At 42.1% G+C, this 144,179-nt stretch overlaps 1 protein-coding gene across 2 annotated transcripts; it reads left to right on the plus strand.

Annotated features, from left to right (window-relative positions):
- Positions 1-12,059: 12,059 nt before the first annotated feature.
- On the plus strand, positions 12,060-105,729 carry LOC123031151. Of its 2 annotated transcripts, XM_044445710.1 has the most exons (5): positions 12,060-19,836; positions 24,911-25,120; positions 30,493-30,677; positions 47,718-47,811; positions 48,774-50,996. In XM_044445710.1, the coding sequence occupies exons 1-2, from the start codon at positions 19,057-19,059 to the stop codon at positions 25,067-25,069; spliced, it is 939 nt and encodes a 312-aa protein (XP_044301645.1). In that variant the 5' UTR covers positions 12,060-19,056; the 3' UTR covers positions 25,070-25,120; positions 30,493-30,677; positions 47,718-47,811; positions 48,774-50,996. The 2 variants fall into 2 exon arrangements, 1 of the variants encoding a protein (XP_044301645.1); XR_006416229.1 differs by lacking the exons at positions 12,060-19,836; positions 24,911-25,120; positions 30,493-30,677 and adding an exon at positions 104,975-105,729 and having other exon boundaries at positions 42,783-47,811; positions 48,774-48,801.
- Positions 105,730-144,179: the final 38,450 nt, after the last annotated feature.

Consider the following 144,179-nt stretch of genomic DNA (forward strand, 5'->3'; position numbering starts at 1 on the left):
AACTGGGAAGGAGGAAAATAAAAACTAAGAAAAACTGCAGGTATTCCCTTGGTTGGTTGGTTGGTTGGTTGGTTGGTTGGTTTTGTGGGAAAAATGCTTTTCTCGTGAAAATTGGCTCCCCCCCCCCCCACCAACCCCTTTCCTTTCTAAATCTTTGCATTTCCAACTCTAACTTCCATCAGCTCCAGCCAGGATGGCCAAAGGCTAGGGATTATGGTAGGCCCAAACTGGAGTGTACTGAGTTGCCTATATTTCTGACTGAACCTCCAAACTGATCATGTACTGCATTTCTGTGGATCAGGCTTCTGAACTGAACTAAAGAGGCTGTTGTGAAAGGAAGAGGAATAAGGTCAGTTTAAAAAGAAAAAGCGAGAACTGTCCTTCCAGATCAAAAACTCAAAACCTCTTCTGTTCAATCCCGCTTTTCCTCCCATGGGCTGAAAAAGAACCTCTCTTCCCAATTCTGCATTTCTATTCTGCCTCAGATCATGTTTTGAAATAGCCTGACAGCTTCAACACCAGGCTAAAAATCCTTCTGTTGCCTCATGTGCCTTCAAGAATAGATTTGACTTGAGCAGTTTTGTGTATAAATATATATCTAGTCCTAATTGCAGACACACCATATGGTTTTAACACCAGGGCTCAGCGGGGGCTCTGAGAGGCAGGAAAGCCAGGATCCTGTTCCTGTCCCCCACAGAGCAATGGAAGCAGCAGTTGCTGCCAGACAAAGGGGTTTGTGTAAGAGACCCTCTGAACACAAAGGCTCTAGGTGCAGGAAGTTCACTTCAGAGCTTGTACTTTCACCACGGGTGGAAATGTGGGCAGGGCTGGGAGGTCCAATATGCTAAGGAAAGGGACAGGTGGCATACTCCATCTGGACTGCAGGTTGAAAAAATGCAAAGCTCCAGAGCCTCACCCCTTAAAACAAGCACATAAAAGATAGGTCAGAACAAAGCAAAGAGAATCTGCAATGCAACTTCCTTCCTAATACGGCTTCTTATGCTGAGTCTTACTCAGCGTCTTCAGTACAGCCCCTTTTGCCAAAGGTGCACATGAACATAATGCTCGACCTTGAACATAAAGGGAGCAGCAGGGGTGTGTGCGTGTGCACGTATGCTGGGAGGTAACCCTGACAAGCTGTTTTTGGAGCTTATGCTTAACCTCACCCATCTCTGCATCCATCTTGTATACACTGTTTATGCCACTTCAACCACATGGCTGCTGGATGCTCGCAGGAATATGCAGAGCTAGGACTCTGGACTCGGAGCAGCCTCTCCCCTGCTCACAGCCAGCATGTAGGGACCGAAATTGGCTGTCCGTGTGCTTTGCAGGACAGGAGGAGCAAGGAGGCCGCCCTCACCTCCACACTTCTGCCCTGCATTGGGTGCCATTAATTCTCCAAGCTCAGAGGGTTGCAGGCATCAGGACAGATTCCTCTTAAGTGCTCGTAGCTTGGACAAGCCCATAAAAGATGAGTCTTAGATCCGTGCATGGTGTTTTTAATCCTGAAGGGCTTAGGTTCAAAATATTCACAGCATGGTGGCCCTCACAAGACATTTCTAAGAGTCCACCAGCAATCTTCTTATTTTCAGACCCACCGAAGGAACTGAAATAGAGCTTAATGGGAAAGATCCGAGAGAGGGGGTGTGCCACAGGGGCGGGGGGTGGTGGGGAAGAGTCGCTATAAAGAAGTAGGAAGATAATGAGATTGAAAAAAGAACAAGGGAGAGATAGTAGCTGGATGAAAAGAAACTAGAAACCTTTCCTACAGAGGGTGGGGGAATGCAATAAGAATGAGAATTGATGAGGCGCAGAGAAAGGAAGAGTCCTTCCATCAGCAAGTTTGCCAGATGAAGCTGGGAGATAAATCACCAACTGGAAAGGGCCTAGGTTTCAGTGCTTGCGCTGGCTGCTTCTCTCCCTCTGTCAACTGTCTAATAGCCCAGCTTCAGGAGATAAATGGCTGCAGCTGAGTCTCAAGCTATTCCCCCCTCCCCAGTCTCTCTTTTCCTTACTCTCTTGCTGCAGAGAGAAGGGTCTGTCACTTTCTTGACTGCAAAAGTGCTGGCTGGCTGGTCCTGGGAACAGCAACATTATTCAGATTGGACAGAAGGACAACATTCAAATAAAGCATCAGAGGCTGTAATGTCTTCCGAGAATTTTATTAGGAGCATTATTATTTTTGTACAGGAGAACTGGATGCATAGCAAAAAGCAGTCACCAGATAAAAGAAGGTGATAAATGACACAGACAGGGACGGACAGTGGGATGGAGCCAGAAACCTGTGGCTGCAAATCCACTTGTTTCACACTGATGCACCAATTGCCTCTGGCATGAATTTCATTTCAAGGCTAAAATCCGTCCTGATGTGCTGAAGTAATTTTGGCTGTTGGAGCGACAGGTACGATACAGGGCTGCAAGCAATACTGGAGGCTAATTTGGGCACCACAGTTTTCTTACACAGAAAAAAGAAAATGTGTGAAGATTGCAATGGATTGCAATGGATATTAGCATTTGGTCTCCTCACATGACCAATAAATGGTTCAATGCACACACACTACATTTTTATCCTGCTTCTTCCCATAATGACTGAGAAGGTTCTCTTTCCACCCCTGGTAATTCAGGATGCCTGGAAGAATCTTTCTGTCCCAAAGGATGGATTACCAACTGGGAAATGTTCCAGGGAGTGCAGGCCAGCAGTGAGTGTGAAAGTGAGCATGGACACCACAATGTTCCATTCACACAAGCATGCACTCACCAACCCCATTCACATCCACCCACACTATTCACATGCACCACTATGCATGCACTCACACACACTGTCTGCACAATTCACACACTCTTGCAAAGCACACGTGCATTTTCATCTACACGATTCATATACTCCCACACTCTTGTTCCCCTCCATCTCTCTCTGACACACACCCCATTCATACACATATGAACATTCCCTTTCCCTATCCTGACAGCTTGGGGGAGGGGGGTGCTTTCCCTGCTGGCTGCTCAAAGAGGCTCCCTTAATTGCTATTTGATGCTGTAATTCTTCAGAGGATCAGCTCCAGTACCACCATCCCCTCATAGCACACCAGATGACATCAAATACCTCTTTAACATGAGTATACAGAGCCCAATCCATTTTATGCCAAGCCCAAATGACCAAGGAAGCCCAACTTGCCATCCCATCCACCCAACTATTTCCTGAGCGCTAGTAAAGGTCTGACTAGAGGCATCAGGATAGTACACGGAAGGCAGATATTACGCATAGGCCTTAGGAACTGATAACGTGGGAGTTCTGAAGAACTCACATTCTATTTGTGATATGAATTATTGAACATTTTCCCTTGGTATTTAGTACCCTGAGCTAAAATTATCCTCATCATAATCATCAATCGCTTTCAAAATGCTTCACCATCTTTTTCATGGCTTGGCCTCCTAACAGCACCATTCTCAGGCACAGAGGAAGCTGGACTGGAAACTTCATGTATCAGACACCGACTCCCTGTATTGTCAAAAGGGCTCCTAAATCAGACCAAAGACTGAGCAGGTTCTCACATCCTGTTTCCTACAGGGCTCAGCCAGAAGCCTCCGGGAGCTGGGGCATGAAGGAAAAAGCTCCAGCCCATTCCTTTTCCACTCATATGGCATCGGTTACTGGGTGGCAGACTGTATTTAAAAATGAAGGTTTTGTTTAGCAGGCATGACTAATGGCCATTGATATATCTGTGTTCCATAACTGGGCCTAGTCCAGAAGTACAGAATATCTTTTTACAAACCACTTGGATTTTCATCATCCTTAATAATTTGGCATCATCTGTGAAGTTGGCTATTTCATTGCTCACCACAGGCTCCAGATAATTTATGATAAGGTTAATAGCACTAGTCCCAATATAGGTACTTGAAGGATGCCTCTGTTTATTCCCTTCATTGTGAAAACTGTTCATTTATTCCAACATTTCCTGTTCTTTAATCATTTACTGATTGTCATGGAAGGCTTAGAGGACACACCCATCAGGAAGCCTGAAGGTTGCTCTTAAATAAAGAACAGAATAGCAACGATAAATGCCTAACTCCACATAGATACAGTTATGTCTAGTACTGTCATAGCTGGTCGTGATACTGTCACACATTTACCTCATCTCCTCTTTTGTTTAAAGCAACAAACAAATTAGCATTATTGAAACTTCAGGTATTCAGTAACTCAACTCTAAATCATAGAATGATAATACTTTGAAGATGCTTTGAAGGTCATCTAGTCCAGCCCCTTGCTGACACAGAAAACCTGCTATTTGTAGCATCCCTGATTGATGATCATCTAGCTTCTGCTTACTAACCTCTAACCAAGGCAGTCCGCTACCTTCTCAGACAGTGTTTTCCACTTTCTCACAACTCATCAGTTCTTCACCATGCCTAGTTGAATCCTTCTTGTAATTTGAACAAAACTAATTTGCTTCATCATCTATAAGGCAATGACTCTTCCTACAGTTTTAAAACTGGAAGGCTTCTGAATAGTTTGACTAGAGCGAGTATCAATGCAAGTACTAACATCAGAGCATGTTGAGCTGTGAAGGTGCTCTTCTGCAGTGCCGACAGCATCTCCCTTAAAATTCCCATTGGATAACATCACTTTCAGATTGCTGGGGGGGGGGGGGGGGGGAGGAAGATTTTTTTTGAAGCACATGGGGTTTAAAATGGTTGGAGCTTTCTTCTGTGCTTTCTTTTATGTTCCTTTTGTGTGCATATGAGAAGTGAATTTGCCCTTTTCCAAATGGCTGTCATAACTGCTTTTGATATCTGCTGGAGCAGAGCCTGCTTCTTCCAACTTACTTCCAAGTTATCTTTGCTCCTAGTTCTGGGTTTTGACCAACACAGCTTTTCTTGCCATCTCTATGACTTTGTGAAGGGTTAAGCCCTCTGTTAGCTACATTCTTTCAGAAAGTCTTCAGAAGCCCAAGTCCCAAGTTATCTCTAAGGCATTCTTCTTTCTTATCAGCAAACTCACAACATTCAGTCTGTTCTTTCAGGAACCTGACAAATGACTCAACAGTTTCTCCAAGCTCCTGAGCTCTTTGATGGACACAGGACCATTCATAAACCACAGATGTCTTGGGAATGAAATGGGCATCAAACATGGTCAGAATCGTCTCCAAGTTGTGTTTATGGCTCTCTTCAGCAAAGGTAAAGGATTTACAAACCTTTCTGGCTTCTTTCCCCATAACATAAAATGGAGAACTGACTTGCACTATTTCTTCCTCCTTGAGGAGCTTAGGGGCCAGGTGAATGGAAACAAATCACCCCCCACCCCCAATTCAGCCCATGCTGCAGGATGATTAATGCTGAAGGCTTCTGGTGTAGGGAACTGTGCCATTTTCTTTGTTTTGTTAGAAATTTGTGGTCTTAACACTTGACTTCTGAACCATGGCATGGAATGCTTACAAGGCAGCCAGGAAGCTAGGCCTGAACTTGATTCTCTCTCTTAGAGCCAAAAGAGACATTACTGTAAACCTATCAGCAATGTCCTCCTCTTTATTGTTGCTCTAAAGCAGGTGAAGCGCCACTAGCCTATACTGGGATCCCGATAATCAGGACCAGACTGCCCATTAAGGGGCCAGAGCGAAGCCCCTGCTTCGGGCAATTGAGCAGGAAGAGTGACACATTGTACACTCCACACCCTTCTGCCAGGAAGACTGGCAACCCGGCAGTGTCTCCCTTTGTGGCCTCTGCTGGAACCACTGCTCCTGCGTAAGCGATCTCCACAGATGTGCTGTCCCACAATGCCTGGCACTTCAGCGTGGGTGCCTCTCTGAGGAGCTGCCTTGCCAGTGGGTGCCATTCTTCAGAGTACTTGTCAGGCTTGCAGAGCATTCAGATGGCAATGCAATAGGGAGGGAGGGTGCTCAGAGGAACACACCAGGCAGGCACAGGTGCTTTCTGCTTCAGGTGCAGGGAGAGCTTGTGCCCGCACAAACATGGGGTTCAGGGGGCCTGTTAAGATCTGGATTAGTTCTCCACACCTATTCTTCAGAAAGAATAAATAGGGGAAAACTTCACTATGAGACAGAGTTAAAATAATTTCTGATTTTGCAAAAGGATACTCCAAGTTCCACCCAGAAGCAAGTAAGTCTAGTGCCATCTAGTGACTAAACCATATAATGTTACTATCCACACACTGACCCATAAGAGGTGCATGTTATAGGTTCTGTCCACTAGACAGTTTGGCATTTTGATATTCTGGGATGAAAGATGCATTTGGAAGATCCAAAAGAAGTAGATGTTTTTTCCTAGCTAGAGCGGAGCCAAAACTACTGCTGTTTTTCAGAAATGATTTTGACATTTCTGAGAATTGCCTCCCACGTGATGATTTTCCAGGACTTCCTTCAGAAATACTTGGCATGTTTGTTTGCATAGCCCACTGCTCTTAGTGCTGTCTCCACTTAACTAATCCAATTGGCTGCATAGCACTGAGCTACCATCACATTCATTGCATAATCCATACTGAGAGGATTCACCAACGTGTTTATGCAAGTCTCCCTGAGCCATTTGGCCACAGGGCGATTCCTACACTGCATGAATCATCATGATGTGATTGTCATCTAAACCAGGGAGCACTGGACTGATTGGCCACACTTTTAGTTGCCCTCCATGTCATCAGGTAACCAAATCTGAATGATTATGTAATGCCAGGAGATACCAACCATCATCCCTCTTTGGCTACTGGATCTGGTGAAGAGGCGCCAGGGAAAGTCACAATGAGATGAATGAAGCATAAACCTGGTGCAACAGTGCACCACACCAACTTTTAAAACGTGAATGTGTGTGTGGAGTGTGTGTGAGAGAGCAAAAGCAAGCCATTTCTGCCTCGCCGGAAAATCAGCCTTGGAAAATATTCCATACAGCCCTAATTGGGAAAATCCATCCTTTTACATTTTCACTCTAGCACTTTCTGCAGAGCAGCGAGAGAGTGGCTTTGATGCTGTCACCCAGCAGTCTGCCTCATCCCTTACACACACACACGTCTAAACCAAATAAATGGAGTTCAGGATCAGTGAATAACACCCAGTTCTAAATGTCTAGGTCAAATGTTAATGAGAAAAAGCATTCAATGCCAGCCATGTTCTGGTTCGTTATTAATGACCCAATTGGTTTTGCTTGGAACCCCAGACAGAAGATTGGGTTGCTGTGTGGCACTTGCTAACTACTGATCCTGAAGAGCCCACTGGCAAATTTATTCATTACTAGTGTGTGAAGTCTCTAGCTGAACTGCAGGTTAATAACGGTAATTAATAAAGTCCTTATCCTGCCCCCTGATTCTCAGGAGGTTTGCCCCAGTGCCTGACAGCAAAGCTCCAGGGCTTGGCATTTGGCTTCTTTTCAGTCCTGTGAAATGGTTTGCAGGGAAGTTGCCCTACTGGATCAAATGACATTTCTGTCTAGGCCAGCATTGTCTACTCTGGCCAGCAGTGACTGTAAGGCCTCCTACAAAAATGTTGCTCTGTTTCCTACCTGGTACTGAGAGCAGGGATAGACAAATCCATCAGTTTTACTTTTCCTCACATTCAATTAAAAAAATCAAGTTATTTCTCTACTCTTGATGAAGAAATTCAGTGAGCTCTTATTGAACAACAAACCCACCTGCACCAAATTCAATAGATCCAGCTATTCCAAGCATGGAGATTATTAAGTTGTACCTGCTTTTCAGGTACCAGTTAAAGGTGAGAAAAAAGAAGCTGGAGAGCCTGATTCAGCACCACAAACAGGTTGACTTCCCAAGGATTCAAACACAGCTTTTCAAGAAATAAATGCTCAAAACACTTTGCTTGGATTGATGATGCTTCCAGTTTCAGTTTTTCTCACATTCATTTTTTTAATCAAGTTATTTCCATCCCATTTATGAAGGTATTTGTTCAAAAAACTAAGCAGACAATATAGTCATCACTAAAATGGAGATGGTAGAACCTAGGGCCATCTACCACTATGCACAGCTTTGGGGGAGATGCTACCTAGCCATGGGAATAAACCTTGCAAGTAACTTCTCCAAGATCGTACACAAGTGTATGGGTGGGGTAGAAAAAAATGTGAAAAAGCACAAGCCCAGAACCTCTCAAGTGGTCTGATCCTCATGATAAATTAGGCAGTGTTTCTTCAGTTAGTTCAGTAAGAGCAGCTAAACTGTCCCAGCCTGAATCTTGCTATAGCCGTAACGGATGCACCTGCCCCCCTTCTGACCTGGTTCAATTCAGCTTTCCATCTAGGCTTGTGTCTGGCAGGACTTCTGTGTTGTGCCACCATGGGAGCAGCTTTCCTGGCCATGAAGATACACAGATGGGAAACCGCTTTACCTGTGAAATTGCTGCCTTTCCTCCTGCTTGTTACAGGCTCAGAAAAAAGATGGAAACATATCTGAGAAGGCTGAAACATTTCTATAATTTGTTGCATGTCACAATTGGTTCTCATCAGGAGAATCTGTAGCAATGTAGAGGGACTGTAACTCAGCAGAGGCAGGTGTAAACAGCTGCCAGTTAAATCAATAATATTCAGATGGCATGAATTAATTACAATTGAGCCACTATTGATTTTTTTTGCACTCAAGACAAGGATATATTCATAAAATTAAATTAAAGAAAAACTATCCATTGCTTGGAGGAAGCTCCTCAGTTGTTTGAGAAAGTTCTGAGGGACACTGGGAAGGCAGAATTTCCTTCTGACAGATTACAGCAGCTTTCCATGGTTGTTTCTATGCAGATGCTTTGGACTGCAAAAGAAGTAGCAGGAGTTGCAGTCCAAAACATCTAGAGCATTTCAAGTTGGAGAAAGATGGACAACAGTATTCCTTATTTGTTTCATATATTTATCTCCTGCCTTTTTCCTGCTAAGGTGGCTTACAAATTTCTCTCCATTTTATTTGCACAACACCACCATGAAGTAGGTTAAAATGAGAATCAATGACTAGGCCAAAGTTACCCAGTGAACTTTGTAGCCAAGTGGAAGCTAGAACTCAGATCTCCTGGGTCCCAATCCGGCATTCCAGCCACTCCACCACACTGGTTGCGTTGTCATCGTCAGTCCTTTTAAGATGACAAACGAGATGATTAATGCATGGAGGCAAGTGGGGTGGGGAAATTACACCCAGTAGCCTCCCCTGCAACCTTTGTGTGCTTGCATGGAGGTGGTGCCAGGTTAGCCCAGCGTGTGTGACCCCACTGCTTTCTTCTGCTCCTACCCACTCATTCTTCAGAGCTGTCGTGAGGGCTATTGGTTACAGCGCCATTTATGAGCCAAGCCACACATTACATTAAGCTCACAGTTTGCTGATGAGTATATGTAGGTGTGTGTTGTCTTTTACAAACAGCTGCTGCAGAGACTTGGCCAGAACAGGGGCTGTGCCTGTGAGGAGGGGCCAAATTCACTTTCCTCCCATGCTGCAGCATCAAGATCAATCACTCCCACCTCCAAAACCACAATTTAGATCAATAAGTCAGTTTCCATTGGTGCAGCAGTAGCTTTCCATGGGAAACTGCAGCTCTGAGGGATGGAGGAGAGGCAGCTTGGGGCAGGACCAAGACACGAAAGAATGTCCACAGTCCCAACACTGATGTTCTTTTAAAAGAAAACAGCTTTCACGTGTGCTCATGCACACATTAAAAATGCACAAGCAAACACTGGCACCAGTCAGTGAGAGGGCTGGCCAGCGTTAAAGGGACAGAGTTCTCAGGGACAGAGTCTTCAGAGCTTGGGTGAGATGGAGAAATAGCTGGCAACTGCGACATCTACTGCACTACCTGGTCTGTGCTAGGAGCTGGGTTGTGTCACATCAGCCTCTGGTGGGCACCACGAAACCTCTAGACTGGCTGAGCCTGGTATAAAGAACTGCAGTCTAGTCTCTTGCCCTTGCCTGCTCAACAGTGGCCTCTCTATCTGCTACACTTCAGCCTCCTGGCTTCTAGCCCAGAATCCAACCATAGTTGGCAGATCTGCAGCTGGTGATAGTTACCCATGGCTGCTCCTTGCCCCAACACCAGCAAAGGACACATCTCCTTCATAAGTGGCACATGCTTATCTATCTGCTTATCTGTCCAATTTTCAGACAAATATTGTTCCTTAAAGTGGCTCCCATCAAGAACAAGGAAATTGCATTTGGGGAGACCAACCCTGCCTTCAGGTTTACAAATGAAAAAGAGATGCACAAGACAAGGGGGATGGAAGGCAGAATATTGTTGATACCAGAATGAAGTTTTGCATTGTAAATAGGTATCATTTTCCAATTGGCATTTGCTTGTTGCTCATAGTCTTTGCTGGGGCAAAGGTCCTCATTCCTCTGACCAGTGGCAAAGGCCGGAATGTACTTCCTTGCTCTGTAACCTGAGGACATTTTTCATGTTCAATCTTTATGATGACCTGTGAACCTCAGCGACTTCCTCTCTCTAATCTTAGTACTAGAACTGTCAAGGCTTGTAATGTGAGTGCTCTAGAAGTTCTTTTCTCATGAGGATGGGAAAGAGAGCATCGATCCCACCTACCCAAGGGCCCCTTTCCATGCATAAAATTAGCTGAAACTCCTATTTACATAACATGCAAAAGGGAAACATGTTCCTTCCTCGTCTTCAGCAGCACATGGACTTTCTGTAAGGGCAAATACTTGGCCACTTTGATTTGTGCAATTGATCAAATGCCTGAATCTAAATAAATACTGCCTGCTTCCCGCAAAAGGTAAATGGAGAGGGGAATGGTGAAAAAAAAGGCAGGGGAAGGAAAAAGAAAATAGACTTCAGGGTCAATAGAGGACAAATCCACTGATAAAGCTTTCAGTGGCTGCCAGTTATACACCTCCAGTTTCAGAAGTAGGATGCCTCTACATACCAATTGCCTAGGAATGAGAGTGGGAGGATGCAGTCAGGCAGTGCTTGTGGGTGGCTCACAAGCTTCTGGTTGGCCCCTCAGGGACAGAATGTTGTACTAGATCAAGGGTTAGGCAGTGTGCTATTGGCAGGTGCTGATGCATAGCAAGACACTTCTATAAGTGCCTACCTAGTTGCCTCTCCTTTCCACTTTTTTTTATTTAAAGGCTAGGATTGTTATGAAATGGGTTTCTCTTGGTGCTGAACATTCTGGGTTGGGGCTCAGAGTCTGCCTCTTGACTGGTACTCGTTCTTTGGGGCAGGTTGCTTGTCTTCTGCCACAGCTCCCATTGCTGTCATTTGTTGTAGCACTTAGCATAGTGTCTCCAACTGCCAAATACGCCCACACCCCCAAAAGGCCCCAAATACCTGCACTAGGTATTTTTATGTTCACTGTGCAGTGAGATCCATGACAAATGGCATCACATCAAGTGGTGACGTAACCATTAAATCATACCAAAGTTGCTTCCGTTTTGCATGGCACTGTTACTGAATCCTTATCTGCAAGCCAAAATAAAAGTGGCAGTTCCATGTGCTTGGAATCTATCCAGTCATGGCTTGTGTGGGTAAAAACAGCCGAATCCTCTCCCCTTCTGGTTTAGTGCCCAGCAGCTCCTTCCCTGGTTGTTTTTCTCCTTGTCTTGGCTCTAATCCTGACCCTGATCTCACCTGGGCAAAAACTGCCAGAGAGGCAGGCTGCAAGGAGGTCAACTGTGGGACAGGGGAGGTGTCCATCCCCTTACCCTTGCTCTCTTTTCCTTTTCAAACCAGATTCTATCCTCTCCCTCTGTCCTTTTTTTTCACCTTGCATCATCTGATGCTGAGCTAGAGATTTGTTGAGTCTTGCATCATGTAATGCTGAGCTAGAGATTTATTGAATGACCCCACGCCAGCGCCTTGTCTCCTGAGAGCTTCTGATCAGAAGGTTGTTCCCAATACACTGGTGGCACAGGGTCTGTGTTGAGTAACTAGCAGAAGTGCATTATAAGAACTGTAACCAGGAATGACACAAACAAAAAAAGAAACCTCCTCAGAGGCTAGCACTTCAGTGGAGGCAAGAAGAGGACAGAGAAAGGGTTTGCTAACTTTAGTCCAAATCTCGCTCGCTCTCTCTCTCTCTCTCTCTCTCTCTCTCTCTCTCTCTCTCTCTCTCTGCTAAGCTTGTCAGCTCTAAGAGCAAATGAGAGCAGCTTGTGCTCCCTTCCCAAGAGATCAGACAGCAGCAGGAATGAGTGGGAGGTCAGTTTGCATAACCCAGGAACAGCTGTGGTGGGGCTTGATCCATAGTTGGACAAAGTGAGGAAAGAAAGACCTTGTGGAGGCATATTAACTCCGTGGAGAAATATGTTTTCCTCAAGCTCTTTGCAGAAATAGTTGTAGCTGGAATTTGAATATGAATGTAGGAATAGGTATGGGATGGTCTTTCAGAGCATCTTTTACCATTCTGGGTCACAGAAAGCATGCATGCTGTTCTATTCACTGCAAAGGATCTGTGAAGTTCCTATATGGTAAAAACTGCAACATGTTGAAAAGCACACATCCTTGGGCAATTGTGGCTCTCATGGGTGTGCAAAAGTGTCACAACTCTCCTCACATTGCCATGATCCCAGCAGTGACATGCAGCAAACAAACAAGAATTAGGTCTTCTCCTTATATGAAGGTGAAGTGACCTCTATTGTTGGCTTAGTAGTCAGTATACTAGGCAGCTACCAGGGTCCTGGCACCCACCACACTCTGCCATAATGCTCCCCTCCTCCTCATGAGCATGCCCAACAGCTGGACTTACCAAGAGACCAAAAAAAAAAAAAAAAAAAAAAGACAAGAAAAAGAAAGAAAGAAAGAAAAAAGAAAAGAGGAAATGCATTGCCAAAAGAGAGGACAAAGGAGGACATAAATTTACATTAAATGTGTGTATGTTAATATATATAGGTGCAAAGCTAAAAATGCTATCATAATTTAGAAACAAATACAGTGCATTTCACCACAGAATGGAAGGCTGTGGCCAGGTGACCAGCGAGCCGCCTCAGTCTGTAATCCAGGTGATGTGGATGAGCAGCTTCAGGGCCCAATTATTCCTTTCTGTTGTTTCTTTAGCTTTAAACTGGACAGAATTTGGAACAGAAGGCACCTCCAAAATAAAGAACAATCCTTTGGCAGCTGCTCAAATGGAGAAACAGCCTCTGTAAAAGAAGGCCCATAGCCACCCTTGTGGTGAGCACGTGGGAACCCACTATTTTAAATCATCCACCAAGAATGACACTGAGTTGAACTATTGTGGGTTCAGTGGCAGGCAACTGGTACTGGCGTTCATCATCAGCTCTAAGTCTCATCCCTATAGCAGTGGAGGTTTTTTCACTGCAAGTGAACTTCTGTATGCCCACACTAGCTTTTAAAACTATATGCTTAAAGAACAGTGTCTGATGAAGAACCATTTTGCAGAGCACAATGTTTGCCTAGGCACAGTTAAAAGGATTGTTCAAATCTCCTTTGACATATATCTAGCAAAAGCTAGGCAAGGACCAATGGTCAAGCTGCTGATGTAAACTTTCTAAATATCAGTGCTGCTCAAGCAGTGCAAAATCTGGGTGAGGGAACTATTGATGAATCGGCTTTCAAATTCAAGCTGACAATAAGCTGAATATTTTTTTTCCCTGTAATGTGATTAACTGCTATGCTTTTAATGGACTAATTAACTGACCAAAAGTAATATATGACTTGCTTTTAAAAACACTATTTCAGAATATTTAATGGTAATAACAGGGTTTTTTTCTGAAATTGCCTTAAAAGCAAGGTGCAGAAGTGCAGTCATGCAAGGAAAGATTCCAGTGCATGCCTGGGGAATGGGGATGTACAGATTTTGATAAATTTGTTCGATTGGTATTTCCCACTTGTCAAGCTCTTTTGTTCTGTTGTCTCCTTTTTTAGGGATGTATGAGAATTGTCTTTCATTTGTGCTAACTGATATTACTGCTGATGCAGTAAGGTACATCAAGACTAGTGCACGTTGGTGCCAGTCCCCCACAGAAGTGAAAAACAGGTCTGCAAGTCTGCAGAATCTGCATAACCTGGAAAAAGCTGGCCTGCTGTGGCATCCACAGGCCAGATTGATAGAAGCCTGAATTAATTTGAATCTATTGTGGAATCTCCAGTGCCCCTAATGGACAGCCAGATTTCCACAATTAATATACAATTAATTAGATAAATGTTTTATGCATACAGTAGCCCATTTTGTGAATGGAGCATACTTTCATGTGCAGAAAAGGAAGGCAGCAGCTGCACAGTCATGTGTATCAAGAGCAAGAGTGAGGAACCTGTCGTGTTCCAGGTGATGTTGGATTACAGCTCTCATCAGCCCCAGCCTCACCCAGACAGCTAGTATGGAACTTGTAGTCCAAAAGTGTCTGAGGGACCACAGTTTCCTGACCCCCAGTCTGGAGTTTCACCACAGAATAGAAATGGGGTTTTTAAAAGGAAACAAATGAATGATATGAAAGTGCACACTCAGATAACTGTAATGTTCTGGGCTAACACATTAGACCTCAGGGCCTGGATTGATCTTTTACTATTAAGAAAGGGCAAATTGATCTTTTACTATTAAGAAAGGGCAAGACTCCTTCCAACACTTGTGAGCTGCTGGGGTTTAGCCTCCCCAGAGGTAGAAAATTCTGTCAAACTTAAGCAGATCCTTGGACTTTGAATTAAGTTTCTTCTGAATCTTGTAATTTGTTATATGGGAAAGATCAGTGTAGATGAAAAATATTACTAGATCAAATTATGAGTTCTTCCAGCACAGGATGAATAGATGAAGTTCAATGTGAAACAGAATCTGTTTGGAAAAGACAGCTATTGAATGATACATTTTAAAGCCCACAGAGGTTTTAACATCCAAATTAATTTCTCCATGTTCTGGATCAGCTGCTTCATAGTTGTGATTATTGGAGTGTCTATCGCCTAGCTGTTAATCTTGGATAAATGTTCTTAATGGACACCCTCTTGTTTAACATAAAATAGCTATGTTATTAAATTTCAATTACATTTGATGAGTCACTTGTGGTTAATGCTGACAGGAGCATATGTTTGTGGAAATAACACCTTTGGCACCATGTTGGAAATCAAATGTATCGTTTGTGTGTCAGTTTATTGAGGAACATTGATCTGTCATACACTCATAGGACTGTTGTGGACTAAGGGTCCATCGGGGTTTAATTCTGTATTCCCTGGGGGCTTTAGCTGACTGCAAATGCAGGAGTGGACACACTGCACTTATAGAAGGTTCCAGGTTCAGTCCTCACCTTCTTACACTTAAGCAGTGGTGTGATCCTCCAGTTCTTTTGACCTGTGACTTCATCTGAGGTAGCACCCAAAGTCATCAGGACAACTTCAGAATAAACCATTTCAAAGCATTGACCTTGAAGGAACCCTGTCCCCACATTTGCAAGGGTTGTGAAGAATAGCTCCATTTGATGCACTGTATGCAAGTACGCATTAAATTCCATGAAATCTTCATGACAGTAAGAATGGTAGGAGTATGTACGTTATGCATGCTAAGTGCCGAGAAGCGGAAAAATGAGCTTTCCCTATACGGGAGCTGTTGCCAGGCAACTAAATGAGAGAGAGAACTTCCTTATTCCTTCCCTTTCCTCTTGTTTTGCTTCCTTCCTTGCAGCCAAGAAACACCTTTCTTGGTGTCAGTGTAGTAGAAGAAGCCTGAGCTACGTATGGCAGACTATCTATTGTACTGGCATAACCATGCCTGTAGCAGTTGTATGAACAAACTAATGATTGTATCAACAAATACAGCAGTTGCTGTTCTGGCTTAGAAGCTCTAGTATCACCCAAAAACATTCTTGTTTAGCCTATATTCTTGTCTGAAGAATTGTTCTGCAACTGGTTTCAAAATTTCTCTGAGCTAATTTAGAGCTTCAGAAAACTGAAGGTTTGTAGAAGCTGCAGCAGGTTTTGCTTTGTTTTTACTGTCCCTTTTATAACAATTGTGAGTACAAAGAACAATTGTGGACACATTTCCAAATATGGTCCAATGATCTGTGCTGTCCATTTTGAATAAATCTATATTTAATTACTGCTTAAGCAGAAATAAGTTTAGGAGAACAGCAGTAACATTACTGGAATTATTACTTTAGGACAGCAAGCTTATGAGTATTTACTTAGAGTAAGTCCACTGAACTTTGGGGCATAGTTCTGAGTAAACATGCCTAGTATTGGCTGTATGTTATTTCAAACTTCATTGTCAGAGGAGAAATTTACAGATAAACATGAACTTCTCTTATTATATTAAAATAGGTGTGTGTGTATGGGGAGAGATGGTGAGTCCACCGTCTCAAGTAATTGAAGGATTGTTTACAAATGAAATAGAAATTAAACATGACTACTACTTCCCCTCAATTTTTCAACCTGTATAATGGGAATATGGCTATTTCCAAAATGCCTTAGTACAAACGCAGCAAAGATCAGTGCAAAAGTGAACCACTGTGAAGGCATCGTGGTGCTGTAAATGCAGTGTGCCAGATCTCCCTCTGTAACGCAGCAACCAAATCTCCTGCAGGCTGCCTAATCTGTATGCTTTGTCACAGCCTCACACCATCCGCTGGGTTAGCACCATGGCAACACCATGGTCTTTAAACACAGGAGCTTTTGCTTGCTCGCAAACAGCATTAGGCAATTTAATTAAGAAGATGGCAACAAGGGGTGGGGGGCGGGTTGTCACTTTAGAGCCACTTCATTAAATTCCACCACAGTGTGAATCCCTGCATCTTCGCTCTTTTATCTGGATGGAGGAGAGCGGACCCCTCTCTCCCCTCTTCTCATGTTTCAAATGAGCTGAACTGGGGAGGGAGAGGCGCGGAGAACATGCTCTCATCACCCAGCGGAAATTCTGCTACAGCGCTGCTTTTGGACCTAGTTCTAAACATCTGCTCCAGAATCCCCCTTTTCATCCTACAAAACTGTCATGAGGGGGCAGAAAGGGCTAGCAGCAGGAACCTCTCCTACAGAGAGCACCAGAAATGCTTGCCATACTGGGCAACCGTAGGAACCAGGAAAGTTGTCACCTTCAGTGCTGGGGGAGCCTTGCCCTCTTCCTTCTCTGCCTCTTATCGCCCTACCACCTGGCAAGAGGAGGCAACCAGCCCTTCCAGACACAACGCCTAATGAGCCATGTGTGGATCCTGAAGTTGCCACAGGTTGCTCCAGGGTGGGTGGAGCTACAGGCAGGCAGGACTGTTCGGGCTCAGAGTTCCTTCCAAGCAATTGCCAGACGATGCCCTTGGCGAGCTGCCCTGGCTTGCCTTTCAGCCACACTCCGATGCTTGCTCCCCACGGAGCTGACCAGGGTCCTGATCTCTTGTCGCTGGCCTGCCCTTTTTTCCAAGTCGGTTCCGGTGATTTCCAAGCCGGAACAGGAGAGAAACAATCACAGCAACCCAGTGCAGGCAACCCAGACGTGGAAATAGTACGTGAAGAAAGAATTGGGATTGGTCTCCTTTGCCTTGCTCATGATTTGCATGTGCTGATTGGCTAAGCTGCACTTTCAACCTGTGCTCTGCATAACTGCAAGGAGATCGCTAGCTTGGTGTGGGTACTGCACAGGTCCGGGCAATGTGCAGGGGAAGGAAAGAAATCAGATGAGCAGGTGTGAACCTCTTGCCTCCATGTGCTGACTAGTCCCAGTTCTTGCCTGTATGCACAGAACTGGAGCATCCTTCATACCAACATGTACCAATTAAAGTCAACAGGAAGGTTTGTTTGACCCAAGAGAAGAAATGAGCTAGTTCTGCTCTTGCAGTCAGGCATATGTCATGTATAAGCAACCATCTTAAAAACTGCTATGCCTGATAAAGGGTGATATATCACTACTGATCTTTAAGTCAGGAATGCTTACACAATCAGCCACTACAGTCCTTGGATTGTATCCAATGTTAGTCCTACTTAGATTATACTCTGAAATGAGTAGATTAATTAAACTACTTTACTTTACTCCCATTCACTTCAATGAGTCTTCTCTAAGTAGGATTAGCATTGTATAAACCTATTATTGCAGTATTTACCATCTGGGTTTAATGGGAGAGATTTATGTGCCATACACATAAATAAGCACACAGCAGATAGCAATAAAAAGGTGCACTTTAGTGTTGTCAGCAGGGGCAACTGAGGATGTTGCCAATGTGGACACTCTGAATTTTGATACTAAATAATTTGGCGGTTCTGGTTTACTCACTTTAACCCCTCTGCTCTCCTCTTCTGAGCAAGCTATCTGCTTCTATAATCAAAATTTACTAGAAGGTATACAGAAATGCCTCCCTTGTGACACTCGTCTTTCTGAATTGCCTTCTTCTCTTGAAATGGACACATGTCCTTTCATCATGGATTAGAAAGGTACCTTTCTCTCAGGCATTTCCTAATCACTAAAGCAGGGCTTGATAACTTAGATTTTACATGCTTGATTTTTTAATTTGTATTTATTGTGATGCTTATTTTGTTTGTGGGTGATCTGCTTTAAGATCTTGAATTAGATGCAGTCTGTCAATACTTTAAATAAATACCAGGACAATTCTTATTTTCCATCCTTAGTAAATTGATCCCTCATTGTCTTTGTGTTCGAAGATTTTGGATACAAATTTTCCAAGGAGAGGAAAGGGTTACTGTGAGCTGCTGAAGTTGCTATTTTCAGCTTTCAATTCCTCCATGCAGGAGTTGTGGAGGAGGCAGTTGGGTGCAACTAGATTCTAGCGCACATGCATCATAACATATGCATCCAGAGCCAAAATGACAGTGTTCGCCTTTCCTTTCTTATGGTCAGCAAGAAGACCTGCCTGCCTAAATAATAAATGGACCTAGAGAATAAATGAGCAGGTAAAGAGAGACTTTCACTACATGTCATCGTGCGGGAGGGCAAGGATCAGACTGTGATTCTTGGTGTAAGAATAAGGGCAGTCTAATTATGCTGGTGGGGCAGAGAGAGGTGTTGCAGCTTTGCCAGCAGAACAACCACTCATTTTTCCCACAGAGGGGAGGGGAATTGCACTGCTAGGAAAAACAGGTATAGCCTGAGAGTGGAAGGCATGCTGCCTGCACTCCTGGAAGCGCTTGGTCAGACACCAAGACCAAACCGGTGAAGGACATTCCTCACCTGGGTCCTGAGGCCTGGATGCACTTGCATCATCCCCAAGGTGGCACACCGTTTCCCCCTGAGGGCCAAGTACCAGTCTGCCAAAATGTGAGGATCACTGAGTTTAGTTCTGCTCAGAAGAAGCAGGAAAAGGCCTTGGCATGTACCTTTGGTAGCTGGTGCTTGCCTACCTCCTGCCTTCCTGCCTTCCTTGAGTCCATGTACATAGGTCACTATTGCATGTGTGCGTCACCATGTGTATGCACGCATGTCTGTCAGTGCTCTCACACATGTTCACACATGTCTCTGCGTGAGATGTGTGTATCTGGCACTGCTCATGTGTGCATGTGTCATTGCATGAGGGAATGGCTGTGTTGCAGGCACATGTATGTATCTGCTGCTTGCATGTGCACATGTGTATTTTGCTACATGCACATGTTAGTGTACTTGTTTCTCATCACATGTCTGTGCGGTTTTGTCTGTTACCACTCAGAGTGTTTGTCTATCACTGCTCAGGCTTGTATGCGTATATGTTGCTACTTATGCATGTCAGTGTGTGCTGTTGTGTTGTGCCATATCAAGCCACATGCATGCACGCCTGTTGTTGCGGGCATTCATGTGAGTCTGTCACTGAGCAGGGACTCCTTTCTTCCTCCCTGGACTGCAGGGAGAAGATCTCCTCTGAAGGCAGCCGCTGAGAGAGGCAAGATGGCTCACATCCAGAAGGTTCCCACTTCCTATGGTATGAGAGAGAATGGGCTCATGCTCCTCCCAGGGACTCTGTTGTGCTTTGGCCATTCTGCTGGTGCATCTTTAATGGTAGGACAATTCCACTGGCAGAGCTTTTCCTCCTTTCTCCTAATACTCTAAAGTGGGATTGGACAATGAAGCTGACTGAGGGGCTATTCAGGACAGAAGGACGTGCTTCTTCATGCATCATGTAGTCAAAATATGAAACTCACCAGCACAAAACTGTGATGCCTACCAATTCCCATGGCTTTGAAAGGGGATTAGACAAATTTGCAAACTCCTTATTTACTTGTAAAGAGGCAGTCATTTTTCTGCCTCTTTCCTGGAAATTTTGAGAATTTCAGAGAAATTTATCAACATGCAGAAGTCCTGTACATATTCTACTCTACAAAATGCTTAAGGGCTCCATGTGCATTTTATATTTATCATTATCTTATTCTGTCTTTGCAGCTTCTTTGGCTGCTTGAATTTCCTGAAAAGCCTCACAAAGGATTTAAGCGGGATTTTTTTTCCTTGAGATGTTCCAGTGCTCAGACGGAAATCTGAGTGAGGAGCTATTATTGTGATCAAAATTACCTTTACAGCAACAAAATAAATCCAACATGCTTGGCTCATCTTCCAGGCAGAGCAGGGCAAAAATGGTAAAATGAAGAGCACACTCAAACTTCTCAGCTACCCTTTTTCAGTAAGGTAAGCACTGAAGCCCTGCAGTCTGAGAGGCTTCTCAACAATTCCTGCCTCTTCCCACAATTTTCACCTGCAAATTCTTTTCAGCCTTCCCCAATGAATAGGCAAATAATGGGAAAAAAGTCACAGTGCTACTTCATTCATTCATTCATTCATTCATTCAATACATTTTATTCCACACAATAGCCAGTAGTCTACTCTTAGTGTTTTGCTGGTACCCTGTCATAGTGGTGACATATTCTGAGGGGTGTCCGCCAAATAATTGCATCCTAAACTGTGAAAATACTGTCTCTAATTTCACTGTGAAAAGTTGGAACATCTAAACTTTCTCCAATATATGCTTTGTTTCCTTAAAGATATTCTGGATTAGAGTTCCTAGGGCTACCAAGATGTTCTTGTTCACCAAAGTTGCACAAAAAAATTCTTCTAGACTTCTATAATGTGCCACCTATGAACTTCTCTAAAGTCCTCACTCCCTTGCAGTTCTATAGGAAGAACTCATAGAATGTATACTGTCCAATCACAGACCACCAGCAGAGTGCCAGGGTACACATTAGGTAAAGGTAGCTCCATGCTGGCAGGTCAGTTTGAGGACATGGATCTTTGATGGTTGTTCTTTGGAACTTTCCTCTTTAAAGACTATTCCTTTAAAATGAGAATAATTCCCTGGAACATTTCTAACATAACTTGAGGCATTTAATCATCATGCCATGGGCTGACCTGGCCAGATGCATGCTAGTGCCATAGACTGAAATCAGCACAGCTCAGCTCTTGACACTCAACAATGCCAGTTTTATTTCTTTGATCTGAACAGGCCATCAAGGGCAGGGAGGGTCATGTGAATCTGCCTGGAGCTCTTCTCATCTCAAATGAATCCCTTTTCAAATGATCATGTGAAGGGTGCAGCCTTAATGGAACAGTAGTTGTATATTCATAGCTGAGTCTTGGCTTTTCCATTGATAGTATAGATAGCTTCTTGGAGGAGAGGCAGGTTATAAATGTGCCAAAGACAGAATGTATCAGTTATGAATGACTATGTGAAAATATGACTGTTTGCACCTGTAGTTGTAGGTAAGAATAGCCCAAATACAGGAGGGTACATTCTAGGTTTCCTAGAGCAAGGAGAAGTATCAGAATTCTTCTGTTGATATTGTACAGCTTGAACTCACTGGCACTGCTTGATCTCTAGATCCTGCCACAATGGGATTTTTGCTAACCTTACCTGGTAGTACTTCTTCCTACATTCATCCAGGACTTAGTGGGGCTGCCCACAGGTTCAAAACTAGCTGCTTTATAGCATGGCCCAATTCTAGAATCTGTGGGTGTTCTTGAATGTATATGGAGCATCTTCCTTTACTATGAGGCACAACTGTCTGGCATCTCACATATTTGGCATTATGAGGAAGACTTTGCAAGACAGAGAGTAGGAGCCCCACCACATCTTGTAAGCCAAAGCTCTGCTCTGCATAGCTGCCCTCTGCTGGGTTCAGCTTCCTGAGGTTTTACTGATGTTCATGACTCATTTCTCTTGAGGCTCTACTACTGATACTACATGGTACTTCTAAAACTGATATCAGGTGCCTGCATTTTCCGAGGAGGGAAAAAGTAGGATATATACTCTGACATGTGCATGCATACACACACACACACACACCCTCTTGCTTCCAAGCAGGGTGGAAAAATTGAGGCTCTTCAGATATTTTAGCCTCAAACTTCTATAATTCTGTACTGACAGTGCAGCTCAGGGCTGATGGAAGTTGTTGTTTAGTTGCAAAGTCATGCCCTACCCATCACGAACCCATGGACAACATTCCTCCAGGCCTTCCTGTCCTCCACCATCTCTTGGGGTCCACTCAAGCTCACACTCACTGCCCCAGTGATTCCATTCAGCCATCTCATCATCTGCTGTCCCCTCCTGCTTTTGCCGTCAATTGTGCCCAGCATCAGGATCTTCTCCAGTGAGTCCTTCCTTCTCATTAGGTGGCCAAAGTATTTGAGTTTCATCTTCAGTAGCTGGCCTTCTAAAGAGCAGTCAGGTTGATCTCCTCTAGGACTGACTGGTTTGATCTCTTCACAGTTCATGGGATTCTAATTTAAAATTAGCTGAGAATGCACCGGGGGTTTTATTTTTTTTTCTTTTAAATTGTTATATTGTTATTGTTTATGTATGGTTTTTTTTGTATTTTTTGTGGGCTGGCCCGAGGCTTTGTTGCGATGGGGGCGGCATAGAAATGTTTTAAATAAATAAATAAATTCTCAGGAGTCTTCTCCAGCGCCATAATTCAAAGGCCTCAATTCTTCAGCGCTCAGCCTTCCATATGGTCCAGCTTTCACAGCCATACATTGCAACTGGGAAAACCATAGCTTTGCCTAATGGAAGTTGTAGGCCAAGATATCTGAAGAGTTACCTGTTACCCACCTTTCCTCTATTTCAGGGGTCAGCAATCTCTCAGGGTCCAAAGCTGAATTTTTCCACCCCTGTAACTCAGTGAATTTGATGCTGTAATTTGGCTGTGCAAATGTGGTAGCAAAAGGGCAGCATTTCTTCAAAAATAAATCATTTTTATCACTGTGTTGCTATTTTTTTGTGGCAAATTCAGTGATGTGGTCAGAGTGGACAGTGGTGAAGCTATGAGTTGATCCCAGGTGAGGAAATTGGGGTGATGGTACACAAAACATCCAGGAACCTTCAAGCAGTTGCCACTGGTTGCCTGGAGGTTTTGGACCACATAAACCCCCAACACACATACAGTGCATTTTAGTATTTTATTTTCATTAATTTCTTTTCGCAAATAGAAAAGAAGCATCTGTGTCAGAGTGCCTGCTGGGCCCAGCCTGACTTAAAAGGAAGCAGAATACACAGGCTGAAAGTATATATTTACATACTTTTTATGTTTGTGCCTTACTTGTTTTAAACACTTACATCTTGCCATTTTTTCTTTGCATCTCCTGTGTCTGATGCCATGCAATGCTCTTTGTTGATCAGTGTTTCCCCTTGTAGTGAGCCGATGCCACTAATTCTGTTTGTCTTGGAAATGCCAAAAAAAAAAAAAAAAGGGTTGGGGAGGGGGCTGCCAGAGAGTGTTGAGTAAACAGCACAGTTGGCTGCACCTTGTTATCCTTGGAATACTTAAACAGCCAGCAAGCAGGAACGGCACCTGGATTGACTCTTTTGTGTCTTGCTCTCTCCTTTCCTTCCTCCCATCTTTTTTTATTTTTAAGAGGATTGCAAAATTTTTCATTTATTCTTCACTGCTGGTAACCCTCAGGGTTCTGCCAGCCATTTATATACATTTCACCTTTTCTCAAAAGTACCCAGCAGTTGAATATGGGATAGCTAAAGGTGGAGACACCCAGCAAAGCCCTAAATAACTCAATTAAACAACAGCAGGAAAAGCTGTCAAGGGTAAGGAGTCTTGCTTGCCACGCTTGACCATTATGGCATTCTAAGTGCAATAGAAAAAGTCTGCACAGTCTCATTCAGATCAATTCTCAGTCAGAATGAGAGCAATCACTTAGTCTGCTCACTTCTTCTGCATTGCTGTGATTTAGACTTAACTTTTTTCTCAGTTATGTGAGCTTTTGCGGCAGGCATGAGAGACAGAGCCTTTCTAGTTGTGACCACATCTACAAAATTCTGAGGGATATTTGTTTAGCTAGATCAAGGCACAATTCATATGGTGATACATAACCACAGAACAATTACATTTTTTCAACTATACCCGTTTAACCAAAAGAATCAGTGGAAGACAGGTAAACACGGAGAAGATGCGTACAACATGCAAGAGGCAGAGTCAATACCTCAGCAGTATGGAAGAGAGTTAAGTTGCAATTGGGCACAGATTCCTGGTGGAAGAATAGGAATGTTGCAATTGTATTTTTATCTGTGAAATAATGGAGGGCGTGGCCCAGTAGCATGGCATAATCTACATGTGTATACTAGTGCCTAGGAACTTCTAATGATGGTAATCCAAGAAGAGGGCTAGGAAATATTCCTACTTTCAGTTTGAATCCAACTTCTGCATAGAGTAGGCCCATTTAAATGAATTGGAGTTAAATTATATGACGACTGGGTACAATCGAATGCCTCTATGCCTGTTCCGACAACTAGTCTGGTGCATGGAGGAAAGCAACACTTTGTCCACATGGACTCCTGCCCTTGGCAAGGTAGCCTTGAGCAGCCAGTGGCACACCCAGGTTTAAGCCATAACAATAAATATTAACTAGCCGTTAATATTAATAATTCATAAATATTAATAATGCATACATACTAATATAAAGATTGATTTATCTGAGATTTTTTGAATCATCTTTCCACTCAATGGGTGCTCAAGGTGACATACAATAAAAATGCACAGATACAAAGACCTTAATTGTATTTTCAAACTGGCTTAGAGATTACAAGTGGCATTCACTGTTTAACCAGTCAGCCAAATAATATTGTCTTTCGCATCAGAGGTCACTAAAGAAGAGGCCATTCAGAGGAGGATGTTCCACAAGTGTAGCGCTGCTACATCAACGGCCCTTCTGTGAAAGCTCAGCAACTTCACCGTGCCAAAAGAGGGGACATGCAGCAAATATGGATAGTGGTTTCATATCAAAAGCTAAGTCGTGAATGTGATCTTGGACCATGAAGTGAGAGCAGCTGGAAATCAACATGGGAAAGGTATTTTTTCACAGCCTGTATGCACTGAAGTGTGTATGAGAATCTGCTCTCAGTGTAAGCTAACTCCTGATGCGAAGGAGACAGGATTACACATGAGTCTTGCATCTGCTTTTCTCCTTCAGTTCAAGTGATGGAGAAACAAAATTGCTGCTTTGGACAGCCATGGGTACAGCTGTCCATGCAAAGTGAGTAAAAAGCACACAGTTTGAAAATGGGAGATGCCTCAACTCATCACACATGGATAGCCATGCATGACTTTGTCTTTTTTTACACAGACAATCCTGAGAACTTTTCACTGTCTTTCAGAATAATAGACAGAAAGCCAATCCATGAGAACAGCACAGTTCAGCTTTGCACCAACATAAATAAAATAAAATAAAATATAATAAAATATAATAAAATAAAATAAGGAGCAAGTGTCTTGATGCCTGTTCTGGCTTGGCTAATTAAATGAAAGTTTGGACAGATGGGAGCGTCCTTCTCAACTCATAACAGAATTGTGCTTTAGCCTGTCAAATTTGCCTCAATAATAAAGAGAAAGTAAAAAAAAGAAAGGGAAGGAAAAGAGGATTATGCTGCAATAGATTGCATCACATTGCATTTTTGGAAGCTTTACGAATGACTGAGCTCTAATAAGAAATGAATTCAGAAGCAGTTCAATGCTGCCACAATACAGAATGCCTGCTTTTTAGCATCAGCATGGCACCACGATGCTTCAGGTGTTTATAAATGTGAACATAACGAGCAAAACCATCCAAGAGAAAGACTGCTGGGCTGGAAGGGAAATAAGAGCCCTCCTGAGGATGCCCCTCTCTTTTGCTGAAAAAGGAATTTAAAGGGAGGGGAATGGAAAACTATACACCATAGTACCTCTTCTGCATTTTGCATGCTGCAGGAAAGCCTTGGGGAGAGGATTTTACTTAGCCTTGCATATAGTTCATTGGGATTCAGATATGATCAGGAATAGCTTTAAAAAGCACTTCACAGGGTACACTCTACAAGTTTTTGTTTTTAAAGGAGCCAGATTATTATTTATTACCAAGGCCAGATTCTTCTTTCAAAAAGATTGGAGTTGCTTCCAGACTTCTATATCTGCATCTTGGTAGCAAGAATATGCCTTATGAAATAGATACTCTCCAATTATCCTTTCTTTTGCTGTGATGGATCCAGAATTCTAATTCAAACCAAATTTGTTTTGAATACTGCTAGTGTTAGTCCTGTGGAACTTGTGAAGGACAGCTAGTTTGAAAATGTTGGGTGAAAGAGATGTTGCTAAAATGGTATAAACAAAAGACCTCTGACTTTGAAGTCAGGTTTATCAGCCTGTATGTGTTTATGGAGTGGATTACTTCAAAAGAATCTGTGGGCAAGAACTAAAGTGTCTTTCATATCTGCACTGATGTGCAAAAGTGTTCAGGGCAGCCCTGAATGAATTCTTCTGAACTGTGCCTCAAACATGAACAAAGGCAATGGTAGGTGCTGATTGGCCAGTTACTTGACACATTAGAAAGGGTAGAACTTTCAGGGACTTGATAATCATAACTTAATCAGCTTCACATTACTGAGCTTTGATATATATTTTCAAGTGCTCAGGGTTCCTTCCATGCATTATCAGTTTACAATTCTTACAGCAACCCTGTGGGGCAGGCCAGTATTAATATTCCCCAACTGTGGATGGGTGAGGGACTGATGCTGAGAGAGAAATTAGACCAGGTATCCCCAATATTATGCCTGTTGGCTCACAAGTTTTATTTTATTGTTTACAAATTTATGTAACTGCAAATGGATTTGTATGGAATGATGTTCTAGCAATTATATGTAGGCTTCAACAAAGTGGATCAAATATCTAAATAAGGAACTATTTCAAGGTGCATATAACAGATGTATATGCAATCTGTTCTAATATTAAAAGTACTGTCCTCAGTCCATGTGTTGTAGGAGATGAGTATTTATTCTTTCAATATTATAGTATCAGTTTTCGGCTGCTAAAAGGATACTGGAAAAAAAACCCTGCTTCTGCTGATGAATGGTTAATTTCAATGAAACAGATAAATAAATTAAAATTGTAAATTGTGAATATTAAAGGGTGTTCCAGTATAAAATGTATTCCCCACAAAAAGAGGCAACATTAGCAAAACATATGTTTAAGAGAACCATTAGCTGTATTATACTACTCTAGAAATTAATCAAATGAGTCAATACTTTATAAACCAATGCTGCAGATCCAATAGAGACAAAACAAACACTTTTGCACAACCTGACTCCCATTGTTGCAATTGTAGACATGAAGGTGGTGATCTCCTGATTAGACATTTTGTAGTGGTGCCCACAACAGTTCGTCAGATTCCCAAGTGAATCCAGAAAGTTTGGGAACCCTTGCACTACACCGACTTCCTACGGAAAGCTAGGGAGCTCCTGGCAGAGGTAGATGCAAAGTGAAGACTTCATGGCTAGAACAGCAGTTGCAGAAGACGTCATTTGCAAAAATAGTAATGGGGGAAATATAATCCTCATTGATAGAGCACATTTTTGCAGGTGGAAGTTCCTTGGCACAATCCTCTGTATCTCTGATTTAAAAGACAACATGCAGTAGGCAATGGGAAAGATTCTTTTTAAAATCCCGGAGCGCTTCTGTCATTCAGAATACTGGGCAAGAAGGCTAAACCTCCTGACCAGGTAAAAGGCATCATCCTGATTCAGTGAGCCTGTTACTGGCATGAGGAAAGCATGCCAGTTCTCGATTTGAACCATTCCTTCAAAAGCTTGAGTGCTACAGCAGCTGAGACCCATCCCATACTGATTGTGTGTCCAGTTTGTTTATTAATTATCACACAGTAAGTGCTTGTTTTAATGTTTTTCTAAAGGCTTTGTCTTACTGTACCCTAGAATGCAATCCAATTGCAGTGCAGGAAGTCCTGGATTTGGGGCCTGTGGACATCAAGTGAGTGGGACGAACAGTGGAGGTGTTCTTCACCTCCACATCCTCCAGCTCTGCAATTTCTGGCACATGGGCTTTCTCTCCTGTCTAGCTGGAGCAGGAGGGCAAGATCCTGAACTGTCATCAAGACAGCTCATAGTATCATTAGATTATGTTTCTATACTGCCTTTAGCCAAAGCTGTCTGGGTGATTCACAGCGTTGTCCATCCAGATTTCAACCAGGCCTGACCAGGCTTAGCATACAAGATTAGGCAGAATCAGACACTTCAGGCTATATGGAAGGTACATTTTATTGATTGATTGATTGATTTATATCCTGCCTTTTTCCTACAAAGGGCTCAAGGCAGCTTACATCTCCTCCTCCATCTTATCCCCACAACAACCCTGTGAGGTAGGTTGAGCTGAGAGTCTGTGACTGGCCCAAAGTCACCCAGTTGGCTCCATGGCTGAGCGGGGACTAGAACCCAGATCATCTGAGTCCCACTCCCATGCTCTTAACCACTACACCACACTGGCTCTGGCCACTCCAGTCTCCTCCCCTCTCTGCCCCTCAAAGTGACTGCTTTCCCCTCTCTCCAAGGTTACTTTCCTGACTTTGCAAAGCAGCTGGTTTAATCTTTCTGTGCTGGCCATGAGGAGGCAGAGGTGAAGTGAAATTGGACAGAGCTCCCATTTCAAGGTGTGAGGTTGGAGCAGAGTTTTTGACCTCAGAGTTGGGACTCCCAGAAGTCCTATGACCCCAACAAGAGGTCATAGGATTGCTCCCCCCATGCATTTTCTTTGTAAACTTACGTGCGTATGTGCAAAAAAGAGGGTGGTATAGAAATATGTGAAATAAATATTACAATGTAGCACAAAGTCATCAATGGTAATCCAAAGCCCCTGCACTATTGGTACTGAGTGTCTTTTCTCTACCCATCCTTTTTGAAGGAACAGTTGACATTGGAAAGGACTGATTAATTGGGTTCTTAGGAGGTCTAGTAAAATGTTGCACCTGATGTGCTGCTCTAATGTCCCCAGAAAAATATTTTGTACTTGGCAACAATATCAAAGTTTAAAATGCATGCATCACAACAGAGAGGAAATGCATTTTGGCACATGCCCCGTTATAATGCACGTGTATGGCATGAGGTGGGGGTGGAGAGGGTGGTCTTCTGGCTCAGGTGTTCTTTTAAAGGGAAAAGCACCAAAAATGCATGCATTTCACAAAGCAACACACATGCATTTTGAACCCGAATACTGTTCAAACGGCTTAGTGTCTGTTGGAAAGGTTAATAGCACAGAATTATTTCTTGTTGTTTTCTCAATGGGAGCTTATTTCAGTAGCTGGAGACCTCTCCTGGGAGTTGAGAACTCCTAATAAATAGCTCTTCAAATTCCCCTCCCACTTGTGCACAGGGAAATTGGACTGGCCATTTCATCACTTTTCTCTAAGAGGAAGAGAAATTCTGAAACTGTTTCTCAGGGCTGGAATTTACCATTTGCAGGGGCAGTAGCCCAACCTGTTTCTTCCCTCCTATTTCTTGTTATTTCTTGCAACAGCAGCTGAGTAGGAAAACTTGCTTTTCTGAATCTTTCTTAATGCCCCAGACTTATTGATGTTCTTTGGCATTGTGTGTGTGTGGGGAGGGGTTGTGGGAGAAGGCTCAGAAAAACTTCTGTGAAGTGACTTTTTTTTTTGTAGTGATATGAGAGAATAACAATGGATAAATCTTAGGAAAAGGTTCTCTGAGAAATGTTGACTCAGCTCTAGGATGTACCCCCCAGAGGTTGGAGAACTTGACACTTTTCCTGTGGATTGAAGCAGGCACAGAGCTGTAGAAACAACAGTTGGTAGTTTTGGAAGAGGCAGAGAATAAGCAAACAGAGATTTTAATCAGATGACAGGGTGTACAAATTTCTGTTTGGGGAACTACCTTGTAGGAGTGCCTGTTTCTTTCCACTTATATTATGCTTGTATTAGTGTAAGTAAAGCAAATATTACAATTACACCACACGTCTCCAGTCTCCTCTCATCCAGTGCAAACTGAACCTGATGGAGATGCTTCAGAAACTTTCCACTGGGGCAAGCATGGATGCAAGAATTTTATTTTAAGCAATCCCCACTCAGAATCATGGGGAAGGGCCCTGAAGATCTAGCTGTGCAGAAGTAGAAGGCTTTCTTTCTTGATTCCTGATATTTTAATTCTCAGGTTGGCATTGCTGCACAGATGCTGAGCTGTCAGCTTTGGCTGTGAAACAACGCAACAGGGAAAGCATCCGTGTGACCTGATAATAGGCAAAGGACGCTGTTTATGATAATGCCAGCAATAACACCCAGAGAGATTTGACAGCCTACTTTTTGCAGAGGAAAAAGATCTAAACTCTCCTGTGCATCTGTCAGACTGTTTCTCCCCCAGTGTAAAAATAATTCCTATTTGGCTCTCTGTGACAGATGCAGTGAGATGACAGACAATGAGCAAAGCTTGGGGCATGTTTTGCAGCATCTTCCCCAGGCCTAGGAGGAAGTAAGTAGCAACTAAGCATCGTCCAGATCCCTTCCTACTCGTAGCTACAGAGATGTGTGGGAAATACAGAAGTGGGGACAGCCTGCTCAGCCTATTCCTTAACCGAAGACAGGTGAGCACGATTCTTCTTTTAATTAATTTTTAATCCTACCTTTCCTCCAAGAGGGTTAGGGTACCATACATATGGGTATCATGCAACTCCAAATTTATGGAGGAATTAATTGGTTGCCTTGTTTACTGGCTAGAGGAGGAGTTCATCACTGGTTTTGTATGGGAAATACATGGGGTGTTGGGGCCACTTTTTAAAAGGGGGCACTTACAAAGCCTAAAGGGGGCATTCATTCTATATGCTCATTTTTGTTTCAAGTGCTACTGTATTGAACAGATACACACTCAATCCATACTGCCGTCCTCATTTTTGGTGTGTGGGGAAGTTTGCAACAATGCCTCCTGCTTTCCTTTCTTTTCCTTTCTTCAAACATTCCCTCCGCTGCTATTATGACATTCACTGCAGTAAGGAATTTGCCACTCTTCAGCTTCTTCCTCAAGTTCTGATACCCATTACCTCAGCTGAAACATCGCTACCCCAAAAATTAGTGTCCTTGTGGTACCCACCACCAGCGACAGCTTGAGAAAAGGTGGCCATTTAAGCCCTGACTGGGTTTGCAGGACACAAATTCTCTCCAGGGATAGCCATCGATGGTGAGTGGGTTATATGTGGGTTATACAGGGTGGGTAGTCTTTTAAACTCTGCATGATAAGAACTCATGGCCTATTGTAGGGTATCTCTGACCCACAACGGATTGTCACGTCATCTGAGCCCAGATGACCTGATTTGTCATGAGCCAAGCACAACAACGAGTGAGCCACTTGGCAACAGTGGCAACATCTCCTTGCTGTTCTTGGCAGCACCGAGCCAGAGAGTAAAGTTGGCAAAAGCCTCCAAGTACCCAAGGCTTCCCTGCTCCCTGCCATGGCCATCATTTTCCAGCAGGCAGAGGCAGCAGAGAGAGCGCTCCAATTTCCCACACTTCCTGCCATTTGTTCCCAGCCGGTAGCAAGCACTGCTGACAGCCACCTCCACTGCGCTGCAGACAAAAGTGTTTGTCCTGATGGTGTTGGGAGTGAGAAGGATGGCAGTCCTGGGCAAGCGTTCTCACGGACTGCTGGCTGCATCCCAGATGATTCAGAATCGGAACGTGAAACTGATTACAGTGAGATTGAGAAGGATGGGCTAGGTCAAGATTCTGAGATAAAGGAGGTGGAGAAGAGTATCTCAAGGCCAGGTGCTTGGCTGAGCCAGGCTGTTTCTGGGAACAACCAAACTGCACATCCAGAGGGCGAGGTCCCTGAGAATGAGGAATTCTCAGATGCAGACCAGCACGCCCTGCTCTGCCCACTCTTGGCTCTTGTGGCAAGGCAGCGGCAGCGGCAGGAGACCTGATTGAATAAGCAGAGCATGGAGATGAGGCATGCTTACCTTGAGAAACACCTCCCCCAAGGGGATGGGATCCATGCATACGCATAAGGAGAGTTCCTGGAGGTAAACACTAGATTGGGTTCAACAAACTTCGCTGTGTATGATCAGAGATCTGTGCTGGGTGATTTGTAGTTGGGAGCAATAAAGAAAGTTTTGCAAGGAAAATAGTCTGTGGCTTTTGACTGCTTGAGGGAGGAACCTTGGTACATGACAGGTAGTACAGGGCAGAAATCAAGTGGTTTTATGTGCAAGCTGGCCGCCCAGTCCCAGTGGCACTGCCCTGCCTTAACGTGACCTGAAAGGATTCACATCAGTGCCATGGCATGGGGATCAGGTCAGTCTAGTCATGAGTTGGCTGACCCAGGTCCAGCTCTCCTATCTTGCACCAGTGTTGTGAAGCCAAAAGTCCATGCTGCGGTGCCATTGGAAGGACATTTAGCTGGACTGATGCCTGCTCCCCCATTTCTCCAATCCATTTCACTGCTGCCACAGTGGCAGAGAATGAGGCATGGGATCTCCTGAGATACTTACAGGAGACTGAGGGGAAAGGAAGGGGAAGAGGTGGCCAAAAACCAACCATATGCCTGTTTCTTGTTGGGCACACCGTGGGACCTTGGGCAGACAACCCACACCACACAGTTTTTGCTGCAGCGTGGGTTGTCATGGCATGTCAACCCACCTACTATCTTTTCTTCCTACATGATTTCCAAATATTGCTGCATGGTCCAAAACGACCAAATTGTCAAGTGTATTTATGTATTTTTGCATTAAATTTGTATAAAAGCTGCCTGTTAGCATAATGCTCTCCCATAAGTGGTCCCAAGACTTCCCAAAAGAACAGTTCCACATCACTTCTAAAGACTTGCAATCTCTGGGTCACCCAACAAAATCACAATCAAGGACCCATGGTTGTGTGCATGAACAAGTTCTGCTTCCTGCATTGGACTGGAATGCTTACAAGCACAGTGGGAAACAAAATCCGTAGTGCAGGCTATTATGCACTCGTTTCAAGATGCACTCGTGAAGTTGCATCTTGTATCGGCCTCCTGTGGGTGTGTGCCCCAGTGTTTCCTACTCTCATTTTCCATTAGTTCCATATGCACAATGTCCAAACAGGAAAGTGTGGACTAGAATGCTGATAGGTTTGCTCATGCAAGTAAGATGAGGCTTGATGGCAAGGTAGGGCTGTGGAATTTGATCATTCTACATGGGTTTCTATGACTGGTGGTATTGCTTTCCTCCCACCAATCCATGTATCCCCCTCTGACAACTAAGAGGTACGATCTACTGTTATATCATTAACTGGTAAAACTCCTATGTATTTAGATGGGGAGGGACTGAAGCCTCAGTATTTATGGACAACATTGGAACTCTAGAAAGAAATTTTAGTTGCAGGAAATGAACATCAAAGAAGATACATTCGTCACCCCCACCAGTTCACCCACAAGGGAAGGATTTTATATTTGACCAAAAAAATTCCATGTAAATTTCTATATTTATATGTGAACAAATCACCACCACCACCAATGTAAAAGAGAAATTAATCTCAGGCATATCACAATTTGCTTGAATCCCATAGAAATCAGTCGGACTTGATTTAGCTTCCTCTTTAATGATTGGTTTCAGTGGGATTTGTGTGTGTGTGTATTTCTTCTGGACTGAGAGGAAAGTGACTCTGAAGAACAAAAGTACAATCTAAATGAGAGTCATGAGTGTGGGATTTTCCTTTTCTTATGGTGCAGAAAGGGCTACCCAAATGCTGGATCTGCCTCAGTTTCCCAAATGCTATTTGTCTTGCAGTAAAAAGCATATTAATTTCCATTAGTGTTTTGACTAGGGAGACCTATAAGAAAAGTTGCAGTGTAGTGGGCTGCTTGTACATGATTCTGGCCTGCCAGTCACACCCTTCTGCAGGATACTGCATTCCATACACACAAACACATTCAAAAAAACCCAAGGCGATTCAGTATCCCATACCTGTTGAGTATGCTCAATTTCCACCAAATTGATCTGTGGTTCTTCCCAATGAGGGCCCCATTTGGGGTTTTTTTGGCGGGGGGGGGTATACTTATTCAAATAAGGTGGCATGTTATGAGATTTACAGTTATGGAAGGCAGTGATGTGCTACTTTGCCCCACCAAGGTCAAACAGATGTCTTTTTTTAAAAAAAAAAAATCTTTATTTATTTAATATATTTTCTATCTATGTACATAATATTACAAGTATTTTAAGAGTATCCAAAGTTTTTCTGAAGTATCCCCATATGAATTTTATTCCATTTCTAACACTTTCAGAGGGATTTTCTACTTTCTCAACCCTTGGTGTTTTCCTGAACCTCCTGATGCTTCTCTCTTCTGCATGAATCATGGTAGTCTGGCTACCAATACTGGAAGAGTGAGTTGGCGACTGGTATACTGGACACCTGTGCTGGAGGGGTGTGGGAGTTTAAGGGCAAGAAGAGGCAACGCCGTACCGTCAACTTACCAGAGACACCTTTTGACCGTGGTGGGGGAACAACATCACAACTCTGCCTTTCATAGTCATGGGTCTCCCAATATATAAACAAATGACCAGGGCAGGTAATTTCTCTGTCCAGATTAGCCTTCCTTAGCATGATACTTTGGACTACAACCATCAGTATTCCTTACTATTGGACATGTTGGTTGGGGCAGATGGAAGCTGCAATTCAAACCATTTGGAGGGCACCAAATTTGTGAAGGCTGCTTTAGGCCACTTGTGGAGATGGACGAAAAAGCAGAATAGCTCTCGATTATGTAAGAAACATTCTGGCCAGTTAGTGCCGAGGTACATCTTTGAATCATGCTAGGAACATTTAAGATATTCTTGGGCAGAGAAATGTACAATCTCGTTTGTTACTACTGAATACAGTTAAATAACTTGAATCATATTAGGCCAGAACCTGGGATCCTTCAAGGTGCTAGACTGTGAGTCTCAGCACTCCATAACCAGCCATGTTTTCTGGAGGTTGCCCGGAGCTGAAGTCCAACACAACTGGAGGGTTTAGGTTGGGGAAGACTGTGTCAGTTTATTACTGTGTTTGTCTGCTACTAGTTCTGACTGTTCTGCATCCGCTCTTCCTCCCTGGTATATCCTTAGATGTTCCCAGCACATTTCCTGCCCATGTGCCTGGCAGCTCTGGAGTGTGCCATCCAAGTACCCACACCTTGATTGACAGTCACTCTCCAGAGTTTTCTTCATAAGCTGAGACTTAACTTATCTGTTCTAACAATGGATAAATCATAAATGTATTGTCTGAGGCATGCCGGGGGTTGTAGGACCTTTTTCTGTCCAAACTTGTCTGGGATTGTGCACCAAATGTATTCCAAACTAGGCAATTTCAACCAGTGAAACACACTGGAGGGCCAATGTGGTGTAGCAGTTAAGAGAGCAAGGCTAGGACTCCGGCGATCTGGGTTCTAGTCCCTGCTCAGCCATGGAGCCAACTGGGTGACTTTGAGCCCTTCACAGACTCTCATCCCAACCTGCCTCACAGGGTGGTTGTTGCGGGGATAAGACTAAGAGTAGTAGTAGGAGAATGATGCAAGCCATTGTGAGGTCTTTAAAAAAGAAAAAGGTGGGATATAAATCTAATAAATAAATATCAACTGCTGTTGTTTATCAGTTGTTAGAACACATTGACATCTTGAACTGTTACATTAGTATTATTGCAATGAAATGGTTATTTAGGTTGTCATAGTTCAAAATGAATTGGTGCTAACATATTCATTGAAAGCATGTGCTGAGAGATATTCTTATTTTTGTTTTGCTGTGCTTGTGCTGTCAGCTGTTTTGGATTTATTTGATTGGAAAAGTGCTGAGGACGATGAAGAGGATGATCTTTTCTACCAGAGGTGCTAGGCATTGATCCTGGGACTTTCTCCTTGCTGGTCACAGGTTCTACTACCCAGCTACAATCCCTCCCAGACAATTGCTATTGGGGTGCTAAATCTCACAATATTATTAAAACACAATGTCATTCTGAAATGTTTACATCTTGCATTTAAGATTTTCTTTATGGCACCATGGAGATACACATACTTTTTGATAGCTTATTATAAATGTGCTGTAAAGCTTGCTGTTTCCCAGTGCTGAGAAATGTGCATCTTCTGAAAATAAAGCTTCAGTATTCTGAGAATGCCTAGAGATAGAGAGAAAGCCAAGCCATGCTGTATGGCCATCTCATTCTCTCTTCTCCTACCTTTTCTCCTTCTTTATATCAACTTCTCCTCACAATTGTTCCCATAGCATTTCCAGCTGCCCTGATGCTGTAGCTATAGCAACTGCAACACCCTCCTCCTGTGGACAATTTGGGCGACATCTCACTCTTCAAATGCCCTGTGGCTTTCTCATTAGCCGTGTGTTGGCTTCACAGGGACCTTGGATACTCAAGGCAGGGGGAGAAGAATTGGGTATGGAGTGTCTGGCTGGGCAGAGGATTCAGGAAGCTGAGCGGCACAGCCCACTGCCAAGTTGCCGGTCTCCTGCATGTCAGAGCTGGCAAGGCCCAGCAAGGGCAAAGCTTCCGCTGCAATTCATTCTATCAGCAGACTCCCTTGTCAGATGCCCATTTTCACAAACACCGCCTGCAGTTAGGCAAGCAATGAATGAAGGTGGGCGCTGTGCGTAAGAGCTCCCTGATGTACCCGAATGGGCAACACACATCTTGAAATAAGTGCTGGACACAATGGGGCTGCTTTCATTTGAATATAATTTGTATGATCAAACAGGAGCTTGATGGGCAGGAGCAAAGACTAAACTAGAGTCTTGCTCTACAGGATAGCACATAAAAGGTGATGTTCTTGAGTCTTTAAATTAAGTAATTTCTTATTAGTGTAACCCTTTTATACACAGGTTGCTTCAAAGAACTATGTTTGCAAGGTTTGCATTTGCAATGGGATGCACACAGAGGTCTTTCTGGTAGAGCCACTCAGAGGCCAAGTTTGTCAAATGGAGACAAACTTCCCCTGCTCTTTTAATGAGATTCTTCCTGAATGCCATCCTATCAAGTGACATGCTGAATAATTCAAGGAAGATCCTGAACAGCCTAGAAATACCTCTAGCTCTTGCTTAATGAGCTCATCATGGGCTGTTAATCCAAGGCCAGCTTGAAGGTGGAATGACAGGGGACCTGTCCAATGACACCTGTCTATTGCTATGTTCAGGAGAGTTTCTCCCAAGAGGTACCTCTTGCAATGGAAAAAGGGGGATTCTCAGTACTCAGCAGAAAGATGCTGCAGATTTGGAGACATGTTGAACAGTATACGGATTGGAGAGCCAGAATTAGGGAGGGAGAATGAGTGGATGGAGCCTTTTGAGGGGTTAAAAAAAATAACTATATTTAGTTTTAAGTAGGATTGTTGTAGCAATCAGTGGCTATAGTTACAAAAATGCAGCATGTTCAACAGAAAATGTATCTGCTATTTTCCTCTTTTCAAAAAAGCTTCATGGATGACTGGAGGGCTGTTCGCCCTAGTGAACCCATCCTATTTTACATCAGTGAAGAGTTTCATATCTGGCCCGGTAACCAGGAACTTCTCAAAGACTGCTGAAGTATAAAAGGCCTATAATCATTCCTTCCCAGTGAGGGGATCAGTTTCTAAAATAGTAAACATATAAACAAGTAAACAAACTTTTAAAGCAGGTTTTCAGAAGTTATCAGAATGGCACTGGAAGGGAGAAATGTGGTATCAAATGGCACCAGTGCTGCCCCAAGCAGTAGCAAATAGGTGCCCCAGCCTATTCCATGACAATCCACAGGTCAGGCCATCGTGGTGGGCATGATGGAGGAAATGGCAGAAATCACATTTTGTTTTTCACCATAACAAAATATTGCTGCTTTTAGCACTAGGATATTAGCTCTCTCCACAGTAAATGTGCAAGCATGGAAAAAGCTTTGAATCACCTGAGCTGTATAAAAGCTGCTTTTGCATCACACCAATATATCACTGCCTTGGTCAGTCCACATTTGCAGGTAGATCACTTCAGAAGGGATTTGTCTATCAACAAAACTTGAGCTTATCCCAGTTCTTTAAACTCTATCTTGAATTTGGCCATACAGCTCACAAGCTTTGTTTTGTGTTTTACTGTCTGAATAAAAATCCATATGCATATACATATCACCTTTACACATTTTAAATGTGTAGAATTTTATCCCATTCATTAAAAAGTGCTCATCCTTTTTTTTCTTTTCTTTTTTTTTGCAGGTATGTATCTCTTTCAAGCACAATTTTCAAATGTACCCACATTGTTGAACAAATTGTAGGGAGTGTTGACAAATCACAATGTACACTCAGAATTTTAGGGCCTTCAATTCCATTTTGCTTTAGAATCTGCATTTGAGTCTAGGAGGCCTATTGGGCAAATTCTAGTCAAAACCAAACAAAAATGAATTTCTAATACATTCCTACTTCAGAAAAGTCTCTCTCTTGGTTCTTCATAAGAATTTACCCAAAGGGGGGAGAGGAGGGACAGGAGAGGTCTAGAAGCTGCATCTGTTCAACTGTTTCAGCCTGAGATGGTTGCTCTAGAAATATTTACTCCCCAAGTAATTGCAGCAGACACCTGAGGAGCTTTCCACTTCCCCTTTACTTCACAGGTGACTGGCTGTGTTAGGATATTAATAGCCAAAGGTCAAGAGGGTCTGAGCTGCTTGCCCCAGCAATAGATTGGAGAGAGCTTTCTTCTTAGCAGGCAGGAATCATTGCACCCCAAGTGTCTGCTTTAAAGAAATGACTCAAATAGATAGTAAGCAGAGTGATTCATTTGGGTGTTTAAGAGAGTGGGACCCTACTGGGGGATGAGAAAGGCAGAAGCGAAGCTGGGCACCCTTTACCCATGCCTGGCAGGCAGCAAGTTTGGTCCTTGGATCATTTCACTCCTGGCACTTCAATGCTTGCTGAGCCTGGTCGAAACGGCTTGGATAATGGCCCTGCCAAATCTTGCAGTAAGTCTGAGAACATAATGCATTATAGGCTGTGAGATGCTCAGATACAAGTCGGGGGGAGGTGAGAAAGGAAATTTAAGATAAATAAATGTGTTCATTGTGTGTGGCAGCTGAGCTCCACAAATAGAGTAAAATCCATGGCCTAAGTAACCTTACTGAATTGGTGCTTAATATATAATCCACAGCTTTTGCTTCCAGTGCCTGCATTTCTGCCTTTTTATTCTCTGGTTAGGTCTTCAGTGTCTCCAGTGGCTAGTTTTACATGGGACTGGTACTGAACAACATTTTAAAAAATTATTTTAGCTGCATTTTTAAAAAGCAGTGTGGGGGAAAAACATTGAAAAACCAATCCATGCCCCCACCCCCGATCACAGTATCTTTCATGGGTTGTGATACATTCTTAACATTATTATTATTATTATTATTATTATTATTATTATTATTATAACATTTCTATGCCGCCCCTTGCCGAAACCTCGGGGCGGCTTACAACATGATAAAATACATTGAAATACAATAGTACATAATAAATTACCATTAAATATAACAATACAAAAAATACATTGATTTACAAATACAAAATTAAAATTATCAGTATAAAATAAAAATATAGGAGGAGAAAGAGAAGGAAGAAGAAGTTGCCCAGGCCAGATCATATGTTTTAACAATTGAAATGATGTTTAAATAAAAAGGTCTTTACCTGGCGCCGAAAAACCAGTAACGACAGTGCCAGGCGGACCTCTTTGGGGAGTGAATTCCATAGGTTGGGCGCCACTGCAGAGAAAGCCCTCCTCCGGGTACTTACTCTCCTAATTTCTTTCATGGAGGGTTCCCGGAGAAGGGACTCTCCCGCAGATCTCAAAGGGCGGTCGGGCATATACGGACGTAAGCGCTCGTTCAGGTAGCCGGGACCCAAGCCGTTTAGGGCTTTGTAGGTCATAATCAACACCTTGAATTGGGCCCGGGCTTCAATGGGAAGCCAGTGAAGCTGACGGAGGACTGGAGTCATGTGAGCATAACGCCCCGTCCCCGTCAGCAACCTGGCAGCTCTATTTTGCACCAATTGAAGTGTTCGGACTGTCTTCAGGGGAAGCCCCACGTAAAGCGCGTTACAGAAGTCTAGGCGGGAAGTCACCAGCGCGTGTGTCACCGTTGCCAGGCAGTCGTATTCCAGGTAGGGGCGCAGCTGATTAATCAGCCGAAGCTGAAGGAAGGCGTTCCTCGCTACCGCTGTCACCTGAGCTTCCAAAGAAAGCTCCGGGTCGAGGAGTACACCTAAGCTGCGGACCTTGTCCCTAAGGGGGAAGGGGTTTGACCCTAATAAGTTGCAGAACAGTCTATTAATTTTTGTAACAAATTAATCCATCACCAACTGCAGTGATGGAGCTCCAAACTGACATCCCAGGAGGCCAAAAGTCTATCTATTAACACCTGGAATGATTATTTGTCAGGCTAATATACCTGGATCCAGAGATTTCTTTTGTGCCTGTCCCAGACCAGAATAAGATCTCTCAATTCAGACACAAACTTCAATTCTTAAAAGAGCAGAATTTAAGGGAACTTCATAACAGCCTCCAGGAGATGATTCCTTAAAAGAATCTTACTTGGCTCCAGCGGACTTTGCCGAAAATGCTACCTAAATTCCATAGTGTGGAAACAGATCCACAAAGCTGAGGAAACATTCTTGGTATAGATTTATATGAGGCAAAGTGCATTCTGCTAGATTTCTGAGAGTGAAACATCTTCTGAGTAGTGATGCAGCTCTTTGTCATTCCAGAGAGAAGAAAAAGGTGAAAATGCTGCATCAAAAATAAATGCATTTGGAAGCAGGGAAGACAGCATCACACTGTATAGCTCAGGAATGGGCAATGTGTATCATCCACAGCCCCCAGTAGGGGGGTTAGTCCACAGAGTGATGGTGGACCAAGTGGTGAAATTGGCCTAGCAACTCCCAAAATTGCCCACCCCAATATAGAAAGCAGTTATAGCTGCTATCCATTACATGTTCTTCTTTAAATGTGATGGGAAACTAGATACCTGAAGAAAAGAGAGCTTCTACTGTCTCCAGTTTTCAGCATTATGTTTCCTGGTTTTCAGAGTTGCTCATCACACAAGCACATGACCCATGTCCTATTTGATTTTTGGGCTGGATTTCTCTCGGGTGTGACAGCAGCCCTGTAATTCCCCATCTGCATTAACTGTCCTGCCATAGTTTTCAGTGTGTATTTGCATCTGGAGGACCATATGCCCTCTCCCGCCCTGGTAAAGGGTGCATTTGAAGGCTATTCTGTCTAATTTTAATGAGCTCTTTTTGGTATATGGAAGAACAGCAGTTCTTTGGTTCACTGAAGAATCTCCCTCTTCCCCTTAACAGCCTTTGCAAATGTTGCTTGGATGGATTCTAAATCTTGGGCTGCTTCACCCGAGCCACTTCTTCCTGCTGAGCTATTTTCCATTTGAGTTCATTTTACTCTTGAGCCTTATGCTGCCTATAACCATTTCCAGGGGGGTAGCTGTGTTAGTCTGTTGCAGCAAAAATGACAAAGAATATTGTGGCACTTTAAAGATTAATGCAATGATTATGGTGCATAAGCTTTTGTGGATGACCATAGGGTGAAGTGCACTCTAGTCTACAAAAGTTAAGGCACAATGTCTCTGTTAGCCATTATGATGCCACAAAACTCTGCTGTTTTTATGCTGGCCGATGGCCTTTTGTGGGGGATGGTGGAGGACAGGAAGGCCTGGAGGAATGTTGTCCATGAGGTCGCGATGTGTCGGATGCGACTTCACAACTAGCAACAACAATGCCCAATCAGATCTTCTAGAATATGGCACCCATTCATAACTTGTGCATTGTTCCCATAACTGAATTTTGTCTATAATCCATTACAAACATATGGGCACAGTTTGACTCTGTGTTGTGCAGGTAGGCAGAAATTATGTTGTGTCTTCCGTCTGAAAAATATTTTAAAGGGTTAGGTGGAGGGAATGAGAAGCTTTTATAGGTAGCCAAAAGTTCCCTGATTTCATGTTTGTTTTTGCCATCCCCATCCGAGAGGAAAGATCACTGGACTGTCTCTAATTCACCAGCATGGCAGCAACTAGTTTTTTCCGATGTCTCTATCTGTCACTGTTGCTGTCACTGTTGCTGTCACTGTAGCTATCACTACCATCTCTCTCCTGCTTCTTTCATTTTGAATTGTATTTGCAGACTTTTTTCACACTCCTCTCCCTGTGCATCTAACTACAATTACTCTAATTACCAGTTCATAAAGCCAAAGTCTTCACCGTTTGGAAAATATGGTTTGTGTTTCTGCATTTGAGGTCTAAGAGCTTGTCTTTCTTTGGAGTGGTGGAAGGAGGCTCACTTGCAGCCTCTGGATATTTCCTGTGTGCCTGAGGCTAGGCTAGTGCAAGTAATGGAGGATTTCTTGGGGGGCCGAGCAGCAGCAGAGGATGTTACAGCACCAGCAGCGAGCGGGTCAGAAAGAGCAAAGATGTCACCCCTTATCTACCATTGTTGTCATGTTTGGCTTTTCAGTGAGACAGCTTTTAAGGATAAACCCTAAGTTAGCTGGGTAGTGAATGCAAAAGCATCCTGGGTTCAGTCCAAAGAATGATTTTTTGTCTCCTCCAGGCATTTGGCCCAGTGGAGAAGGAAACAATCATTTCAATGTAATTTAGTTTCAAAAGCATGGATGTCCCTTCCCTTCCCTTCCCTTCCCTTCCCTTCCCTTCCCTTCCCTTCCCTTCCCTTCCCTTCCCTTCCCTTCCCCCGTGTATGACAGAATAGCTGCTTATTCTTTTGGCTAAGCATGAAAAAGACTTTCCCCTAGGAGGGTCCACATTACTTCAGCTGAAACCAGTTGGGTCTGCATTCTAGCAGTCAGTGTGGCTACAGCCAAAAGTAGGTAAGGTCCCAGGCAAGACTCTTAGCTCCACTGAATACCCAACAACAACCAGACGCTTGCACCAAGGGGCATATGCTTCCAAGGCTCCTCTATCACTCTTGTATTTCCTAACATGGCAATGGTTGGAGGGAAGCATAAATGGCATCAATTACCTAATGCAGGGCTGGTGAAGAAGCATGGCCTGGTGAAAACCTGGGGCTCTGCATTTGGCCCATAGGTTAGAGGTTGCCCACTCTTACTTTTTGCCCTAATGACAGGAAAAAAATGCTGCCATTTGCAGGCAGGTTTTTGGCTAAGGGCTTGGATTTGCTTATATGTTTTTTTCTCTGAGTCATTCTCTCCAAAGAATTCAGGTAAGTTGCTTCTTTGCTTTTTCATCTCTGAGACAAAGCTTTCTCCTATAAAATGGAAACAGCAATCAGGTCTAAATCACATAAATTGCCTTAATCCAAACTATGACTGCTGTTCAGAAGATTATAAGGTCACAACTAATATGCTTTAAACATGCATCATTTTCCATGGTGAAAAACACAGTTCCCTATGTTGCTTGTAAGGAATACAGAAACGTATGCAGATATATACACTTTGACTTATGTATCCCAGTAGTTCAGGTATCCATGTACAAGCAGGAATGAGGATAGATGCTCAGCTAATGTATATGCATCCTCAAGGATTCATGACATAGACACTGTTGAATCAATTCTACCTCTTTCTACCCCCACTGCATATAGGATCTCAGCAAAGACTGTGGGTGAAGCATGAGCGGATGCACCTTGAGAAAATGCATTTATTTATTCAATGATAGTTTGTTTATTAGATTTATATACCACTTATCATATTTTAAAGGTCTTCAAAGTTCAACAAACTCTTTCAACTAGCTTATATTAAAATAATTGAAAATATGATTTAATAGCAGCAGCAAGAACATGTTTAAACAGCCAGACCAATTAACAAAATTACCAATGCCAATTATCAGTATAGAGAACAAATATGTAGGGTTGTATAGACTTTGTTAAATGCATTCTGTCTGCATTTTGTGGATTTTCAAGTGCCTTTCATTCCATCATCCACTTACAGATGAAATCACATTTGCACAAATTTATTTGTATGCATTTTCACCTTTCTTCAAATTCACACTTGAAAAATGCACAAATCTGGATGTGAGACAAATGAAGCCTCTTCTTTGCAGATAATCTGGAAGTCTCTGAAAACCCAATGACCTTTTCATAATCCATGGGCTGCAAGTTTTATTGGTGCCACCTGTTTTTATAATATTTTTGAATACTTATCACTTGTTTTTCTATTTGTTTTGACATATTTTTAATCTTGTATGAAATCTTGAGAGTATTCTACTAGAAATAAATAAATAAGAAAGATTGGCAGGTGAGTTTGAATAACATTTTGAAACAGAAGTCTTGAATTTAAAGGTCAATTCACTGGGCTCATTTGTTAGCTAGGAAAGTCAATACAACAATGTGGATTCCCCCTCAGCTTTTCATGAGGTGAAATGGTTTTGCTAGCATTCCTTCACATGTTAAAGCAATGGTAAAATGGAGGAAACACTGCAATTCTGGAGTGCAGTCTTTCAAAAAACAATTTCATCTTGCTCTAATACAAAGTGGGAGTTCATTTCTGATTATTTTTCAGACTCAAAAATTGCTATTATGGCCTTAACCATGGAAAGGAAGCTGCAGTCTTTCAAGACTCTTTTGGTGAACGCTGGATGTTTATAAAATGTCCAAAGCTGCTCCTAGTCTGATTTTCCCTCCCATCCTCTGAAGCCACAAGAAGTGCTAATTCAGCACTTTGGGGCCAACATTCAGTGCACAGGAAACTCTAGCTTAGCTGCGAGTGTGCCCATTCCAAGGCATTTCAGCTGAACGCGGCTTCATAAAAGCTGTACATTCTGTGTCTAGAAATCAGGGAAAGTTTGCAGCTTTCTTCAAGACCAAGTCCACAGCTGCTGCTTAATTCTGGCATCCCTGTGATGCTCAGGGCCACTAGTGCCTCTGTACCAAAGTGGTGTGCCTGCACCTCCACGATGCGAAGGCTGCCACAAGATACCCTTTTGCCTCAGAGGTAGCACCACCGCCACTCCTGTGTCTTTTCAATATCTTTTATTACACCCAAAGGACAAGGCGGACTTACAGCTTATACATATGAAAACAGAGCTGTGTTTGGAGGTACCTTTAAACTCCCTAACAACTTGGGGAGTGTGCTTGCCGTGCAGTCTAACCCATGAGTGAGGCTGATTCCAGGCTAGGGGGAGACAATCAAATCAACTCCAGTTTCCATCCCACGTGTGTGTTAAAGAACCAAGTAAAAAGAAGCTGAGAAAGAATCAGCCACTTACAAGAAATGAAACAAAACAGCACATTAGCTCACTGCAACTTACTTCTCCATCTAGTATAGAAGCCATATAGTAAATCTGCGCAGCAGCTTATGGTGGGAGACAGGATGAAGTCCACGCATTGGATTTCTTGGCACAGCTAGGCCAATGTTGCCTCTTCGCCTTCCAGGCAAAGAAAATCTCAACAAGCCCAACTATTTCTATTGGACAGGTAGGAAGGAAATCCAAATTGTCCAATCAGTAGTGTGGGGAACTTGGTCATACATCCTGTAGATGATTTATACACTGTGTCTTTTACATAACTTGGGTTACGGAGCAGGGGAGATGAAACATGAGAGTGACCCTGGAATATGTAGAGATATAAATTGGCTGGGGAATCTGGACTGACCATGGTGTTTTTCAAAGGTATTTTAGACAGATGAGAGGGAAAGGAAGGCATTATTTGTCACAGCATCCCACAGTCTGAACTAAATGAACCCTGAAGTCCACATTTAACATTGAGATGAAGCACTTTCCATTCAGGCAGTAGCAAAACCAAAACAAGCATGTAGACAGACACACCCTAGATACGCCAAAACAAACATTCATGAATGGAGAAACTTCAAATGCTTTAGATGTCCTCTTGCTTCCACCTCTGAAACAAATCTTGAATGCACAGTTAGACAGAAATAATTCCCACAACTCCCAGCATGGGCCAGCCAGCAAGTAGCAGTGGCAGTGCCCCCTCTTTTTGAACACCACCCTATAAATATTTTAAATAACTTTTTGCATTTTTGTTGGACTAGTCTTTAGAACTCAAGGCGGTGTGCAAAAAGCAATTCATTAAAATGAAATGTTAGGTCTGTAACACTTGAATAAAGCTAAGACTTTGAGAAAATTTATTACAATCAGACCACAAAAGTGCAAGCTGTGGACAGGGATTTATAAGGCTGCCTTTTTCAAGGAACAAGCAATTTAGTGCATTGGTAAGAGGTTGAAAGGGTGTGTGATACATCACTATTTCAAGAGTCATGCCTTTCTCTCATTCTCATACACACACACACACACACACACACAAAGCTATATTAAATGTGGTTTCAAATGTCTTTTGTTTAGTCCTGGGTTGTAAAGTGTGGTTGGGAACAGGTTTGTCCAAGATTGGACAGAGGCTCTACAAGATGGAAGAGGCAATATATTCAGGTAACTGTTTCACTTATTTAACATGGGTTATCTTTCTTCACTTTGTGATGTGTCATCCTTCAGGTAGTCTACCTTTGCCAGAGAGAGGGAGAGGGAGAGGGAATGCATCTTGAGGGGTCTGTTCATGTATGGAGAGGAAGACAAAAGATGACATGGGTTTGACTAAAGATGAAAATCCTGATTCATATTATAATCTATAGATGGAGATTTGGAAATCAATGCTATCATTTCAGTAGAAATACAAAGCATATCATCCTAGGGGTAAGACTGTGACCAGGTGAACTGGATGCTGCTTGGTCTGCTGTCCAAGTTCCCTTGGTCAACAGGAAGCGTGAAGGCTCCTGTTCTCCCACCTGCTTATGGCTCTTTATCTTTAAACAGGACTTGGCCTGGACAGACCTTCAAACAGAGTATGACCAGATAGAAGAGTCTTTCAAACCTAGGGTCACCTGCTGTAAAGTAAGATATGTGGCCACTGTACCTTGACCCTAGGTTGCAGTTTCACATTTCAGACCTCCGTCCAGATTGCTCTGTAATGTGCTGGAATCATTGCCTCCTTTCATCTCTGGGGATGGAGAAAAAAGAACCACTAATGGGGTCTCGGCTGCTTAGCAAATAACACTGATTGCACATCTCCATCCTATGAACTACATCTGTCCTATTATGGGCAGTTTGTCCTGCCTTTTAAGATTGGATCTCTTCCCAGTCCTGCACAGAGGAGAAGAGAAGAGAAGAGGATGTATGCGCTGTATCCAGATATTCCTCTTCTCAAGGGTCTAATCTTTTTTCCAGATCAGCCACAAACTAATGTGGGAACATAGTACTCACCTGCGTTTTATGATTCCAATCACAGCTTGAGTAATGGCAACAGAACCATAAGCTTGAGCTGCCGGCATGATAGAAGTATGCATTTTGGGATTGTTATTCCAGCATCAGACACATTAATACCCACCAGGCTTCCAGTTCCAATGTTGGAGCCGGGCTTGTCTTTATGAAGCTGGCACTTTGTCAAGTGGAAGTTTGCCTGTCGCACAATCAGTCCCATGTACACCATTTATCTTTCTCTTATAGGTAGAGCAGAGCATTCTTCTCAATCCTGTCACCCACACAAATGAGCCCACCAGTCTCAGCATTGCATTATTACAGTTATTCTTAGTTTTATTCTTGCCTCACCCCACAGTAAAGGCTCAGAGGGGGTTACAATACGAGGAAGGTCATTTAAAAATAAAACAACAATGACAAAACTACAACACTGTCTGTCTTTCCAGGTAAAGATGAACATTCAAAACTGACTCCAAAGACAAAGATGTGACAGACAGCATTTCAAAAACAGGATCCACAGTAACAAGGCAACGTCTGAAGGTTGGGATGTCATTTTATGCAACTAAAATGTGCTCAGGTTTTTAGCTTATGCCAAAATCAACAGACTGGGTTCAATAAGCCTGACCCTCCTTGTGAAATGTGTAATGAAAGTGTGTGTGCGCTCGCTCTCTCTCTCTCTCTCTCTCTCTCTCTCTCTCTCTCTCTCTCTCTCGCATGCACAGAAAGAGAGAGATAGAGAGAGAGAGGCAATGAGAGAGAGAGAAGGAGAGAAAGAATGAGAGAGAGAACAAGAGAGAGAGAGAGAGAAGTAATTTGAGACAAAAGCTAAATTCGTAACATTGCCTTTGAGGTTTCTTTCACATACACTTTCATCTTCTCACCAATGGATAGTGCTTTAGTAGGGGTAACCCTCTGGACTGAAGGAAGACCTCAAGAAATAGCATTTCAGTGCACTATATTTCATGTGCCCAAATTCTGATCAACATAAAATGCTTTTAAAAGAAACAAACAAAAATCCTATTACAACACAATCCTATCACAACATAATGCTGTCCTTCATGGGCTCATGTGGATCAATAATGCTATTCAGGAACATGGGAGAGATGTCTCTTCCTTCTAAGCAGTGGTCATTGCATGACACAGCCTCAATAATTCAATGAAAGCTAAGCACATTTTTAGTTTACCTACCAGATTTGCTAGTTACCACTTTTAGTCATTTCTCCTAGGACAGAAGACTAGCTCTACTTCCTATGCTGGGCTCTAAGCTTTACTCCTTTGCTAGGATGTATTTAATGCATTGCTTATCCCTATTTTATTTTTGTTAGCCAGCAAAGTTGATCTGAATTTCTGCACATCCCTCTCATTATCTATATTTTCACAGTATTAATTCAGTTTATGCTTCTTGTCATTTCTTTGCTTTGTCTGAGCTTTTAATCTGAACTTTTCTAGTTGACAGCTCTACACTTCTTGCTCTATATCATAGTTCATTAATCTTTCCACAGTTCCCTGGTTCTACACAGCATGGTAATGGTGAGTCCTCATATTCTTGGCAGTTAATCCTCTTTCCTTGTTCCATTCTCCCTCAAGTTTCAAAGTATGTTCTGTTTGTTTGTTTATTTATTTACTGTAGCTATGACTTGCTGTGATGGCCCATATTATTTCCCGTTTGAGTTATGCCTTATCTTGTCTTTCCTGGTGATCTTGCAACCCTAGCAGCCACCTGGGAATTCTTATTACCTCTGGCCAGATATCAAGATGCACCTTGGAGTTGGAAAAAGACAAGCAAGCAAGATAAATCTTCTGGGTATCTCTCATTTGTCCATAGAATTATACAGAGTCTCCAGCAGGGCTGGTGTCAAACGTAGTCATGTTTGGGCACCAGATGAGAGCCCTCACTCCGGCAGGGTACCACTGAGAAAAGTTGCTTCTCCTCTTTACTGTTGCGGCCTTTTTGATTATCTACCTCTTGTTCTGACCCAAACAAGAGGGCTCATGAGAAAGAGGTGCAGTAGACGATACTGCCTGCATCTTCACTGGCTCTCTGTCTGTTGAGCAAGAAGCAAATGATAGCAATGATGATAAAGATGAGAAGCGATAGCAGTTAGTGACAATGATAGCGAGAAAGTAAACACAGAGAAGAATGAAGCTTATGGAAGGTCTCTTGTCCAGTGACCCTGAAAAACCTGATTTCAAGGCTATCTTAACAGCAATTCAATACACATCATAGAACACAGCCTGAGACAAAGCTCCCTCTTTGTCTTCTATGAACAAGCCAAGATGTTAGCGGTCCCTAAATCCATTTTGGGATTCTGTCCAAAGGAGCCTTTTACAGCTCCTTTCTAAGACTCCTCAAAAGCTCTTCTGGAGGTGGTTTACTCCTCAGTCATCCACTACCAGATGTTGCTTTTTGCTCTTTCGAAGAAAACAGTCGATGTTTCATGCCTATTTGGTGTGTGGGCTGGATCTTGTTTTAAATCTCCATTTAGAGACTTGTCTGCCACCACTCTGTACTGCATGGACTCCATCTAGAAGCAAATCTGCTGTCAATTGGGCCTTAAGATGTCAAAATTGCTTCCAGCAGATCTTCTAGCAACTCCATCCTAATTGTATTTCAGGACTTCATAAGCCATCAAAGCCACATGCTAGGTATTCATCTGAGTCAAAGTCTTCTGAAATGTTGTTTCATCCAGATAACCTCTAAGTGGCTTTGTTTCATTCTCATCAAAGGTCTCATTCATGTGTTTCACTCTGCTGGTTTCAATGTAACAAATGGAAGCATAGCTGGTGGCAAAAATGAATTGTGATTCTTTAATCTATTATGTTGGGGACCTGAAAATAAAGCTACATTTTTGGCTTTATGATTCAGCCCCTTTACTTTTATTTCCTCCTCTGTTCAGACCTGGACTCTCTCCCCCATTATGCATTTTAAATTTCATTGTTTTATTGCTGTCCTTTTATCCCTTTACATATCCCATCTTTTATATTTGTTCTATAAATTCATGCTGTGCCTCTTTACCTGTTTGCAAAATTATTTGTTAGTTCTTATACGTCACGGTGCCATAGTCCCACCTTGACCCATGGGCTGGTCTATCATTTTGGCTGTAAATGTCACAAAAAGGGGGCTCAGGAGAACGCCTTCACATGTTAGAAGCAGGTATGAGCCAGTCATGAAGCCCTGCAGGTTAGCATTGCTCTGCACAGCCCAGCACCTGCAAACCTTCTGGTCTCCTGCTTGGTGAGCAAGGACGTGTCCCTGTAGGTACACTGCTTGCTGTACAGGTATGCAGTGTCTCGGGCCATTCATGATCACCCCGCACACGGAAGAGCTGTGTTCATGGACACTGGTATATATATAGGGCCCTTCTCAGAGATGCCGATTATGTGGCTGGTGGGTGCCCTGGCAGTGTACACAGGATCAGCCCATGCTGTCCCCACTCACTCACTTTTCATGTATGGGGGGCATGTGTTTGAGTCTCTCAGTGGCAGGGCATATGAATGGTTAGCTGCATTTTTTTGCCATTCATATCCTTGTCGAACCATTGGGTTTCCCAATGCTCTCTGCCATTATGTCCCTTTCTACACATCTTCCTGTCTTTAGTTCTCAATGTTTTTTTTACTTTATTTATCCTTCTAAGCATGTTCAGAAATGTGAACATGTATACTACCACCACCATCATCATCATCTATTTATTTTATTTTTCGATTTATATCCTGCCTTTTTCCTACAAAGGGCTCAGGGCAGCTTACTTCATTCTCCTCCTCCATCTTATCCCCACAACAACAACCCTGTGAGGTAGGTTGGGCTGAGAGTCTGTGACTGGCCCAAAGTCACCCAGTTGGCTCCATGGCTGAGTGGGGACTAGAACCCAGATCGTCTGAGTCCCAGTCCCATGCTCTTAACCACTACACCACACTGGCTCTCATCATCACATGTTCCACTAGAAATGATGCTGATAGTCTTTCAATATGTTCTCTCCCTTTCAAAAATAAATTGGAAATCCTTCAGGTAGTAACTGAATAAAAGCTGAACTCACATAGGTTGTCATTCTTAGGGTCTTGGGGTTGGCATTTAACTCGCATTTAACTCCATTTTTATTCCTTTGTTGCATAACATGTATTGTGACTGAGAACACCCCCTCTGCTTGCAGCCTGCTTAGACTTTCTCCACTGCCCTGTCACAGTACTTGGGATCGGCGTATTTGCCAGTTTTGCTTTTTCTTATATTCAGATTACTTGATTCCCAAGTACTCTCTATCCTATTTATGAATAAATTTTCAATTTTTCTAAGTTATCAAAAACAAAAACTTCTCACTCATATCTACCCAAAACCTGTTCCCAAGAACAGTTGTCGGAGCACTCTGTTGCTTCCTTTTCACGAGGTCTTGAAAACCTGCTTTAATTCTCTGAGCAAACCCTCAGAAGCTGAAAAACTGCCACCTGAAAGCCTGAAAGCCATAGGATTCTGCCCTAAGGACCACAGGGTGTTCCTGTGAGGCAATTTTAGACCTTCAGCTTAATGATTGTATGAGGGCCTCTGAGTCATGTTATAATACAACTATAAACTCTATTCTGCCCACAGCAATCACCACTCAGTGCTTTACAATTGCCTTTGTATTCCTGATACGTTGAAACAACAAAGTGGTCTGCTACCAACCTTGACTTAAAAAATGAACAAACTCTGGGCATGTGCAGAGTTTGCATTTCACTGATATCATAGTACCACATGGTTACAGGAATAGCACAGATACTGATTGCAACCCTAACCTGGAAGCTGGTGCTTGATAACTTAACTGTGAATCGTTTAGGATAGGAATGTTATGTTGTTCACTAAATACATCTAGAAATGTACTTTTATTGAATTGTGATGGATGGAAAAGTTTTCTTAATTTTATATATTGTTACCAGGAAGTAAGTCCTATTGAATTCCATGGGACTTACTTCTGACTAGATCCACATAAGAGAGCATAGTTAATGACTGGTGGGTGCCAGCTACTACTAGACTTTCCATCTGTTTGGATAGGAACTGAAGGGAACAATTTGGCAGCTGGAATATAGCCAAAGGGAACAAAAATCATAGTTTTACAGCTGGCTGCAAAACTGGGTGGGAGGGGGTTCTAAGGGCTGCATGTTTGCTTCAGGGAAACTGGTACAGCTTAAAAGATTAATATTGTTTCGCTGACTGCTTGTCTGCCCTTCCATGCTCAACCAGTAACTTGTAAATGAACAGATGGAATTGTGTGTGTGTGTGAGGGAACTATATAGTTCTAGTGCTCAAAAGTAACCTGATCCAGGAATCCCCCAGCACTCAGAGAAGTAGGACAATGCAAACCACGTTCATCTAAAATATACAACATTTATTTAAATTTAAATAATAAATTTCAGTGTGCATTTTTAACTAATAGCAAAGAAGATAGCATTCCTGCTCAAATCAGGGACAGCTTTTTCCCTTAGATCTAAAAGAAATCCTCAAAGGCTTCCCAGGGGTTAACTTTTTCCTCCCGCTCTTCATATTCTTCCAGGAGAGATTTCATGCCAGGCTGAATAAAGTAAATAATATGATATTACAAAAGACTGCAGTGTAGTATATTAGATACCACAGGACTATTACAGGGCATCTGTCAGCACTAATCACCATGACTGATGACTTATCAGAAGCAGACCTGACATTTCCAAATGAGCTGTTTTGATAGAGATATCTCTTTTTTAAAAAGGTCTTCTTAATATAAAAAGAACCCTAGATATAAACTGGGATGTAAATGGAAAACAGCTGTCACCTTTGCATTACCTATTTATAGGGTTCCACTAGGCAACAAAACAATTTGATGTTTTAAAACTAAGGAAATGTAAAACAACTAAATGCCCTGGAGGGAAAGCTGTGAGGATACTCTTTGGGATCAGAAAACGACAGTAACTACAGGTATGATGCACTGACATTTCTCTGAATCTAGTGACTCCTACTTCAATCCTAACTTCTTCTTAAGTGCATCTCTAGCTGTGAAGAATACAGAGCAAATGTGTAAAGTGATGAGAGACAAGTAGTGATGCCAGACATTTGTGCTCGAAGAGATAGCAGTACAATATTCATGAGAAATGCCAACAGTTTCAGGGCTTCTAAAATGCTGAGGTCCAAACAGGACTGTAAGTAAGGCCAGGAGGTGCACCACTGTGCCTGGAAAATGGATTCATCATGCCTATCTTCTGTTTCACTGATGATGTCCCCACCCCGGCAAGCCCTTTTCTATTCATGAATCAATAGCTTTCATTAAACAAAGAACAAGAGCTTTGTTTTAGAAAAGGAGTGTTTTGGTTCAAATCAACATCGGTGGCAAGCAATGGAGCCAAGGTAGGCAGTGCTAGGCACCTGCCAGATGTCCACAGTTCAACAGAGGCCTCTAACAAGAACCCCTGGCCCTGCCCTCCATTTTACCATGGCAACCTGCTTGCGCACCTGCATTGCTCGGATCCATACAAGAGGGATGTGAGATGGAGGAGCAGTGCATGCCACTACCTGCTTGCTCACTGGCTCCCTGTAAGCAAATGGTAACAGTTATGAGAAGGAAGATGAGGAGCAAGAGCAGCTGGTGACCAAGGTGGGAAAATGGATTTATTGAGGAAGGCACTGCCTGAGGGTGTTTTCCTAAGGGCCCTTGAGAAGCTGTCACCTGCAGTGAAGGGTACCCTCCCCTAGAGTTTTGTGTCTGAAGCTTCACCTGGAAATGTAGCTGCTAGGTGGCCATGAGGCCCACTTCTGCAACCTTCTGTTTGGCGAGCTACTTGGTCCAAGTCCAGTTTAAAGATAAAGAGAATTAAGAAGAAAGTGCAGGGGCTTGAAGTTGCCCATCAACAGTTAACACCAGGAAAGGAGATATACAAGTCACCGAGTTACAATATTTCCCCTTAAGCTAAGATATAATATGTTCCTATTGAAATTACAACAGCCATTTCTTAATTTATATCCATATATTTAAATAAGCTGCCCAAAGGAATGTGCCTGATGTGAGGGTCATAAAGGGGAATGGAAAGAACCACCTCCCCCTTCCCCCAAAATCTGTAGTTTTGGGACCTACTGATGGGGATTGATTTATGCCCAAAAAACATCTGAAGAGATTAGGTCTGTGCTTAATATTGTGGCTAAATGCAAACTAAGAGTTTTTTGTTCTCAGGAAATTATATTGACATGCAAAAGCCATATGGATTGTTCAGGAATTCCCACAACTTTGCCACCTGAAAATTGCATGAATAATTGGCCCAAAGTAATTGGGCAATCCCAAAGGATTGCTTGCTGGCAAATTCCATTGCTTTTCTTTTTCTTTTCCACTTCACATTGTTCCTGCTGTGTTCATGTCCTTGATTTATCCTCCCTGTCCCAACCCTTGATTCTCTTTTCATTTTTTGTGTGCTCTCGTTCTCTCTCTCTCTCCCCTCCCCAAAAAAAAGTTGTCTCTGATCTTCTTGTCTTTGTAACTAAGCTTTGTGGACTGTGATTATAAATTATCCTTTTGTGTCAGTGTAGTTCGGTTTGCCAGGTGACTGGACATAATTACCTGCATTTGACCTTAGTTTAACTCTCAGCAAGGCTGATTCTTTTCCTGAGCACCTGTGCTAAAGAGAGGGAAGTGCACTTCCTCATCTGCATGTGAAAAATCGCTTAATTTACTCCTTAAAATTTATTCAAATATAAAACAGCCTACTGTCTAGATCTGGGCCAAACTATAGAACGAATGAAGAAATGAATGAACGAATGAATAAATAAAGCAGCCAGGTGGCAGTTGTGCATATTTTCGAAATGATAGAGTTGCTCTGGTAACATTCATGTTTCCCCTGGGGCACTATTAGAGTGGATTCATTAATGTTAGTAAAGTGCTTTGAGGCCCTTAGGGATAGAAGGGCCCTGCATTATTATGAACTTCTGTGTCCTTCCCTCCTCAAGTGATTGCTTCTATAAATAAATGAATTAATTAAGTAAAGCGATACTCTGATGTTCCACTGCCCCTCTAGAGGGAAAGCTGGCTAAGATTTGAATATTAGAATGCCACTTAGAAAAAATCTAGGGTAACTAACAGCAATTTCCATTTTTTATTTGAGGAAGGGAGGTAGGGAGTCTCCTACTTACCTTAAAAACCCATTTGCTGACCTAGGACAATCATTAGATACAGCAGACACTACTGACATAATCTAGTGTACAGGGAGAATTAATCCTGTATAGATTTTCCAAAGATGAGGGTGTGACACAAAGAAGAGGAGTTTCTGCTGGAAAATAACCCTATTCTTTAGCTAGCAGTGCTTGGACTGATTTGATTATCATGGAAGGTGGAAGATCAAATTGTTTCTGCATGTAGTGGCATTCATATACAGCAAATCAGGGCATCCAGAAGTAGCTGGCATTTTAAATAGAAGTAGATATGCTTTCCACATAGAAATTTACCAGGAATTAAATATTCAGCAGAGGCATCACAGAAACAAAGTCCTCTGGAGCAGTTATTACCTTATACAGAAAGTCCTTTCTGCAGGCAGCACTCTCTCTGTGTTGCTTGTTACATCTGCTGCATAGCAGGGTTATATTTTTGGACGTTACAGGAAAAATCCTTCCACAATGCTGCCTTAAGAGTGCAACAAAAACTCAAAATGTTACTGCTATGGTCATTGCTCCTGCTCTGTAGTCATTTCTCTGGAAAATATGAGAGGCTTTTTGGAATCTAATTGCCATGCAGGGGAAATTGGTGGGGATCACCACATGCAGGGGGTGGTAGTTGAGTGTTATGATTTGCATTTGTCTTCTCTTTTGGTGATGCAACTTCATTTTCTTGGAAATGCATCATGGACCACTTCCCTCCCCTCTAAATACCACCCTCCCATTCCCCTGAGGCTTTTAAAAAGCTCCCATGAACGCCAGTGGAAGCTCTTTTAGGGGCCTCATTTTTCTATGGCAGGCAGGGATGCCATGGACTGGCCCAGGAGGCTGAGGGATTAAGTGCTCTAACTCCTGTCTGCTTTGCCAAGGGCACCTTTAAGCAGCTGAATGAAATTAGGACTGGAGAAGTGAATACTGTCCAGCTTTGGAATTTGCTGATCAGTTCAAATGATTACATAGATATCACACAGAATCTGCCCTGAGTATTCAAGATATTCATTATTGGTTTTCTGGAGTTCTCACCTTAGTCAGTCCTATTACTTCAGAAGGATCAAATACTAGTAAGGACATTGTGTTCCATTAGTTGACATTAAGCACAAATTGACCCTGCTTGGCTAGTCAGCTTGACAGCACGAACACAGAGGTATTACTCTGTGCAAAGAACATGCAGCATGTCTCTTGTTAAGTCCTCTGTTAACCCACGTACCAAGGGCTACTAGCCCAGTATCACTATTATTTGGTGTTATATAAGATAGAGGCATGAACTAGAGGATGCTACAAAAACCATGCAAAGTGGGGTGTTGCCTATAAGAAATAATTAGGGTCAAAAGCACTTAGGCAAAAGAGTATGTGGAATTAGTTTGGTGATTACAGAAGAAAACTGGAGGCACAGCTCAATCCTCACTGAATGGAAGCAACCTCCTACATATAGCATGGGTATATGGAATTCTTGCAGCATGTTTTTGCAAAGGATTTACCCAGTTTACATCTTCTGGACTGCACATGGACTCAGATGCAATCTCTGCTTAAAATGAGTTCATCTCTGAGCTTCCAATGTGATTCATAGATTCTGCTTCCAAAAAATAAAAAAATAAAAAGCACTCAACAGTATGAATACATTTTTAGAATGTGCACAAAAAGTGAGTATTCTCAAAAAATCTACACAAACAATTATTAATCAATGGGGGAAGAATATGTATATTCCAAAACTACACGCAAATGATGTGGATATTTGGAAAATATACAAAAGGGGCATGCAGATTTTCCTGCAAAAAGAAAAACTTTGCAATCTGATATGGACTCAATTGGAAAGAGCTTCAAGATGGGATTCAGAGAACTTCTGTGAGCTCCAGTTTTGCTGATTTGCACATCCCAAATTTGCATGGACCACAAATTACCATAAAACCCAGTGGTAGCTGACTATATTTTGGGGGAAAGAAATATTATTTAAATTAACACAAAGTAAAAATTCATAATATATGTTGCCATAAAACCACTACTTTTGAATTTGGTGCACAAACCAGAGTAGAAGCTACCTGAAATGCATGGCTGCCACTAATATATCTAGTGGTCATGGACCTAGTTCCACTCCATAACCCCAAATTAATGGCTGCTGATGTCAGAAGGAGAAACTGTGGATCATTACATCACAGTGACATGAGGTAAGCTCTACTAGATGTCATGGAGTAGAAAAGGGAAAAGAGATACATGGACTCTGTTTCTCCTGGCAGTGACATATCAGATAACAGCTGTTAATGGTAGAGGTGGTAGAAATGGGGAACGCTGTGATATTCCTCCTTTCTAGTAAATCCTATTCGATGTTATGGAGTGGGAGGAAAGAACTAGACATGCAAATGGCATTTTCAACAGTGACCACGTGTTCAGGGCAACATCTAAATTGGGCCTCAGCCTGCGAAGAAAACAGTTAGTGGATATAAATGGTTCAAGTTGCTTTCTTTTAATTGTTAAGTCTTAGTCAAGGCTGTGTTTTCCTCCTCCTCCTCTCTCCCACAATGTTGTCTGAGAAGATTTCCCTTACTAGTTTGGTTCCACCCACACAGGTTCTGAAGAAAAGTTCCCCAATGGCCTGAGTTTTCTGGCACATTATTTCCTGAAGCAGGGGCGGTGCAGGAGGAGGTAATCCAGCATATCTAAATTCCTTTTACAGCAATTTTGTGCTTCATAATGATTCCTTGAGACAAAGATGATTATAGGTTAAACTGTTGCTGCTGCATTCCCGCTAGGCAACCAAGTGTACATTTTTTATCTTTGTTTCAACGCACAGGCTCCTGTCACCTACAGCCTTTTTGAACATGTGCGGTGTGCTGAGCCTTCACTGAACTAATTCTGTATATTGTTAGCATTTTAAAATTTTTGTATTTTGTATAATTTCCATATTCTGCTAATTGAATTATATTTTAAATTTTTGCATAATTCTATTTATGTTTTAATTGTGTAAGTTTTAAATGTTGTAAGAAACCTTGAGTCTCAGCACTGGGAAGAGAAATAATAATTAAAATAATAATCACAACAGAAAAGAGTTAAGCTTGTAAAATGGGCTTTTTTCTATCCTATCTTTAGAAACAGGCTGGGAAAGAAATAATTTTATATATGAGTATACTAATGACATTTCATTTTCTCAGTATTTCTATTGTTTGTTTTGCGAGCACAGGAAAAAGGTTAAATACTGAGCTGCCAAGATAATAGTTATACAATAATAAGAGAGTGTAATGCTAGTGGGAGGCTTTCAAATAAATTCAGTAAATAACAACAATGACCAGGTAGACTGTGTCTAGCCTTTAAGAATAAGCAGGTAGGTTGAACATTCAAACACCTTCTTCAATTCCATCTTCCTTTTTCTTTTCACAACAATGCTCTTAATGCAATATTGGACACTTTATCAATAACTGAAATTTATATGATATGTAAATAATGCCATAAGGTGAAAAAACAGACATGGTTACATTTTCACATCAAGTTAGTTTCTTTCTGTCAAGATGCTCAGAAATAGCAAGGGACGGGGTAAAATGGCCTATCAAAGCAAGCACAGAAGGAACTTCGCTGTTTTCCATTCATTCAATGCTTGTTACTCATTTTGCAGCTCTTTAAAGTTACATATAGATGGAGTTAAAAGTGATGCACATTTTATTTACATATAACCGGAAAAGAAATCAATTTTGAGCTAACAGTATATATGAAAACGGACAATCAAGCAGCAAACTGATGATACACAGCACCATGCCATCCATGTTTCCAGCACAGTGCCAAAATTCTGAAATTCTTTATACAAATATAGAACCCAGGCATGTCATTTCACATGCTATTCAGATATAACCCAACTGGACACAGGCATGTGAGAACGCATAGAAGAGCTGTACACTTTCTCTAGAATACAAAGCAATGGCTCTTTAGCACATAGGACAACCCTCACACCAAGCATTAGTTAAAATAATTTCGCCCTCAATGCATTGGATATAACAAAACAGAGCTATGGACACCATTTTGTGTATTTAATTGAGGGGGGAGGGGGGGAAAGCTTCTAAATCTGTTCCCCTTAGTGACTAACTCCATTATTAAGAAAAAGCAATTAGAAACATGCCAAAAACTATCACACTTAAAAAAATAATAAATAAAAAGTGGAAATAAAAATATCCAGTCAGGAGGAGAATACAACCAGAATCGATTAGATGCTAGAAAAAATACCTTGAAACAAGTAAACAATAGTTTACCTGGGGCCTAAAGATATATGCCAACTGGAAAGTACTCCCAAGATAGGGGCCATCAAAGAAATGGCCCTTACCCTGCTTACCAGTCACTTAACCGCAGAAAGTAGGTAGAGGCAGAGGCCTCTGGAGAAGGGAGTTGGATGGCTCTCTCAATGCACAGGCAACACACAAAGGAGCATAGATGGTCCTTCAGGGACCTAAAGTACAAGCCATTCATAGTTTAAAAGGGCTGCAATCTCTCTGAGGAAGGGGTGATCATGTCTGCAGCATTACTCCAGGAGGGACAGGTGACCTTAGTGGTATGGAGCACTTTTTATCAGTTTGTGATCCTACCTAGACAGACACAGCCTAATTATATCGGATATTATGTCAGGTAACTTCTTGTTTGTAACAACCACTTGGCCAGGATTATTTGGAAAACTTCAGCATCTTAAAAATGTATTCATTTTAAGTCTTTGATAATATGCAATATATTTAAATGGTTTCAATTTAATTAACTAACTGATTAATTAATCAGTTCAGTAGGAATGGTCACCTAAGTCAGTCAGTCAGTCACCTAAGAATTGTGTAATCAACTGAGAGCCCTCATTTTAAGGTATCTAATGATAAGTAACCCTTTTTTTCTTGCTTAAATAAATTAAGTATTGTTTTAAAAAAATCACTGTTAATGTATTGCCCAAATTGGGAGATGTACATAATTGTTTACAACAATGCCATCAACACTGAGCACCATTTTAAGGGACAGCTCCATTTAAAATCCAATTAACACTCACATTTTAATTTGTAGCTAATGAATGAATTGATTATGTGCACCAATTCATCAATTAGCACTTTTAGTGTTAGTGAAATAACATGAACAGCAATTTGATATTATACATGAGAAAGTGTGTGAGACAATAAATGAGTTTAAATCACAAGACAATCTCAAATATTTATGAAACACCAACCTTCACACTACTTATAATACTTGTATCATTCCCGACTCTGTCCATTCTCATCAGAAAAATAATTAAACTGGCACATCTATCTGGGCTATATTTAGATCAATCCAAGTTATCTCTTGGTGCAGTAACTAAGAAATAAAGTGCAGTATGTACAAAGACTATGGGAGATAACCAGTTCAGCAGTGCAGTTCTTAGTTGGCATGCCCAGTTCATTATTTCCAAACCTCAAAATGTGTGATCCAGACTGTACTTACTGGGAAGCAGGTCCCAACACAGAGGGGCTCACTTCTAAGCCATCATTCAGAGAAACAGGTGAAGAAACAGAGTCTCAAAACTACAAGCTTCTACTTTTCGTATTTATGATATTCTTATACCACCCATTAACAACATTCTCCTGACACTCAAGAGATTTCTAGTAACATATTTGGGCTTAAAAATAAGTTCTGAGAAGAAATCTCAATTTTTATTTTTTAAGAATTTTGCAATATACTCTTAATGCATTTTCAAATTTTGGCCTGCAATGACAAATTCTCAAAAATCCTATGATTTCTGGGATGGGTGAACTTTTCTCAAAATCCTATGATTCACATTTAGAGATGGATGCATCTGTCAATTCTGGTTCTGTTCAGTTTCCTGTTTTTCTGATCTTAAGTTCAATGAGACCCAGTTCTGCATTGAAGCACAAATTGTATTTTAAAACATCTAATCCAGATATATCCATCCAAGTGTGCACTTTTTCCAAAGGTATGCATTTTACCAATGTACACATCTTTTGCAAGCTATTTTCCCTATAATAATGCATTATTTCACTGTGTACTTTTGTGTGCACTATCCTTTGATGTTCTAACTTTTTGGCACTTTTTAACATGGAGAAATGTACCACTGCATTTGGAAATTTGTGAATCATGATGTGCAACTCCATTCTGGTTGCTCATTGGTTTGGTAGGTGAAAATTTGGTAAATCTGTGTAAAAATTCAGATAGAATGAATTTCTTATTAATTTCTACTCATAATAAAATAATGTGAAATAGCTACCTTTTCAGGAGATGAGTACCAAGCAAGGAATCACCACAGAAAAATAGATATAATTGTGGAAGCTGATAAATATTGTTTACCCCGAAGGCCAACAACAATACTCACTGTGAATGAACACTAAGCTTCTATTCAAACTATTCATAGAGGAAAATAAAAAGCAAGGTGGTTATTGCCTGCAAAAGCTTTGAAATGTACCTTTATGGTTATATGAAAGCAAGACTCCCAACAGTATTTTTTTAATAAAGCAGCTGAAAAGATAAAGAAGGTAAATTTCAAGTAACTGTGCTCAGAATGAAAATCTGCCATCAAAATGACAGGGAAAGATATTGTCATTTGTGGAACAGAAGAAACTTCAGTCTGATTTACCTTTGTAAGGGGTACTTTGTTCTGACTCCTGCAGAGTATTAACATTCAACATACCAGGAGACCAAAAGGAATTCACTGAAGCAGCTGAACTGAACAGCCAGGTTCAGGGTGCAAATCCTTTGATTTAATCTAGCAAGTCATCTGTGCCTTAAAAAAGGAAAGGGACAAAAAAAGCTGACGCCCTTTGTTAATGAGATGTTAGGTGAGCAAGCCACAGAATTATCTACTTCTCTGTCAAAGGCAGCTGAGCGTGTTCCCATCTATGCCCTCATAGCAGTAGAAGTTTACTCCAGTAGTGACTTCAGTAGCAAAGTACTTCACTTCTGTGCCGCTTCTACTCCCAGCTAAAGTGGGAAGGAAATTGATGGATCAATAGTATGGATCACACAGAAGTGCATTGCTTTACTGGTGATAGTACTGCTAGATTCAGCTTCTACTTTTTGAAAACAAATGGGTGCACAGACCAACACTGTGCTAGTTTGTTGAAGGCATCCAACCTCATGCATGTGCCACACTCCCCATATTCTCCTGCTAAAAGGGCATTCCCACGGCTGCAGGACCGTGTCTAGATGGGTATAGGGTTTCTTGAATTCCTAGTTATAAGCTTGAGGACCCACTCACATCTTGTAGCTGAGGATCCACATTCAGATTGGCCTCCCCCTCACAGCTGGCTGGGAGAGAATTCTACTGGCTGCTTCTCTAATAAGAATGATCTCTGAGAAAGGATTCTGTGGGTGTGCCAGGAGTGGAGAGAGGAAGAAACTGGCGCCACCGAGACAAGACGCATCCTGGTGACAGCCTTGCCTCCTTTCATGCCAGCTCCAAAGTGCCACACTTTGATGGACAAAATCAATCATTTAAGTGCTTGGCAGAGAGACTGGAGAGCACTGAGACAACCTTTGTATCTGTGCCCTTCCCAGCCTGCATAGGATGCCTGTCATCTTCTGCATTCAGAGGGTTACAGGCATCCCCAAAGGACTGTGTCCTAAAGGACTATACCATCCCTATTTCCCGCCATAAACTTATTTATTTCCAGTACATAAATAAACCCTTGGCCTACGCTGCTTCTTTATTAGTACACACCCTGGAAACTCTTCTTGCCTATCCAATGAATATTCACTCATTGAAAACAATAACAACAACAACAGAGGGGTGGACATGTGGTGCTACTTTGGATCTGCAGCTTCTCAAGAATTTGAATTTTCCAGGAGTGGAGCATTATGGTAGATTTTTTTTAAAGTTTGGGTGAAAAAACTGACAATTCTCGGACTTCCTTAAGAGCAGCTTTTGCCTACAATTCCTATTGTATAGCTGTTTGATGCTACAGTCCACACAGCCACAGAAAGGATGAGATGCAATTATCATTCAGTATAGAATGCTGAAGACATCTTAAGCCAGTCTGCTGAATCTTAAAATGATGATGAATGAAGCACTATGATTATGACCATTGATAAAGCAGCTGGAAACTTGGCCTTCTGAAGTCACCTCTGTGAGACACAAAGACGTCACCCCTCCACCACATACACATTATCAAAATGACAGTGTGTTTCCAGGGGAGTGACTTCCCATTGTGACTTCTCAATCACAACGATCCTCCAGTCATTGCATTAGTTGGGAAACAATGTTGCTGTGATTTAGCTAATTCCCGGGAGCATGATGCCATCCCCAAAAGAGCACAATGATGTCAAATATACAGCTGATTTGGGATGAGAGTGGACTGTATAATATAGTATATTGCTGTCCTTTGTAGTCTGCATGTTTTTCAAAGCAGAGGGTTCTGGGGATCGTACAAGTGAGTGACAGTATTTGATGAAACCATGTGAATGAAGCAAAATGAATGAGAGGAGGGGGACAGGGTCAAGAATGCCGACCTAGGAAAGGGTCTGTGGCACTGCTGCTCACTGGGTAATTTGCAGAGAAGGAATGTGAGCAGAAGAAGTAAAAAAAAGGTTAGACAAGTGGCTGCAAGAGGAGAAACCAGACTTCCAACACATTTCTATGCATCTTTACTCAGAAGTACTCTCACTGTGTTCATTGGGACTTACTCCCTAATAAGCATGATTAGGATCACAGCCTTAACATCTTAGGAAAAGGTCCAAATGGTGTTGATTGTAGGCAATGGCTTATGAGCCACATTTAGTGTATTAGAGTAATTATTAGTAATTAGAGATGCCAACTTAAAACCTGTAAACAAGTAATTGTTTATTTAGATAGTCACACCCCACTTTTCTTTATAAAATAAACACAGCAGCTTACAAAAAAGCTCATTAAAATACACACAGGTGTAAAAACAGTCCATATTACTAATGTTAATTTCAAAATTGATCTCTAAAAGGGCCAAAGAAAGGGGGAGTCATGTGATTAATTAAGTCTATAGTGTCCATAAAGACAAATGTCAGATCAGATTGGCATGACTACCTTCCAGTTTAAACTACGCTTCTTAATTATTATTTTTTTGAGGTCCGCATTGTTAGCCTGTTCCATTTCTGAAGAATTGCTTTGTTTCTTAGACAGTAATATATATTTATTCAGCCCTTTGCACCTGCTGCCTTTTGCACCTGCTGCCTAAACCCTCTTAAGCGTTAATTGCTCTGAATTCCTGATAAGTCTCCTTGGGAAAGATGCTAGGTAGAATTATCTCCAGTCTGGAATCCATGCTTCAAATTTCTGTAAATGTCACTAAGGATAGCTAAAGAAATTTGCTCTCAGAATATTGTTTTTCCACAAGATGTTTTTCAAGAAATCAAATGGCTCAAGCCAAAGGGAAAAGAACACCTTTTTGTCCAGTCATGGCAGACCTTAGGTTTGAAGAGGGAGAGAGAGAGTGAGGGGCAAAATCTCTCTTTTTCCAATAGCTCCAGTTTCCCCAATTATAAAGATTAGTTGTAGGTTGACCTCTTATTTTTTCCCTAGTTGGTGGCTGTCATGGGGTCTTTTTAGCTTTGATCCCAAACAAGGAAGAGAAGAACAAGGAGGAATCTCCTGTTCCCTTTTCTCCTTTACCCAATGCCTGCTTGAAGGCATCACTGGGCTGGGAAATCAGATGGATGGTGCAATTCTATCCACATTAAAGCAGAAAAAGGGCTGCAAGTCCCTGGATGCTGGGAGTTGGAGGCCTTTTTCAGTCTAGAGATGCATAGGATTGTGTTCTAAATAATGTTTTGCTATATTTGGACTATTTGATAAATCTAAGAGTCTTTCACTGGTCTTATGGAACCAATGGAACAAAGGTTGCCTGCAAACTTATCTGAGGAAAGGCAGTTTGAGAATAGTCTATAACTCTGAAAGTAGACTGAAATGTAGGTTAAATAACTTGGGCTTTTAGAGAATGCTTTTCATGTTGTTTCGTTTACCATTCTTGCCAGCTGAATGGCAAGTATGAAAGAGACTCCATCCAAGCAGGTCAGAGATGATTAAACCAGAGAAGTATATAGAAATGGATGGGTGAGCTAGCATGAAGACCAGAGATCAAGGACAAAGGGGTGTAACTCAGCAGTTAAATAATCAAACTCGGCTCATGAACACCCAATAGAAGGGAGAACAAAAAAGTAAATGACTAGGTCAGCACTCAAATAAAATTGCTACCTTAATGCTATCAGATGGAGTATCAACCAAAAGAAAATTGAGACATTACTAAACTCAAATCACTGACTATACTCTGTACAGCCATGGAAAGCTAGACTGATGAACAGGAAATGGCTTCAGCCAGTATAAGCAATCTTGAAAATTATTTTCATTTTCTTTGCAATTTTGTTGCTGGAACTATACTAGAATAGCAGTATTCTCCAGGGAATTTTAATAAGTTTGTTTTGGAGATTCTAAAAATTTGACTCATATAGTGGAAACAATGCACACTTCTCCTGTAAGACTTTCGGAATAGATACAGAAAATAGTTTACAAAATACAGCAAATAGATAATGGAAGCAGTATGTTGATAATTGTGTTCTATTGCAGCATTTTTAGTAATTGTTGCTGTAGTTTGGCTACAGTTACCCGCAAGATGCTGGGGTTTCCATCTCTTTTCACAATGTAGCTGAATGCTGAGAATGCTCCCTTTGGAGGTTTAAGGTGTTTGGACAAACTAGGAGGCAGGACTATTAAGAACACTAGAGTAGTAAAAGATGTTCAGTTCTTGAATCTTGTTTTGCCAGATGGATACAGGAGTGAAAGATGCTTATTCAATGAATGCCTTCTACGCCTGTTAAAAGACCTCTGTCTGGTCACTTAAGTGATGATTTCATATATGTCAGTGGGGCAAATGGCTCTCCTGTTAATTCAGTGATCCCAGTCCTCACAAACTTTATAGCATGTCTGTACAACTTGTGCTGATTCTGCATGATGTACTTACCTACCATGAAGAACAATCCTGAGAACTGGTGAGCAATATCAACATGTGCAATCTATCATTGCCAGGTTGCAGCCCAAGTGTCCACTTTGTACCTTTAAAATTCCCAGTTAAGTGTGAGGCAAGTCAAGAGTGACTCCTTTAACCTCAGAGCAGACAGAAGGCAGAGTAGGATCTCTTGGCAGATATCTGGTTGCTCTGCAGTAGATTGGCAACCAGGAATAGTGCTAGGTTCCAAAATGATCCACAGCTCATGCCCACAGGGGAAAAAGTACAAATTTGCACATGCTAATTTACATATGCTTCGAAGTCTCTCTTGTGTGTGTTTAAAGACCTTGTTCCCTAAAGGCACCCTGTTTGCAAAAAAGGAGGGATGGACTGAAGAGAGGAGGCTATTGGATTTCAGGGGAAAAAAGTGGGGGGAAATCAAGGGGGCAACACATGTGGGCATATATGAAAGGTTTGCAGGTACAATATACAGTACTGGCACAGTGGTGGTGCAGAAATTAGCGCAATAATGGTATTGTTGAAATTACTAACTAGGGGCCTGATAGAAGTTCATTATATTCACTGTTCACCTATGAACTGTGTTGTGCATTTTAACAGAAACAAACATCCTATCCTATAATTTCTAGCATGTCTCAACTAGCTGAGGCATGCTGGGAGCTGTACATCTCTTTTCTTTAAATGCGCACAGGAGTGTGCCCTTAAATAGATTTTGAGATTTTTTGAAACTTATTTTCTCTTAATATTTATATATCACCCCATTCCCATCGACTCTGGGCAGTTTACAAGAAATTAAAGCAACAGTGAGTAATATTTACTAAAACAACATATTAAATAAAACTGATATGAAAGGTAATCTTGGAAGGCCTGTCAGAAGAGATGTTTTTAACTCTTAAATGTGGGAATTTGAGAAATCAGATGCATTTCTCCTAGTAGACCATTCCACAGCTTAGGGGCAACCATTGAAAAAGTCCACTGGGTAGTTGACATTAATTTTACTGAAATAGACTTCAGAAGATTACCACCAGAGGACCTTAGCTGGCAAGAAGGAATGCATGGTCTCCTGAAGGTATTTTGGACCCAAGCCATTAAGAACTTTAAAGGTAATTACCAACATCTTGTACTCTATTCAGAAACATATTGGTAACCAGTGCAAAGATTTAAATTAGGTGATATGTGGTCTCTCCATGATCTGCTAGAGACTAGCCTGGCTGCTAGATCTTGCACTAGTGGTAGTTTATGGAGTAGATACAAGGGTAGCCCTATGTAGAGCACATTGCAGAAATCGAGCCTACAAGTTACCAATGCATGCCCTACTGTTTTTGGGTCATTCTCCTCCAGGAAGGGGCACAGTTGGTGAATAGGACAGCAGACACTCTTGGCCACAGCTTCTATGTGAGCAGACACCTAAAGGACTGGGTCAGGTAGCACCCCCAAACTGTGAATGTCATCTTTCAGTGGGGTAACCCCATCCAGAACCAGTTGATACACCTCTAATCCTGGATTTGAACCCTTAATAGCAAGCACCTCCATTTTGTCTGGATTCAATTTCAATTTGTTTTCCCACTTCCAGCCCATTACCAGCTTCAGGCAGTCATTCAGAGAGGAGAGACTATCTCTAGAAGAAGTAGCAGATGATGATAAAGAGAAGTAGATTTGGGTGTCATCAGCATACTGAGAACAACCAGCACCATTCAGAGGAGTGGTGCTGGTTGTTCTCATGATCTCACCCAGCAGCTTCATGTAGATGTTAAACAGCACTGGAGACAAAATGGAGCTCTATGAAACTCAAGCCAGTTCCCTTTTAGAGGAGCAACAGTTTCCAAACATCACCATCTGGAACCAACCTGAGAGGCAGCAATGGAACCAACACAAAACCGTGCCTCCAATTCTCAACTCCCTCAGATGATCCAGAATGATGCTGATCCTTCAGATGATCTTCCAATTCCCAACTCCCTCGGATGATCCAGAAGGATACTATGGTTGATAATATTAGAGGCTGCTGAGAGATCCAACAGAACCAATAGGGACACACACACCCCATTGATTCTGAGTCATAGATCATCCACCAGAAAGACCAAAGCAGTCTCAACTCCTTTTGCTCTTATTGTACTGAGTGCCCGACGACTGTTGAACTGGGGCAGTGCACCAAGATTTTCTGAGACAAAGGAATATTGATCTACCCAGCAGCTTTCCAAACAGCCCCAAATTTCTAGAACCTGCCCTGGGAAATGATGCTCTCTTTCCTGCCTTTTGCTGAATGTTAAGCATGAATTGAAAGTTCCCAGGCCCGTATTTTCAGCTTTGATAAGTGGATTGTATTCAAATATTTTTGTTCATTAACCTATTACTCTATTTCACTTTTGCACTGCCAGCACAGTCCATGATTCTGATAGTGCTGGGCACTATTTTTCCTTTTATCTACAAAATGCCAGGTTTAGAGCAGTGCCTGCATTTGGGTTAGGTTTCATTATGACAATGGCACAAAATCACTAAAGTATATTTGCAAAGGTAAGGACAAAGATACCAGCATGTTTAAAAGCAGCATGTAAAATGCTATAGCTTGAGTGTGTAATACAAGCAAAGGTTTGCAGCCTGATCCTATTTATTTGGTACTGTGTATGGGTGTGAAAGCTGAACAGGAAAAAAATGATGCATTCAAAACATGGTGCTGGAAGAGAACTTTGTGAATTCCCTGAACCAGAAGTAATATGAACAAGAATGGAACTTTCTCTAGAAGCAAAAAATGATGAAATGGAAGCTGTCATATTTGAGTGTTTCATGAGAAAGCAAGACTCACCCGAGAAAAGCATAATGCTAAGGGAAGTGGAAGGCAGAAGAAGGGAAGGAAGAGCAACTATGAGATGGTCTGATTCCATAAAGGAAGTCACAGCTTTTGTTTACAAGAGCCAAGCAGGGCTGTGAAGGACATGACATTTTGGAGAGTGTTCATTCATAGATTCGCCAAAAGTTGGAGATCATTTGACAACACATCACAACATGGTGCTACCATAGAGAACGTAGGCTGCTAACTGAAAAGCTGGTGAAAGTGCAAAATGAGTCACAAACACTGATTGCTTTGGGGGCTTGTTTGTTTTTCCAAAAGACTCAAGGGACTTTGGACTACTCACAAAGAAAGATGGCAAAAAGAGAATGTGATTTTTCAGCTGAGGAGTGTTTGTACTGCACTAATCTGGATCCCTGCAGGGGCAAAGCACCGCGGAGAGCAATTTGGAACAGAAAAATGGATGCCAGGTAAAGGGCTAAGCCTAGCTCCCATCACATTTCTGCTTGAAACTCTCTCCTTTCCTAAACAGTGACTTTGGGGGGCTGTACATACATTAATATTGTTGGCCTTTAAGGTGCTATCCAATGCGGCTGTCTATAAGTCTTCAGACTCAGAAGACTATGGGCATCCTATGCGGGGGGGGGGGGGTGATAGAAGGAGGGCAGAACTGGGAATTGCCTCAGTTCTCCACCCACCTTCCAAAACAGTCAGTAATTTAGGTCATCTAAGTGTGTTACATTGGCTCATGAAGACATCCAAGGAACCTCCAAGATTCTTCATGGGACAGCACAGCCTTGCTCTTCTCTTCCTGACCTCTTCTCCCCATTTCTGCAATGCCAACTCCATGGTCTTTCTTGCAGCCTCAGAGTTGAAGCTGGCACAAAATAAGCCCAGCTGGCTGCAAAGGTGCAAGGGGGTGCTCTAAATATGGGGTTATGGTCAAAGCAATTCCCTGAGGATGGAGTTGGGAATCCAAATTGTCCTATTACCATCTAGACAGCATCTTTTGGTGATAAGATTGCGTCCTAAGTCTCATTAATTTCAATCGGATATACACAGCTAACCCTTTCCAAGATGTATACCTATGACTGTAGTCTTAAAATCCCCTCTCTACACAGATATTAAAACAGTGAGTTCCACTGATTTCCATGAAGTTTATTTCCTAGTAACTATGCTTAGGGCGCAATCCTATGCATGTTTACAGAGAAAAAGGTATTACGAATTCCAAGAAGGCTGCTGGGGCATGCTGAAAGCTGTAGAAGTTTGTTCTGTCAACACATGAATAGGCTTGCTCCCCAGGAGCAATGCAGCCTGCTCAGGTGTGCAGCTGTGCAAGTGGTTCAGCACATTCAGAGAGTTTTACTTTCAGATTACCCTGCACAGTATTGCACCATACCTGGATTTTGTTCCCCTGGATACTCTAGTGCCATTTTTCATAGTACATGATTGCAAAGCATACTGAGTTTAAGAGTTTTTCTACACGGAGCTGATAATCACTGTACTGTGTTCTTTGCCAAATAAAGATCTGAACAAAAATATATGGGAAAATGCCCTTAAAACATAAGTGAAATTGGGGGGAGTTATGACACCATCTAAAGAACCCATAAACAGCCATAAGTAGTGAAACATAAGTATATAATAAATACTTTGTGTAGAAATGTTTTAAATCCCATTTACAAAACTAATAAGTTAGTAGCTATGAACGGACAGGACTTAATCTGACTACAATAGATTTGATTTTTTTATTATTAGGCATTTTGCACCCAGTTCAACCAGATCTGATCGGAATATCATACAAGCTTGGTATCAAGGTACCATAATGGATCCAAGTATTGTCAAGCTCAATGTTGTTTGAATACTTGCGTTCAATATCCTAGTGAGCTGTCTAAATGGGACATTGGCTAAAGCTAAGCCCAAGCAACCCATAGGATAGGGAAGCAATGGGTGCTTTCAGGTGGAGGCTGCCTTATATACCTTCTGCAGCTCTTCTCTTTCTTCCTCTGGGTGTGCATGCACACATACTTTCTAGTAAGGAAAAGATGGGAGGAGGAGTAAGAAAACATGGGGGATCGTCAAAGGGAAGATTTGTCACATAGACCAGCCTTCCTCAGCCATTGTGGTAGAGTGATTAGTATTGGACTGGGACTCAGAATATCTGGGTTCTAGTTGTCATTCAGCTATGAAGTTCACTGGGTCATTTTGATTGTCACTGATTGTCAGTTTAACTCATTTCTCAGTGTTATTTGGAGGATGAAATGGAGGACTATGTAACCCACCTTGAGTTCTTTGCAAGGGAAAGAAAGGCAGGATATAAATGTAATAATAAATGCAACAAATAAACTTGATGCAGTTCTGATGTTTTGGGTTGTAACTCCCATCAGCTGCAGATAGCATGACCAATGGTGAGGAATACTGGGAAACTTCCGGGCTGCATCAGGTTGGGGAAGACTGGTGTGGACCCTCCATAAAGGTCTAGGGATGGCAGGTTAAGGGGCTCAGGAGGGAGCATCTGATAGTGGAAGCAGGGGAAGCAAAGGCTATGGCCCATTTTGCACATTCAAAGTGTCAAATGCACAGTAAGTCTGCCACAAATTCAGATTCCTGGCACTAGTTTTCAGAAGTCCCTGGTGCTTCTGGTTCTGTTCAGCCCCATTTGCACTGCCATAACTGAATGTCCAACAGATATTACATCGGAGAGTTAGTTGGTATTCAATGTCTAACAAGAGCCTTCTTCAATCTAAATTAAATCCCACACTGAAAGGCAATTTAGCGTGAGACCATGAGTTCATTAGAAACCCTTGCTGAATTCAAAAGGTACAGCAGAGAGCAAGAGAGATGCACAAGTCAGCAGGTAGTGAGTCAAAGTTAGAAAAGGGGAAAATCATCATATTAGGAAGATGAAGATTAAGTGACAATACAGCCTCTTCCTCCCCCCTCAACTAAAAGGATGAGCAGGCAGACCTAACAAACTGTGACAAAGTGGAGCACACTGACACCAGCAGTCAATTCCCTTAAATAAAACTTTTATTGGAAATGATATCTGAAAACAAGCAGGCTACAATAGGAATTAATGGCATTTCTCCCCAGTCTGGCTTTGCATTCACAGTGCTTCCTGGAGAAACGAGATGTTACCGTCCTTGCTTCTGAGTGAAGAGCCTGCAAGCATCATGCCTTGAAGCAGGTGAGGGTTGGTGAGGGAGCTGGGCTATGGAGAGGTGGAGTGAGATGGAACTATTTAGCCTTCATTAGTCCAAATTAAAATCAGAAGTGAGATGACAATTACAATTTGTGACCAGCTAATTGTTTCCCTCAGCAGCTGATCATTTTGTAGATCTGGGAAATTAATTGTTCACAATCCCAGGTGTATTGGCTTTGAACCCTGCTGAGGAAATTAAACTCCTTTGCGCTAGACGTCTGCGACTCCAAGCCATGCTTAGAGGCCAGGCCTAGTGGAACATAAAAGGAAATTACCATCCATAATGGGAGATTGCAGGCACAGAATTTTAGAGAGGGAAACATTAATTTCAAAAAACTATAAAAAGCCGAAAGCCCAAAGTCACATAACTGTTCGATAAGGCCTCTAAACACAGACATGCATGCACATATAGTGTAATGTAAAAAGCAGTAGCTATTCTATTCCCGTGTGTCAAATTCTAGGATTTTGCTGTGCAGTAAAGAAAACAAAGCAAGCAAGTTAAATTGGGCTATGAAATACTGGCGCAAACGGTAAATATGATGGTTTTGTTTAGATACATGAGTATAATTTGCTTGTTTGTTTTGTTAAACGCATCTGCCATGTATCTGCTTAGATTGCCCATACTGATTGAGAGCTAATTTTCATGTTATAATGCTGCGATGTGGTAAAATCCTCCTGCAGCATTTTGTTCAGTAACATTTTCTTTTTCAAATAAAATAGCTTTCTCACACAAACACATTCACACACACACAAAGGTTACAATATCAGAGAATGCAACTTTTGGGGGTGCATGGATGTCCTTGGCAAGTTTTGTGGCACCACTACAAAATGGTGTCGATGGATGGCATAGCTAGCCACAAATGACATGTAAATTGTTCATATCTGATCCCCAATAGGAATTCCCAAATTCCCAAAAGGAAGTAACAGTCCTTTTGAATCCCTTTTCAGCACCAACAGAAATGTATTCCAGAAGGCAAACTCTGTTTCTTCTCTCCCCACCTTGAGCAGTTCCCCTATGAGGAGTGGCTACAACAGCTGGGACTGTTTAGCTTTGAAAAAAACAGGTGTATAAAGAGAGACATGATCGAGGTGTTCAAAATAATGAATGGTGTGGAGAAGGTGGAGGAGAGATTTTTCTCCCTTTCCTATAATACTCAAATCCAGGGTCATTCCATGAAGTTGATGGGGGTTTATGACAGATAAAAGGAAGTACTTCTTCACACAGTGTATAGCTGCCATGCGAAGTGTTGGTGGCCACCAAATTGGATGGCTTTAAAACGGGATTGGGCAGATTCATGGAGGAGGCTATCCATGGCTACTAGCCTTGCTGGGTATGTGCTAGCTCCTCCTCCAGAAGAGGCATGCCTGCATACTCCAGTTGTTGAAAAGCTTGGGCAGGAAGAGGTCTTACACCCATCCTGCTTGAGGGATCCTGGGGGCAGCTGATTTGCCACTGTGTGTATGGGGTGCTGGACTCGAAGGACTTCGGGTATGAGCCAGCATGGCTTTCTTATATTCATATAAGAATGTTCACCCACACTCTGCTAGCCAACTAATTCCTCCCTATCATTTTTCTTCTGGTTCATGGACCAACACTCTCAAAATCGAGCATTGCTGTCCTTAAATATGAGCTGGGGGGCAAGGAGAACCTCAGCAAGCAACCAGAAATGGGCGTGGGGGCACAGTACAGTGCAAAAGCACCATCTCTCATATTCCCAAATTACCCCCTCCCTGCCCTCTCACGCTCACGCACACATGATGTCAGGGTGAGGACTGGGCAGAGGAAAGATTCAACTATTTTTCTCCTTGCTGGTAGTATGAACTGTGGCTAGCAGAAAAGACTGAATGAGAAGACATATCCCCACACAGTTATACAGCTTTGGGGAAGTTATGTAGCCATTTTTATGTCTCTGATGGTTACCTAGCAGAGCAGGAGAGAGAAAGCTGTTTATGAAATGTGATGCCTGCATAAGTACCTCGTGACCCTTTCCCTGTAAGTAACATATTACTCAGTCTTGGCTGTAATAGACATCGTTGTGCAGGTCTAGTTCCAGAGAATGCACAGCGCTGCTACGGGTGTATCATAACTAGTGTTTCACTGCAGTTCTCCCAGTACCTTTGGGACATATGATTATCCGCCACTTTTACCTTTCTTCAAGCTCTTAGTGTATGTGAAACGCCACAACTCTTCCAGAGAAGTGGGGCTAGTAGCACCATTTTTCAATCATACTGTAGCTGCTGCTCTCCAAGGAAGCGCCATTCACCCAAAGGGGAGAAAACCAGCAGAAGTAGTTTTTCTTGACAAATTTAATTAGTCAACAGTTAGTGGAAAAATCTCTTTCCTTTGGGCTCTTTCATAGAGATACCTGACCTGCAAATGAAATGTAATGAAAGATCTACCCAATTGGTGATAGACTCCTATAGCTTTGATATTTACATTTTGCCGGCAGAATCTTGCCATTGCTGGACTGGATTCTGTGAAATTATTTTCCTTAAAAAAGTGTTGGTCCTATGGATGCATACTTGAGCAAACATCTATAGGAACAGCAGAAACAAAGTAAGAGATTCTTCTTAACATCACAGATCAGTAGGATGAGACTTGGAGAATGCATTTCCTGATGTTCTCCAGAAATAGGCAAAGAGCTTTTAAACTATTTCTGATCAATTACAGAAGAGTGACACTAGTTTTAATATGTCTAATGCTATATTGATGATCATTGTCAATCTTTCTAGTGAGGCTCTCACTGATAAATATTCCACACTCAAGGTACCAATATTGTTACAGAATACAAAGCTGTTTGTGAGAAACAGTATGGAAATTATCAGAAATTATATGTCCCACCCCCACCTCCATCATGAATGCTGTGGAATTTCCTTCAAGTTGTGAATCTGAGAATCTTTAACCAGGTAGTATTTTGTGTTTGCACAGGCACACCTCAAACTCATTCTCCTTCACTTTGCAAATTTTTGGCTCCCTGCTATTTCTCTTTTCAGAAATACATATTTATTCAGGACTGGATTAGCTGTTTTGCTAGGGACTCTATGAATCAAGAACTTCCTGCACTGCAATTATCTGGAATTTCCCAGTGCAAAAATTGTAGTTGCCTTTTCCTCCGTCCTGAACATCTTTAACATTCCTGATTTTGGAACATGATGAGAACTCCATTACTATAAGTATTTCCCAGGGGTTCAGGCAATGAAACAATCCTGCAAGTTCATCTAGGAGCAGCAGCAGGAGGGAAATCTTTGGACTGCAAAATAATTTAAGGCCATCTATGGGTGAGTAGGACATTCTGTGTGTAAGAATGTCTTTGTCTTTGTCTGCCACAAAAATATGATGCACAGCATAGTTTCATGCGCTATTGGCCTCCAGAATGTATTTTAGCATAAGGCCTTCTGATTCCTGGGACTTGCTGTAAATTGTCAGTAGTATTAATATTGTTACAATTGAATCACCCTATAGTCAGAGTTCTCTGGGTGACACACTTAATAAAAGAAAAAATGGTAAAATTATTGCTAAAAAATAAGTATTATCTTAAAAGCATCAACAACAGTACAGAGTCTAGTTGGCCATAAAATTATTCAGAGTCTCCACACAAACTTCAGAAGCTCCAAGGCTGGAGACTCAGCTGCAACTTTAGAAGGTTTTTCTGAAGTTGGAGCTGAGTTTCCAAAGTTGGGACATGCTTCCTCCATTCTCACAAGGGTAACCTCAGGGATGGAGTTTTCTGGGCTGGCAGAGAGGGCAAGGAACAGGTGCCATCAATATATGCAGTGGCCTGGCAATGGCCCAGCCTTCTCTCATCATGCTATCATGTGAAACACCTACCTGATGAAATGAGCAGTCACAGCATTTTGCAGGGCAGGAGAATCACAGAGATGACTGCTACCTTCTTGCTTCTTCTGCCCTCCATAGGATGCCCATAATCCTCCAATCTAAGAAGGTTATGGGCAGCCTCCCTGGATTTTACTACCCAGCAGTGGTGATTTTAAAATGCAGCAATGAACATATCGAAAATAAAGCAAGTAGCAATTAAATACTTTTAAGGACTTAAAAGGGCCCTCTGTAGAGATGTTGGATTTAATCAGTTCTCCACAAATAGTTTGGCTCCCTGCTGCTAGAAACAAATAGATGATCCATGCTGATGGACTTGAGTGCCATTTCTTTTTTTTAAGGTTTGGGGCAAACACATGAAATAAAATAGTGTATGCCAATAGTGCATGACTATTGATTAAGAATAACTTGGGTTACTGTTGAGAAAATGAAGTTATTTCCCACACTTGTGCATTTTTCATATCTGATACATTATGCATGTAGTTTGGACATGATTACAGGATTTCTTCTATTTGATCACAAAAGGTGCACACAAGAAGACTTTTGGGATTTGTAATGCATCTAAAGACCTCTAAGCTCTATGTACTGTTAAGAAGCCAGTAATAAAACCCAGTCCCCAGAACTAACCTTCCCACACCTATTACATTTGGTAAATGCATTCTAGCTCATTTTTAATAAATCACAAAATGCAATGAATACAAAGAACATTTATATCCTCCAGCTGAGGGTAGGGTGGAGTGAAGTTTAGAATTAAGAGAAATCTAAATTTCTTACATTTAGGGAAGATGTGATCACGATAGAAATTTCTTTTATCATGATGCCTGAATGGCTGTGGACTGGCATCCTGCCACCACAACCATATCAAAATTGATGGTCTCTTTTTGAACTCAGGTCCCTTGAACATCTATGTTGGCCTCTTTTGCATCTTCAGAAAAGTCACGCCCCCTGAAGGTGTCTCATAGGATGACTTCTGTTAGAAATTCAGAATGAATTGCTGCTGTTCTCCAGTTTTGTGTCTTATTTTGTTTATGTTCAACATTCTACTTGCACCCTTCTCAGTCAACTCTTTCTCATGACGCCTCTATCCATCGTTTATTTTTACATCCTGTTCAGGCATGCAGATGGAATAGCAGTTGCCATTAATAGATGGAAGACTCAAGGACTTGACAAGCATTCATTTAATGGGAAAAAATAGATGAGCTGATTCCATGCAATTACACATTTCTTCTTTGGGTGCTTCCCTTTTAACAGGAGCACAACTGAAAAACATGGAAGAACATTATCTGCTCTGGCACGAAGTACTTCCTTGGAGGCTTCTGGTTAATAATTAGCTGAGGTTCATGTGCTTAAGTGACAGATCATTCTGAATTTCCCTTCGGTATATAATGTAATAACATTGGAGCTAGTATTCTGTCCACAGAAAAGAGGTGTTGCCAACCTGCACACACACCCTATTAGTACAGCTAAAAAGTGCAGGGACCAGAGTGCTGTGGCAACATAAACTGGATTCCCCAGGCAGAAGGGAACCATATAGTTCAGTGACAGAACACAGGTTTTGTGTGCAGAAAACCACAAGTTCAATACTTGATATCCCCAGTTAAAATGATTGGATAGCAGCTGATGTAAACCTTTTGCCTAGGATCCTATCAGATAGACAGTGCTGAGCTAGACAGACAATTAATATGATGCACTCAAAGCCAGATTTCTATTTCCCATTATTCAGAAGTGATTAAATTTGGGAGCTTCAGCAAATAAACAGGTTAATGCCATGCAAGCACCTTACTTAGAATATGCGAAAAAAAGTGTATTGAGTCAGCAGCACGCCTGATACCCTCAAGCCTCACATGGATTATGCTGTTCCCTATTTTGATCCTTACTTAATCCAAATGGCAGACCAGAAACTAACAGGATCTATACAGGTGGCAGAATTAGCTGCTGCAGGAGCAACGGCAGTATCTCTTGCACACAATCCTGATGCTAGCAAGTACCTCCCCACACCACACCCCCACACATATACTTTTGGTTTAGTGATACTGCAGAAACCCAGTCACTGAGGAAGTTGGCAACTTGGTGCACTTCAGATATTTGGGACTACAACTCTCATAGTCCTGATAATTGCCTGTGCTACCTGAGACTTATGGGAGCTGTAGTCCAAAATATCTGTGGAACACTAAATTGCACGTTCCTTGAGATAAGGACTCTAGTGGGACTTGGGCAAGTTGGCAGCTTAGTGCTGTCCAAGGTCCTGATGTTCAGTACTGTGCTACCTTCTTTGGGTAAGATTACAGTTAAATTTGTAAATGCAGCCCTCCTGGAACTTTCCCTTACCTGATGGCTTATGGTCAGGACAAGGCACTCCTGCACTTAACTTGCCCCCCAAGGACTGTAAGTAAGAACGGTGCACTGTTTTCAACCCAGTAGGCACTAGGGATGGAGGAATCAGTCAGTCTATTTATGTCACGCTAGTGTTTATTATTTAGCATATGCTTACCCATAAAACTGTTCTCTTCTGTCTCTGCATTAATCTGCAGAATTTTTCTGTTAAAAATCCTCATGCAAAGATGCACTTAAGCCAATATTTTAAAGTATAACTTAATCCTTCTCAAAATAAATAGTCTTTCAAAATATGTATTTCAAAAGTTATTTACCTCTCAAAGAATGCATTTTAAACTTATCTCGATAGCTTCTAAGCCATCCTAACATAAGAAGAGCCCTAGTAGATTAGACCAAAGGCATTCTGTTTCCCATAGCAGCCAACTAGATTTCAAAAATGTTACTGTTATTAAATTTATATCCTACCTTTCCTCCCCTTCATGGAACCCAGGGTGGCTTTCCTATGACTATGGGAAGCCCACAAATGGGACTTGAACTTAATTGTGCCCCATCCCACTTGTGCCCCCAAGCAACATGGATGGAATACATAGCTACCATTACTAGCAACCATTTATTGCCATATCATCCATAGCAAGAATGCTGTTGAAATTTTCAGGAAATATGAAAAACAGTTGATCAGTGGATAGCTCAGTTCAAATCTATATATTGGCTTGGGAACTGTGGATCATATCAATTTGCATCAAAATTCTTCAGGCACCCATAGCACCCACTTCTTTCATAAGAAATGGAAAAATCCCAGGCATGCTTCAATTCCTGGGAAGGGCATGTTCCAAGGTAGAAATGATACATAACTCTTGCTCCCAGAAATGAGAGGAGTGCCTGCCAATTAAATTTACTGTGAGGTCTCATGTAGTGTATTTGATAAGAGCCCAGTGAAGGCCAGAAAATTTGACTTAAGTGGTCGGATGCACTGCTCAGTGATCAGCCCAACGATATACTACCACTTTGGTCCTGAAAATTTCATCAGTTTTCAAGGGGGAAAATGCATTGGTTAATCTAACCATGCAAATACTAGATAAGGGGTTTTATTATATGTATGCATTAATATATACCATTCCACTCTCCCTAGTACAATAGTCATCTGATCAAACAGGACACATTAGATGTAGTGCCCTTTCTTATGTGGGCCTTTCTTTCCCGGGAGATTGTACGGCACATAAATTCTTGTCCAAATATGTGCAATTTTACTTTTGCTGATAAGATATGTGGTGCACCTAGGCTAAATCCCCTTCTAGACTTGTATTGTAATGGCAAAAGTTATGATCCTTCCTGCCCCAAAGCAAGAAGATTGATAGTCAATGTCATCTGTGTCCTGGCCAGTCTGACCTCAAATGCATTTCCTGCTGTATCAGCCCAAGCAGCTTCTCCAGCTGGGCTTTTTAGCTGGTGAGAAGACAGGAATGATTAATAAACCCTACAGCAGGCTGGCATGCTGAACAAGGTAGAGAAGATGGCAAGGTAGGCCTCCCTGAGTGCTGCCATTTTGGAACTGGATGGTGCTACAAGCAGTGCAAGGCTTCATCTTCCTGAGTCAAAGAACCACCATAGAGCAAGGTGAAGGTCACACCTTGAAGGAGCCAGCTTAGTTACTTAAAAAGTTGAAATTATTGGCAGGCTGACACACCCAGAGATAGTACATTCAGTTGGCCACCTAGCTCTTTTTGTCCACCCAGTGTCCGTGGCTGCAACTTTGTTGGTCCAAGTGTTGCTCCTGGTCCAAGTGTCACGGACCAGAATATTTTCAGAAGATCCCAACCACCTGTGTTCCAAAGAAGATCTTCTAAAGTTATCAGCCCAAGGAGCAAATTCAGTCTTAGAGAGGTGTTATGAGGCTTCCATTTCCCCAGGTACCGGTTCTCCAGAAAGAAGTCCTGTTCTGTATTCAGAAGAGGTTATCTTTCTGTCTTCTGGTTTTGAGAATTCCTACTCACATGGAATAGGCACTCCTACATTGTCACAGCCTGACCCTGCTCAAACAAGTTTTTAAGAGACAAAGCCTCAGGTAGTATGAAGGTATGGAGTCAACCAAGTCATCTACATCCAGCCCCAGGCTCAGCCTGTTGATGTAAAAACAGACAACCTGTCTGGCCTCAGCACCATTTGGAGCTTTCCATTGTGCTGACCTCTTCCTATGCTTTTTTCCTGAGAAACCTGACCTAACTTGACTCATGACCTATAGCAAAACTCAGCAATCTGGGCTACAACCTTAAATGTCAGTGAAACCCACAGGTTGAACCTGTATGCCAACAAGCTGTCTGACATGTTTGCATGTGTGAAGCTGAAACAAACAAATAATGGATAGTTTCTAGAGTAGTGCTTGGTAGAATTCTGCTCACATTGGAGGAAGGAGGCAGTCTTCACAATTTGTCCTTCCCACTGCTGCCCTTTGAAAAGTTGTTCTTGAGGCCTCCAGCAGTAATGAAAGGGACCTCATGGGGAAAGGAGGAACTGCCAGAAGTCACCTCCTGCTACTTTTCACCAGACAGGAGCCACTGCTGAATCCCACTGCCCTCTGTGAATAGAAAGAGCAACTTTCATCCGGACCCAACCCAATGTTTTACACCACCTTCAACACAGTATTGCAGATGGTATGTGATGGCCTGCAACACTTTATCTTCTGTTTGTAGCACGTTGTAGCCAACAGTTCAGATGACCCAATTGGCACTGTGGCTGTGGCAGCCAGAATGAGTGAGGCTGATGTACTGGTTCTCGGTTCTTCCTCAAATATGAACAGCCAAAGCCATGCCCTCCAGCTGTATATATTCCCTTTTGTTTTTAATGTAAATATCAATGGATGGTGCGTGTATTATTTTCATACCTAAAATTAGAATATAGGATCCAGTGGTGCTAATATAACAGCATTGCAGCATTCTGAAAATTATAGTATTTGGGAGCTAGACCTGTACTTGAATCAAGAATCCAATTCCATTTTTATTGTCACATTTCTCTGCTCCTATTTTAAAAGACAGAGAAGTGACTAGAAATGCTGAAGAAACTCTTTTTTATGAGTTTTCAGGTCAGACATGAATAGGATATGCATGAACTCTGCAGGACCTCGTGCATTCCCTACTCAAGATCCTGAGAGCTTTGCTGGCCACAGTAACCATGCTCATATCTGACCTTTCTGACATGACATAAATGAGCATCTTTGGCCATTTTCTAAGCAATACGTGCATTTCAGGAGCATGAAACAAAAGATGTAAGTTTGGAAGGACTACAAGCAGAATGGGTAGGTGGGATGGAAATAGCATTTATTCACTTTGGTCAGAGCCAATAAATACACACATGCATTGAACATTTATATAGCACTGAAGTGAACCTTTATGTTATGTTATGTGTTGTGTTGTGTTATTCTTTGCAGGCTGTCTGGAATGTAGAGCAGTATTGTTACCACCATAATGCATATAGCTCCTGACAGACTAGCAGATGGACAAACTGCATCATGTAGCCTTTAGGTGGGCCCCTTTGGGGGAGTTCTGGGGTACTTTCTACTTTCTCAATTTTGGTGGTGCAGTGGTCAAATCAACAATGTTGCCAATCCCTGCTTTATGTGATATTTTCACAATGATCAAAGACAGTGTAATGTCCAGTCCACCTCTAGGAAGAAAAGGAGGTGGGTACTAATATTACAGTTCAGTCCTTAAAACAACCAAATGCAAGCAAACAAGGCAAATGAGGTACAACGGAGAAAAGAAGAAGGGATTGCTTGTATCTATCAAGAAACATGCAGTATGGCAATAATGGATCTACATTACCAGCCTCTGTCTCCATCTGCAATATTTTCAGAACATGAGGACTATCCTGATCGAAGATACTTGGAGCATAGTTAATAACAATAAATGACTAGCATTTGATGTAAAAAAAATGTGACATATTCGTGACTCATATTTTTCACCAGACCTCACTGGAGTAATTTTTCCCTGCTAACTACCTGATGTTTGACCCCTTAGGAAAAGCTACTCTCTCCTATAAAGTTAAACAAGTGCATTCATATTTTAAAAATCTCATTTTGTATCCTCTGTTTGAGATAGTAAAAAGAACTGGCTAGGCAATCCATTTCAAGGGGTCTATTTCTTCTAAGCTATATTAGCTACAGATCAGTGGATGGTCTGAGGAAGAAGAGTTTGCACGCTCTTCCGGTACTTACAGAGCAGCAACACTATGGGTAGCAAAGGAAGGGCTTTCCTGTCACTCATTCTAACCCAGGGTAAGTTCTTATGCCCATCTTTATCCCACACAACTGTAATGATGGCTTGCATGTATGCACTGTAGATTAGATGCTGCACAGAAGTGTTCTTACCTCAAACACAATTTAGGAGAGGTAAATTGGGATAGTGTATCATCACTTGATGGTTTATCCCAGGCTTCTTCAACCTGGTGCCCTCCAAATGTGTTAGACTGCAACCTTCTTCAGCCTCAGGGATAATGGGAGTTATAGTCCAACACATCTGGAGAGCACCAGGCTGAGAAAGGCTGTGTCATCCAGTTGTGTTTGCACATTGGTCTGTCAGCCACACGTCTGATGTTCAGGGATAAACATTTCCAAAGTGGATGTGAAAATCCCCCCCCCCCACACACACACACACACTGCGATGAATCAAGCATGCAATTCTGAGAATTGTAGGTAGTAAATAATTACTTAACAGACCCTAACAGGAATTAGGAACTTGCCCACCTTCCGCCATCTGTTTTAGCACAAAGAAAATAACTGTTTCTCTGTCATCTTCTTTTAGCTCAGACATAAAACAATGGACAGGAAAATGAATTTACTCTCCAAAGAGGCCACTGCTTTGGAGTGGTTCCATTTCTGGTAAACTGATTTATTTGTCCTTACCTAAATAAGTGTTTGCTTGTGGCTTACCACACAGTCTGAAGGTTGCTATGTTAATTCTGGAGATAAATGTACAATTCCCGAACAAATATTTAGTTCAAACCTTTTTATTTCCCCATTATTTTAAGACTTAATTTTATTTTAGTCAGGAATTTATCATAGATATTATGTTTTGCCTTCGTTGTTGGACCGTCCTGAGACTTTTATGTATAGGACAGGGTATAAAATTTTTAAATAAAGAAAGAAAGAAAATATTGAACCAAATGTCCAAATTATAAAGCAAGTGGGTTAAGCTTCTTTCCATCTGAGGACTGAATTCCATTTTGGAGAGGCTCTTGAGGCCTGTGTTCCACTGGTGGGTGCCTAAAAGCTAAGAGTGTGGGACCAAAAATAGCAGTATATTTTAGCTTAAAGCTCTCACTACCTGTAACTAAGTCATTTCAAACTTAAGCAATAGGAAATCCTCAGGAAATCAACACATGGCTGAAGGTCAGGAAAAAGGGTATGGGGACAGGGTAAGGAGACATGGCCACCCGGGGTATATTCAGACCTACTAGAAAGGAGGAAACAAAAATCCCACAACAAATCAGGGTAGATTTTTGCTAAGTGAAAATTGAGGATCTCTGAGTGAGTCACTGTGCTGCAGTGATGAGGATGTTGGACAGGGAATTAGGAGATCTGGGTTCTAATCCTCATTCAACCATGCAACTTGCTGGGTAACATTGGGCCAGTCATAGACCTCAGTCTAACCTACCTCAGAGAGCCGTTTTGAGGGGAGAAGAACCTGTAGACCATTTATTTATTTATTTATGTATGTATGTATGTATGTATTTATTTATTTATTTAAAACATTTCTATGCCGCCCCCATCACAACAAAAACAAAAACATACAAAATTATACAAAAAATATACATTAAAATATTAAAACCTGGTGCATCTCAGTTTATAACTTTTTTAAATCCTACATAATAAATTAACACTTAAAATAAGTTTTAAATAAAAAGGTCTTAGCCTGGCGCCAAAAAACAAATAACGATGGTGCCAGGCGGACCTCTCTGGGGAGCGCATTCCATAGGTGGGGTGCCACTGCAGAGAAAGCCCTCCTCCGGGTACTCAGCCTCCTAATATCATTCACAGACAGTTCCCGGAGAAGGGCCTCTGTTGCTGATCTCAAGGGGTGGGAGGGCATATATGGACGCAAGCGTTCCTGTAGATACCCAGGACCCAAGCCGTTGAGGGCTTTATAGGTCATAACCAACACCTTGAATTGGGCCCGGACTTCAGTTGGGAGCCAGTGGAGCTGACGGAGCTGACTGTAGTATGTGTCTACAGTGTCTTGAGTTTGAGTTTTCCTGAAGAAAATGATTTGGCAGTGTTGCCTCCTTGCAACCGAGACCCACAACATGGATCCTTAAATCCCCCTTTGGAATATGAGACACTGAAAGGCATGGCCTCTTCCTCTCTCACCTGCTCCAAATTGCCTGTGACTCAAACTCAGTTGAACTACATATATCAATGCTAGGCTAGCACAGGACATTGGTGGGGAACTGTGCTTGACACACAGACCAGGCTGACTTCCAGGATACTGCTGGGGGCCAGATGTTGTTGGGGGTGGTCCCATAATCCAAGCTTCATTCCACGAATTCCCACCACCTGAAATGACCTGAGCTACTGTCATCCCCCAGTGAAGGTAAAAGCCAGGGATCCACAGCTAGTGCTCACAAGGAAAATCACAGGCATTTTGTGGACATTCATAAAAGTCCATTTTCTCACCAGTCCTACCTGTGAGCCCCCTTTCTCCCTTGCCAAGGTCAAGGGGTGTGTGGGCTTCATGTTAACCTGTGTATAATCTGGGGTCTCTAAAGTTTTTCTGGAAAATGCTTTGAGTGGATGAAGACAAGTGAAGAACAGGCATGAACAAGCTGATCTTCTTGGCTTATCCTTGTTGTTTGTATAGACAATGCTCTTCCTCCCACCAGGAGATATTTTAAGAAGAAATATTCAAAAGCAGTGATACGTTAATGGCAGACTTTCTAAATGAATAAATCAAAGTTCTTACAGTTTTCTTCTTTTGATGGTAGGTAGGAAAAGCAGGTTTTTAAAGTGAAAGAGAAAGAGAAAACCACACCACTCCCTTCATGCCTCCAATGGCTATTAGTAATTAAAAACTAAACAATGGTGGAACATTTTAGATGATCTCTCCTGAGACAACTAATGTGGAAAACAATATTTTCAGATTTAAAGCACTGTTGCCCCAGGCGGAAAGTGACTCTGAGACAGAATCCAGCAGTGAAACAAGATCAAAAAGTAGCATCTTCTCTCAGCCCTGGTTTTAATGGAGGATGTGTGTCCAACCAAGGGAAACATGTTTAAAAATTAAAGCTTTCTTAGTAGTGTCTGTGTTAACTGGAAAAGAAGTGCAGGTCATAAAAGAAGCCCAGGCAAAGGAAAAGGATCCAGAGAGATCTCTTCAAGTAGCTCTGGAAGAACTGCAAATGGAAATACTTTAGGATGGGAAAACATGGTTGTCTGCTTGTGGCTGCAGAACAACCTTCTCCAATGGGTGTTGGACTACAACTCCCAGCTGGCTGGGGAATTTGGGGGACTGTAGCTCAGCACCTCCAGTAAGCTCCCATTTGGGGAAGGCAGATGTAATATCCCTGGGTCCTAGGTACCTGAAGGAGCGCTTCCTTCCCTATACACCCTTCCACCCCTTGAGATCTGAGGCAGAGGTCCTTCTTTGGGAGCCCTCCTTGAAAGAGATTAGGAAGGTGATAACCCAGAGGTGGGCCTTCTCTGCACTGGGGCCCCGATTATGGAATCCGCTCCCCAGAGAAGTTTGCCTGGTGCCAGCGCTTTTTTCTTTTCCGCACCAGGCAAAACCCTTTTTATTCTCCTCTTATTTTAATGTTTAATTGGTTGTAATGTGTTTTATACTGCATGGTGTGCTATTTTAATTTCTATTTTACTTGTTGTTTGTTGGAAACCATCCCAAGATGCTAGTATAGGGATGGTGAATAAAAGCTTTAAATAAATAAATAGAACTGAAGGCAATGGAGGACCGGGCTCATGTACTTTCAACAGTTGCATAGAAACTACAGCCATGTTGGTGGGTGTAATTTCTCTGCCTAAGTTGTAGTAAAGGCTGTAATTGCCTCTTGAACAGGGCCCAACAGGGGGAGGGGAACAGGGGCGTTTTCCTGGAGTCCCTGTCGAATGTTGCAGGTTTGTTGCCATAAAAAGAAGGATATTGCACAGGATACTTCAGGATATTTATGTAATCCCAGCCCTGTGCAGAGAAAGTGGTGGGGCACATACAATGGCCACCCCATGGGAAGAGATCTTTTCAGACCTTTGTGGATTCTGCATGAAGGTCTAAAGAGCACCATCAGCTGAGAGCACTTAAAAGTCTCCCAGCATGAGAGAATCCTGCAAAATGCATGAAAGGCCTGAAAAGAAAAGCCTACATGTTCAGCAACGGATGGCAGCCTGGAAGCCCCACATCCCTGTTTGCATGTTGGCCCTTGCAAAAACCTGAACTGGATAGGACTTTTCTCTATCTGTATTGGTTAATTTATTTGTAACATTTATACCTACTTTGCCATAAAATGCAAAGTGGCTAACAATCAAACCCACAATAGAAAATAACTAATAGACGTAACTTTTAAACAGTGTAAGAAAAAAAGCCATAGAAAAATCAGAGGAGACCAGATTTTTTAAAAAAGAAAATCATTAAAATGGCAGCCAGTTAAAAGCACAATTAAATTAAGAATATAACTAAAAGACAGCAGCAGGGAAAAATAGATTACCTCTATATGGGATTGTTTCTTTCAGAATGTCTGGATATCTCTTAGAAATAAGAATCTGGGGGCACATTAAGATTAACAGGCATGGAGTTGTATCTTCTAGTATTTTCCTTGCATATAGCCATAAGCAGAGAATTACCTATAGTTTTTTCCTTGGAGCTTCCTATGATTAAACCAAGGCATTCTGGAATACTGGTCTGAATCTTCTAGGAACGAATCCTACAAAGAACTTACAGGAGTGTAAAAACGTGTGACATTTTCTGGATTTCATCAAAAGCAGTGTTGAACAGAATGAGCCCAACATTCTGAATAGCGGGCTACCAAAACAGGCCATAATATGATCCTTCAATTGAATATACATCCCAGAGTTCCTTAGTTACTGCAAGCATTCCAGTATGGCAGAAGGACCCAACAAGGTGGACGTAAGAGTGGAGGAGCAAGCAGCATACTACAAACATCTGGTTCATTGAGACACAATGGAAACCAGTGGTGCCTGTAGAATTTACAGGTTCCAGAACTCTATTAAGTAGAAGCTTAAGGCTTCTAGTATGAAGAGTACAACCAATAACAAAATTCTATATCCAAAATACTGTGCCTGGATGGACTTTCTTATTCACTTACAGTCACTGTGCATGAAGGTTATAATACCATGGCTGATTATAAATAAAACAAACATACAGGGAAAAAAGTTTAATTATAGGCAATTAAGAGAATCTAGGAGAGATCTTCCAAACAGACAAGTTATCATGGAGTGGTTTATTTATTTTATTTAAAACATTTTTATCCTGTCCTTTGCACAAGCCACAAGTGGTTGAGGGTAGGAGAACATTACAAATTTGTATTAATCAAAGATATGTTGGTGAACAGGGGTGTCCACAGGATAGATCTGATTTACTGATAGATCTCTGGATGATCTGCGGCAGATCAGCAGAGATTTGTAATTTCCAATGGTTTAGCAATAGCAGCAATAAAACAAAACCCCTCTGCCCCAAATTAGGCTGCTGAAATGAAGCCTGGTGCAATCAGGAGTGGACTTTTATGTGGATGTACTGTGATCTCAGTGGAGTTCTGGAACTCAAGAACACATTCAGAATTCTTTCATTCCTAACTGTACCTTTCTTGCACCAGGCTCCAGCTGGTAGAACTTGAGCTCCTAGAAAAAAAAAAAGATCCCTCAAACAAGATTTCTGTCCAGTACTGCTATAGAGTGTTTTCCCAGTATACTAACCAGCACTCATCTCACTTATAACTGAAATGCAAACTGTCCACCAAGCACAGAGAGAGATAAAGTAAGTCAGTTCCCTCAGCTGTGAGAGAAAGAGGAATAGATCTAATTTCATTTAATTGCTACCATCTACATTCAGTCTTTATTCTGTTATGGAGTTACATGGGATTTCCAGGTGATCTCCCATCTAGGCACTGATCAGACCTGGACTAGGGTTTAGGTTAGGTTTAGGATTCAGCAAAGTGGCTGCCCCATCTGTCCTTGCAGTATGATCTATGTGCCCCGCAATGGCTGACAGGGTCATGGAGTCAGTGGAGGAAACAAGGGATGCATGCCTTGTTGCTGCTTTAAGCAGGCAATGTGCTGGGTTCTTAGGTGTGGAACTTGAGCTGGGTTGTTGAGGAAATAAAGGAAAGGTAGGGATATAAGAGAAATTAGTGTCATTTCAGTTATGAACATGATTTACCCAGTTTTCCAAAAATAGTCTCAGACTCAAACTGCAGTTGAGGTCCAAACATTTCTGAGCTTGGACTGAGATTCACAGACCCCACACAAATGTGTTTGACAGCATGCATGCATTCGGGATGGGTGAGGAATCCATTTTGGAGGAGGCTGGGCTTGGTTCTCCGGCCTTGAGCCCACGATGGCAAGGGTATGAGTCCACGTTCCTGGCAAGCGTGACCAGCGTTCTCATGGCGCTTGCTAGGAACAGCGCCCCATGAGGACCCTGCATGAGCAGCATTCCTCTTCTGCACCACGTGCAGCAGCCCTCATTTGTGCCGCCACATGTGAGACAGAAGAAAGTTGCCAGTTGCACAGCCATTGTTCCATGGGCATTTGTAGACGCCCACTGGGCTTGCTTTCGAAGACTGTGCTTAGAAAGGAGGCATATGTCGAGAGGGATGGATTTGGAGGTACTTTACAATTGAATAAGGAAATTTGAAATAATTCATTTGAAATATATGGACAATTATGCTCTAATCAATGGGAGAAGAATGTGCACACCTCAAAGATGCCTGTGCTTCATGTGCAGGTTTGCATGGAAACACTAATGCATTTTCATTTGAATAAAACCCCCCAAATTCACAATCTGATGCGAAGGCTTCAAGATGGAATCTGGATAATGTTACTAATGTTTTGTTGCTTTGCACATCTCTGAGGAAAAGCCAGACAAATATGTATTTAAAATACCTGTAGTTTTCTGTTTACAGTAAAACCTTCCTAGCTTACACTACAACAATATCTGAACAACAATTCATTCCGAAACAGTAAAACAGCCTTCCTCAATTTGATGCATCCCCATGCTGGCCAGAGATAAAAACATTAAAAAAGCCCTGCTGGATCCGCCAAGGATCTATTTGGTCCAGCATTCTGTTCACACAGTGGCAAACCAGCTGCCCATAAGATCCCACAAGCAGGATATGAATACAATAGTACCCCTTTGCCTAGGCTTCCCAGAAAATGGAGGCAGCACATAGCCAGCAGGGTTGGTAGCCCTTGACGGCCTTCTCCTCCATGAATTCATCCAATCTGCTGGGAGTGAGAAAGACCGTTGCTCCTGGCACATTCTCAAGGCTGCCTGGCTGGACTTCAGAGGAAGAGCAGGAGGGAGCCTTGGAATGTGGGGCAGTTCTAGGTTGAGATGGGAGAAGTGGAGACACTTATCAAGGTCAAGCTCCCCAGGTGGGCAGGCAGCCTTTGAGAATAACCAAGAGGAACAATTAGCAAGAGGTGCCTGGGAGCTTCTCAAAGTCAGATGAGGTTGGTGCAGCTCTTGATCAAGATGTGATGTTGGCAGAGGGAGTTCAGCGCAAGTAGAGGATTGTCATACAGAGAGAAGGTGTGCTCATTTTCAGAAGGTCCCTCCCTAAGGAATGGGGCTCAGGCATGCTCATAAAGAAAGTTCTTGGAGATGAATTTGAGATTGGGTTCAACAAGCCACTCTGTGCATGCACAGAGATTCATTCTGAGTGTTTGTGCTTCTGGAAAACACTTTGATCAATAAAGAACATTTTACAAGAGAGGTCTGTGGTTTTGAATTGAGGAAGCCCAGCTCATGACACAATCCCCCTTTAAAGCTTTCTGTATTGATGGCCAACACTTCCTCTCACGGAAGTGAATGCTATAATTGAACTATGCACCGTATGAAAAGTAATTCCTTTTATCTGGTCTGAGTTTCCCATCACTCAGCTTCATGGAATGACCCCCTTGGTTCTAGTATTATGGGAGAGGGAGACAAATGCCTGTCCACTTTTTTTCTCACCATGCATAATTTTGTATGTCTCTATCATGTGTCCTCTTATTTGCCTTTTTTCTTAGTGAAACAATGCCAGCTGTTGTAACTTTTCCTTGAGCTTGTCTCTTGATCATTTCAGTTGCTCTTTTCTGTGCTTTTCCCAATTGTATAATATCATTTTTAGTTATGGTAGTCAAAATTGCACAGTCTTCTAAGTGCAGTCAGACCATAGATGCATATGTTTAGTATGATATTGGAAGTTTTATTTTAAATTCCTTTCCTAATTATGCCTAACATGGCGTTCACTCTGGGTTGTCATTCTTATGGGGCTGTTCACTACAACTCTTAATTCTCTTTTTTGGTCAGTCACTGCTACCTCAGATCCCATCAGCCTACACTTAAAATTGGGATTATTTGTCCTAATGAGCAGCAATTTACAGTGCTTACATTGAACTGCCTTTATCTTTACCTGCATTTACCTTTTTGATGCCCATTCTCCCAGATTCCTTTGGAGTGTTTCACAATTCCTTTCAGTTTTAACTACCTTACATAATTTGGTGTAATCATCAAATTTGGCCACTTCACTAATCACTCCCTCCTCATTCCAAATCATTTAGGAATAAGTCAAAAAGCATTGGCTCTTATACAGTTCACTGTGGGACCCCACTGTCTACAAATTACCTTTCATTTACCCCTCTCTGCTTTTTATTCTTTAGCCAGTTTACCTATACATAGGAGACCTCTCCTCTTCTTCCAAGACTCCTGAGTTTGGTGAAAAACCTTCCAAATGCCTTATAGAAATCCAAGTAAACAATGTCTGTTGGTTCACACCTGTTCAAATGTTTGACACACTCAGAGGACTCTAAAAAGTTAATGAGGCAGGACTTATCTTTGTGGAAGTCATGTTGATTCTTTTTCAGCTATCTGTTTACCAATTCTATCTTTATTAAAACTGTCAGACATTTGACCTAGTAGGAATGAGCTAATTGGTGATTTCCCATTAGCTGTCCCCTGCATCCCTTTTTAAAATTGGTTTTACATTGGCCATACTCCAGGTTGAGATTTTCATTTTTTGTCACTACTATTTGCCATAGTTTCTTAGACTCTCGTTCTGAATACAAATGTTCAGTAACAGGTATCTGTCCAGCGTCCTCTGCTGTGAAGATAGATGAGAGGAATTGATTTGGCTTCTCTTCAATCTTCTTCTCTTCCTTAGTACTCAGTCAGCTCCACTGTCTTCCAGCGGTGAACTTCCTTTCTCACTAGTCTCCTACTTGGCTATATTTAAAGAATTCTTCGCTGTTGGCCTGAATATTATTAACAATATGCGCCTCACGTTGCTCCTTTTTCTCTCTTACCCTCTGCTTGGGCAAGACCGAATAAGGAAACAAATTAGGAAGCCTCCTTTTCTCCAATAGCTTCCCTGACACTATACGTTGATCATGCTCGTGACCTTCTGGACTTGGCGCTACCTCTCCCAACCTGTGGCATATGTGCTATCAGAGCCTATAGTCTGTGGTTTTGAGTTATCTCCAAGCATTCAAAGGGATTTAATGTTCTTGATTCTCTCTTTCACCTTGAAGAAAAACGAGTTCCCCTATTTTAGAGACGTTTCCTCTTTTGAGGTCAAATTTGACCATGTGGGCCTCTTTGGCAATATTCCACTTAAATGCATATTAAACCTGATAACACTATGGTCACTGTTTACAGCTGGTTCAACAATATTTACATATTACAGTAGGTCTTGGGCAACTCTACCCGGGATTAAATATAAGATAGCTTCCTCTCTGGTCAGTTCCATGTCCAACTGTTAGAGGACACAGTCATCATAAAAATAATCCTCTTTGGATTAATTAACTGGAAAATGCATTTACCTAGTCAATGTGGTGTTAATTGAAGTCACCCACTATTACAACATCTACTCATTTACCAGCCTCCCTGATTTCATTTTCCATCCCAATATCACTGTGGGCATTCTGATCTGGGGGATGATAGTATGTATCTACAACTAATTAGTCTTGGATCCAGGTATTTACACACATGATGCCTCTGTAGAGGAGACTTCTTTTAAATGTTCAAGTCTGATGGACTTAATGCTTTCTTTGATGTGCAAAGTGACACCTCCTCCAGTACACCTTTCCCTATCCTTTCTATACAGTTTATATCCAGAGAAAATGATACCCCACTGGTTCAACTCCATTTCACCAGGCTTCTCTAATGCCCAGTATAGATTCTCCTTTAAAATCAATGCCAGTTCTCTTATTTTGCCTTGGAGACTTCTAGCATTTGCATAGAAACAAGCAAGCACAATGTCCCTCTCCAGTTATTTCTGGCATATGCAAGGGACACAGGGAGATTAATTTGGCTATTTATCCAAAAAGGACTTCACATTAGACTACAGTGGTTCTACTCCTGTAGGGTACAATTCTCTCTTTCTGACTTAAGAAGCAATGTTGCCAAATTTCATTATAACTGGTGAAACTTGGCCCATTTGTAATGCTCCCCTTTTAACAAGTTTGGACTGGCATTTTATTAATTTGCTATTAAGTTTGGAAGAGATTGCAAGCTTCTGAGCATATACAGTCTGCATCTAAACAATACTTTTTCCATGTATGTTGGTTGAATTGGTAGAATTAGCCCTTTTCTTGTTAACAGTAAACTGTGATGATATCACATCTCTCCCCTGCACTTACCAATTTAGAGTATGTTATGGTGCTGTCTATTGCATCTTCAATATTCATAAGCCTCAAATTCAGAGGCTAACAATAATTCTAGGTAGGGTGGGGGGAACAGTGGAGACACTTTTCACCTTGTTATCTTCCAATCCTGCAGTTTTTGCTACTGGGTTGGGGTTTGTTTGTTTGTGGCTTCTTTGTTACTTCTTTGCCCCTTTAAGTGATAGTGTTTTAGAGGGAAAGGGAATGATGCTACCAGAGGCTCAGCTGACCTCATATCCTGGCCTCTCTCCTCCCTCACAAAAATGCCCTCTTTTCCCAACCAGAGTGGTGCTTTCCATGCAGGCAGTGAGGAGGCTGGGGCTTGGATCTCTGCCTTCCCTCCTGAGTTCAGGGTGCTGTCTCCAATCTCAGAGGGGACTCCAGGCAATCCCATAGACCCTCAGATACTGTAAAAGGACCATAGAATTGCTCCCTTATTTATTGCAACTGGTGGGTAGAATGTTTCTGTGAAGGCCATGGAAATACAGCCAAGGAGGAAGAAGACACATAAGGTTGGGATGTAAAACATCATGACACACGGTGCATTTCCAAGCTACAGTTCCCAAGATGCACTATGATTCGGCAGGTAAGGAAGAGCTTGGTCAAGCAGGCGGGGGGTTCATTTGGAGGGGGGGTGTTTGTTCAAACTTACATGGATGAGTCCGTGATTATCTGAGGACATAATGAATCTGCTAGCGGTACGTTCACCCATCACTAGTCTTAACTAAACAAGGTCAATGAAGCAAATGAAACATAAAAATGAGTGAATAGTGCTTAAGCCTCTTCCATTTAGAGGCAACCTGCTGAAGTTAACTAAAGTCTAATTTTGGTGGTATGGTGGGGGGACTATCATTTACAAAAAACAGCAGTGGAAATGCTTTAAACATCTGAGATGAACTCTAACTCTTTGGGACAATGCTTTGGCGCGCTCTTTAACCTTATAGGAACTAATGGGAGATCAGCTGTGGTTTGTGGGGAAGAGATTGCTTTCGATTCATGGAAAGGGTGGAATCAGGAGCTACAGAACAGATGTAGAAATGAATAGTATAGATTTATCCATTGTATTTCTCTCTCCTTTTACTTTAATGTGTGACCTAAATTGTGTGGACCTCTCCCTTTGAAGAAGGACCTCAGCGAAGCTTACAGTGGTAGGGGTAGAATGAAATGCTAAAGACTCCAACGTCAGCCCCTCCATGGGCATTTACCAGGGAAAGCAGCAATTTCTTCCTGAGGAAGGATCTACACCATGAAATTGTTTTAGCCTGACAACAGGCAAAACAAGGATTTGGCAAGCATACAGTTATGAATGCAAAGAGGAAAGTAAATGGTGTCTTTTATAATACAGCCCCCTCGGCTTAATTGAAAGCAAAGTTAGGATGCCAGCAATATGATCTTGCAGAAGCAATGTGAATTCCAGCTAATCACTAATTAGGAAGAACTCTCTAGTGCTCTTTTTGATTCCACTGAGGCTCCCTGGATGGCAGGGGAAGGGAAGCATGGCTGAAACTTATATATTTATTATAAGCAGATTTTGGTACTGATAGTAATGCATGCACTAGAAAAAGAGAGAAGGCAACATGCTGATTGACTGTGAAGAAAAGGCCATTGTCAAGAGAACATTTCTTAGTCATATTTCAAGGAATATTGTGTAAAATAACCACATATGGGCAATCATTGCCCATAATTCAGCTTTATAAGCTCCTTTCAGCATCAGAGCTTACTGAATTGTTGGTACATATAAAGTATTGATAATGCCTCCAAACATTTGCAGAGTGTTTGCTTCTCAGTATGGTTAGTACTGGAAAAGCACTTTTGACACAAGTATGACACAGAGTCTCAGTTGGGAGAGATCTGTTTGGTTAGGTATTTCTGAACAAGCCAGCAGAATGAGTATTTTTTAAAGAAACAATAATCATATTAGCTGGACATGAAGCTTCCTTGTGCAGGAGCAGTGTACCTTTACAAGTGTTTTTAACTGAGCCTGCAAACAAATTTGGAGCCAGTGTGTTTAGCCAGTATATCATCATAATGTCCAGTCCTAGTTAACAGCCTTCCAGTTGCATTTTGGACTAATTTCAGTTTCCAAACTGTCTTGAAAGATTGCTTATATTTTTGCCTATAAGGTATTAGTATAAGAAAATATATTATGATTATTATGACAATACCCTATGTGCCAGGGATTTTTTTCCTCTTTGCATAAATTAACTTCTTCTTTTGGGCAACAATTCCTCTACTGTGGTGTATCATGCACAGCCATTCTGTTCTTCGTGATGTGCAGACTGCATAATGATCAGTTTCCCTGCAAACTGGAACACGACTGCTCCTCCTGGGTCATGTAATGAGGGAAATTTAAGTAGTACAATATATAAAATTGGTTTTGTATGAGGACTGGGACCCATTTAAGCTTGACATCCTGACCCATTTAATCTAGTTGTAAACCACTCACCTAACTTTGGCTGTTGGACAGATTCGAAAATAAATAAATATTAAATCTGTACTTTTATTGACTGCATAAAACTTATCAGGAGCACTGTCTATGAGCAGTACATTAACAATAGTGAGCCCCAGGCTAGGTTGGGAAATGGTGTTGATTGCACATTTTTTGGGGATGGACAACATTGTTTATGAATAACTAATAGATGCTCTATTTGCATAGATGAATCTGAGTTGTCCCTTTGCTGATGGAAGACTTTTAAAATCCAGCAACAGAGGCTTCCACCAGAAGAACAGGAAAGGAGATAATTTCTGTCAGCTCCTCCTCCCCTGCCTACAGCCCCCAGGCCAACCTCTCCATGCTGCTCTGGATGGGACAAAGGTTGCCTCCTTTCCCATTTGCCTGATGGAAACCTCTGCTAGATCAAAGACACTTACATTAATGGAGGGATACCACTGGATACAACCCATCAAATATGAATTAGAGAGAGCTCATACATTATGGCAATTCCCTTCACTAAGTGTTTGTCCTGTGAAAGAAATCAAATGCAAGGACATTGGCATGATAATAAGCTGGTCTACTGAGCTGTCTAGGACCAGTAACTCAAGTACTCTACATGCTTAAAGCATATTATGCATAAGAGGATTTTACAGCTTTAAAACTAAAGTACCAAAGGAACAGCTAGCTCTCTCCACAACTCACTTTTATTTTATTTATTTTATTTTATTTTATTTTATTTTGCAAGAAGGGCTGATTGTTTTGTTCCCCATGGGCAAGTTTTCAGGAAAAAATTCACCAGGGAAAAAGGGACACAAAGAAGCTGAGTTTCTTTGCAAAATCCTGCCCCAGTGCTAAACACTGAACTATTTGGACAAGGAGTTTGGCCTGTGTAATTTGTGCTGTCTAAAATTTCCATTACAGATGCTGGAATGTCACAGATCTTACCTTTACTAACTGTGACATAAAGCTGATAGCAAGGAGGGAGGGAGATCACTCAAGGGATCCAGGGTGGATTAAACTGAACAAGGGAAAATTTTAGCTTGAAAACTGGAGTGGGGGTGGTGGTTTACAGTCTTTAGCAGCCCTGCATTCCCAAATGCAGGAATGGAAGACGTGCAGATTGCCCTGATTCTAAATAAGGATAAGAGAGAGATTGGGAATTCTATAATAAGCCAGCATGCATATTATCAGCTGAAATGACAGTGAGATAGACCCTTAGCTAGTGGGGGAACTGAGAGTCTTGACAGATCAAGCCATCTAAGCATATCAAAGGGTGTGGGGCTTGATACAGAAATTACCAGCTGGATTTTAATGACATGTTTGAAACAATGGGTTGTTGGACTAAACTAATAGGTGGTGCAATATTAAAATACTGGGTTAGGGGAGGGAAAATCTGTGGTTAAGGAATGCCCTATCAAATCACAGTAGCCAGCCAGAGTAGGGGGCAGTGGTTGTTTCCTCACCAAACATTGTCTTTTGGGTGTCATTGGTGGGAGATCCAAGAGTGTCAGAGGGGCTGAGACAAAAATATGAAGCCTGGATGGAGTATGGAAGAAACACAATTGCTAAGGTCAGGTGAGAAGCAAAAGATGATGAAAGCAGGGTCAGAATCTTGAATGCAACTTTTCATTGTATAGAGACAAAAATAGGTATGATGATGGTCAGTGCAAAGAAATAAAAGAGAACAACAAAACTGGAAAAATAAGAGATTTCTTTCAGAAGAATCAAATGGAATTTCAAATCTTGATTAGGAATGCTGAAAGACCAAGAGAGGAACATATTATCTGACCATGGCAAAATAAAGAGAAGAGATGAAAAGTTTACAAAGATGGCAAACTCCTCTGAAGGGAAGTCCTATGAAGAAATGAAGCAGGAGAATTATATTGCAATATTGTAAAGTGAAATGGAAGCTCCTCTGAAAGCACTTGGAAGGAATAAGGAACTCAGAGTAGAGAGGATGCCATGAGAACTATTCCAAGCTGGTCCAAATCCTAAGAAGAATATGCCAGTGAATATGGAAAAGAAAACAATGGCCCCATATACTGGAAATATACATTCCAGTCCCCAAGAAAGGAAATCCAAAACGTACAGCAACCATAGGACCATTGCAATAATTCCCCAATCAGGCAAAGTGATGCCCAACAATTTGCAAACTTCTGGATGGAGTTAAAATGTCTGATGTTCATGATGGATTCCTAAAAGGAAGAGATACTCAAGATGATATCACAAATGTACCCTGGCTGATGAAGTGCATTGAAGAATTTCAGAAGAAGACCAGGATGCTTTATAAACAACAGCAGACCAGTCTTTGACTGTTAAAACCATGAGGAGCTATGGATGGTCCTGGGGGAAAAAAAGTGCACCTCAGCCCTTGATTGCCCTGATTCATAACCTGTATCATGGAGAAGAAGCCACCATTAGTCAGAATATGGAGAAATGGGATGCTGTCCTACAGGCAAAGGTGCCACACAAGGATGTAATTCATCACCCTATCTCTTCAATCTGTATGCAGAAAGTACGTATAAGAAAAGCTGGACTGGGTTCAGAGGAAGGAGTGAAAATTGGCAGAAGACACATCAGTGATTTAAAATATGCAGATGATGCCATACTACTGGCAGAAAACAGCAATGAATTGAGACAACGCTGGATGAAAGTGAAAGAAGAACATTCAGGAGATTAAGAAAACAAACACCATAACTACAGAAGATCTACACAACTTTAAGGTCAACAATGAAAAAATTAAGATTGCTGAAGATTTCACTACTTTGGCTTAGTCATCAATTCAAAGGGAGACTTTAGCCAAGAAATTAGAAGACTTGGAAGAGCAGCACTGAATGAGGTAGAAAAGCTAATCAAGTCTAAGGAAGTCATTGGAGACCAAGGCTAGGACCATCCACACTCTTGTATTCCCAATCGCTATGCATGGCAGTGAACAGTGAAAAAATCTGCCAGGAAGAAAATTGATGCATTTGAAATGGGGCACTGGAGGACAGATTTGCAAATACCCTGGACTGAGAGGATGATAAACAAGTGGGTCGTAGATCAAATCAAGTCAGAACTTTTCCCAGAAGCAAAAGTGTTAATACTGAAACTGTCTTACTTTGGGAACATACTTTGAAAATGCAAGACTCACTAGAAAAGATAATCATGCTAGAGAAAGGCAGAAGAAGAGGAAGAGGAAGGGACTAGAAACAATATCCTGTGAGAAGAGGCTGAAAGAACTGGGTATTTTTAGCCTGAAGATAGGATAGCACTTGGAAGGTCGTCACACACTGGAGAACCAAGATCTCTTCTCAATCATCCCAGAGTGCAAGACACAGAATAATGGACTCAAGTTACAGGACGTTAAATACCACTGGACATCAGGGTCAGTTACACTGTAATACTGGAGCGGGGAGTTTACAGCTTCTGTCATTCCCCAAGGATAGTCATACACATGGATGAAAATTTGTTAACAGCTTTTATTTGCATTTGTTTCTTACTGATCAACTAGATGAGTGATTCTGCATTGCGGCTGGCACCACAAGGGTGTTCTTAGCCCTGGGCAGGATCTGAAGAATAAAGAATGGAACATTACCAGACAGCCCAAAATGAAGACTCTCTGCTATGCAGCCATCTCAGAAGTCTCTTCTTGTGCCTCTGCCAGTGGATCTACAACTATGCAGAACTTGCTGAGTTACCCAGTTATGTCCCGCGTGCTCCAAAATGCTTCTACTGCTTTTATGTTGATACAGATAGAGCTATACTGTAAGGTTCTAGCATGCTCTGCTAGAAGTTCTGATTACTGGACAAACGGCTATGTTTAGCCTTTACATGACATTTCCACAAATGTCAAAGGCATAACGATTAGCTCAAACTTAGGAAAGTTTATGGGTTGAGTGCAGGCTGTCGAGACATGGCTTATTAACCACAAACTACTCGTGACAGAACTCACGGGGTTTTGTTGGGTTATGATCAGTCAGTTGTTCACCATGATTTGTTATCATGCCTGTGTTAATAAAACATGATAACCCATTTTTCAGCAACAACCCATGGTTAAATGGGAACCAACACTCAACCAATACTCCACCCTGGAGTAGGAGTTATCATGTAAGAATCAAGTCAATCTCTAGTAAATGTGGAGGGCAGAGATTATGTGCTGCTGCTTATCCTTTAAAACAACAACAAATACTCAAGTAAGCAGGGTTAAGGGGGGAGGAGGAGGAGGAGGAAAAAGAAAAACCAGCCTGATGCCTATGTCTAACAGTTTATCAAAATGCATATACAATATGTTGATAGTACAGACTAACCTTAGTCTGCCTCCAGCCAGGGATATTTCCAGAACAACAGTTGCATCTTGATGGAAGACATTTCTATGATTTGGAATAATAATGAATGACTAATATTTAGTGCAAAAAGTTATTGTTGAAGGTTTCTGACTAAAGTTCCACCAGATCTCATGGATGGTAGTTTAACTACTTGATGTTTGCTTCATTATGAGAAACAACACCTCCTATAAAGTTTGTAAAGAAAAGCACAACAATATCACATCTGGTCTTTTCTACTGATGTTCTTGCATGACAGAGTAATACACCCAGCCTCCTTAACAGGAAGTACCTGCTGCTTATGCCAAGTACAGATACAGAAATCCGTTTAATAAGCAATCAGAGTGCCAGACACTCTCACTTAAGTTACAGGAAACCAGATTCTGACTAGGTATCAGGAAAAATTTCCATACTGTTACAGAAGTACAACAATGGAACCAATGGCCTAGGGAGGTTGTGGGCTCTCCCATACCAGAGGCATTCAAGATGCAAGTGGACAGCCACCTGAGTGGGATGCTGTAACTAGCAGGGGGTTGCACTCGCTTGCCTTCTTGGCCCCTCCCAACTCTACTGTTCTGTGATTCTGTGGTTTTGTGATGGCTTTCTCCGTAAACCAGAGCATCAGCTGCATGAAATGGTTTGAATTCATAAAGCTGGGCTTATCATTTCCTTTTGATAAGGAAACAAATCCAGGTTGTATATCTATCCCCCTCACCCGCAGAGTTTTGCTTGTTCTAATACAAATGCCATGTGTCTCCAGGATTTTTGGACATTTTATATCACTACCTTAAAGTAAAGGACTTTGATGTTTCTGATCGATTCTACATAGCAGGAGCTCAGATTCAGCATTGCATAAGGCCATTCTTAATAACCAAGTATGAGCAAAGCCTTTGAGAGCCCTGTGCCCAAGGCATTTGGGCAGCACCTAGGGTGCCTTCCTTTCCTCCTATCTGCACAGCTAAATTCTCCAGCCTTTCAAGCTGTGCTGTCTTGTCATACTGAATTGAAAGCAGGAACATCTGTTAGCAAGAGTCCCCCTCTCCCTCCCCTCCCTGCACAGAAAGTGCAGGCTCTCCTGCTGTTTACCTCAGCCAAGAGCCACTTATTATTCCAGCAGCTGTTTCTGCAATTAGAACCACAGGAGTTTCCAAAGAGGCTGCCTCCTTCTGCCCTTCCCTCAGCCCTGAGTGACAGAGGGCACAGGAACCACTCTGAGGCAAGAGCGCGATACGACACATTAGCAAAACAAGTGTTTGCGTGTGCTGCTGCCTGTTCTCGGTCAGAGCCCTAACTGCTTATCATTCAGCTGGAGTGGAAAATATTGGGGCCATCTCCTAGCAGGGATGGCCCACAGCATTTTGCTTCCTGAGGAGAAGGATAAGATCAGGTCCAGTATCGAGGAAAGGTAGGGCAGTCCCCTGGAGTTGCTTCAGCTCCTTATCAAAGCAATGCCCTTGTCTGACTGCCTCTTCCTCTGGTCCAGAAAGTGGTGGTAGTCAGAAAAGAGCAGCAGCAGATGCTTGATGGCTCTCTGGCTCTCCCTAAGCTGAACCCTTGCTTCAACGCTGGGGATGGCACCGGATCAGTGCGTGCACGGCTGTGAATTCGAGCAACGTGACCTTTTCTTCGGCTCGTCGGGCACCAGCTCACTGCCCACTCAAACAATGCTGTAGCTGCAGTACTGGAATGCCCCACATGAACAGGGAAATGCATCCCAGTGCCTACTGGGATGTGTGGCCTCTGCTGGTGGCCTTTTCGCCTGTCCAGGTCGCCAGTGATGTAGTAGAAAGTGAGTAGAAAGCACTCTGGGCAAACAAGCCAGGCCAGGAAGTGAACGTCACTGCCAGAATCGCAGCTCAGGAGGAGGTACTGTCAGTCTGTGACTTCCAAAGGGACGTCATGGTTGCTGAAGTCCTGCTTAGCATCATTCTTATGGGATGGCTGGGAAATAAAATGGTAGCTCCCAGTCTCCCAGTGGCCTCCAGTGACCAACCTTCAATGGAATCGGCATAAATGGGGGTAAGAACCTGCTGCTGTGATCCCCTTCACCCCTCTACACATCTTCAGATCTTGATGGTAAACAGGATATAAATAAGTTATATAAAGCAAATTAAGGACTGCTGTGTGTGAGACAGGTTGAGACACTGGTGGTCCCAAACAGTCATTGCACATGTTGCTTGCCTGAAGAAAGGCCTGCTGTGATCTTGTACCTTGGGCATTTAGTTTACACACAGGCAGCCCCGGTACTGCATCTCCCGCTGCTGCCCTGAGTGAAGATGCCTGGGTTTGCCTCAGCAGCAGCCCTGCCTTATGGGTCAGCACAGCTCGCCCATACCTCTCACCCCCTCTCATGCCCTTGCGTGTTGTGGCTGTCTTCCGCAAGCTGTAGTTGTCCTCCAAAACTGGCACCAGTTCAAAGCGATGTTCCTCATGAAGGTGTCCCGCCCACCTCAGCCTCGCCCAAGAGAAGGAAAATGAGTGATGATCTCACACAATGGGAAGAATAGCACATTCCTGCCTCCTTATTAGAATTTGGAAGTGTGGAGAGGAGACATGCCAGTTCAGAAGAGGGAGCTTTTAAGCACTCAAAAGGAGACAGTGGCTTCCTCGGCTATCCGACAGGGCTGAAATGAAGGGCTACACTCTGCTCTTTTCCTAGCCCTGCTTAATTAGTGTGCATAACATTAACAGGATTTGGGGTGTTGAGGGAGAGGGAAAGACAAGCCAATCTCCAGCTGCCAAAAAGCTGTAAATTACAACAAATGCCAATAAGTCATTAGGAAGCACAAGAAAAATGTGGGGTTGCCATAGCAACTGACATTTACAGCTTTCAGGCGATGTTCTGGGGGCTGTGTTCTCTCATTCCTCAGGTGTGCAGAAGAGATTGAGAAGAAGAGCTCCTGATTATTATGCCATGGATAGTTAGGGGTGAGCTGGAAGAGTGGGGAGCCCTGGGGGGTGGGACTTAAAACCCTTTGAGCTGAAAAACAACTCCTAGCATTCATCTAGCAACATAAAGGGGGAATTGGCAGCTTGATTTTACAGGATCGGCTCTTCTAAGAGGAGCTTGAGGAGCAACCTTCTCATTCCACTTCCCATGAGCTGCAGCCTGTGTGTATATCCTAGTGCATGCTTGCAGCATCAGCTCATTAACATTGGCATCCTCCTGATTCCATGCATGGGATGGGGAATGTTCCAGCTTCATCACAATTCTAAAGTGTTGCACAGTGTCTCAGAAAAGAAGAAAGAAACAGAGAAGAAATTTCTGGGAGCAGGAGGAGATCCGTGTTCCTGTTCCATGTTCATTAGGAGATTCATGTTCATTAGATTGCTTCTAATATTTAAATTTTACTTCGTTCTTAGGGAAGTCTTCATGTAATAGACACAACTGCTGCAGATACACTGGTGCTAAAGACAGCTCTTCTTATTTAACTTTTGCACTTCTTGTCAATTACATCAAGGTTCACTTTTGTATGTTGTCAGTTTCTTCCAGATTCCAAGCCACACTAAGGGCAAGAACAGTGTTTAAATACTTGACAAAGAAGAAAGCAGCATTTGCCATATTACCATGTCAGATCATTTGCTCAAGTAACACAGTATTGTCTAATGTGGTACTGGACTTCCAAAGTTTCAGGCCAAAGTCATTCCTATTATTTGCTCTTATCTGTATTATCTATGTAATGCATTTGAGCTCATTCATCAAGTTCCTCCTCTAAGGGAGGCTCAGAAAATGGCAACAAAGGAGAACCTTCTTAGTGGCAGCCTCCAGATAATGCAGCAATCTCGCCAGTGAGGTCCACCTGGTACCAACATATTATGTTTTGGGTGCCAGGTAAAGGCCTTTCAGGCAATAGGCAGCATAAGATAAGTTTTTGATGGGTCTTGGGATTCTTATTGTTGATTGTTAAAATTGTTTAGATGTGTGTGTGCATGTGAGTGTGTGTGAGATAGAGCATCCATGTGTGTATTGTCTATTTACATGTTTGTATAGAAATGGTTTTTATTTTATATATAATATTTTATTTTTAAGGTTTTTAATTTGTAAGCTGCCAAGAGAGATTTCGTACTGGGTAAGGTAGAAATGCAGTAATTAAAATGAAAAGCAGCAATGACCTTCTCAGTTTAAAGAATGTGCTGTCCCACTGAGCTATTGGCCTGTCCCAGTTCTACTTTCTTTCAAACTTGGATGAAGATATGAACCTGCATAATGTGGCAAGAACACAAGTTGGTGCAAGGATGATACCTTTATTTTGCAGTCCGTGAGGACCATTCCAAGAGTTCAAGTGTTTTGTCTTTTTGGACTTTCCCAACACACTTGCCCATTTCCTCATCATGTCACTAATGTGTTTTTAATGCACCTAAGTAAATTGGAAGCAGCCTAAATAATATAGAATAATGTTCTTCAGCCTCTGGTGTTTTCCAGATATTTTGGATAACAACATTAACATTTCTGGCCATTGGCCATGCTGATTTGGGCTGCTGTAAGTGGTAGTTCCAGAGGACGTGAGGATGGGGAAGGCTGATATAGAATATTATGTCAAAACATTGAAAAACAGCACAAAATAGATTGTGAGATTTTAAGTAACTGGTCTGGCTCACAACAACATGCTTAAGCAAGTAAATCTCGGAGCAACCTCATTCTGCCAGTGAGGACCTGAAAGATGTAGAAGTACTGGCAAGTATCTACAATGAACAGGACTTTTGAAAAACAATTTGGTCACATACTTGCTTGAATGATGATTGTTGTGACTGAACACACTGCTCTCTCACTCTGTCTCTCTCCATGTTCTCTTTCTGTAATGGCACAATTGTTCATATTGAACAAAGCTGTTCAGTTCAGTACATGATGGACATTTCTTCTAACAAGGTATATGCTTTTCCCAGGTACCTGTCAAGCTTCTGAGGTCTCACCATACTTTATATCTCACTTATAGAGACTGAAACAGTGACCTTCATAGCTGGGGATGCATGTGTCTGTTATGGGAAGTGGAATCTTGAATCGGCAACTAAAGGCTATAATAAAAATGTAACACTCTTCATGTTTGGCTATGGAAGTGAACTGCGAAGAGAAGGATGAGGAAATTATGGCCCTCCGGATGTTGCTTGACAACTTCCACCATCCCTGCCCGTTGGCCATTCTGGTTGGGTCTGATGGGAACTGGAGTATAACAACTGGAGTATAACCATCTGAGAGGGATTGTTTAACCTGGTGTCCTGCACTGAGCAGGGTTTTGAACCTGATGACCTTCTGGCCCCTTCTAGCTCTACTATTCTATGATTCTATAAACATCTGGACAGCCAGAATTTAACATCCTCACAGCTATCAATATCAAACAAAAGCCCCCTGACAACTGCTGAGGGTGGTCCTTGTGAAGCTACTTCTACTGGCTTCCACTTGAAGTCCGGGCCTAATTCAAGGTGCTGGTTTTGACCTATAAATCCCTGAACGGCTTGGGACTGGGATACCTGAAGGAATGTCTCCTTCCTTATATACCTTCACGCCCCTTAAGTTCTTCGGGAGAAGCCCTGCTCCGAGAACCCTCCCTGAAGGAGGTAAAAAGGACATCTACTTGGAACAGGGCCTTCTCTCTACTCGGAGTAGGGCCAGATTGTGGAATGTGCTCCCCGGAGAGGTTTGCCTGACGCTGAGCTTATACTCTTTTCAGTGCCAGGTCAAAACCTTTTTATTCAATCATTATTTCAAAAATTAGTATTTTAATGTTTTAACAGTTGCTTTTTAATTTATTTTTACTGGTTATATGTTGTTCATTACATTAGTATGGATTGTTTTATTGTATTCTGTTTTTAATGATTGTAAGCCATCCTGAGATGCCATTCATAAGGGACGGCATATAAAAGTTTCAAATAAATAAATAAATAAATAAATAAATAAATAAATACTGATAAAAGTCAAATGCATTTTTACAAATGTATGGAAAAAAATGATATCACATGGTTCAGACATGGAGCTTGAAGACAAACCCTTGCCCTGTTATACAAAGAAGTATCTGGTCCATGATGCTCTCCTGGACTAGACTGCCACAGGAGAATGTGATGTCCCACACTTACTATGCACAAGGGAAGGATCGTCTACAGCAAGCCACCAAATAATTCATTCTCTCTCTCTAGCCCCCTCCCAGCAGCCAGAGTGAATTATGAAGATACTTTCTTCAAGTGAAATAGATGGAATTGCCCTTCATGGGTGAGGAGTTCTATTTATTCTTAGCAAATTCACTTCCACTTTATTTTAAATTAAACTGTCTTGACTCTCACCATTTGGAACCTGATGATGAAGGAGGAGCCAGGGGAATGAGAACAAGACCCAGCGTGGTTCTTCCCCCACACACCGCCCGCCGCACACGCACACACACAGGCACTCTTGCTAAAGATCACCTGGAAAATTAGCCCCCAGACAGGCTTACATTCCAACTAGCACAAGGTTTGGGGAGGAATACAGGAGAGATCCTAGGATGAGGGAGAAAAGTCTGCACATCTGGGCTAAGGATTGTCTCTAACTTCTTGGCCGTTCTGGATGAACTATTACATTACAGATGCAGCCAATAGTATTCCCTCAAACAAGACTCAAAGACCATAATACTGAACTTGGCTATGGAGACTGAAAGGAAGTGAGTCCTAATGGTCATAAGTGAGAAAGAAGTGGTTCAGGCACCTGGGTTCAGACGCCAGCTGAGCTGTGGGACTTGGGTGCAGGCTTTAACAAATAGGAAATAATCCTGTATACTGTTCTGAGAACACTGTTCTAATAGGACGGTAAAGAAATGTCCTAGATAGATAGATAGATAGATAGATAGATAGATAGATAGATAGATAGTTTAAATGGCATGCAGCATTTCCCAGAAAACTTGATCTGGATTTTCGGCCCTATTTAGAATCTATTGTGCATTCCTGGTGTGATGATGGGGTACCAAGCATACGTGTGTGTGTGTGTGTGTGTGTGTGTGGTGGGGGTGTTTAGGTGGTCTCTGATGCAGCTCCTGTGTACCTCTAGTACTCAGTTTCCATGACAAATCTAGCAAACCAAAAGCCATGCTTTGAGGGCTCCATCAGGCCTGCCTTGCTACCCTGCCTCAGCCTGCCTGTGTCAGCTGATCTCAAGGGCCAGTCCCTGTCCACCAGTCCTTAGCCTCACAAGTTGCTGTGTTGAAAGAAACTGTCCGTTTGCTGTCCTCTACTTGCCCCATCTCTGGTTTGAATACTCACCTGTCTCTAGCACTTTTGCACTATGGTTGCTACCTTGGAACTAGCTATCCTAGAATCTTTTCAAGAAAGGGCAGCATACAAGGCAAATAAATAAGCGAAACCCATTTCTGCAACCTGACCCTGCAGAGCAGTCATCTGCAGCCAGGTATCTCACTGATGTGCTGGGACTGCACTTCCCATGATTCTCAGCCAACAAAGCCATGCTGACTGCGAATCTTGGGAAAGGCAGTCTCTCAGTGAGGCACAAGATGGGGAAAACTGACCTACAGACTGACCCTTGATGCAGCCTGATGGATAAATAGGAAATGCTTCTGGGGATTATTGCTGCACTCCTTTTTCTGTTGCGAAATAGATCCCCGCAGCTGGTATATCTGCCATGGGAGGAAAAAAACCCTGTGACTACTGTAACCTTCCTTTCAGACAAGATTGTCCAGTGGCGTGGGTTCAGATGGGGCAAAATTTGGCTTCTCTCTTCCCCAGCCGCTACCCATTACAAGTACCCACCAGCACAATCCCCAACAGTCAAGTCCACAGTTCCAACTCCTCCCATTTCTGTGGCTACATATAATCAAAAATCCACATGAGATTGGATTTTAGATACCCCCTGCCACTCTGACCTATAATTTAGAAAAAAGTATCACAGGGCATGACAAAGATCCACTATGAGACTTGGTCTTTAGTAGGATAAAGGTCTACATGTAGGTCATTGTTTGGCTTTGCTTGTCATGAAACCTTCCTGTAGAAAATTAGCACTGGAGCCAAGAGGACATTACAGCATCATGGGAACCCCACCCCCCTGCCCCAAGTCCATATAAGCTTTTCTACACAAGGCTGTATCTTTGGTTTTGTTGCAGAACTGAGAACCAAACACTACAAGAGTTTTCTTTTCCTGCTTTTCTGCTACATAACCTCTAGGAAGCATTGTGGTACAGAGCTATAGTACAAATGCACATGATGCAATTGCATTTTCTTGCACTTTTTCGATTAAATTTCACATTTTCCTTGCTCTTAAAGAAATATCCTGCAGTGATGTTTAGACACAGAGGCATCACAATGTCATTTCAAGAAACTGCAAACCACCATGCATGGGGATCGATTATTCTGCAGTTGTTTGCGTAGAAAAGTCCATAGACATACTTCTTATTTTGCTTCCTGCTCCAATTGTACACAGAGAATTCTTATCTCAGATGAACAACAGGTCTCCTCTTTCATCATTCACTTTTGAGAAGCACTGAAAAATGTTATAAACTTTGCTTTGTGGTACTTCATCTATCTTTGTTTCATTTGTTTCTGTTTAAGCACCAAATTAGGGGGACATCTCTCCTTAGGTGGGGAAGATGATTTTGAAAAACATCTAACTATCCTTTCTAATTTTCCCACTTGGATATTTGCTGCCTGCAGATACACTGCCCTGGGCACTTATAATATGAAAAACTTGCTGCAGTTATCATCAGTTCCAAAAATTTTACAATATAACTGTCATCACCAAGATAAAATGAAGTTTCCCCTGAATTACTTAGACCTTTGCACAGCTAAAAAAGCTAATACATCTTTGCTTTCACGTGATAGACTATTGTATTCAATGAAAGATTGACAGTTTGTTGTGCCGCTATAAAAACAGCAATATAAATATTGAAACCAATTCTGAAGGCTGCAAGTTTTGTACATCCAGAGTCATTGCCTCAAATCTTACTTTAACTCCTTACCAAGGTTGTGTTCTCTGTTTGCAACCTATTTTCTGTTCTTTTCATAGGTCCCTTGCCATATGTTGACCTCTTGGTTCAGTTCGATTGCATTTTGCAGATTCATAATGCCCCCATACTTGAAATGAATAATAAAAATCAAGTAAACTTTGGACATAACACATTAAAAATATCATTGCTGAAAGCCTGAGGGAACAGAGGGACATGAATATGCCTCTATTTTTGTTAATTGCTAACACTCAAGATTTTATTTAGGCAAAGCATTGTTAAGGATCTGTTTTAATTTTTCCGTGCAAGGTAGACAATGGAATATATGATATATTTGCTTGGGATGCTTTGACTCAAACTGTTTTGATATGTGTGTGTTGTGGTCATGGTTTTGAAAATATTTGATGCTTAGTGTTTATATCCCTCTCTCTGTATTGCCGAATCTATTTGTAGTTTGCTCCTCCAAGGCCACTTCTTCTGGACAGGAAGAGAAGAAGAAGAAATGACTGGCTTCAGGAACTGTTGAAATCAATGGAGCCCTGTACTGATTTGCACAAGATCAGACTCTGGCTCACTGTGCTGCCAAGTGGATTGTCTTTTCCCCTCCCCCTGCTTACTTAACAGGAGGTGACATTGCCCTTTCATCCATCTCCTGTGAGAAATTACAGGCATTAAGCCCTGTATATGCTGTCTGCAGTAATGCACGTCAATTTCAACCTCCTCCCACCAATGGGTACGATATATGCAGCTGGTTCCTTTGATATTCCACGTGGCACTCAAGATTATCAACCCCAGCCTGTCATTAATTCCTACTGAGCATCATTTTCCATCCAGAAGCCCATTTCAGCTTAGTTTTCTTTATATAATGTGTTTCCTTTTAATTATTTCCTTGAAAAATGATCATCTTTCATATTTGAAACACCTAGCACCTTTAAACAGCTGAGCTAACCATGTCTCTGAAATTAATGTGCAAATATGTCCAAAGATATTCTTTCCTAGGTATGAAGTTCTGCCTCCACGTACTGGCCACAAAGAGTTTATATTAGTATTTTCAGTTGACAACCCTTTGTTTCATAATCTAGCAGTGTGCCTGGCTGCTAGTTTTTTCCCCAATAAGTTGTTGCTGTTGATGATAATGATAATGCTGTTATTTCTGCATTCAAATTGCTGGCCAATTGGTGAGCCATCTCGTTTCCTAGGTCAGTGCTATTTATTCTGACCTCTAAGTGACATTTTATGTATTTAATTTTTTTCCTGATCACCGTTAAGGAGGCAAAGAGCATTCTAGAATATGACTGTAATTGGGATGGATGGTATATCAACCCTGCCAAAAAATTACTATGTGAGACCTGTCAAATATTAAGCCTTGCTAACTTCCAAATGCCAAGTCCATGCTACTCAGGATTCCATATTTTAGGGTATTGGCACTGGACAATTGTTAGTTTGGAAGCTTTTTAAAAAGTAGATCCATAAAGCTCAGCCATACCATTAAGAAGGGTTTGCAGTGTGTTAGAAAGTGACAGTTCTATCAACATAGTTGAACTAAGTTCAATCTGCTAGTCCAGTTTCTGCTAGCTTTTCTATGTAGAAAGGGGAACAGGCAGAAAAATCTCATGGGCCGCCACTGAATGCAGAGCTCAAACAAAACTAAACTAAACACAAAGCATTGCTCTATAGTTTCTTCATGCATCTGTTAGACAAGCACATATATATGTATGGAGATGTGCATTTTAGCATCCATCATAAAATTCTATTCCTTCATCCCTCTTGAGAAATATGATAAAGAGTTAGGGTTATTTATTTATTTTTAAATGGCAGGTGTGTGAGTATAAATATCTTTTCCATTTAAAAGATAGTGCAAACATAATAAAAATAGTGAAAAATCAGTGGAAGGTTACATCAATAAATCAAGATATGCAAATGAAGACATACTACTGGCAGAAAGCAGCAATGAATTGAAATAACTCCTGATGAAAGTGAAAGTGAACAAGGCCAAGATCATTCACAATCTTGTATTCCTAATCACTGTGTATGGGTGTGAAAGATGGACAGTGAATAAATCTGTCAGGAAGAAAATTAATTATTTTGAAAAGTGCTGCTGGAGAACTATGTGAATACACTGGACTGACAGAAAGACAAACAAATTGGTCCTAGAGCAAATCAGACCTGAACTTTTCCTGGAAGCAAAACTGACAAAACTAAAGCTGTTATTTTTCAGGCATGTTGGGAGAATGCAAGACTCACTAGACAAGATAAGCATGCAAGGGGAAGTTGAAGTAGAAGAGGAAGAGGTAGAGGTAGACCAACGATGAAATGGACTGGTTCCACAAAGGAAGCCACATCCCTGAATTTTTCTCAGCAGGGATGTGAAGGACAGGATATTTTAGAGTACATTCATTCCTAGGACTGCCATAAGTCAGAGATGCCTTAATTCCGCATAACAGCAAGTTTTTAATATGCCATTTTTCCTACACGCTTAAGCTGCTTTACATACAGTGTCTCAGAAATGCTTATAGCAGGCAGTATAGCAAGCCAGCATCATAATCCCCATATCACAGATAAAGAAGTCAGGAAGACTAAGAGAGAATGGCTTTCCTACAGATGCCCAGTGACTTCAAAGCTGAGTTAAAAGCTGCATCAGAGGACCTTTGGCCCAAAGCTAATGCTCAGCTCACAAAGTATGAAAGCACCAAATAGTGTTGACAAGAATTAATTGTGTTTTGTAGGAATAATTAATTCATTGTAATTTGGACATGCTAATTTAAGTACAGAATATATTCTTAGATCAGGAGCAATGGACCTTGCTGAAATTGAGTTAGTTGGTTCTTGGAAGATGCAAACTCTTTAACTCAGGAGGAGGCAGATCCTGACAGAGGTGCTCCTGGAGTTAGCTGCACATCTGGCTATATCAGGGAGATGCTCTCCAGCAGTTAGGTGACTGGTCTGTGTTTAGCTCTGAAACTACTGCTTGAGTCAAGCTGCATAGATGTTCAGGGACATGTTTTCAGAATGCAGGTAGTCCCCAAGTTACAAACATCTAAGATATGAACAACCCGTACTGATGAACAAACTGCCACTAAGCCTATTAATTTTTTAAAATTACCGCACAAAATCTTCATCATCAAAGAGAGAGAGGAAGCCAAAGGGGAGAAGTTGGAGGCTTCCAAAGCAAGGCTTTCTGCCCCACCAGACAGGAAAATATCTCTGACATTTCCTTGCTGCAAAGAGGAGTGAGTTTTTGTGTGTGGGGGGGGGGGGGGTAGAGCTTTTTCACTTTTGCAGGGTCCTCCACCCCAACCCCCACAAATGTGAAGGGCTGACTATATATGACCCAACTTACAAACAAATTTGACTAAAATACAAATTTTCATTTTCTCAGGAATTGAACTTTTTTGTAACCTGTACTATAAAAATAAAGCATGTACATAGTTAAGCAGAGAGATCCTAGGGAAATTATAAGCCTGCTAACCAGGATTACCAGTATCTACCACCCATGCTTTCCAGTTAGATAATGAAATAATAATAAATCTCTAATGATGACTTTAGGAATATACTCATAGAGCCAGTGTGGTATGGTGGTCCGAGTGCTGAACTGGGAACCCGGGAGATCCAGGTTCTAGTCCCCACTCAGTCTTGAAACTCACTAGGTGACTTTGAGGCCGTCACTCACTCTCAGCCTATCCTACCTCACAGGCTTGTTGTTGTGAGGATAAAATGGAGCTATCTTGGGTTCCTCACAAGAGGAGGAAATGCAATACAACAATAATAAATAATAGTATGCTTTTAATCATCTAAACTTTATTGTATGAGGTAATGTGCCTTGCTAGTTTCATAATTGCAAAGTTATGTTATTTTCTAAGACTGGTGGAGCAAAATTATATATTTTTGTGGTATCAATTTGTGCTATCTGGCTTGAAGAGCATGTCAGAGACCACTTCCCATTAATTAACCCTTGACAGCCAGATAGACCAGCTGAAATATACTCAAGCAGATTAGGAACTGTCTGCATCAGTACACATTCTCTTCTGAACAGGTATTTATTTATTTAAAAATGCATATTCCAACTTATTAGCTCAAAGTTAGTGACAGCACAGACCCACTGTTCAGATAAGGGAAGCTGGATAGAGCAAGGGTATTTTGCCTGTCTCACTTTCCACTACTGTGCTACCTGTCAAGCTTAAAGAAGTTGATGACGGAAGCAGTATAGACACATCTTTCTTAAAGTAAAACATATCTGATTTTTTAAAAAATGTATCTTAAACCCTGCTGTAGTCCTGAAGATTGCATATGGGCATTTCCAGATGGCAACTGACTGTACTGAAGCTGCAGCTAAATGAGAAAACCTCTCAAAATGTACTCACTAGTTCAGGGGTTTGGCACTACCGTTGATAGTCTTCCAACCACAGATGGATTGTTCTTTATAGTCATGCAGCTGGTCCATATTGACTAGCAGCCAACAAGCCATCAGTGCAAGCCTAGGTGTGTTTGGAAAATGTTGAGTGCTGGCTCAGCACATCTGACATTTTGAAACCCTTCTGTTTGGGACCCCACCAAAGTCAGGAATGGGGAATATGTGACTCTTCAGATCTTGTTGGATTGAAACACCTATCAACTATCCTGGGTACGTCTAATGGGAATTTCAGACCAACAATGTCTAGAAATGCACACATTTCCCATTGCTGCCCTAAGTGATCTTTATACATTCCCCAGCTCCGATAGTGTGACTGCAACACATTCCAGTTTCCTAGCAGTTGATACACATGGTAGAAAGTGCTTAAAGAGATCTTAAAGAGAAACTAAATGCATTTTTGTCCTGAATGGGTCATTGACTACTGTAATGCTATTTGTCTCTATGTTTTGTTTCTATCACCTAACTTCCTTCACGTTCAAAAAATATGATTGGCAGAAACTTTGAAGGACTCCTTGGGATGAGGCATGCATGATGGATACTGCATGAAATACATTTCTCCTAGGATATGCATATGGAACAAAAACTGCCGGTGTCTCTGGTTTCAGCAATGCTGTGGTGTAGATCTGCAGTAACTTCACTGAATTGCAGGTACATTTTGGCCTAGCTAGTCTTCTTTATCTATTCTCCCACCACCTCCATCTTGCTGAGCTCTTGCTATCATCCACTCACACAATTCAGTCCTATTGCAAGTCATTTCTTGCTTCTTAAAGCCTGAAGTCATGAGGCTCATAATCAACTTGAGAGATTTTTGGTGCTGACATATATCATTTATAGAGGTAAGATTCTCAACCTGATTCTTTCAGAGGAACACTGCAAAATGTGATTGCTGTCTAACCCTGAGGGCCAACAAACCTAAAACGCAGTAGAAATAGCCTAACTTTATTCATCTGTAACTCTGACAATTTGTAAGCCAGTCTAAGCCATGGCCTGAAAACCATTTTTATTGAAAAGACCTACCTAAGTTTTATATGGATGTAGACCTTATCATTTAATTTCACCAAACACTTACACAGAAAACAACCCTATCATTAGTTGGAGTGTGGCTGTTACCTCAGGCAGCAGGTGCTGGGAAATGGCAGCAAGGTCTTGGATGAGCAAGTCCCCCTTCAGCTAGCGTGCTGTCTTTAGGTTGGCTGGAAGATGTTGCACCATCACTACTGTTGCTTCATTGCCACTTCAGTTGTCTTTTGCACATGGAATGGGGGAAGACACCACCTTGTTCTTCACCCCAGGCAGCAAAATGTCTTTGCTAAGCCCAGCAAACATAAATCCATGATTTCTGCTCTATACCTGTCCCTTCACAGTATATTATCTGCCATTTGATAAGAGTTAATTTAAACTTTTAAGTTTTTCTTCATGGAGTGAGTACTTGGAGAACCTTACAAAGGGGTGCAGAACATCAACAGGGATGCAAAAAACCTCAGGAAAGAAGGTGAAATCTGGCCCTATTGAGGCCTGCCTGGGTTCCCCAGAAGGCCATGAGTGCTTCCCATGGCTGCACTTCCTTTCTGCCAATCACCAATCATTTCATGGTTCCACAGACTCTGTGTCGTTCCCTGACCCCACTCCATTCCAAACGATGAAAGTATTTCTCCTGAGGCTTAGCTATAGCTTAAGAACTTTAAGCTAAAATATGCTGGTAGGTTTAGGTCTGTCCCTTTTGCCTTGTACTCTTCCCCCTTTTATGAACTCATAGAATAGTAGAGTGGGAAGGGACCTGGAAGGCCATTAATCAAACCCCTTGCTCAGCGCAGGACTCCAAGTTAAAATATCCCTGACACATGGCATTCAACTGCCTCTTGAAGGCCTCCAGTGTGGGAGAGCTCACACCCTCCCTAGGCAATTGGTTCCATTGTTGTCCTGCTTTAGCGTCAGGAAGTTTTTCTTGATGCCAACCAGACTCGAGCTTTCTGTATCTTGAGCCCGTTGTTCCATGCCCCGCACTCTGACATGATTGAAAAAAGATCCTTGTCCTCCTCTGTGTGATAGCATTTGAAAAGTGCTATCCTATCTCCAGGCTAAACATGCCCAGCTTTTCTCCTACAGGTTCATTTCCAGACTCCTGTCTTTCCTCATCTACCCCTGAAGTGCAACCCTGAGACTTTTTCCAAAATGGAATTCAGCCCTCAGGGTGAAAGCGCTTGTGCACCTGTTTTAAAGGCAGGGCAAGTGAAGGGTGGGCTGTGCGGAGGCGGGATGGAGAAGCCGAGAAGGCAATAAGCAAGCTCAGCTGGGCACTGTGGCCCGAAGAAGCAAGCTGCGGATGCTTCAGCGGCCACTTGCAGGATCTGCAGTGTCCTTGCCATCCTCTTGTATTTAAGCTATGATGTGGGGCGAGGAGAAGGAGAAGCAAGCTTATGCCACGCTAGGCGTGATGCCTACCAAAGATACTGAAAAGTGGGGTGGGGCTAAACATGTACCAAAAATGGAGGGAATTAAAATATATGATCATGATTTAGTGTCACACATACCTCATTCAGTTGCTTTTAGTTGTATTGTTCAATTCCAAATGTTGTGTGTGTGAGAGAGAGAAAGGTCAAGAAAGAGATGCAAAATTGATTTCTGTAGACCTCCCTGCAAGCGCAACCCTCAGCCCTCCTGCTGTTTTGTATCAGCAGCAAAATAATGGGCACCATTTTTCACGTGGCAGAGGTACTGTTTTGCTGGCACTGCTGTATAATCAGAGAGGGAGACACTAGGTATGATAAGTTATCACCTTTAAACATAAACAGGTCCTGTTAATTTAACTTCCATTTAAAACAGAAAATGGCACTGGAGGAAATTCAGTGCTTGCCAAATACAAAAGGACAAATTCAGTAAAGCTGGTGATAGAGAATTTATCTGTGGAGCATCCAGGAGTTGTGGGTGGAGGGATGGTGTGCACATTGCAAATAAACCAGGAGCCAACAAAAAATTAAAATGTCATAATGGTGTCTGGAGAGTGCCACTGAAATCTGGTTTGTCTTGTTTAAACAGTAGCTTAATGAAAAGGAAGGCAAAACAAAAACTCAGCCCTGCAATATGACTCTCCAGGGTAATCTAGACACAGTTCGTAACAGGCATTTGGAGAAGTTCAGGTTTAGGATGGTGTTAGAGCAGGATTACTGTAAGATATCAGGTTGTCTAAACCAACCAATGCATCTACCTCCTCCTCACTATTGCCAGCTGTTGGTTCTGCTCCTCTTCCTCATCACAGCTACAACCTGTTTGCCTACTAGGTAGACAGCCAATAAACAAGCAGACAGTGGCATCGCATCTATCTCCTTCTCTCCACCTCTGCTGTTTTGGTTTGGTTTGTTTCTCTCATTCCTCCAAGGTCAGAGTGAGAGGTGGATGAACAAGCAGGCTGCAAGGGTAAAGAAGAGGAAGGGACTCTTGTTTAGGGCTGGCCTGCTGGGCTGTGGACCAGCAGGTGTCCAACCGTGCTGTCTCTTTACACCAACCCTGCCATTCTTCAAACAGATTTCCTTGAATTGTGAGAGTATACATTCTGAATCGCTGCACAAGATTACTTAGGTATTTTAAAGTGTCTTGTGTATGTATCTTTCCATTGTAAATTTTAAAAGGATAGGTGGTACACAGGTAGATTTTAGTTAAAAATGGATTGCACAAATCTGAAAAAACCCCACACTGGCAGTAATGAAAACCATCCTCCAACCACAAAGCAAACTGCTTTTAGAAAAGGGATTTTCTAAAATGAAAGGCTTAAATTCTTCATCCATTACTGTTCTGACCTGCTAATTTTCAAACCACCCCAGCACTCCCTCTCCATGCATTTAACATTTCTTGAATTTTCAGCACACTAAATGGAAAGATAATTAACATCACACACGGTTTGGCTTACAGTGGCTGAATCAAAACCATTAAAAATTACAAGGACACCACTTTGGCCAATTGTTTTCACTGCTTGCACAAATTTGTGCAAAATGTCTTTGAAATGTCCAGCTGGGTTTGATGGGTGCTACTCCTAAGTAAGTAAGTGTTCATAGGATTGCCGCCCAATAAACTGCTTTCTGTTTTCTTTCATTTAGCAAACATATTGGAATTACAACATATACTTTAACCCCATAATTTAGCATAGCTTTAAGGTGCAATCCTATACATGCTTATACAGAATAAATCCTACAACTTCTAGCATAGAATTGAACACTTAATATCTATAATTGTACTGAATATTCTTTTGTTCTACTGAAATCTATTTTGTTCCCTTCCATCCTGATTGGCCCATCCAGGTTGCACTGCTAGACTGTGGATGAAAAAGCATGTAGGCAGATGCATGCATAAAGTTAATATAAATGATTGATTAAGCAAGACCACTACACAAGCAAAAGTTCATGCTGGATTCAGCATTTCAATAATTTTGAGGCATGTTTACTGAAGATCATGTACTGGTTCCAATAAGATTTTGAAATGTGCATAAGTAATTGCAGTTTAGACTGCAGCCTTTGGAATTATGATATTTCAGTGGTCACAAAAAATAGTATGTGAATACTATTATATAAACCCTCATATTTCATGCAATACTCCATAGGCATCAAGGTACACAAAACATGTTGTGGCTACCAACATATTCTTGTTGTGAACAAGTTGTGGGTATGAAAGTTTCAGAGTTCCCTTCCGTAGAAATATCTGGAGGTGATGGTAGTGTTGCTCTCATGCCCCCACACTCCGAAAGCGAGGGGGGGGGGAGAGGGAGAGAGAGAGAGAAGGAAGCCATTTGAACACTACACTTTGTCTATAAAATTCTCACTCTGCTGAAAAATGTACTGTTAGAGCTTTTCAGGCTTGTTCATTCAATATTTGTTAATTTAATAATTTGATTTCCATTAGTTCAATATTCCAAATGGAATATTTGCTAATAAAATAATTTCCCAGTCTACAGGTCTGGGTAGTCTCCTTGGAGTTCTCAAGAATACTGGAAACATTTATGAGAGCTATTGCCTTTTTATGTTCTAATTTGCTAACTTGGTAGAGGCACGGTAGCACATTTGTCCCAGGTGTCTTCATTCCTGCTTGCTAGCCTTTTATCAGTTCAAGCTGATATACCAACTACAATCCTATTTCAACAGAGATAGGCTTGCTACAATTATCCATGCTCTGATAGGCTCTTGTTTTGGATTACAGCACTGCATTATATGTGAGGTTCCTTTGAAAACAGCCGGAAAAACTTCAGTGGGTCCAAAACAATCTAGGAAGGTTGTTAACTGGGACAGGCAGATACTTTCTGAGCAAAGGTTTAATCCTGTACTTATACAGAAAGAAGAAGACATACAACTTCCCAGTTCAGGCATGCTGTTAGTTGTAGGCCCTTCGTTCTGTCTAAATACGCATAAGATTGCACGTTAAACCTGTGCTTGTCTATGTTTCTTTTTGGGTTTCAAGTCAATGTCTTCAGCTATAATAACTTCAGCTCAGGGTGATAATAGTTGAAGCTACAGAACAGTTTTGAACTTCGCCTGGGTGACACACGGGGGATGAAAGTAGCCAGCTGAAGTCTAAAAAATGCCCTTCACCTCTGAAGTTGAGTTTCCTTTTTAACCTTCTTCTGAAATACTGACCTCTTTTCTGTGTTGGCCCACCTTTTCCTGCTTCTGTCCCATTGCCCATCCACTTTGGCTCAGTCTATGCAAACACCTGAGTGGAGAACACAACGTATATTTCCTTGTTCCATCTCCTCACTCTAGTCACTGCTTCCATGCTCAGAGAGAGCAGGTGACCAGGCAGCGACAGAAGGGAGAAGAAACAGCAGGCCTTTGCCAATGGTATGACCCTTGTCATGTACCTTACCATGTTTCACACCAGCCCACGACTCTGCTGCCAGCGGTGGGCAACCAGGTGCATTTGGGAAGCTCACAAGCACAGAACAAAGGCCAAAGCCACCCTCTTTTGTTGCCTTCCAGCACTGCTACTCTGAGAAAGCCCATTTTATATCATTCTCTGTAAGCAGGTGCTGCAGCTATCATGATAGGAGGCAATCTAAATATGCTTCAATAAATCTCTCTCATCTCTCTCAAAAGATGAGCTCTGTTCTTTCCTTGGAAACAGAATGTTGCATGTTGATCCTTTATGTGAAATTGATTACTGAAGATACTGCCTCAAGGTCAGGGTCGACTGAGATAGATCCTAGTTTGTGGAGGGTGCCTATGGATGAATGAAGCTTGACCTGCCTGCCTGCCTGCCTGCCTTCCTTCCTTGGTTGCTTTAACCAATCATATTAATCAAATCCAACAGACTAATTTTATTAGGTTTTCCCCCCTTAGTGGCTTTTAGCATGTGGCTTAATGCAAAATCATGGGGACAAACAGGCACACCGGGTTGCCAAATGGAAATACTCAGATTTTTTTTCCATCTCCATAAGTCACACCATGTTTGTCAGCTGAATAACACATGGTGTGAAGGATGGGGATTGTAGCTAGGCAAAGGAATGTGAGTACTTCCTAGCTGATAGAGCTGGACAGAAGAAGTCCTGCAATCCATTAGATTGCAAGTAAGAATGAGCATCTTTCTTTAAAAATAATAATTTGTCAGCAGTGAAGACTGTTAAAAATCAAGCTAACAATAATGAAGTGTACAGAAAAATATATAGGACTCAGGAGAAAAGAACAAGTACATTGTCTTATCTTTGAACTTTTAGTACTGATTCAACTCAAATTTGAGGAAGAAAGAAAGGGGAAGAACAAAGTTATTCTGATACAGCTCAGTGTCCTTGATAAAATATAATCTTGGAGGAGGAAAATTATGCCCAGTGATATTCTCTACTAAACATGACTTTATAATATAACAGGGAAAGGTTATTAATTCTAATAGGAATCACAAAAGTCTCCATGAGGTCAGCTGATATTCCAAGTATTTTAAACTCATAAGTTGCTGGAGGGGAAAGTTGGCATTAATATCAAGTAGAACTCCTGAATAATTCATTGCAAATAATTTAGTAGGGGCATCAGTCATGTTTCTGGTATTATTTTAACCAGTTTATATATCAGCACCTTGTTGTATGAAAAGAGGTTGAGCAGTGAGTATGGAATGCCCTCTAGATAAACATGAAATGTTTTGCTTCTTCAGCTACACAGATTTCTCTCACTAAAACTAGATGAGACATTTTATGGGCAAAAAACTCAAAACAGACAATTGGAACTGAGTATATTTTGGTATTTAGGGGATTCTGTTTGTTTGTTGTTTTGCAGTTGTTTTGGTTTTAAGGAAATGCTTTTAGTAATTGATTTTTTTTCCAGTCAACTATAATATCCAATGGCTGCAGCTTCTAAACATATAAATGAAAGATAAATAGACACATATGTTCTTCATTCATGATAGCATGTATGTGCTGGTACATTTATTACATAAGATGCATACCTGCCACATCTGAAAATCGTAGACTGTAAAAACATCAGGTATGAGACAGAAAGAACAACAAAAAATCATTTAAACCTTTGTTAAAATGAATGTTCTTCTATGTCAAGTTCTTTTTCGTATCCACCCAGGGCTGTTACCATCTGTTGACCCAGTCTCTACATCTTGGGAATAGCTGTTCAAAAATCATAATAAGAAGATAAGAAGGGCCATGCTGGATCAGAAGAATGGTCCATCTAATCCAGCCTTCTGTTCCCACAATGACCAACCAGCTGACCACAGGAATCCTACAAGTAGGATTTGAGTGCAACAGCATCCCTCTCCCATGTTCCCTAGAAAGAGATGCACATAAACATACTGTCTCTGATATAGAAAGTAGCATCTGGCCACCAGTGGTAGACAATTGAATGTGTCCAATCCACTTTTATAGCCATTCAAGCTGATATCCATTACTACATCTTGTGCAAGTGAGTAATTTATGATCTGTTCTGAATATTGTACCAGTCAGCACCATGGAATAACCCCACCGGGTTCTAATACTATGAGAAAGGAAGACACTTTTCCTTCTATCCACATTTTCCACACCGTATATACTTTTTACACCTCTGTCAGGTCTCCCCTTCTTGTCTTTTTCTCCCAAGCTAAACAATCCCAGCTTTCATGACCTTTCCTTGTAAGAAAGCTGCTCTAGTCCTCTGATCATTTTAGTTGCCCTTTTCTGCACTTTCTACAGTTTTCCAGTATCCTATTTTAGACTGGTAATTAGAATTGTACTCAGCATCCTAAATATGGTTACACCGTGGGTTTCAGTAAGTACGATGTCAGAAGCTTTCCTTCAGTTCCATTCTTAATTATGCCGAAAATGGAGTTTGCCTTTTGGACAGTTGCTATACACTTAGTTGGCATTTTCATTGAACTGTGCACCATAACCCATGGTCTCTTTCTCAATCAGTCACCACTAGCTCCAATCCCATTAACTTGAAGTTGGGGGGTTTTTTTTAGTACAACATACATTACTTTACACTTGCATGTGCTGAACTGCAGTTGCCGTTTTGCTGCCTGTTCTTCCAGTTTAGAGAGATCCTTTCAGAACTCCTCACAATCCCATTTTGTTTTAATCATCCTAAATTATTTAGTATCATCAGCAAGCTTGGCCTTTTCATTGCTCACTTCTAATTCCAGATAATTTATGAATGACTTGAACAGGATTGATTCCCACACAGTTGCCTGTGGGACCCCATATCTTATATATTTCCATCGGGACAATTTACCATTTATTCCTACCTTCCTTCTGTTCTTTAACAAGTTACTTATCCATAGGAACAGCTCCCCTCCCATTTCATGGCTGTTTGGTGAGGAACTTTGTCAAAAACACTTCAGAATTCCAAGTAGGCAATGTCAACAAGATCACCTTTGTCCATGTGTTTATTGACCCTCTCAAAATCTCTAAAAATGTAGTGAGACATGATTTACCAGTGTGGAAGCCATGATGATTCTTTTTCAGCAGGTCCTCTCCTTTTATATGGTTACTAATTTTATTTTTAATAATGTTTTCAACCATTTTGCCCAGAACAGGCATTTAGCTAACTAGTCTATAATTTCCCAGATCCCGTTATGTCTTCCTTTTTAAAAACTAGTGTTAGATTATCCACTCACTAATCACCTCAAACAGAGGCCGACCTTAGGGACATGCTATGTATTTTGGCTAAAAGAGCAGGAATTTAGCATTTGAGATCTCCAAGAAGTATCTGGGTCCAGTTATTTATTAGTTTACAATTTGTTAGTAAGATTGAGAGCTTCATATTTTGTTTCTGCTACTTGCCTCAGTTTCTCAAACACCCTTCCTGAAAACATCAGCTCAGGAACAGATATCCATCCTGTATCTTCTGCACTGAAGACAGAAAGAGATAACTCATTCAGCTTTTCCTCAGTGTCCTCCTTTAGTATGCCCTGAACTCCATTATCACCCAATGGCCCAACGGCTTCCCTGGCTGGTTTCCTGCTTCTGCTGTATTTAAAGAATTCTTTATTGTTGCCCTTGACGTAGTTAGTGGCATGCTACTCAATATGCATTTTGCATCTCTTATTTTCTGCTTTCACCTCCTCTGGGCATTCTCTCTTTTGTTTTCCTCATTTGGGCAAGAGTTCCATGTTCTGAAGGAAGTCTTCTATTCTTTAATGGCTTCCTTGGCACTGCTTGTTAACTACTCCATTGTAATGTCTTGAACTTGGTGCTACCTTTCCTAACCCGTACTATACATTCTATCTGTATTGCTATCATTGTAGATTTGAGTATCCTCCAGGCATTTTGAAGTGATTTATCTCTCTTAACAATTCTCTAATTTTAGAGTGGTTTCATCTTTTGAAGTTAATTGTGGCTGCATTGGGCTTCCTTGGCAATTTTCCACACAGGGAGATATATTATATTTATATAATCTGATAGCACTGTGGAGACTGTATCTAGTTGGTTCAGCAACATTTACATCTTGTACGAGGTCCTGGGTGACACCACAAAGGTCAAATCCAGGGCATCTCCCCTCTGATTGGTTCCATGATGAGCTGTTCTAAGGCACAGTCACTTAAAGTATCAAGAAATTGAACTGCTTTGTCATGCTTTCATCCAGTGAGCATGGGGATAATAGAAGTCACCCATTCTTGCAATTCTTTCTCATTTGGGGGCCTCTCTCATGTAATTTTCCATTTCCGATCAACCTAAGCATTCTGGCCTAGGGGACAACAGTATGTTCCTATGACTAAATTAGTTATGGAGCCTGGAATTCTTGCCCACACTGCTTCTATGGAAGCCTGCCCTTTTTAGGTTTTCTAGTCTGTATGGCATTATAACCTTATCAATGTACAGAGCATAACCTCCTCTGGAACATCCTTACCAGCCCTTCCTATAGAGTTTATATCCAGCGATGACTATATCCCATTGGTTCTCTTAATTACTGAACTTTCCATAACCCCTAATATATCCAGGTTCTCCTTTAAAACCAGGCAATCCAACTCTCCTATTTTGGCTTGGAGGCTTCTAACACTGATATGGAAACACACAGAGAGCCTTTCTGGCTAATGGGGTGGGGTATAAATTTAATACACAAATATAAATAAACAAATACATCTATATAGCATCCCCCTCCTGATGACTCTTGTATGTGCATTTTCCCCTAAGGCATACAGGTCTCTTTTATAGTCTATCATAAGTCATCTTATATCTTTCACTTATTTTCTGCCCAGTTTTGGCAATTGGAAACATTTTCCTTTTCATTCCCTAGGGATAATTCATCCTGAATGGGATTTTCATCAGCCCCTGTTCTCTTTTCCATAGTTCAGTTCAAACTTCTTTACTATCTTCTCCCCCCCTCTTTAGCACTGGTTCCATTTTAGTTCAGGAGGAGGTTGTCCAGCTTGTACAGTTCTGGATTGACCCAAGATGTTCCTCAGTGGTTAACAGACAGAACCTCCCCCTTCCTACAGCACTAGCTCATCCATACATTGAGACTCCTCAACTTCACCTGTTTATCTGGTCCTGCTCATAGGACAACTAGCATTTCAGAGAAAGCAACATTGGTGGCCCAGGGTTTCAACATTCTACCCAGCAATCCAAATTTGCTTTCCAGGAGCTCAGAAGCACATTTTCCCATGCCACTGGTACCAACATGGGCTATGACCACTGAGCACACTGTCTTCAAGGCTTTCAAGATCATGCATTATACCTGCAACCTTCATTCCAGACAGTGTATAATGCATGGTGATGACTGCCGCTAAGCCTTTGTCCAGAAGACAACCTCTGTGAGCAGAGCCTATCTCAATAATTGGATGTAAACATCTGTGCAGATGTGGATTAGATACCCATGAGCAAGATTTTCATCCTGGCATTCATGGCTGAAACCTGTTACAACTTTCTACTCACAACATGCTCCAGATTCTATTCCACTAAGGCAGGGATGCAGAACCTTGTCCAGCCAGTGCCATAATTCCATTTCAGGGGGGGAAACTGTGGGAGTGTATTCCAGTGATGGACAATGCCCAAGGTGAAAGGGGGTAAGTGCAAAAAAGCAAAATACCAGGATAGTTAAGCTTAAAGGCACTACTGATAATAAATAAGCCTCAAGAGATGCATTACAAGCTTTTAGAATGGGGTGGGGGGAGGCCTGCACAAAAACTAAGAAGCTGCAAAGCAACTGGTGATGGAGAAGTGGTGGGGCCAGGGGATGGGGTGCGGCTATCTGAGGAACCCAGAGGGGTAGATTGAGCGCCCAGGTCTGATATTCTGCACTTTTGCTTTAAGAGCCCTGTTAGCTCAGACCTAAGGCCTAGTTAAAACAGCACTCTGTTCATACAGTGATCAGCCAGCTGCCTGCAGGAACTCCACAAATAGGAGAGCATTGCAGTAAGCACCCCTTCCCACTTTGTTCTCCAGCGTACCGCCTCCAATTTTACCAGTAGTATATACAGTCATACTAACTGTCCCTTTCTCCTCTTCTCCCTGGACCACTCCAAATGAGAAGTGCTCAGTACATTTGTGCATGACCTTGAGCATCGGACCTCCTTTTAACTGTGATTAACTGCCCAGGGTAGTCTAGCTTTTCTGATGGAGGAGCACTTTTTTCATATATGTACAAGCATCGCTCGATCAGACCCAAATGCTAAAGCTAAAGTATGCTACTGCCATGTGACCAAAAGCACTAGGGACAACATGGGTGTCACATGAACAGAAGTAACATACCTTAGGGCACTTTGATCCACTGCCTTTCCTTTCCAGTGAAGCAAGGGGCTTGAATGGACCCCCGTTAACTTCAGTGCCTCGGATGTGCTGTGATGCAATCGGAGCAATTTTCTTGACCATTTATTGCCTTACTAAAAACCACTCATTGGAACGGCCTTTTACACAACCTGCAATAAATATATTTATCACAAAATACTCTACCCCATCAACAGCCTCCAGACCTGCACGTATATTTCACTGCCTATAAACTGATTGATGCCCTGGAACTGCCTCAGGCTTTTAAGCAGCTCTCCCTCTCCTGCTTCTTGCATTGGTGGCCTGGAAAAATAAATAAATAAATAAATAAAGATTGAGAGTAGGCAGAAACTGAGTTCAAAGTGGTCTACAATGCAAGATGGGGGGATGGGCAAGATGGAAGGAGGGGATAGTTTTGCTTGGGCTGGTGAAGATGCTGAATATCACAGCAAAGCTGTTCCAGAATATATAGCTGCTTTTTTTCAAGTGGTGACTCAGACACTCCTGAGGGGTTTTCAGGTGATAAAAATCAGAGAATAATGACACAATCCTCTATGTGTTAGCACAGAAATAAGTTCCACTGAATATAAAAGGACTTACTCACAGGTAAGTGATAGCAACCTGAAATATTATCATGTAAATATGTTGTTAATCTAAAGTGTTGTGTGACTGTCTGTTATCAGGACAAAAAGAGTTTTGTACAGAATGGCACTTTGTGTGCCCAGCAATGATTTCAAATTAATAATTCTGGTCCAACACACTTTGACCAACAGATAGTTCAGTCAAAGGGTACATAGCTGGCCAATACATAGAAACATTGGGATTTGTTAAAGTCATTTTGAATGACATTTAGCAGATAGATAGCAGGGGCATCTTAAAAGTGACTTAAGCAACTAGCACAACAGGACTATTACGCCACGATCAGCCCTGTACAGAAGGTGTGGGATGGACCTACTGGTAGATCTATGGCTGTTTTGCTGTAAATAAAGCATTGAGACAGCTAATGGTTGAATGACAGGAACACCAGCACCACCCCTCATTAGCTCGCTGAAATCAAGAATGCTTGGAGAGGGGCAAAAGTAGATGAAAGTGTGAAAGGAAAGAAAATCCCAGGGCTGAGTGTGTACTCCAGGGCACCTTATCCATAGAATATACGTCCCCTTCCTAAGACTTGCCAGTAGACCTCAGGATTTCAGCATGGGGGGGGGGGGTTGGGGGAAGAAGCCAGAGCCTGAAAACCTCAAATCTGCTTACCCCTGCTGTCAAGCACATAAACGGTTAACTACCAGGGAACTCTTCTCTTGAGTTGTAGGTACTGTGTCTGATTCTGTCCAAAATAGCTGAGCTGGGTTTTGAAAGGAGGAACCTTTGTTATGATGGTAGTGCTGAAGGGTGGAAGGAAGAAAAGATCATTTGACCTGTCATGCTCAGTTCAGGACTCCCAGGGCAGATTGGGTTGCAGTGCCTCAGGTAGAGTAAAATCATGTCTAGCGAAGCAAGGTCTCATCTAAAAGGCAAGGCGAGGCTGCATGGTCTGTTCAGGACCCTGGACAGATCACAGCAGCAGGCATAGGCTGGAATTAACTCGCGAGGAGCAAATGGCTCAGCAGTTGTCTCCCTTCTGAGGAGCAGTCTGCTTCTTCACAGGCCGTGGCCCGATTCTGCAGGCACTGGCTTCTCTGTCCTGGGCTGGTGAGGTCGGCAAAGGGGTGCTCTGGGTCTGAGGCATGTGCATATGCTCCAGACGGAAAAGGCAGCACTTCAGTGCAGAGCTCACCGTCCTTATGCTTTAGGGCCTGGAAGGTCACTACAACACCATTATTGCGTAATGGCCCGAAGATGTATGGCACACCCAAGTAACTGAAATTAAGCTGGTCTCGGGGTGGTCTTCACCTGGATGGGAGATCACCTGGGAAGCTTATGCGTGCTGTTTTGAGTTCCACAATAGAGGAAAATTGGGATAAACAGTAATGCTGATAAATGGTGAAGATGTGGCATTGTCCCAGAAGAAAGGGGACATCAATGGCTTTCTCATCAAGATTGCCAATTCTGTTAAGAAGAATGGATGGGAAAGGCCAAGTTCTGAAAATCAGGAGTGAGTCTCACCACTTACTGATAGCATTTGAAAAGCTTTGGTGTGCTTGGTGCAAACGCTTAGTATCATGATAGAAGCAAACAAATGAAAAAGCATCTTTGCTGGGGCAAGGACATTCTTTGTAAGTGGTGGGGAAGCTGGTAATTTCCAGAGAAAAGAGAGGAAAGGTATTTCCCAGGAAACAAGAATTTCATTTTCAGAAGGCCACCCAACAGTGTAAGAGAAAGTGGTTGGCACATCCTGCTCATAGAAAGATACAGAAGAAGATATCATCAATCAACGCGCCAGTGGCTCACACCTCATTGTGAAGAGAGTCCAAGCGAAACACAGATCTCCATTGTGCTTCCAGGCAGAGGGACTAGATTGCAAAAGCAATTGGCTGCAGCAAGCTCCTACATGTAAGGAATTAATTAGTAAGCCCCAGTAGCAAGGCCTTAGGTATCTGCAGGGCAAATCCTCACATAATCTAAATCTGCAATACTAAGAAGAGTGAGTGGAGAGAGAAAAAATGACACCAGTTGAGGATCTTATGCTGCATCTCCTAGACATTACTAGATAAGCATGCTAGCTTTTCCAAAGGCCAGCTTTCTCCATATAGAAAGATGGATAGATATGAATGATACAATCTTCACATATATATAGAAGTACAAATAGATTGCAGGATGTCCTGAACAGATGCTCACTGCACTGATACAGCTAGAAAGTTAATCAAACTTTTATGGATTTTGAAAATGAACACCTGAGCTTTCCCTTGAGCTATGGAATGAGTCAATTATGGTGCAATATTATGGCATTCCAGCACTGTGGAGGGGGAGGCACATAGGATTCTTAGAAGCCCCAACTCTGAGGTCTTGTGCTCCAGTCCTCTTCTCTTCTCTTCTCTTCTCTTCTCTTCTCTTCTCTTCTCTTCTCTTCCCTTCTGCAGTGCTTGATCTACCCGGCTGATATTAGATGAAATGCAGCGTGTGAGCCAGAGTGGTGGCAACGATCACCAGGGCTTTACCTCACTCCATACATGGGAATCACATAAACCATTAAGCTCAGAGGCTTATGTGCAACACTGCAATGCTTATGTGCATTGGATTGTGTCCTCAGAGTACTTTCAGACTTCCCTATGTGAACTACCTCCTCTTTTTTTTAATTTTGAAAATCAATATATAGGTGCACATACTTTTTTCAACACACAAGTGCAAATTGCATTGTTTTACAGGAAAGAAAGCCAAACAAAGGGAATGATACTTATTGTGCTTCCAGTAATAGACGAAAATGCATTTTTCAATAAATATATCAATTGTCAATCGCCTAATAAAGTCTGTTAATTTAATAGTTGCTGCTATTAAAAATAATTACATAAGAGTAATTTCATTCCAGCTAATACATTTGTATAGCACCTAATAGACAAAGCTCTCTCATCACACTTTTAATAGGGTTTGGCTTTTTCCAGTTTGCTGTTAACAAGTAAATTCACTTCACAGTAAACAACTCAGTATTTGGACAAGCTTTGTGATGTTTTAAAGTTCTTGGTAGGCATATCGTTGTATCTTGATTAACTTTCAGTGGTTTATCCTAGAAAACTGTAGAATCACCAGCCAACTTAGATCAAAAGGCAGGTTCTGGGGGAGTAGGATAACATAGCCGAAGGAAAGCTGCAAGGGCAATCTCTATGTTTACAAAATAGGTAGCTAAATTTTAGCACTTTTGCGCACAAGGGAATTATGGAATAATCCATCATCTCTCAGTCATCATTTCAACCTTCCAGTAGACAGGTATATCTTCTGTGTAATGGGAAATCTAGTAAAATTCTCAGCTAGTAGCAAAGCCTTTCAGGAGATTTTCCACCCTGCCATGTCTTGCTCATCTCAGATCATTGGTCATCACAACTTCTAGAACATTATTACTCAGCTTAGCAACACATCCAATCATTTATCAGATCTGATGCCTATTAATGTTACTGGAAGTTTCCTTGAGCAGTGTGTGTGTGTGTGTGTGTGTGTGTGAATGATTATAAGAGCAGATATAATTGTGAAAATTGCTGTGTGTTGTATGCCAACTGTTCCCTGCCTTCCAAAATGATAGCAACTTCTATTTAGTTTTGAAATCTCTTCCCTTCTATTTCCATTAGGCTGTCTAAAATGAATATGAAACAACTCTTTTGCTGGAAAATTGCATAAGACCAGGACCCAGTATTGATGGCAGAAATAGGGCAGTGTGGCTGGTGGAATTACTTATACATCCACATACCTCCTTTACAAAACAGGCAGCATTTTGCAATGGATGTGGCTGGGTCTATGTCCACTAAGATGAAAGGGAAAAGGAAGAACTTATTATGCTGAGTTTGTTTCATTTCTCTTTTGTGAACTGCTGCTATTCTTGATGACTGTTCATTTCTCCAGAATACCTTCAGATTTTCTTTAGGATCTTTGGCAGCTGAAATGAAATGCTCTTAAATTATGTCTCCAACACTGAACATGCTGGATTTCTGGAAACAGCAAAGCATCTCATTTTAAAAAATAAAAACAAAAAACAGAAACTAAGATTAGCAGAACTATCATATACATAAGAGTTCGAAGTGAGTTACTCCTAGGCAAGTGAGTATATGATTACATCCCAAGGCACTTGTGTGTAAGTATCATTGGGACTTACTTCTCTCTCTCCTTCTCCCCCTCTGTCTCTCTGATTGTACTGTTAATACTAGAAGCAAAAATAAAAAATAAAACCCCCTTCACACAAAGATAGGGGACCCTATCTTTGTGTGTGTGTGTAATTAGTATTAATCTCAGCCTGTTTTCTGTTGGCAAAATTTCATTGAATTCAGCAGTATGGTTTTGAGAAGATTCTACTAAATTCAGTGTACCAGCAGCGACCAGATACCCAAACTGAAGTTCTAGTCCTCCAGACAAGAATTAGATACTTCCAGCCTAGTTTTAAATGCAGGAAGCAGCAGGAGATTATTCTAGGCTAACAGATCTTACTGTCAAGCTGTTATTTCCAGGAAGCCTGCTAAAACTTATCTCTTTTCCTAGGCTAATTTCATGACTCCCAGCCATACCCCCTTGCTCTCACCATTCCTTTCCTGTTTTCTATGCAGATAAGTCAGGCCCCTTATCTCACTAGAACAGAAGAAGCCTCTGGATATCTCAAGAAATTTAACAAGGGTTTGGTGCCACTGAAATTGGAGGCACTTTCTCTGTAGAACAGTGAGCCATAAATTAAACACATGAAATAAATATGTACTGTGAAACTCAAAGATATCATTTAACATCTCTCCTAGCTGCCTGATACAGCTTGAGAAGCGTGGTGGCCTAGAACTGAGATGCTGGTTCAGCACCAAGGGTTGGCCTCACTGGGTACCTTCCAAGGTCCCACACTGCACCATGACAAGAGCCCTCTGGGACTGCTCCTCCCCTCTGGCAGTACAATCTGCTTCTTCAACTGCTTCTCACTCTGGTCCAAACAACAATGGTGAGGAGGAAGAACAGTAGAGGCCACTGTCGTGGGTAGAAGTGATAGAAAGAGAATGAGAGGCAATGGCAGTTGCTAATAACGGCGGTGAAAAGTAGGACTCACTGTGGGCATCATGCCAAATGGCCCTGAAAAAGCTGGAGCTGTTACTGCTGAGGGCTAAGGCAATATGGGGTGGCCCTCCAGGCCTCGTATCCTCCAGTATGTACACTAGCAGAGGATTTTGATAAGGACTGATGCACAAAATGGCACCAGTGCCCTATTCAGGCCTATCGCACCCCCAACGCTGCCATTATGCTCAGGTTTAGAGAATGCCTCAGGCTGCAACATCAGGCAAGGGCCCTTCAACAGTCTAGACAGCTCTTTCTAGGTGGGGTGGAACTGGCCGCAGTGCTGGGTTTATGAGTCTACACAAGGCTTTAGCTTCCTGCTGAGACAACACTGTCGTGTTGTTGTAGGAGAACATTCTTGCCAGCAGGACCCAGCTAGCCAAGGCCCCTTTGTCTTCCTGCATTGTCCTGAGGGTCATGAGAATCTACCAGCTCCCCTGACCCCCACCCACGCAGGCCTCAAGCAGGAGGTTATTCCAAAATTGGGGTGTCACATTCTAGCCATACGCAGACAACTGTGCTGAACACATCTAGGGGACGGGGCTAGAGGACAGGTACAGTCCTGCTCCCATCTGTTTGTATGCCCCATGTGCATGGTTGTAACAGGTACATAGCCCTGATGTTAATGCAGCTACAGATATGAATAGCATTTGCATTCATGGTCCCTTTTTCTCACAGCAGAGTTTGAATAATTCCAGTTCATAAGGCATTATAGCATATCACAGCTCTCACCCCTGATAGGTCTTGGCAGTCCTCTTGTTTCTGCATTATTACAGTACTGCTATATGATGAGATAAGAAGCAAGAACAAAGTGAGGAGGAAAGATATATTCGCTTCTTTTTCCTTTTGTTGTTTTTTAAAATGCCTCTTATCAAAGAAATGGAGTCAGTGGAGAATATTTTCACCAAGCTCATACTGGAGTTATTTGTAAGATTATGCAGGAAGGAGGGGTGTCACCTTTATTGAGCCAGCACCAACGTAAGAGAATCTTTCAAGCAGCATATAATTCTTTGGACAAAAATGAATAGTTAGGTATTAGCCTTAAGCTTGCACTCTATGATTGCTCTCATTGAGTGGATCTGGGGCCAATAAAAGCCATCACCTCTCTGATTCATATAGCCCAACAGAATAATGCCAAAAAATACAAATCCAAGAGAATAACCCATAACAAACAAGAAAGAATTATAGAAGCTAATGATAAGAATTTTTTGTCAATATTTAAAGGCATCTTTCTCATTAAAAAACATCCAGATTATGAGAGATGCTGGTTTCTATTGTAAAAGGCAGGGATGAGTGGAATACTGTGTTCTGTTGCAGCAGTCAGCAGGAGCAGATCTTTAAATCTTCACATTTCCAGAGGGGGCTATGCTGGTTTCTGGAATAGCCTTGGAGCCTTGCCATCAAATGGATGAAAGCCTCTGGGCTATGCAAGGTTTCAAAGCATATGTTTAGATTTGTACCTCACCCCTGGCTGTACTGGCCTCAACAAGCACATTAATAATACCCCCAGCATTGAAGAAATGCCATGGCCTCTGTGTATTTGCAAGCTTGTCATTATACAAATAGATCCAGAATTTGCAGGGGATATATTGAATATAGATATAAGTTGAGAAGTGTGCTGAGGAAGTACTGGTGCTGTATACTGTCTAAGAGTGTAAATAGCAGTGACAAGTGAGCTCCCCCAGTTTCATTTTCGAGGAAACGGCCACTCTTTTTGCCTCTTTCTCTTTTCCCGATGGTACTTGGCAGTGGCAGAGGGAGACCTTGCTACAAAGCCTCCATTAAACCTTCAGCACTTCATCAGCATCTGGCAGCAAGGATCCATGGGCAATGTATTTCCCATGGATCCTGACATCCTGTTGTGGCAATGCCAGTGATCTAAGAAAACCGCACCCCCACCCCCTGGTGTGGCCTTAACACTTTGGCTTGGGTAGAGAAACAGGGGTTGGTCCCATTGTCAAGGACAGGAGCCGGGCCCTTTTTGGAAGTGATCCAGTTCCCAAAGGAAAGGTGTGCTTATCAGTCGCAATATAGAAACAGAGCGAGTCAGAAGGGGTTTCTCCGGCCATCTAGTCTGACCCCTGGCTCCAGCTGGCTCTGCTCATGACATGTCTACCATCTGCATGTTCAGCCTATCCTTGAAGTCCCAGTTCACATCTTCGCTCAAAGGTTTTCAAGGCATCTTTAGGCAATCCACTCTCTCTGTCATAACTGCTCCTGATATGCAATCTGGAATGGTAATACTGATCAACCTTGCAGGCTTGTTTCAAGGATTACTCAAAGAATGAATATGCTCAAAGTACTCAAATACTTGAATACTCATATAGATAAATACAAGAACATTAGAGACTGGTGGCACAGCTTCCTAAATTACATGTCTCGCAGCAGGTGAGTCTTCCAGAATGACAAAGTCATGCAAAAGTAGATATCACAACTACTTGACTTCTCTGAGTCTTTCCTTTACATCCAACAACAAAACAGTTTTTGCTTGTGCCTGAAGCTAAATTCCGTAAAGCTCAATCACTTGCACAATGGCAACAACAGATTATGGTTCGATCAATACATCTGTCCATGTTGTCTCTAATATTCTCTTGAACCAGTACACCAATACGAACACAATAAAACCATCCATTATTTTAGTTTTTTTCACCAAGTTGCTTTAAATAGGCAATCCAGCAATTGCTTTCTAGAGAATTCCAACACAGGACATTTCCCATTGTCTCACTCCCTACAGCACTATCATATGTAAATGTTAACATTTACCAGATTTTGGATATATGGAAAAAGTAATCAGACACACCTAAAGCTGGACATCTAATTTAATGCAATCTGAGAAACTAAGCTTCTTGCTGCTACCTGGCTATTTCCAGCCCAAACCTCAATGCATCTTATTCATCAGCATAGTAGCTTCATGTACAGTCATTTTGTATCAATGAAAAGTGACAACTGTTTTTGATTTGCCTTTAACACAGATGCTAAACCAGGGTAAGTGTGACCGTGCAAGATGCAAGGCTACGGAAACGGTAGAACTAGGTCAGCTGAGAGGGGTTGGTTTCCCCAAGGTGAACAGTGACACCAGGTCAAAGAACATGCAAGTTTACCACCAGGAAGCTGGAGAAAGAAAATAAGGGATCCATCTGGTGATCAGGAAACCTCTTGTTCTCAATCAGGGAAGACAATCAAAAACAAGAGGCTCTGGAAGGGGTTTGATGAGCGGAGGATAGTTTCTGATCCTATATAAGTCTGACCATTTGGCCATTTTGCCCATGGGGCATAGCCAGGAGTGTCCTCTGCATTGGAAGACCCATTTTCACATTCAGAAAAGCCCCCATCATTCTCCTCCTCCAAGTGACGATTTGAGTGGAATTTGTTCCACCTGACAAAGCAGCAACAGGAACCTACAAACTGTAGTATTAGCCCTGCTTACTTAGCACAGAACTACATGTGTGCACAGAGCATAGAAGTCCCCACTCCCAAGGACAAAGAGCATCTATACCAACCTTCCCCAACCTAGTGCCCTCCAGATAGGTTTGGCTGCAGCTAATGCCGTCCTCCAGCCAACTGTGCCTGGCCAGGAGGTGTTGGGTCATGGAGTCCAATCCATCAGAAGGACACCAGGCTGCAGAAAGCTGACCTATACTGTAGCAGCAACAAACATTTTCCTCACTGTTTTGGGGAACTTAGATCACTAAACATAAAAGCATCTCCAGGCTTACACCACACACACACAAAGTTCCTCTAGATTCCATTCAAATGCATCCATCTCATATGGTGTCCCTGTGATACCTTCTTGCCTGGCACCAGGTCCTATTACTCAGGTATTTTGACTGTAAGCAACAGGTCCTTCCCTGTCCTAAGCTAAAGCTGGATGGCATCCCTTGGAGCTAAGGAGAGTCTTCAGCCCAGTAATGAGTCTAGTTGCTAAACCCCCTGATGAGGGTTCTCTTCAAAAGGCGAGTTACTAGGCTCTGAAAGCCATGATGATGTCAAGGCAGCTAAGCACATGCAGCAGCTGGGTGCACATAAAAATCCAGTCCCCGAGGCAGCGTTGGACATGCCACCGAACAGGGAGGAGAAGCGTGTCTGACTTATGTTCCCTCTTTAGGCACCTCACCCAGGCTGTGTGAAAGGCATGACCACCTTTCCAGCTGTGATCATACATCTCTCCCTAGTGGAGCTATTTAAATTTCAACTACAAACATTATAGAGAAAACATGACAAGATTTACGTGTCAGCTTGAATGTCTTTTCTCACAATTCTGTGTACAAAGCTACCACTATGCTACAAGCACATACACAAGTTAGAGAGGCAAATACGAAAATCCAGCAGGTGAAATTCCTGCTAGCTCTTCAGCACCATATTGCGAAGCAGCCTGCCTCAACATGGCACCTTCTGAATAGTTTTGGACTACACTATCCATCCTCCACTAGGTCAGCTATGCTGAGTGGGACTGTTGGGAATTGTAATCCACACCATTCAAAATATCTCTTATAAAGGATCTATTATTCATGGTAAAAGAATGTGCTGCTTTGTGGATAGAAGAGCATCACTGCCAGGAGGCCAGTCTTGGGGCAAAACCAAGAAATTTATTTGGGCCTTCAACACAAGCCTTTCTGTATTTAAATTCTGTCAGGTGTGTTAGGAAAAGAGTGAGAGAATGAAAAATACAGGTCAGGAAAAAGTCAGGGGAAAGGAATTGATGGGACTCCTATTGCTAGAAAAACTATGGCTGCACATAGTCTTTTTGTTGCTGACTGTAAGAAGCTTGGAAGCCATGCTGGCTGTGGGATGCTGGGAGTTGTAGTCCAACACATCTGGAAACTGCCAGGTTGGGGAAGGCTGTCTTACAGAGAGCTTGCACTCAGTTACCAGGGAAGGTTAGCATCACGGCCATAGGGAGAGAGGTGCGTGATCGAACACAAAAGTGAAGGAAATCCAAAGCCGTACGGATCTATTGTATGTGAAAGCTCTTGTTGTTTAAACTCTGCCTGCCTTGCCAGGTAAATGATTCTACACATGCTTCTAATCTGCAACTCATCTACAATGAGGAAAGAATTGCAGGAAATTGAGGAGAAGGATGGAAAGAAGGACTTAATATATTCTTCACCTCTAGCTATCAGATGCTACAACTGTGAGCTCATTCAGCATCACTGTATTTTTCCGAAGTGCATGGAAGAAGAGCAGAGGAAAGGAAGGGAGGATGGAAGGAAGGAAGGAGCAGACAACATCCTCCAGTATCTGCACTTGTTCTGCTGACTCTTCCACAGGGCTGATGACCCATCACCTTCCATGCTCTCAGCCTACTGGCCACCCTGAAGCTCTTCCACACAGGCTCATTTGCTTCTCGCAGCTTGGGAAGATGACAGTCACCCATCACTTGGCACAGCAGGCTTTGGAGGGCTGCTGGCATGGAGGGTGAAAGGTGGCTCTTCGGCTTGCCTGCATAAGTAGAGGAGCCCTGCAGAGCAAGGGATCCTGTTCCTTAATGCACCAAGTTCATTTCTAGCACCTTTCCTTCTCAGTTAGCTCTTCCACCAGGTCTCCCCAGGCTTTGTTGGTTTGCGTTGTCTTGTCCCTTGGTCTCTGGTATGGACCCTCTCAGTTTCGATAGCTGCACCTTGGAAGACTACTTCTTCCTCCCATTAATGCCTGCTAGATTACAAGAGTAAGTCTAACCTCTTTCTCCTATGTAAATGACTTGGACCCCATGATAGTTCTTCACCCCTTGCATAGCTTTGGCTTGAAGGGTCAAGGAAGAGAAATGCATGGTGCTCAGCAAGCCCCAGCCGCTTTGCAGGGAATTCAAGTCTGGATTGCAGGCTAGGAACAAGACCTGCAAAACCCCCACTGGGATTCCCTTCTCTACGGGAGCCGCTCCAGATTAAACATTCAAGCCAAACCACATCACAATCTGGATAAGAGATCCCGTCCTGCCTCTCTGGACCAGTCACCAGAATCATCAGAGTTTGGCCCCATCCTTGCATGCGTGCAGCACACCTGGATTCACCCTGGCGCAACAGCGACTGGAACATCGCCTCTCCCTTGCATTCGATCCCACCAGAACGGCTTGATTTTGGCTCAACGGGGGCTCTTGAGCCGCATCTGAACTTTGCTTTTGGTCACCCAGAATCTTTCCAGCGTCGTGCTTAAGCGTCCCTGCCTCACTCTCCCGTCGTATCCCCACCCACTCCTTCCTTCAGGCCATCAGAAACCCGGGGACACGGCGGCTGTAACCCTCCAGCCAGCCAGCACAAGCGCTTCTTTCCTCAGCGTGGAGCCTCTCCCAGAATGAGAGGGATAGAGAGAGGGGCGCCAAGAAAAGGTGCCCAATAAAGCCCCTCGATCCGCTTTCCTGCTGCTCCCATGAGCACCAGCACGGATAAATAACAGAGCTCAACTTACCCTTGGACTCTCCTCTCCTCTCGCAGCGCTGCCGTTCTCCCTCTCGGTGTTGCTCCTCCAGGGTGCCCGCGGATCTGCCTCAGACGGATCCCCGGAGTTCGCAGGGCGAGGAGCCGCGGAGGCAGTCGGGCGACAGTCCTGTGGCCCAGACGAAGCTGCGGAGGCTTCGGGGACCCCCCACCTCCGCCGAGGAGGAGACGATGACAGAACAGTGTCTGCCTTTATCCTCTCCTTCTGCCTCCTCCGCTCGCTCTCTCCTCTTCAGCTGGTCGCTCGGAGGCAGCAGAAGCTCGCATCGCGGTCCCCTTCACACATCTCCTCTGTGCTCGCACGCACAGACGCAGGCACGCAGAGGCGCACACTTGCCTCGTCCTCGCCTTCCTCCCGCTCCCGCTTCTCCTCCACCACGCTAGGCTCCTTCACCTCCTCCGCCTCGCAGTAGAGTCCCTCACTCCTCCCTCTCGCCGAGGCTTGTCACTGCAATGTGCCACCCACCTGAATCAGCTCCTGCCTGCTCTTGCCACTTAACTCCTAAGGTGCCAGCGAGCTCTGAGAGGTAAACAAGAGGGGAAGGGTGGCGGGGGGGGGGGGGGGACAGAGGGAGGGCAGTGGGCTGGGGTGGGTGGGTGGTGTGGGGTGAGGAAAAGATTCCTAGCAAGAGCAGGAAAAGATTCCTAGTAGGAGCAGGCTGCCAGGCAGGGCTCAGAAGGACATGTGGCAGGAGGGATCCAAGAGTACACTGAAGACGAAGTGGAATTGATGTAGAAGAGCCAGAATTAAAATATACAGGTAATAATAGACTAATACCTCCTTCTCCAACCTGCTTCCCTCCAACCTGTTGGAAGTGATGGGCATTGTAGCCCAAAACAGCTGAAGGGCTCCAGGGTCCTGCTGAATAGGACCCAAGTGACTTAATTGCATTGGGTATGAATGAACTACACTTTGAAGTTCTTCCTTTCTATCCTAACAGTTCCCAGTGTATCGTGATGATGCCATGCCTTGGCACTCAATCAGCCAGAATGCTGGATGCAAGAAGATGTAGCTTCTTACTACATCTGGCAGTATTTTGTCTGTGTTCTTTTCCTTTCATCTCCACAAGTAAAGGGTCTAGTGAGGCCTCCACCAACCTATGAATGGTCAGGGTTGATGGGAGCAGAAGTAAACAAAATCCATCTGTTGTTTACTTTAAAAACCAAGGGAGGGGGGAGTTGTATCATGCAACTGAAACAGGGGATTAATTTAAAAAATCTTGGGATGAGTCTGAATTTGCAGGCTGTGTGACTTCACCATCTACCGACTTTTCCCCACTCCCTATGCCCTCTCGCACAACCTTCCTTTGATAACATCTTCCTTGAAATAGAATGCACAAAAGCTTGCACTAGTTTTTTTAGGGAAGGGTGGGATGATCATTTGGTTGGGATTAATAAAAGTACTGTAGCAACAGGATTTTGCATGTTTTCTTATGGTCAACACAGCTTTTCAAAAGAGAGAGAGAGGAAAATCTCAAATTTGGAAGAATGAATGTGGCTCATGCTGGTTTAGGAGCCAGCCTATGATTTCAGGCCAAAATAGACATTGCTTTACATTTGTGTTAGCAGCTACATTTTCTTTTCATTTATACTATAAAGTAGGTGTAGGGGCTATGATCTTAACACTAGTATGGGGATGGTAGGGGGATTTTAAAATATGAAGGAGGTGACTTGCAGATATTTTAGAGTAAAAATGACATAGGTCCTAGAGACATGTTTAATATCTGTTTGGGCTCTTTACTCAAGCTGAGTGGCTCCGCAGCTCCCATCAACCTACTGACTAGCTGGCTATTGACCCTGCTGGCTGCCTATTATTATTGCTGCTACTGCACTTATGGCCTGCCTTTCTTCTTCTTGCAAGGAACCCAGGGTAGCATACAAAGTCTTTCTCCTCACAACCACCATTCTAGCAGGCCAAGAGCGTGTGACTTTCCTTCGGTCACCCAGTGGGCTTTATGGCTGAGTGGAGACTAGAACCCAGATCACTTGAGTCCCAGTCCAGAACCCTTAAGCCCTACACCAGACTAGCACATAAATGTTAGTTATGGTCCAACAGCAGCTGGAAGGCTACACATTCCCAGCTCTTCTTCTATATATGGCATCCATGATTCTGGATCTTATTCCTAGAAAAATAGGTAACTCCAGAGTTTATTACCATATGCCCTCTAAGATCCCAATGAAAGGTCACTGAGGTGCAAAAGAGGCTTAGCTTTTCTCCCTTATGGCTAAATATTCCTTGAGGCATCTATGACCCCTGCTGCTGAAAAGCTTGGACTTTATTAAACAGCAATTTAGCAAAATGTGGATCCAAAATCTTAATCATGAAAGAGAAAACCTCCAGCTGAGAAATGCTAGGTTGTCATCTACATCTCAGAATCTGCTCCAAATAATACCACAAAGGCTGACATAATTTTGACAGCATCAGCTTGGATTCTGTTTTTAGCTGTCCTTCTAAGCTTTCCATAAATCAGCTTTATCAAGTTACAAAGAAACATTATTTCCCACAAGTCTATTCTACATATACCCTGGTTACAAAATAATCTAGCTGAGGAATGTGATGTCTACTTTGGATTATTTGGTTACTAGATTAATTTCTATTTTACCCAATAGCTGAAGTTCTATGCCCCATTTAAAAAATGGGAAAATAAATTGACTTTTAATCTTAGACCTATCCCAGGCTTTGAACACAGGGCTGGAGTCTGTCTTATTTCAAATTTTGGCTCTGGGCTTTGATGATAGGATACTTGCCAAGTTCATAATCAAAACCAATTCTGGAATAACTCCAAGGGCAAATTCAGTTTGGGACCCTACCCTTCTTTCCTGGTGGTTGCCTGGGAGATGGGGGAGTTCATTTTATTTTGATTTAAGGCAGAGGCTGACTGAGGCATGGGCCAAAGTCCACTCTTCTGAATCCATGCTTTGGATTCTGGGAGCACCAACAATGACTAACAATAACGTCTGGTTTCCTGTTTTGTATTTCTCTTGTCACACATCAGATTGTAGATGGCAATTTGGTTTATTCCACTCCTAACAACATGCCTGGGGCAGTGAGCTAGGAAGGAAGGAGACAGAACACATGCATGTTAGAGGGAGAGTGAGGGGGAGTGAATGCAGTGACCTGATTTTGTTGGCAATGCAGCAGTTTCACACTGTTCCTGCCAATAAAGCCCATCAGCCTGTTCAAAGGGCTGCTGCTGGCTGCACAGAGTGAGAAAATGTAGTCATAGGCTAGCTTCTTTGTTTTTCATCTTAAGCACATTCTCATTTAAATGTTTCTCTAAGTGAGCTTTTTTTAAAAAAACACCTCAATAAGAATTCCTTATAAATAAAAAGCAAGCGATTTTGCCCTTAAGATGCATTTGTCTAGCTATGCAACTTAGTTCTGGAAAAATCAGTGTCTGGTGAAGTTATGGTACAGAGATCAGCAGGGTTGGTATGACCTTTTATTTGAATGTGCTATACTTCATAGTTTTGCAAGATGCAGAAGGAACAATATTGTCTGTCTGCTGTCTAATCAATTGAAAAAGGCTTGTCACCATGGCTTTGCTTTGAAAGCAATGACTGAGCAGGGGCCAGGATTATACAAAAAGGATGCCAATGTTCCCCAATGCTTACCTGATATCTCATATAACTAATTGTCCAAAGATAGGGTCTTGAAACAGTGAAATATTTTGAAATAGGAAAACCATACCGTTTGGGATAGGTGACAGCTGTACCTTTTCAGGTAAAGAGAGGGTGTGTGCATGTGTCTACCTGTGAAAGAACAGGAAAAAAAACTATTTTTAATTTTTTAAATGGGGACAGAACTGAAGAGACAGCCATAAATTAAAGGCTAGAAGAATCTTTGGGAAATAGGTCCCATTGCAGCCTAGTGTTTAGAGTGTCAGCCTGGGACCTCTCAGCCATGAAGCTCATGAGGGCAGTCACTCACTCTTAGCCTAACCTATCTCACAGGGTTGTTGTTGTGAGGATAAAAATGGACTGGAGGAAATGTATAAGATGCATTGGTTTCCTTATAAGAGGAATAAAGCTGGGATAAAATTGCAATGCAACAATAATTTGGGGGAGCTAGCAGATCTGCTGCTAGAACCATTTATCGTCCACGTGTATGGTGGTAAAGAAGCAAATGAGTGAAACACCGTGCAGCTCCTGTGCTGCCTCCTCTGAGAGACGAGACCATTTACAGTGCTGCTGCTGAAACCTCACACAGAGAAAGCGGGGAATATGTAATTATATCCTATTGTGGGAATTCATTGCTGGGTCATGCTGTAGTCACGTACGCCACGAAAACTAATAGTATTGTAATTTACCTGTGTAACCATATAAGGCTTGTAACCATATAAGGCTTGTAACCTAAGCAGTAGGTGTTGGCCGCCTTGTACTCACGGCCAATTGGCTATATGAAAATGCCTATGAAAAGCTGTGAAGTAATAAAAGAAGGTGCCGGAGGTGGGGGAAAAGCTCTTCTTTGTTCTCCCCCTGCAACAACCGAGCATGCTTTGTAACAGATTTCTGGACTGCAGTCTTTCTTTCTTTCTTAAAACTTTCTCGCGCCATTTGTCGGGCTGGTTTCCCAACACCTATTGTTTAAAACTGCTCACAGTTTTATGTGGAAAGGCTTTGACATGGAAGTGGACTTGGCATCTTGCTTGAAAAAGGTGAAGGCATCTTTCTAAGCTTGTCAACAATGTGGGTGCAGAAGAAAATTGACCCTTGGATCCTCCACAAAGCATTCAGAACGCTTGAAGTGAGCATATGTGTGGAGCCTCAAGATGACGGGCAGGTGCAACCAGCATAGGAGACAGCTATGTGGGAAGGAGCAGAGAAGGCAAAGGATGTGTGTTCTCGCACTCTATCATGTCCTGCCATTTTTATGAAAACCTGGCGTACTAATACCAGCCATGCTCTCGAGACTCATTTACAAAGAAATCAATCACATTGTGTTCAGTGGAACTTACTTCCTGATCATTGTGCTTTGAACAGCAGCCTAAAACCGTTCTGAAACTTTCTTATGAAGCAGGCAACATCTGGAGAAGAAAGGAACCCTTATGAAGTTTTACCTACTTCCTTATGCTGGTTGGCTTCTGCTCGACTTGGACCTCGGAATGTGTGTGCGTGCACGCACGTGTGTGTGTGGACTACTCTTCTAGTGATATGCTGATCTCAGCTAGAAGCTATCTCTAAAGATAGCTCACAACATTACATTGTAACCAAAGGTGCTAATGGCACATCACCTTGATTTTTTATTTTTATTCTTTGGCATGACAAAATCAGTAGGGTTTATTTGTTCCTAGCAAGTATTTTGGTGCATTAAATTAGCCTTATGCTTGTTCCAGCAAGTGTGTTACACAACACCCTTACCCAATAGCATTACCAGTATATTTCTGTTAATTTCATTGTATAAAACAATGTATTTAACAGTCAGTTACAATGGTTGTGAGGCAGAAAAAAGATGCAAAAAGAACAAAGAGTAAAACATACTTCATTATAAATTCTCTTTAGGAATTCCCACCTCCCATTGGATCTTCATGGAAAATCAGTTATTTAAATCAAAACAGGAATGTTTCCATATGAGTTTATATTCTTCACTGCATTCTCTCGCATTAAAGTCCCTAGATGTGGTCTGTGCATGCAGTTTTGCCTGGGGTCACAACATATCATAGAGTTTGTATTCTTACACCGTAGGATGGATCCTTAGTCATCTTCATACAATCATATTTGCTCAGGGACGTAATACATCATGGTGGCTGCATTATAACTGTAAGAAGTTACCCATTCTAATGAATTTAGCAGTTATACGCTCACAATATTAGACAGGGCTTGCTTAGCATGGAAAGATTGCCAAGAAATTCAACAGGGGGTGGTTTAGTGACACATGTATTAAAGTTGCAAGAATGAAGAGACGTTGCAAGGATTCAGAAACTTGTTGCCATGGTGCTGGAAAAAATATCAGAGAACTCCTTGGATGGCTATGCACACATTTAGCTGAAGTGAGGTGGATTTTTGCCAAGTCTACCTGCAATTGCAGAATTCTGTTCTGGTTTGATGGAACTGAAAATTTTGATTCAAATTTTGGTGGATGTGGTAGTGACCCTCATAGAGGCATTCCTTTTCGCACTCCTAATTGATTAGAGTTGCTGCTTGGACATGGTTGTGGGGGATCAGTACATATATAAAAGCGTGTGAGAGTTCTTCCCAGCAAGATGTTAATGGACTAGGTTTCTCCATGATCCCACCACTCTGTGTCTGGCCTTCTGAGCTTCACATCTCAGGTCTTTTATTCTTTCCATAACATCTGGAGGCCTCGGCTCTGGCCTAGCATGATTGTGTGCTGTCACTCAAGCTGATTCTCTAGGTAGATATAGCCTTTGTTGACCCCAAATTGGCTTCCCCTCAGCCAATTTTCTGTCTGCATACTGCCCCCAAATTTGCTGCAAAACGATGTGGTGGCAGAAAGGGGCCGTTTTAAAAAAAAGAAAGACGGAAAGAAAACAAGTAGTGGTTCACCACCAGA

The sequence above is a fragment of the Varanus komodoensis genome, unplaced genomic scaffold (assembly GCF_004798865.1).
Source record: "Varanus komodoensis strain SLA01 unplaced genomic scaffold, ASM479886v1 scaffold1, whole genome shotgun sequence".
Classification (NCBI taxonomy): Eukaryota; Metazoa; Chordata; class Lepidosauria; order Squamata; family Varanidae; genus Varanus; species Varanus komodoensis.

Excerpts from the sequence above, each read along its gene's own strand:
- LOC123031151 (XM_044445710.1), top strand. The coding sequence starts at position 19,057 with ATGCACTTGCATCATCCCCAAGGTGGCACACCGTTTCCCCCTGAGGGC. Across the intron at positions 19,837-24,910 it reads CTGCTGGTGCATCTTTAATG|AGGTCACTAAAGAAGAGGCC; the intron begins GTAGGACAATTC and ends CTTTCGCATCAG.